The sequence below is a fragment of the Pseudonaja textilis genome, chromosome 7 (genome assembly GCF_049901715.1).
Source record: "Pseudonaja textilis isolate UNSWEBS1 chromosome 7, rPseTex1.2, whole genome shotgun sequence".
NCBI lineage: Eukaryota > Metazoa > Chordata > Lepidosauria > Squamata > Elapidae > Pseudonaja > Pseudonaja textilis.
Window position 1 is genome coordinate 48381552 of NC_141996.1, and position 144179 is coordinate 48525730.

General features: G+C 37.0%; 2 protein-coding genes and 1 long non-coding RNA gene across 3 annotated transcripts in view; 1 reads left to right on the forward strand and 2 right to left on the reverse strand.

Moving 5' to 3' along the window:
* Nucleotides 1–15551: 15551 nt before the first annotated feature.
* On the reverse strand, nt 15552–31539 carry ADAMTS1 (ADAM metallopeptidase with thrombospondin type 1 motif 1). Its single transcript, XM_026700634.2, has 9 exons — nt 29176–31539; nt 26218–26564; nt 25458–25590; nt 23794–23961; nt 20121–20407; nt 19325–19508; nt 19065–19237; nt 18448–18623; nt 15552–18178 (listed from the first exon to the last, which is right to left on the reverse strand). Exons 1-9 carry the CDS (start codon nt 29783–29785, stop codon nt 17443–17445), a joined length of 2814 nt encoding a protein of 937 aa, XP_026556419.2. The 5' UTR covers nt 29786–31539; the 3' UTR covers nt 15552–17442.
* Nucleotides 31540–41732: 10193 nt separating this feature from the next.
* On the reverse strand, nt 41733–90357 carry ADAMTS5 (ADAM metallopeptidase with thrombospondin type 1 motif 5). The gene is made up of 8 exons (XM_026700633.2): nt 88767–90357; nt 73739–73871; nt 58193–58360; nt 50533–50816; nt 49678–49861; nt 48532–48707; nt 48046–48221; nt 41733–46814 (listed from the first exon to the last, which is right to left on the reverse strand). Exons 1-8 carry the CDS (start codon nt 89826–89828, stop codon nt 46244–46246), a joined length of 2754 nt encoding a protein of 917 aa, XP_026556418.1. The 5' UTR covers nt 89829–90357; the 3' UTR covers nt 41733–46243.
* Nucleotides 90358–132351: 41994 nt separating this feature from the next.
* The window catches only part of LOC148125330 (uncharacterized), a 42345-nt gene continuing 30517 nt past the window's right edge, over nt 132352–144179 (forward strand). Inside the window, exon 1 of the long non-coding RNA XR_015744345.1 lies at nt 132352–132484. This is a non-coding gene — a long non-coding RNA (uncharacterized LOC148125330). The remainder of the gene's footprint in view (nt 132485–144179) is intronic.

Genomic DNA, 144179 nt, shown 5'->3' on the forward strand with positions numbered 1-144179 from the left:
TGAGGTCTGTCAATTGCTGAGACTAAAATGTCATCGAAGTAAGGGACAACCCCTGGGAGACCTTGGAGAATCCTTTCCATGAGGGATTGGAATATACCCGGGGCTACACTTACGCCGAATTGGAGGTGTTTGCACTTGAATGTTCCTCTATGTGTGACTATGGTTTGTAATTCAGCTGTCTGATCATCAACAGGGAACTGTTGGTATGCCTGGGACATATCTAATTTGGCAAAGATGGTGCCGGGTTCAAAGGTGTGTAACAGGTGTTGAATAACAGGGACAGGGTAGGCGCTGACCTGCAGATAACGATTGAGGGTGGTTTTATAGTCTGCCCAGATTCTTATGCTGCCATCTTTCTTGAGTGGGGTGACTATGGGGGTCTCCCATTTGGCAAAGTCAGTTGGCTCTAACACCCCTTGCTTCAGTAACTTATCTAATTCTAAATCTAACTTTGGACGGATGGCAAAAGGCACTCTGCGTGGCTTAAGGCGAAGGGGAATTGCCTGGGGGTCCACAGTGAAGGAGATGGGGGTGCCAGAATAGCAGCCCAGCTCGCTGCTAAAAACATCAGAATAGTCTGAGAATAGGGCGTCTACGTCAGAAGTTGAGACAGCATGGATCCCAGTTACACTAAGGCCGAGAGAAGGGAACCAATCTAGTCCCAACAGACTGGGGAGGGCACCATTAACAACCATCAAAGGCAAATGGCCTTTAAAAGCTTGGAACTGAACTAAAAACTTGCCTTTCCCGAGGACAGGGATGTTCTTGCCTTGGTAGTCCCGCAGTGTCAGGTGGCATTTCTGCAGCTTCTTCTTTGACAATCTGGGATGAATCTTCTTTAGGGTTTCCCAGTAGATGATCGAAAGTGCAGATCCCGTGTCTACCTCCATTCTGCAAGGCTTACCTTCTAAAGAAACAGAAATACTGATTTTATTAGGAGTCTTGGAAGTATGGTTCGCGTGGTAGCAAGTATAGCAGTCCTCCACTTGCCTTTGGAAATTAGCAGGTGGTGGAGGTCTCTGAGGAAAGGTTCGCCCTGCTTGGCAGATTCTGGCGAGGTGGCCTTTCTTCTGACAATTCAGACAGATGGCATTCCTAAACCTGCAGGATGCCCTAGAGTGAGAACCCCCGCAAGCTAGGCAAATGGGAGGTTGCTTGGGGGTGAAGTTGTTTCTCTGCCCTGCTCCTTCCTGTGAGGGCTTTTGTTGCCTAAGGCGGTTAATGTCTGTTGAGTCTATGGGGTCTTCTTCAAGGGAAACTTCCTCTGAATGAATAGTGGAGCTGCTGGGTCTTAAAGGAGTTCCTTGAATCTCAGCTGCTGATTGAGCAGAGAGTTCAGCAGCTTGGGCTTCTTCAACGGCTAAAGCTAGGGTTAAATCCTTTTTGGCTAGCAAGCGTCTTTGAAGCCTAAGGTCTCTAACCACACAGACGATCTGGTCTAATAGCATGTCCTCTAGATAGTCTCTGAACCCACACTGTAAGGCAGCTGTCCTCAGAGCTGCCATATACTCATTAATGGACTCCCCCTCAGCCTGTCTTCTAGTTCTGAAAGCATATCTCCTGGCTATCTGGGATGGTTTAGGTGAGTAGTGGTTGGAGAGGATCTCTTGGAGTTCATCCCAAGGTATGCTCCTGATAGCGCGAGGAGCAACTAGTGCTGTAGCGGTGTCAAAAACCGCAGCCCCACAGTAGCTGAGGAAGAAGGATTTTTTTTCTGTGTTCAGCAGCATCTGCTAGACCAATAGCGTTGAGGAAATAGATGAACCGGTTTTTATATGAATCCCACGTTTCCTCGGCTGGCTTGAAGGGTGGGAATGTCGGATTGGCATTCATTTCGAGGTGGCAGTGCCCTTCACCTTAGTAGTTGTGAATCAAAATTCGCGCTCTTAGAAGAGCGTTTGCGGCTGCGCCTATCAGGTGGTGTCTGTCTTCCCGGCTGAGGTGGCGTTTTGAATTTCGCGCTCTTTGTGAGCGCCGGCGGCTGCGGCTTCAGCGCCCGTGGCTTCGCTCTTTGTGGCTACAGCTCTTTTGAATCGCACGTCTGGCAGCCTCCGATCACATCCCGCCCTCGTTGCCAGTGTTGTAGAGCGGCGGAGGAACGAGGCTGAGCCAGAGTGAACGTTAAAGGCTTTATTCCAAGAATAAAGGGTTGCCGCGTCTGCCTTCTAACTTGGCAGGTTAGCTGGCGGCAATGGGGCTGACACTGCTCGACAGCCGCCTTTTATAGCCGGCTGTCAAACGGTGCCAGCCAATGGGAGCGGCTGGTGCTCCCGCTCAAACAGCGGACCTGGTTGGGGACTCCAACCAGTCCCAAAGACATAACAGTAGCAGTCAATGATTCTTGCAGCTTCTGTCTCTCAGCCATGTGTTCACTTAGCAGCCATTTTACTTCATGACCAAAACATTGAAAGAAAAATATAGTCACTAAATCAGGAGAAGGGTATAAAGAGAAAATAGGACAACATGAATATTATCAGAAAGAACCTAAGCTTGTGCAGTATTCATCTTCTGTCCTCATTTCCTTTGCACTTCCAGGTTTATGATAAGCAAACCATAGTTTTCTAACTCATCTGAATAGACACACTATAAGAATAAGACTTAAGTGCCATCTGTGCTTGCAGTAAAAAAAATAGTAGACTGGAAATTTTAATTATATAATTGATTAATTAATGTTTGTATTATATAAGTTGTCCTTAAGATTTCTGCTGAAAAAGGTTGAATATTATCATTAAACAAATTAATATTTATTGTTACTTTCTAGCTAGTTTGACACAGGATAAATTCTCAGAATTGTGGGTGCTCCATCACTGGAGTTTTTAAAGAAAAGATTGGACATTCATGTATACAGGATGGTATAAGGTCTCCTGCATTGGACTAGAACAGGGTGGTGGCCCAGCAGTGGCCCATGAGCAGTTTGCAACCGGGCCAAGGAAATGGTGGACAAGTGCATTCACACACATCCCCACCAGAGGTGGTATTCAGCCAGTTCTGACAGGTTCTGGAAAACCAGTAGTGGAAATTTTGAGTAGTTTGGAGAACCAGTAAATACCACCTCTTGTCCCCGCCCCCATCTATTCTCTGCCTCCCAAGTCCCAGCTGATCGGAATCCCAGCTGATCAGCTGGGTCTTCTTTTGTTGCCCTGCACAGGAGAACGAAGCTGAAAAGCAGGTTAATGGGGTGGGGAGGGAATGGAGATTTTGCAGTATATCCTTCTCCTGTCATGCCCACCATGCCATGCCACGCCCACCAAGCTATGCCACACCCATAAAGCCACGCCCACAGAACCAGTAATAAAAAATTTGAATACCACCACTGATCCCCAAATACCTCAGCAGCAGTGGGATTCATTTTTTTTTACTACTGGTTCTGTGGACGTGGCTTAGTGGGCATGGCAGGGGAAGGATACTGTTAACTCTCCAGTCAGAAGTGGTTTTTGCTGGTTCTCCGGACTGCTCAAAATTTCCGCTACCGGTTCTCCAGAACTGGTTAGAACCTGATGAATACAAACTCTGAGGCAAGTGCATGCATATGTGCTCCATTTGCATGAATGATGGGCATGTGTGCATGCTACTCACACAAATGGAGCTGCATGCACACACACTTGCCTTTTCGTCTTGTGGAATGAACTCCCCTCCCCCCAGTTCACAAATCCAGAAAGGTTGGGAAACTAGTTTTCTGGACTAGAAAACCCCCTTCCAGTCCCTTCCAGCCCTATGATTTTTACATTCAGTATCAGAAGTAACAGAATGGAGGCTAGCAGATCAATGTCGATTTACAGTATGAAATAAAGTGTTCACGGGGTTGGAATAAAAAAAAAAGCAAAAGGCTACCCAGGGCAAAGAAATTGAGGCCTTGCCAGAATTAGTTCAAACTGTAGAGGCAAACCTGAAACAGACAGCAGCATAGTTATTGAATCATCATTATGCCTTCTTCTCAGAAAGAACAAAGCTCTCTAGTTAAAAAATCAGCTGAAACAAAGCTGAACAGCACAAAAACAACAGAATAAGTCTGCCTGCATTGAAGTTTGTTTCAGAGAAATAGCTAACACAAATATTAAAAGATAATAATACTGTAATATAAAATATAAAAACCAACTCACTGCAAGAAACAAATTAACTAATGTACAACACAGTTTCAGTTATAACTGAATACTGGAATACAAAATCAACAAAGAAGAAAAAAGCCAACCAGTGCACTGATGAAATGGAAAATCAAGCAGGAAAATAAGTCAGATGCAAGCAAAATACAAAGATGAAAGACAAGAAGCTGAAGAACAAAAAGAATACCCGAAGGACAAGAAGGTGAAGAACAGGAATACCTGATCAAGAAACATCACCTAGAAAGAAGGAAGGTCAAGAAAGCATTGGAAATAATAAAGCAGCAAATAAGAGGAATAGCCAAGAAAAGTGACAGATTTGAAGCTCAATTTGCACACTATAGGAAAAATCTCCAATTTCAATCAAAATATAAACATTTCTATCAATTCATCACTGGAGAGACTACAGTGAACTAGTCAATACCTGACAAAGAATAAAACTTTGTAATTCTGGATACAGCTGTGGGTCAAACGAAAGAAATACAACATGAATGCAGCTTATAAAAGAGACAGATAAAATTTTTTAAAAAACTGAAATGAAATGATAAGAGCAAATGTGGAAAAAAGAGCGAAGGAACTCAAGAATTGGTCAATACCAGGTGAAGATAAAATGCATGATCTTTGGTCAAGACATGTGACTGGACTACTTCTACTCATTTCCAAGCAGTATAACAGCTTATTTCAAGGAGATTAAATAGAAGATTGTTTAACATCTGGCAAAATCTACCTGATAATGAAAGATCCAACAAAAGAGGCAGCACCAGGCAACTACAGGCCAATTAATTGTTTACCAGTAAACAATTGTTTTCAAATTGCTAACTGGTGTGGTAGTTGATGTGGTCTAACAACGTCTAGTTGAAAACAAGCTTTTTCCCTCTGTGCAAAAGGGAAACTGTCCAAACATACATTGCAATGACTTACCTGTCAATGAATACTTCAGCTTCAACCACAACAACACAAGAGCACACAATAGATACAAACTCAAGGTTAACCGCACCAAACTTGATTGTAGGAAATACGACTTCAGCAACAGAGTGGTCAATGTCTGGAATACTCTACCTGACTCTGTGGTTTCTTCCCTAAACCCCCAAAACTTTAACCTTAAACTGTCTACTATTGACCTCACCCCTTTCCTAAGAGGTCTGTAGGGGGCGTGCATAAGTGCAACAACATGCCTACCATCCCTGTCCTATTGTTTCTTTTATTTTTCTTATATGTACCCATTTCATGTATTCATAACTATGTATATACTTATACCTCTTATCTTGTAAGCGATTGACAAATCAAATAAATAATAAATAAATAAATAAAAACAGCAGAGGAACAAAATATCAGTTTCTCATTGACAAGATGATTCTGGAAACCTGCAAGAGAAGGAAGACCAACTTGCATGTAGTTTGGTTTATTACAAGAAGGCATTCAGATCACTACCTAGAAATAACAGAAATCAGTAGAAATACCAGAAGCTTTAATGAAAGATCAATGGCACAGTGGAAAATCACAGAACATGAAGACCTGCAAATAAAAGTAGAATGATTGTGGTAAAAGAAAGCAAAGATAATGCCAATAGCAATAAACATCTTGGGTGCAATCCCAAAACATCTGGATTCTTGAACACCATTGGCATTGGCAAAATCCCCATCAGTCAATTGCAAAAAACAGCTTTATTTGTATTAGCTTACATTCTTCAATACCTTTAATATTCCCATATAACCAGTACACAACAACATCCCAGGAGTTTGGGAAAGACTCAATAGTAGGACAAAAATGTCAAATCCAATCTAAACATCAGGCTGATCGTGTGACCAATCATAATCATATATTTGATTAACAGGTCACCTGATTGTGGAAATCTTCAAATATATTGGTCTATAAATTATATCATATCTCATCAATAGAAGGCAGTGTCACAGCTGAAAAGACACCATGGGTAGGAGAATATATTTAAATATATTTTTTGTCTTTGAAGATTGGTGAATATTTAATAAAAATAGCAATGGGAATTATAGAGAATAAAAACTTTCTAGAAAAGGGGCAAAAGAAATATTATTAGAAATAAAATAATTTTTCACATGGATTAAAATCATTAATTAGATATAAATACAATAATCCAGTTCAACTGCAGTTAGCTTTCTTTGCCCATGAAGAACTGTATGAAACATATAAAACTGCAGCATCCTAGACAATTGTTAGAAAACAGGGTTGCTTTTATAGTTTTTTTCATACAGCCCCAGGTTTTTGTTTTTGCTTTGAAGCTGTTGTGTTCTAAACAAAAAGGCAGATTCCAGTTGCTACAAAAAAAGAGTCTATGTACAAGACTATGATGTTATTTAGAATAAAAGAGAAGAAAAGTCAATAACTTATTTTCTGCAAAAAAACAACTTCCTTCACATTTATTTCCCAAAGATTTAATGTTGTCTGAAATAGTGTGGAAAGTTTATTATCCTCAAGAAACCACCCTCTTAAAATACAATCTTGTTTGACTGAACTGATGTCTCTTATTTAAGTTTCATCACTCTTTCCATCATAAATTCTATTATGGAAGAAAGCAGTGGGTGTACTATTTATGACATCACCAAGCTGAATCCATCACATAAAGTTTTAGGAATTTTTTTTTAAAAAATAAATAAACTAGTGGGGGAGGCAAAGGGACAAAAATCAATATAGAATCATTTTATTACTTCCAGATGAGAAAAAAATGAGACAACACAGTGATGTCCTCCAGTTTTTCCCATCTGTAATTAGGAGTGAAAATATTTTCCTCATCTCTTAATTTCAATGTAACTGGGATTGATTTCAGTTCTGACACTGGTAGGATTGTTGAAAATGCTCTATTATCCAAGCTTCAGCAGATGCCTCTCTTCGTGACTGAAATTCAAAACACCAGCCTCAGAAGTCTTATTTATTAATATGTCAGTCCCCATAAAGGCCCCAGTACATATCTTTTAAAAATTGCAGGCAAATATCCAGTTCTTTGCTTATCCAAAAAAAGAGAAAGGCAAGCTAAAGTGATATAAATAATTCAGAACAGCTAGGCGGGGTTAAACAGAAGCTTTTTGAGAAGCAGCCACAATTTGTCTTCTGCTAAATGGATCATTTGAAACCATCCATGTCAGCATGGCAGCCATTTGGAGATAGTACCCATGTCCTGATCTCAAAATCTTAATCACCAGGCAGAGACTGTACAGAGAATCACAGAGATATCCTTGGAAAAGGAATGTGGCAGTTAGTAAAAAAAAAAGGAATTAGATCTGGAAAGAAAGAAGAAATAAACTTAAATGATATCACCTTGAGTCTCTTTTGAATAAAAGGAAGGGAAGGGAAAGTGCTGTCAGGATTTCAGAATTGTGTTGCCACTTATATCAGGGGTGTCAAATTAGCATCGTCATGGCGTCATCATGTGATATATCATGACTTTTTCCCTCTTTGCTGAACCGGACATGGGCATGGCCAGTGAGTGACCCATACAGTCCACAGGCTGTGAGTTTGACAGCCCTGGCTTATATCAATATCTACAGCCATCTCAGACAAAATGCAGATATGATTCGGATGCTGTGTTTGATCATGCAAGATGTCATTCGTTGATCTGAAAAGTGGACCCTGCATCATCTTGGGAAGATGATGATGATGATGATGATGATGATGATGATGATGATGATTGCTTATATCAATAACATAGAGTTCCAATATATCTTGTGGAATCTGTTTTCTTACCTGGTCTGACTTGACAAGCTGACTTAATTTGGGTATTCATGCTCTACTGGTATAGGAGTGCCATATATCCAGAATCACCTTGTATCTTTTCCCACAGGGAAAAAATGCCTCCTATAGTAGTGTGGAACATCTGCTGGTGGACAATCAAATAAGAGATCCTCTTCCAGTAGTTTCTCAGAAATCTAGATTCAACCTGTTCTCTGATGATTAAACCTAAAGTCTTCTAAACATTTGAATCTCAATTTGAAAATTCTTCACAGGAAATGTAGTTAATTACCATACTATACCATATATGGTATAGTACTATACCAGTACCATACTATAAACAATAACTAGAAATAAAATAAAATTCTGTCAAATCATGCTAAATATGGTTTGACAGCTATACTTTTCTAAATGTGTTTTTATTTTTACTGGACATTTTTAATTAAGTAAATTGTAGGACTGAGTGGTGTTTGTTGCATATTTCATTGAGCTCTTTAACAGGAAGATGTTGTAAATAGTAATACATTTGATAAACACTTCTATAAAACATGTAACATTGAGGCTGTTCATACAGTATAAAACTTCTTCAAATATAAAATTTCTTCTAAACTGTGTTCCCAAGACCTGCTGGTGAAATCTTAAGATGCAGGAAGCCAGTTGTCACAGTTCCAAACCAAGCCTGCAAAAGAAGAGGCCACACTGTGAGCAGAACGGGTCTCTTTACTGGAGTCTCGGCTTGGCATGTGGTGAACAATACAAGTAAAAGAGTTTCTAGCCAGCATTAGTAGCTTCTGCTAGCTAGCTGACTATACGGACTCAGCACGCCCCATCCTCCTGTTCCCAGTTGCTCCCAACTGATTCAATAAATACTTTTTTAGGTCTGCTCCAGCAAGTACTCTCTGAGGCAACTGCTCCTTGGCCAGGTCCAGCAAGCATTCTTCAGGCCTGGATGGCTTCTGAACCGACTGCTGTTGGCTTGCCTTCCTGGCTCCTTTCCCAGTGTGAATCCCATTACCTGACACCTATCGGTGTCCCCATGTACTCCCTCCCCCTGTGCATGTATAGCAACTCTGAAACAGCATGTTGTGGCAACTTTGAACAGTACACTGTCTTGGACATTGACACCAGCCATGTCAGGTTTGTCTGATAGAACTTCATCAAGCTTTGGTCTTCAAAGTTGGAGAAAAATATGCTTCTCCTGATTTTGGTCAGTTTAGGTGAAATATCAAGACTATCATGATGGACTATGATTTGAAACAACTTGAGGCTAGAATAATATTAACAGGCAATGCTGTTGTTGGGTTGAAAAAGAAAGCAGGATAAGTAACTTTAGTAGATTTCCCTCCAATCACAATATCTCTGGAAATTCTAAGTCATCCAGGTCATGGTTGTCCCAAAGATGCTTTTCAGAAGGCAACTAGACTTTCTTGTTTTTTCTTTGAAGACATTTTGCTTCTCATCCAGGAAGCTTCTTCAGCTCTGATTGGATGGTGGGAAATGGAAGGATTTATATCATTTGCATTCTTTTGGAGAGTCATTGAGGCCACTTGGAGGTTTATATGGGTCCTCAGGGTAACCTGAGTCATGCAAATTGTTTTGGAGCCTTCTTGGCTGCAGAATGTTTTCTCTCCTGTGTCCCTTCAGAGTTGAAGACAGGCACAGGCTGTTGGGGATGAGTCTGAATTGTCTGCATCTCAAACTGAAATACAAATGGTTCCATAATCTGCAATTTTTCTGGAAATCCGTTCATAATCCCACACCATTTGAAGGAGGCACATCCAAAGTGAATAACTAAAAGTTTATGGAAATTCTCAGTGATAGGGGGTTGTCCCAAAGCTGCTTTTTCAGGAGGTAACTGGACTTTGTTGTTTTTTTCTTTGAATCACAACCACAATCCAGTTACAGTTAGTAGATAATAAGATAAAATTCTATCAGACAGCAATGTATCAGGTGCATGTTGTTTTTGACCTCCTGATGCTGGTCCTCTTCAATTCTGTCTTCCAGATGCTGGGAATTAATAACATTGGGTGAATACTGCAATCCTGACCTGCTTGTGAACTTTCCATGTAACATTTGGCAGAGTTCCTTGAAAAATATTAAGCTGAGTTGAATAAACTGAAGAATTAATCTCTATTCTATTTATCTTACTCTTGTTATGAATTTCCTGTTAAATTTTTGCCAATATTGGTTATCCTCGGGTAATACCTGACCATTGTTTTCCAAATCTGACAAAGTGTTGTCCCACCTGGTGATAGTCTTCATGAAAGCTGAGGCACTTTTACATAAACATTCAGCTGCAATATAAGGAATCCAATGTTATGTATAATGGAAAGTTTTCCTCCTGATTGCAGAGAAACAGATCTACAGGCAGAGGTCCATTCCATTCCATAGGTCTTTTCATTTCTGTGGAAAACAATTCTAATGTTATCCTCCTCAGTACAGTTCTCCAAGAGGTGGTCAGCATGTGTGCCAGTCTTGGAGCTAGCTTACATTTTCCTTTTTGCTGTCTCTTATCTTTTGGTACTAAGTCTATAATCCCAATTGGACTTTAAAAATGGCCTTTTCTCTGCTTTGAGTTCCTTCTTGACATAAAGGATGTGTTTATTATAATGCCAGCTGTCTTATCTGAGAATTTATCAAAGAGAACTACTGTGCCTTCTCTACTAGGTTCAATCTATATGTGTGTATACTTGTGTGTGGTATTGGTCTCATTGCAGTTAGAGAATTTTGAATAATCAGGAAGTGAAAATGTGTGTGTGTGTGTGTTTATTTGTAATTTTCCTTTAATAACCATACATATTTTGTGAACAGTGTTAACTGGGTCAATATACTTTTTACACAATGCTAACATTAATAATACAATTAAATATACATAATTGTTGTCTTCTTCCAACATCTAATCTTAATAGACATATTGTAATTGTAATAGATTCCTTTATATATCAATGTATATAATACTATTTTCCCAATTTATACTCATTTTTTCTCATTTGTTGGGGTTCTTCTACATTCACATCTTTGTCTTTCTCTCTTTATGATTCTTTACCACTTTCTCCATAAATGGGAGAGCAATGGATCTCTATCCTTGCAGGAAGGAGGAAGAGGTAGAGAAAGAGAGGATGCCATGTTGGAGTTTTCTTTAGGCTGAGTAAGTTTCCACACAAGCTTTCAGTTCCAAATATATTTCTTACCAATGCAAGATCTCTGACTAACAAAATGGATGAATTAAGGCTACAGATTGCAAAGACTAAATTCATCAAGAACTGCTGTGTTTTGCTAATCACAGAAACTTGGCTTCATTTACTCATTCCAGATGCAGCTGCTAAACTGGAAGGCTACATAACTCACCAGCAGGACAGGAGTAGAGATTCTGGCGAGAGCAAAGGGGGAGGTTTAAGCACAAAACATAATCACCGAACCAGGGTGTAACACCGGTTGAATCCCACCCCTGACCGGTTGCTTTCATGGTATGGAGACAATAACTTGGTCCTCAACACCAAGGAGCTTATAGTGGAGTATAGAAGGAACAGATCAGACATCCAGCCCTTGCTTATCAATGGAGACAGAGTGGAGCAAGTGGCCAGTTTTAAATTTCTGGATGTTACCATAAAAGAGGACCTGACCTGGGGTGCTCACATTGCAGCACTGGTCAATAGGGCCTAACAGAGATTATACTACCTGAGACTCAGAAAACAACAACTGAATGAAAAACTGGTGGTGACCTTCTACCGCTGCACCATAGAGAGTATCTTCACTTACTGCACCTCTGTATGGTTTGCCAATTGCACAGTGGCAGATAGGAAAGCACTCCAGAGGGTTAACGTCATTGCCCAGAAGATCATTGGTTGCCCTCTCCCCTCTTTGGAAGAGCTTTATAGCTCCCATTGCCTTAAGAAAGTTCAAAACATTCTTAAAGATCCATCTCATCCTGGGAACCCTTTTTTGAACTATTACCATCTGGCAGGCAGTACAGGATAATAAAAACAAGGAAAATTGGCTGAAAAACAGCTTCTATCCCAGGGCAGTAACTCTACTGAATTCTACTGTATAGTGCAATATTAATGCAGTATCATGGGTTTTAAATTCAATGTATAGAATGTGAAGGATGTGTGTTTGTGTTTATTTTCTGTCATAATGTACACTGAAGTTAGTATTGAATTTCATTGTACAAGATGCAACAACAATAAACTAAACTAAAACTAAACTAAAATATATTTAAACATCAATAACCTTTCTTCATACAATGTGTTTGTTGTCCCCTGTTGAATCACTAATATTTTAATATTTTAAATTACTCAATGTTCCACCATAATTCCAGTATCTCAATTTTCTAGAAATACCAATAAAACCAATTATTAATAAGATTTAATCAGTCCCCTGATTATTTCAAGTCCCCTGTATTTATAGTCCTTAAAAGCTATAAGTTTCAATATATTTTTTACACACTGTTAATAATAATACATTTAAATATACCTAATCAGTCTTCCACCTTCTAACATTAATATATTTGTAGTTATAACAAATTCTATTATATGTCAATATGTATACCACTATATTCCCAATTTATACTTTTTACTTTCTCTATTAGTTTTTAATAGTCACCATATTGCAAGATATTTTATACTCCTAGTATCACTTTTTAAAGTATTTAGAACCCTTCTGAGGAAGAATAGGCTAGAAGAACAAATAATAGGCTGTTGTGATGTATTCTTTTCCGATAAAAATCATTTGTATGTATTCAGAGTTCCTGTCATAATGTCACCAGAATAGACCAAAGGATAGAATTGATACTGATGTTTGCTTCAGGGTTTGATTCCATCTGTCTGTATCATCACTCTGTGGTTTGTGTTTGATGCTTAGTAGCTGTTTCATAGAATCGTTTAATTATACAGCAGGTCCTTTTCACTACAGGTCCTTGGGCAGGAGTTCGAATTAAAGCATGCAGTTAGTTACCGTAATCCTTTGTTTGGACACATCCTCTGAAAAGGAGATACCAGCCTTGAATCCAACTATATTGAACAGCTATCCTCTAGTCTCCAGACTTCAATTTTGGGCAAATGTAGTAGACAAAGTGACAGGGCAACAGATACAAAATATTATCAAACTTTCTATCACTATCTTTTTAACCATGCCTGAGTATAGAATGAAAAGTGTACTGATTGTTCCCATCAAAATTTAGAAGTAGGATTGGGATTGGGAAATCACAACTGTACTTGGTCTGTTAATTGTTTTTACTTTTTATTTTTTTGTAAAAAATTATTTGGGTTTTCACAAAACATAATACAAATAAAATATCTTTTTTTGAGAATAGCATGGTTATCACTTCTCCATACAGACACAAACTCAATTTCATATTCATCTTTGTGTTCTATTCCATATCTTTTTACTATTTTAACATTTTCTCAATAATTTTTCCCCTCCCTTAGTTTTCTCAACCTTGCTTTTAAGTATCTCATTCCTTTCTAAATTCAATTATATGTATCTTTTTCTAAGTTTCAATATCTTTGTAATTATTATATTTATACTTTTGTCTGTCCCGTTTCAATTTAATATTTTCTTTTCTCATTAAACAAAATTTTCCCCTGTAATTATTGATTGGAGTATGACACCTTTGTATCTTTTAATTTTTGTCCATTCAACTCTTATTTAAACTTCAATTTATGCCTTTACCTTTATAACATTCAATATAACACAGTTGAATTCAGTTGAATTCTCCTTGGTACATTCTTCCAGTTGAATTCTCCTTGGCACATTCTTAAAATACACACTAAGTTCTTAAAGAGAAAGTATATATGTAACAATAATAAATAATATACTTATTCTATTCCAATTCAGCTCTCTCATTAATGCTAGTTATAATCTTTAACATCTTTAACATTTCTTTTCAATGGGATATCATACTTCCTTAGGAACACTTATAATAATTCCATAATTTTTTCATATTTCTTTCATATTCCTCTTCACTTAAATTTTTATAACTCATTAATAATAATTAAAATGTTCCCATCCTTTCCTAATTTCATTCTCTCATTCTTTTTATTTCATTTATTTATTAACAAACATTCCATTCCAATGAGCATTATTAATGTTAATGATTTTTAATACCATCGCCCAGGGTATCCTTCTGGTTTGTCTGTGAGAGTTGGAATCGAAGGAATCATTTTTACATGGTTCTGCTCATTTCCGAGTGAACAGAAGTGTATATGGGACATGGCAGCATGAGATATCATGATATGGAAAAACATGAGCAAGGAGAAGAGGGTCACATTTTGTGGCATCTCATTCCTCTTAAATACTACATGAAGCAGATGTGAGAGGTCACTTGATTTGAGAAATGCCATCATCAATATCCACACAATACCAAATTGTATATATTCCCGCATAAATGAAAGATATGATGGAAATTTTGATTTGATATCTGAAAAATATAAAGGTGTAGATTTGGAGAACCATGCCAAGACTCAACCAAGATGGAATGGCTATTGATTTAGAAGTCAATAGTCTAAGATAGCATCAACAGTTTTAAATAGGCTGCTATTCCACAGAAAGAGCTGGGCATCCTCATGGACTTAAGTTTCTGCTGAAACAGCTAGTGGAAGCTGTATCCAGGAGACTCTTTGTCACACTCCTGATGTCCCAAAGGTGCTTTTTCAAGAGGGAACTGGACTTTCTTGGTTTTTTTTTAAAGAAGACATTTCGCTTTTCATCCAAGAAGCTTCTCCAGCTCTGAAGAAGTTTCTTGGATGAAAAGCAAAATGTCTTCAAAGAAAAATAAGGAAGTCCAGTTGCCTCTTGAAAAAGCATCTTTGGGACAACTATGACCTGTTGACTGAGAATCTCCATAGACACACACCTGATGGTACATCACTTATGATCTTTTCTGAAACAGAAGGCGCTCGCAATGGCCACTCATGGCCTTACCATTTCATTCTGAGATGACCAATTTACTTTGCATGATTACCCAGAACTGCAGCTGCTATAAAGTTCAAGTTCCTGCATGCCTACAAGAGCAATCTAATGTTGTCATATTATGTAAGATCTGCTGGAGCTGAATTGTTTGTTGGTGTAACCCAGGATCATCTTTTTAACCCACAAAACCTTTCATGTCTTGGATCCTGGGTATTTCCATAACCACTTATTCTAAATGGAATCTGGTTACCTGCTAACAAAAATCTGCCACTTGGTTAAAAGTGGTAATTTGCAGTTTTACAAATGGGTATTTTTGTTTTTAGAAGCTTATATTTAAAAATAGACAGGTACGGTTTATTTATTACACTAATATATGATTTAATATTGAATTACTGAATAAAATATGGTAATTAGGCTGGATTCATACATCATACAAAGCCAAAAGTTATGGTTTATAAACTTCAGTAATTTGGTTTATGATCTGCACAAAACTAAAATAAGCCATCTTATAGGTTAGCATAATGTGTGAACTCAACCATAATGTGAAAGATGATAGGATGTGGGGCAGGAGAAGAAAGAGCAATCAAAGGATTTTCCATGTCTGAAACAAATTTTTTAAAAATGAAGATATATCCTTGGAAAGTAACAAAATGTGATCCTCAATACTATGGAACATAACTTAAAATATTTAAATTTAGAATGATCACAGCAAGTGTTTTATTTTCAAGCAGGACAGGAAAATGGTGTACCTTTTGAGTTTTGTATGCTCCCTAGTAATGTTTACCCAGAGATTCTTTTATACTTTTAGGGAAATTTGGTTTCTAGAGTATGTAATTCTGTACAATCTAACATATAATCTGATTTTCAATTTATTTCTGAACAACAGTAATATACAAAGATTAAAATCCAGCTGCACAGACACTTTTAACAGCATCAATCAAATGAACTATTTCACCATAGAGTTCCAATTTTCACAATTCATAGCAAGAATTTGAGACTTCAGGATATGGGGTAAACAGGTGCACTTTCATTATAAAATGGTAAAAAGAAATGGTTTGCCAGACAATTAATTTTCAAATGGTTGCCTTGTATGATTTAATATGAAATTCAAAGGAACAAAAATGTGACTAGGAGTAGATTACTTAACTTGAATTTGAATGTATATTAAATCCAGATAAGCACAAACACTGGTCCTATTAATGGTGAATTGGTATACAACATGCATTCCAACGGGACAAGAGAATATCTAGATCTTAATTTACTCTAACCCTACTCTGCTGCTTGGCGCTAGCAAGTACAAAGTATATCTTAACATATGCTTTGTGATAAAATCAAACTAGCTATTATGAAGATGTGATAAAAACTTATATAAAACAAAAACTCTCAATTTCAAAAATTCATAGTTTATTATTTCTAATAACATATTATACTGCATAAATACTCTATTTTGTTATATGTCTTTTCTTTAAAAAAGTGATAACTTAAGAAATTGTTTTAGACAAGAAATATAAAAATAAATACATTCATGACCGTATATGCATTTGTTATCAATTATAATCCTTCTTAGAAGGGAAAAAAATAAATACTTATAAAGTATATATCATTTGTAATACACTTTACTATATACATATGAAGAGACACATTCTCTCATAGTCTATAGCCTACCAAATAATTTTAAATATGCAAATACTGGAAAACTGCTGTGGATGGACCTGCTATCCTGCAGCTTAATCTTCCCTGCTTTATAAGAGATTTCAGCAGTGTAAAGTTTTTGTATGCAATGAGACAACTTAAGGGTCTTCCAGATATCTTGTGACTGTTATGTCTTGTATTTCCCAACCAGCATAATATTTGGCTATGTTGGTTGAGCACATCTGGAATTAATTTGGATATGGAAAACTGTTATAAGAGACGTTCCATTTATAGTGAAATTTTATGTTTGCAAAAGGTCGTATGTAAGCATGTTACTTCTGACCACCATGGCAACTGTTACTGTATGTGAAATGGCAGCCTGTCAGGATTATTTCATGAAGAAGCCAGCTTTCATATAAAATTTATGCGTATGTTCCAAAGGTCTATTAGATTTTGGAACAAATATGTTAAAGGGAAGAGAATTAAATTTGGGGTAGTTCTTTCTTTCTTCCTAACTAATATGTGGCTTTGAACTGCAACGTATCTCTTAAGAAGATTAAATACATTCTAATGTTTGGAATTTTAAGCATCCAGGACTACTTGTTTTGCTCCTCCATTAGAAATTTAGTTGAAAACTCTCTTTAAATAATGTGGGTTTTGTTACGTATGAGGTAGGCAAGACCTGACCAATAATTAAAGAACTGCCTTTTTATTTCCCCACTTTGATCAGGAAAGGAATTTTTTCAGTGCAATAAAATTGCCAGAAGTTAAAAAAAAATGCTATTCCTGCCAATGTTTCCTTAAATTTGTTTTGGGCATGGCATACTTTGTTTAATTTGTAAAAAAACTAAGATTAAGAGATGTGTGTTTCCGAATTTGCTGGCAACTAAACTGGCATTTTTATCTACTGTTTATACTGACAGGATTCCTTCCTACTCCATGATTTAATACCATCTAATAATATTTGCACTGTCCCATCTCAGTGACTCTACTCTGAATTTCCACACACAAATTACTGTTGCTACCTCTCACTTTCAGCGCTTTGGTCTGAATATACATACATACGTACATACTTATATATATAGCTTTAGATTTCTATTATAGTTTAGCTGCAAAGTGTAACATTACAAAAGTCTATTAAATGTTTTGGCTTTTTTGAAAGGTCACAGTTTTCATGTGTCAAAATTGTACCATCAAAGGAAATGCACTTTAATAACCTCTTTTTGAAACCCTTCCCACATGTCTTGGAACACAGTGACCAGTTTCCTAGCTGCCATCGTGGGCATGGTGTGTCTGCACATGGTCGTACATCATTTGGCTTCAGTTCTTTTGCACAGTCTGAGGCAGGTCGTCCACTAAGGTCTCTGCATTGTACAGATCTCCTCTGCCAGCCAGTACCACATGACTTAGAACATTCTCCCCATTCTTCAATAATCCATTCAGATAAAACTGTCTCCTTGATTGCATTGAAAGATTCAGTCTTACTGATAGGCTCCTCTGAACCCAACTGTGTTGATTTCTTCATAAAATAGGTATATTTGATTTTAGATCGAAATGAATCACCAACAGTAAGGACCTGTATGGTTAATGGTTCCTTCAGTGGACTGAAGCTACGAATTCTTTCCAGAGAAGCAGATGAACCACTATACCTCAAAACATTTCCTTTATAAGTAATATCTTGCTCCATTGTTGTTAGTGTATAGTCACCATTGAGAATATAAGTATCAGCCACTTTGAGTGCAAGGAAGCTTCCATCTTGCCGTGTCCCCCTATGATTTCGTTGCTTCACTTCTATGTTTGTTGCCCCAGCAGGAATCACAGCAACATCCTGGTAACCAGGTCTATAAGAAAGAAGAGCTATTGTTGAATACCAGCACCTCTTAATTATTAAGGACTCCTATCACGGGCAAGAACTTAGGTTGAATCTTATAATAAAGTAATGTATCTTGAAAACTTTGTAACTAAAATAATATAATACCATAAAACCTGCAGTTCATTTACAATATTAATCATTGCTTCCTATAGTGATTTCATTAAACAATTCAAATGAAAAAAATAAATCTTCCATGGTAATGAGTAGGGTAACAACTCCTAAAATGTGAAAACACACCTGATGTTAGAAAACATTCCAGATACTTTCTTGCAGGTAGATCCATTGCCTCCGCAGATGCCACATTTATCAAACTTCTTACTGGATCCTATGACACGATCACATCCTGCTTTTATACATTGCCCTTGAACACAGATTGAAGTGGAATCTGGGCTACATAAAGTTCCATCTACCACCTTTAAAGCAAGGAAGACTTGATTAGAAGTTATACAAAGTTTATCATAAATTTTTAAAATACTGAACAAAAATCCAGTCAGTTAATCTATTTTAACTTTCATTTAAAATCAAAGTGTCCTTAGGGTTTATATATTATGTTAATGTGGACTATGATATAGTGCCATTATGATTTCGTTATGATTTGTGAATCACAAATTAAGGTTTTTATACTTGTTTTGTTAGTTAATTTCATAATGGAAACCAAGTCAGAAGCGTTTGAGTGCTTTTTGGAAGTAAAATGTTTAATAATTACTATACATTGCTAGAATACCAAGAATGATCACAGCTGATGGCAGCAAGTGGCCAAATGCTACTTTATTACAGAAATTCTACCAGCAGTCAAAGTTAACAAATACATCCATATAAAGAGTTTGATGTATATGATATGCACTTGCACCCACCTTTGGTTGAAGAACAAAAAAATATCCAGTGCCTTTGGCAAGGCAAACCAGCTTGCATCTGTCTTTGGGAGAGACTCCAGCAAACTTAGGTATCCATTCCACTGCAAGGCCAGTTCCAAAAGATTTGGAAATATCATTGTGAGCCTCACATTGTTCCTCCCTGAAAGTTTTGGCTGTAAATTGCAAAGACACTGTGATCAGGTTTAGGAGACTCAAGTTTTATTTTATAATTGCATTTATAAAATAACTGTAAAACTTACTATTCTCTGGACAATCTTCAATATTACAGGACCTGTACTGCACACGCTTGCCTTCACAGTACTTTCCTCCATTCTTTGGAACTGGGCTATCACATTCTCGCACAGAATATTGCACCCCTCCACCACATGTTCGTGAACACTCTCCCCATGCTTCCCATGAGCCCCAGCCTCCATGAACAGGAATCTACAATTCGAAACACAGAAACAAATGTCCATATTGAAACAACTTGTAAAAGCATTTTATAAGTGGAGGGTGGCATAAAATTTAGAAATAGTTATGATCCTATTCTTTACGTAATGTGTATTATGATTGTAGGGCTTTAGGCTTGCGAGGTAAAACAACACCCTTTCATGCTATTCAAAACCAGCAAAGAGTAATAAAGCATATGCACTTTTAGTCATAACTGATACATATTGAATCTAATGGTATTTCTTCTCAATACACATATACTAGGTATTTCTGATAAATCTGCGGTACAAAACGTGTTCTCATTTGTAGATCATTCCAGGGTAGATCACCAAAAAAGATACAATAATTGTTTATTATAACTTATTTGTTACTTTTATTATTAATTACTGAATGGCAAATTAATTTTAAACACAATTTTGATAATATTTTTCTGCAATGATCATCAAATGGTGCGTCAAATTTTATTCACTTTTAAAGCAAATAAAATTTTTATTAAATAAAAATTTAAAAGCAAAATTTAAAAAATATCTTGTTAAATTAAAAATTAAACCTGAATAACTCAGAATATTTTTCATCTTACTCAACTACAAGCAAACAACAACTTACATCATATAGCTTCTTGTCTGTTTTATTAACGCACTTGCCATTCATGCACCATTTTCCCTCTCCACACGTGGTGCCATCTGCCCAAGGAAAGTGTTTTGTTTGGCACATAAGCACTCCACCAGAAGTACCAGTACACCACAAAGTTGTACATATGCTAGCAGAATCAGGACAATGTTTGGATTCTTCCCCAAATGTAAATTGGCACTGTCTATTAGCATCATACATTGTGCCAGGAAGATCAGAAGGGAACGTCAATGGCTTGTGAGGTTTGTCCAGCAGACACTCACCTGGAAATAACAAAGAAAACCATATTGTGACTTTTGACTATCTTTTCTTTAAATATTGTAGTGTCACTGTTTGAAAAATGATAGAAATTAGAATATATCTATTCAAATGCCTGACACATTAATTTACAAGAGAAATTTTAGTCTATTAACTTTTCTGGTTTAAATTTAAAGAATGTTTATAAATATAAAGTTATATGAAGTATGTTTGGTAGGCCACATAATTCAGCACTGCATACTATTCATCCATCCATCCAATTTATATAACCTTCCATCTCACCCAAGGCAATTCTGGTCAGTTCATAACAATAGATTAAAAAGTGAGAGTAGAAAAACAACAAATATGGATATAAAAGACCATAATAATAAATATCCAAATATCCTGAAAACAAACTAGCAACCAATGCAACTTGAGGAGCTGAGGTTTAACATATATTGTCCTAGGAGTTCATATAACTGACTGTGTCATTGCATTCTATACGAGATACTTTTCAATGGAAGCACATTGCAGCAGTGAAAGATGGAAGTGTCTAGGGCAGGGGTGTCAAACTCAAGGCCCAGGGGCCAGATGCAGCCTGTGGGCTGTCTAGATCTGGTCTGCAGAGCTGCCCTGGAAATAATGAAGGACAGGCCCACAGTGCCTCTTCTAACAAAAACAGAGGAGGGTTGCGTGCAGCTTTCTCGAGCTCCGTTTTGCTGGCAGAGCGTTGCAGGAGGCCATCCCAGCCGAAAATGGAGATTGGGAGCCCGTTTTCTCTGGCAGGGTGACCCAGCCACTACAGACACCCCCAAACGAGTGACATAGAGCTAGCCATGCCCACCCTGGCCATGCCCACCCTGGCCCTCCAAGGTTAATCACAACCCTGATGTGGCCCTCAATAGAACCAAGTTTGATACCCTGGTCTAGGGCAAGACTGACTGTAAAGAGTGTCTGACTGTAAAGAGGATCTAGAAACAGGTACACTTGGGGTACGAACCCCAAGACGAACCTGTTCAAACACCCTCCTAACCATGACTGCTCCCTGCAAAGGAATTATGAAACTAGAAGGGCCCTCTTATTATGTATTGGATCTGTCTGAGGTAGTGTAACCTCAACCAGGCACCAAAGATAGCATAGTTTTCAAATCAGTAGAATAAGTAGAATTTCAGATGAAGCCTGTTCTTTCCCTTAGCCTCCACCATGGGATAAAATATTCATGGCGTTGCTTATTTTGCCAGATGTAGAAATATACAATTAGATATACTTCACCCTGTGGCAATGTATAAGCTTACCCAATGGCCTGATGAAAAGAAAGAAATGAGAAAACAATGAAACTTGTGGCATCCACATGATAGCAGCTGAAGGCAGGATATTTCCTCCTGAATCATCAACTGGAATCAGCCGTGAAGGAAAGAAATGATCCTGCATAACACCATGCTGCCCATCTCCAGCCATATAAGCCAGTGGTGGGATTTAAAAAAAAAACTACTACTGTTTTTGTGGGCATGGCTTGGTTTGGTGGCCATGGCTTGGTTTGGTGGCCATGGCTTGGTTTGGTGGCCATGGCAGGGGAAGCATACTGCAAAATCTCCATTCCCACTCCACTCCTGGAGGAAGGTTACTGCAAAATTGCCATTCCCTCCCTACTCCTGGGGGAAGGATACTGTAAAATCTCAATTTCCTTTCCACCCCACTAACCTGCTTTCCAGCTCTGTTCTCCTGTGAAGGGCAACAAAAGACCCAGCTGATCAGCTGGGACTCAGGAGGCAGAGAATAGATGAGGGCAGGACCAGTCAGAGGTGGCATTTGCCAGTTCTCTGAACTACTCCAAATTTCCGCTACCAGTTCTCCAAACTATTCCAAATTTCCGCTACTGGTTCTCCAGAACTAGTCAGAACCTGCTGAATACCATCTCTGATATAAGCCAATCCAGAATGATACAATGGTTTATAGCAGGGGTGGGATTCAAATTTTTTAATAACCGGTTCTGTGGGCGTGGCTTAGTAGATGGGCATGGCTTGGTGGTCATGTGACTAGCTGGGCATGGCCAACTCAACATTACTCACATTGAGGCACACATCTCCTTGCCTGGCCTCTCATGACTGTGTGGATGCTGCAACAGTCATAAGTGTGAAAAACAGTCATAAGTCACTTTTTTCAGTGCCATTGTAACTTTGAATGGTCACTCCACACAAACAAAGTACCAGCAAAGGAGGAAAAAAAAAACTCCAGAGAAGTTCCAGAGACAGGAAGTCTAGTCCTGCCAAGAATGTAAAAGAGTTAATGGAGGAGAAGTTTCTGTAAGCAACACCAGAATGTTTCCTTCCTGCCTTCCTTACAGGATTAGGCCACTAATTTCTTCAAACAACTGGTTCTCCAAACTGTGTAGAATGTTAACAGCCGGTTCTAGTGAATAGGTGTGAACCTGTAGAATTCCAACCTCTGTTTGATAGTATCGAAAGCTGCCAAGAGGTCAAGTAAGGTAAGGATGGATGCACTACTCTCATCTCATCCACGCTAGAAGTTGTCCATAAGTATGTCCAATGCCATTTCTGTTCCACACCTGATTCTGAATCCTAACTGAAAAGGACCAGAAAATCCACTTCCTCCAATGCTCTGAAGCTGTTCCCCAAACACCTTCTCTACCACCTTCCTCCCAAAAAGGGAGGTGAGATACTGGACAAAAATTGTCCAACATATAGTGAATTCAGTAGCAGCTTATTGAGGAGGGGGGAGCCCTCTCCTTTCATTATAACTGAAAGCTTCTCTTCAAAGTTAAGACACTTAACTGGACACTTATGTGTTTTGCCACTTTAGAAATGCTGGAAACAAATATTGGAATTGACAACCTACTAATGCTTACCAGAAAGATTTTGATAGTTAATTGCAAACATTAAATGGCTCCTTATGTTTGAACATAAGCAAGTGGTAAGCTTTATCACCCAGACATTTTATTTCCATTGTTAGACCAATGTTTCCAGGAACAGAACATTATGGCATTTGGGAAAGATTTGGAAGAGTGAATAGTCATTTGTCCAAGATCCAATATGATCTCCTACCTAGGCAAGAGGTTGGACTAGAAGATTTCTAAGGACCCTTCCAATCCTATGATTCTAAATTAGAGCCTTCTAATATTTAGTGATCCAGCCATTTATATGCAAATTATTATTATGACTGGTCTATCAGTGGGATTACTCTTTTTTATGAAGGTATCATTCATTTCTTCTGGACTAAAATAAACTTCTTGGGACAGAGCCACATGGTATCTTCTTTGTGTGGCTTCAATTTAATGTTATTCTAACTGATTTGGAAATACCTAGAATATTTTAATGCAATTAATTCTAATATTAAAATTCAGCATCTTGAATGAAATTCAGTTAGAAATATAAGCAGCATGTTTAAAACTTACCATGACCATTATCCAAAAAGGTAGTTATCATGTATGCACTGCATGGAGACCAAGGATGGTTTCGATCCAAGTTGGAAAGCATAGATGCCATCATGTGAGAATCCCTATTTATACCATTAATACTGGAACACTGCTTTGCATCATCATGTGGCATATTAAACACGTGGCCTTTAAAAAGAAAAGAAAAAAGCAATGAACTCATCACACACTAAAACTTGCAGTATGGTGGGAACTTACTAGTTGGACTTATCATGGCTATGTGACACTGATATTAGTTAATATTTTATTTTGAGTTCTATTCAAGCCATTGATTGTCATCTATTTATATGGTTTGAGGACTTGGTATCTTTGATGCCTTCTACCTCAGATAGATTACACTTATAGAAAATGAGTAAGCAAGGAATCCCTGCTGAAGTCCCTCATTCATCATGCTGAAGATCTCATTTTTGTATGGTCCCTTTCAATGGAATTGTTGTCCATAAGTGGCCCTTACTTTCATGGAGTTTTGGAAGTTTGTCAAGAGTGGCTTTATGGGAGGACTGTGAGACTAATTCTGGTTTGAGTGGGACATGACAATATTAATTTTGTTTGAAGCTATTCTTGATTAGAATAGAATAGAATAGAATAGAACAGAACAGAACAGAACAGAATAAACAGAGTTGGAAGGGACCTTGGAAGTCTTCTACTCCAACCCCTGCTTAGGCAGGAATTATTATGTAATACATTGTGTATTGTGTAATATTATGTAATTATAATGTAAACTATTAAATAATTTACTGTATTATTATGCATTTTTAAATTCTACATTGCTTGGAATCTGATGGATCATAGTACTGAAATCTTATAGTCACACTTTAATATTATATTGTATGCTTAATTTTCTTTTAAGCATTGTGTTTTTATGCTGGCTTGTAAGAACTGATATCAAAAAATAAAGCCAACGCTCACCTCTTTTACTCCATATGATAATTTAAAGCTTTTTCTTTCTTTTTTCTGAACTTAAACTGTGGTTTATAAATCATATACAAAGGTTTCAACTTAACACACAAGATTTGTTTGGGTGTATTTTAAAAGTCTCAGGCACTTCTTTCCCTCTGAAACCTACATTTACTTTTTGTCACTGAAATATATCACTTTACAATAGTAATCATATCAGTAGTCATTTTCACATATACTGAGAAACTTTAGCTCACAGTTTTGTCCCAATGTTGGTAAAACCTGGACTTCTGATGGTTTATACTATAAGTGGAATATACCTGAATGATGATGCATTAAAAAAAACCTCTGGGACATTCTGGGATAGTGTTTCTCAACCTCAAAATTTTAAAGATATGTGGACATCAACTCCCAGAATTCCCCAGCCAGCTTTGGGAGTTGAAATCTACTCATCTTAATGTCGCTGAGGTTGAGAATCACTGTCTACGAGAAAGGTTATGGTTTAATCTTTTGCCTCGATCTAGATTTCATACATTTGAAATTTTATTATATAATGACTGAAGCCAGTACTTTTGTCTGACGTGGCAGAGTCTAGGCACCATGGTGAGAACTAGACCACAGTAACTGCAAGAAACAACTGATTTAAAGCCTTAACTGCAGACCAATATGATAAGACATGTTTTTAAAACAAATACGTTTGCCACAAATTTCCCCTGAATTTCAATTACCTAATTCATGTGTGGTTGTAAAAGCAGCTTGCAAGCCATCATCTTCTATGACAGAGCAACTGCGGTTTGGATCACAAGCAGTTCCCACATCAGCCATCCCAAGAGTGTCACATGTTTTGGCCCCACAGAGATCCTATAAAAAGAAAATATGTACTTTCATTATTAAATGGGACAGGAGCTTGTCTGACAGAATGAAATTATTTTGGCAATATGCCTTTTTATAATGGAAAGAGCATAACAGTCTTCAAAAATAAAAAAAAATGTCATTCAATATGGAAGATGTATTAAGAACAGATGATGATGACTGCAGTATTATTACAACCATGCTACAACAGATGTTTAGTGTAGTATTTCTATGAATTAGTTAAGTAAACTATTTCATTATCTCACATTTTAAATGATAACAATAGTTTCTATTCAATTTTTATAGCTATTTGTCAAGGGAGAGACTTGAGACATCTTCTGAATGCTTGAAAGAAAGTGGATGTTCATGGTCATGTAACATTAAAGCTTCCTAATCAAACACTCAATAAATATTTTTGTTTATTTTTTCCATGGGGAACACTATTAAAGGTATAACAAATTAAATTCATGGCACCAGATCATTCCAAGAAACCACACTGTTGACACACTGTTTAAAATATTTCAAATTAAAAAACATAAAAGTAAAGAAGTATTTTTGAATCTACTGACTGAAGAAAGTTCAAATTACATCAACTGGAACCTATAAATATCCAGTCTTTCCTGTATTTTGCCTTACCTGTCTGGTAAAAAGAATTGCAGTATCATAGTGTTCTGCGTGCCGGTCACTGGGAGGATTATGTTGCTTCTGCCAGTTGCAAAAATTCCTTAAAGTGAGAGCAGCATTTGAAGATACATCAGGCCCCTTCTGCTCATCATAGATGACTATTATTTTCACCACCACCAAATTAATAGGGTTCCGGATACTGGGATGCTTGTACATTCTACTGGCCACAGACAGGAGTGTGAGAAGGTAATGCTTCAGTCCACTGCCATGGAACTCTGCCATAGATTGGTCTGCTACAAGCAACGTTTCCACATAGCGGGCGCTCGATACAAATCTTTTCTTCCTTATATGTCTATTTTCTATATTAAAAAAGTAAAATGTAAGAAATATATAGTACCAATATTTCCTAACAGTATTTATACAACTGCCAAATCATAATCATCAACCACTGCCAAGACAGAATGGGAAGCACAAAGATTATCTAAACAGTCCATTCTTTTTGATTCATTTTAAATAAAACTTTAAAAAAACCTAAAGAATATTAATGAATGTTAACCCTACTACAAAGGGTTAAATCCTCAGGCTGCCTATTAAGAAATATTTCCATTGAGGATTTTCCACATGAATCGTAACTGCTAATAAATTTTCATAGCCATCATCCTTAAATATTAAAATTACTGAAATGAAAGACTTTGTATGGATCTGATCCAAAATTTCCCCAGGGCATGGAAAGGGAAATACTCCCATTTTCTTTCTCCGGTTTCCAGTTCCTGTTTAGTAATCAAATAGAAAGGAGTTTCAACTTGCTGCAACTAAAAGTACTTCAGTTATGTAGGTGTCTCATTGTCCAGGTCTGGCAAAGTTTATGCCTGGCCTGAAATTGAATGGAAGCTATTCAGGGATATCATTTGATTGGGAACTAAAAAAATCATCCTAGAAGAATGAGCGTAAGAAACCAATACTATTTGGCTTTTGAGGTAACTACACAAATGTGTTCATGAATTAATCAAGAATGCAGTTCATCTTAAGAGAGACTTCTCTATTAAAAAGGAAAAATATGCTTTCCCATAATAATGTTTGTTGTCACATGCAAATATTATATATTAATATTTTATGTTTGTGGCTTTCTACATGAGAAGCCAAATACAATATTAAACAGTTGATTTCAAGAGGAACTGATAGTGGACTGTCCTTGAATCAGCACTAAACAGCATAACCTAGATGAGGTTCAGCATAAAAATCTTCAGAATTGTTTGTTCCAAGATTGGTAAATATTGCACGTCTTTAATTGCAAGTATGCTCCAAACTAGTATCCTACAAATATTTATTACAATTCCAAGGCAGAAGGGCCAATGGCTATCAATTCTGGAAGCTGGAATCCAATATATATAGAAGGCATCAGATTAAAGAAAATTTACGATACCTTTGTGTGAATAATGACTACATGAACACATCTATCTAGTTTTCTTGCCAAAAATATGGAAGTACATTGCCTTCTAGGATTTTTTATGGCAGTCTCATATACATGGGCAAGTAAACTCCTTAGGTTATTCAAGTAGGGCCTAGATTCTGGGTACTGATTCTCACCAATGGAACTGAAAGTAATTAGTGAATAACTCCAGATTTCCCAATTAAAATACCAGCCTAAATTTTAGTGAAACGCACCATGAAATTGATTAGAAATTGCATACTTAATATATCTGATATATTTTTATTTACAAATTACAATCTAATCCCAAAGAAGCTTGCTTGATAATGTAAGCCCCAAGCAATTCCACAGAATGTATTCCAAAACTGACATGCATATGTTACAGATTCAGTATAAGATTAAGGCATTAATTTAAGGGAAATCCATTGCATTAAGAATGTGCACTTTTTATCAATTTTTTTAGAAAGTGAGTAAAGCATTGTAAACTAGACATGCAAACCAAGTTTTAACTGAATTGCTACTTTGCCCTTTGCCTGACAATGTTATAACAGTAGAATCTTATGTGTTCTTTCCTTTGCTGCATGTAACTCAGTGGAATTCTAAGGAGACATTACATTATATTCAGCCAGGGTATTTCATATTACCTTTAACCAGCTATACGCTACAGTATTCACATTATCAAAGTTTGAATTGACAAACTAAACCATAAACCAGCTAATCATATTTCAGCTTACCATGAATCTACAGACCCATGTATATGAAACATATATGCAGTGCACCGTTTGAATCCAGATAACTAGGGTGAATCTGGTAAACCATGTGATGCAAATTCAGGCACCCGTTTTCCATGCAGGACATTCTTGTTTTGTGATTGCATTTTCCTTATTGCTTTAAGTATCATAAGCTCATTTATTGGGTGCATCTCACAAACTACAGGTTCAGAAGGACCACTCTGGAGTAAGTATGCACGAGCTGTCATCAACCAGTAACGTCCGAAATGCTTGTTACAAAATGTCTTTCACTAATCGTCATTTCAAATTCTATCGTATTTAGCCTAAGGCAGCTCCACACCCGAGACTTCTCCAAGTATCTTCCTGCCTTTATAGAAAAACATTAATCCCACGTATTTAACCTGATTTGCTCCCATTCATAAGGCCTTATCCTGGAACTTTTGGGAAGCTGTTAACTGCAATCAAAATATTTAACTTCCCTCCTAATAGCTGGACTCGAGAAGTCACTAATTTACCCTAGATACCCCGAATCAACAGCGCCTCCCTATCCCACGGCTTTCCAGCCAGAAAGGCCACGAAATTCAGTTCAATCTAGTACTTTTTTTTTAACGCCTCCGTTTATGACCTCAGCTTTCAGAGTGACCAATAGCAGCACGTCGAAATGTGGCTTTTGGACCATTCCGAACGCACTGAAAACCCTGTGTCTGGGGCGCATGCGTGCCGTGCAGCATCGTCACTGCTGCTCCCAGAGCTAAGCTCCTTGCTCGGACAAGGGCGGTGAAGAGAGGTGCGGTGCAGGGAGAGTAATACCTGCGCGGGTCGCGTAGTCCGGTTGCTGCTCTTCTCCTCGGTGCGGCCGCCCTTCAGAGGCCGAACTTTCGTTGGAGTCGGGCACCTCGCACTTCGTACCGCTGCCACGGGGGACCCGGCTCTGCCGAGAACGGCTAAGGAGGTGCAGCTCAGGCTGCTCCCCTCCTGGAGCCTGGGAGACGTTAGCCGGCTGAATGAGGTACTCTGAGCCGCGCAGGTAGAAGGCGCCGCGGATTCCTCCGCAGAGGCTGAGCGCTGCGGCCGAGGCCGGATCCCCATTGACCGTGCCGGAATAGAAGCAGCTGGCTAAGTTCGCGCCGAGCGCTTGGTGGGACTCCTCTTCCTCCCTCCGGCCTTGGGGGCGGCTGCCAACATATTGGAACGTCAGAGCCGGAGCTAAAAAGCTGTCGTCGGGCTTCAGTTCCAAACTGAAGCGCTCGCCAAAGGCGTCCAAGAGGTAGAACTGCTCGTCGGCCGCTCGCCTCCGCTCGCCTGTATCCACTTTCACGGGCACCACCAGCTCCTCCTCTTGGGGCGAAGAAGGGCTGCCTCGAGCACCCAGCGAGAGCAAAAGCGTGCTCAGCGCCAGGCATGCCTTAGCTCCCTTCATGCTGCACCTCCGCGCGCGAGGCGATAGAAAGGAAAATGAACAAGAAGTACGAGAGTTTTGAAAACGTTGCAAATGGCAAGCAAATGGCGCCTTAAAGCACCAGCGGGCAGAACGTCTGTCGAGCCCTTTAGAGGCGAGCTAAATGCGCTGCTTGTAACGGCCTAGGCGGACTAGAAGAGCGCTGTAGGGCTCCTTCCGCGCCCTGAATTCACTGGCAAAGTCCTGAAGGAGAACCAGAGACAAACCAGCCTCGGCTCTTCGCCTCGAGTATGAGAGCGAAGGCAACGCGCGCTTGCACTTATAAGGAGAACGTTCAGGCCCCCCTTTCCCCCCTCTGTCTTGGAGGCGGGAATCAGCTTGAGCTCATTTGTACGTAAAGTCAGAGGCAACCGTGTCCCTGCCCGTCTCTTTTTGGCGGTCAGACAGCCTTAGGCTTCCCGAAATGGGAGAACATATAAGCTGAGGAGGGGGGAAATAGGTACTTTACTCGCTCAAGCTACTATTCCCCCAAAGCTACCCGGCCTGGCAGTCCTTTTACTCTCCCTCGGTACAGCTCACGCTCCTCAAGTTTTCCGCGTAGGAGCTGCTGCGGTTTCTTTTTCCAGGAGGAGGAGATTTCCTTGAATCCTTTCCATCCAGTTCTGTGCCAGATCCTTTTTCCTTCCACCGCCCTGGCTACTCCAAGCCCTTTTGAGAGCCAAGGTTTTTAGGACAGCAGAGCACAAATGAAAAAATACGAGATATTTTACACGTTAGATAGATGGTTGTACGTTTCGGGAAAGACTTGGAAAGCTAAGGCCATAGTAGCACAATTGCTCAATATACATCAGTGATAGAACAGGTGAACGTGAGGGCACTGCATGTCCTGCATTCATAGGTATCCACCACATGAAGTGACTTTCTATTGTGTTCATCTCACCTAGTAAAACACTGGGTAATAAATGTTTCAAAGAAGAAAGCATTGGGGGACCAAGGCACAATATTTACACCCTTCTGTTTTGGACCTAAAAACAAAGCTCTTTATTATTTGGTTCCAAGAAACTTACTAGTTTAAAGGAATAGCATGTATTAAGGAGACCTTGATTAGTTGTAAGCAGAGAGTTATCTGTAGGTTATTTCCCTTTAAAGTTTTCATTGTACCTACTGTACTATTATAGCCTGCATGTATAGACTGTTACATACCCATACAATTGGAAGCCTATACTTTTTAGATAACTTAAGCAGAAACATTTATGTGGGTACAGTTTTCCAAACAAGCTCTAGCAGTACAGCTAATCCACTTAATTCTTTGTATGCATCAGGCTTGGACTTTCTGTTTTGATTGCATGATTTCTGCATTCCCCCATTCCAGTTAAGATAGGCTTCTAGAGACTTAGGATAAAGATTCTTCCCCCAGACACGTCTGGAATAAGTAAAGCTTTGGTTCCAAAGTTTTCTATTGCATCATCTCTACATGAGAGTAATATTCATAGTGGTGTTTTTTTTTTCATTTGGCCTTTGTACAAAGACCACGTTTTACTGTTGCCATCTGCCTGTAGGGATTTGCTCCCTAGATCCAAAGGCCACGACTATTCTTGCATCACAGTTGAATATATATTTGGCCATTTTTGTTGTATAATTAATATTTTTGTTATAAATCAGTCTTTTTCATGCAATAATTATTTATCTTTCATTCTTTCATTATAATCCTTTTTCCATCACTTTTACAGTATTTTCCTTCCTCCCAAATAATCTGCACTATATTAAAAACCCTTTGACTGAACATCTCAATTGTCAAGTTTTTCTTTCAGAGTTTCATTTCATTAGATGCAACTTTGTTCATCTGTTATTTTTGCTTATTACTTGTTGGACAAGGATAATATATTTAAACAAGATCCAGAGAATTATTAGATTTTTTTTTTATCCACTGAGCCATGCAGCATTAATGGGAAAAACTAGAATTATTTCATAAGATATATTTGTATCAGCACAAACATTTAGATTATAAGGACTCTGGATTTATCCCTTCCAAAAATGTTAATATAGTGTGTTAGCAAACAGATTAAAAGTTCTTTGTAATGTCTAAGAAAAGATAAATAGAATTTTATTTCAGATTTGATTGTCTCATATTTATTTTCCTGGAGCCACCTATACTGTGAGTTTTGATTAGAACAAATATTTTTGTGTTTATTAATTTGGAAAAATGGTGAAATCCACTCCTGTTATTTTTGCTTGAAAGTAAGTACCTTGAATTCTGTAGGATATAATCCAAAATGAACAAAGATTGTTTTCACTGGTTTCATAAGCATACTTAATATGAAGCAAATCTTTTCAAGCTTAGTGCCCAACTCCTAGCAAATACCCTAGAAGTTGAACCAATGTGCATAGATGTTTCTTAAAAAGGTATTTTACAACTTAAAATTACTAGCATTAATATATCGTTGGTTTCAATCTAATGATCTCCCTATTGAAAATTCAGCAAACTAGCTACTTATCAAATATTTTATGATCACGTGTACCCTATCTAACCTCAATACTGTACCAATAGTTTAAAAAATACAGACCACCTTAAACTATTTTATAATTAAAATATTTTTTTCCAGCAGATGGCACCCTAAGCATTCAAAACCATCAGTTTCCTAATGTTTTATAACTTTGAATTTAGTTTCTTCTGGAAGCATTAATGTTTTACATATCTGTAAATGGCTTAGAGAAGGCTGTAGTTTTATATAGTGCTATATAAGTCTTTAAGTGCTATTGCTATCATTTTGCAAAAAAAAATTCAATATATGTATATTATCTAAGAAACTAAAATGAATGAAAATACTGATACATTTTTGGTATTAAAATACTAAACGTTATGTAAACATGAAAATAATATCCAATTAAATCAGAATGTACGTACATATATAGATAAGGATAAATTACCTTGTACATGAGGCATATTTTATATGAGGTATAGATTTGATAACCAGCCTATGGCTGGACTATCTAATAAACAGATTGTTCTGTTAAAGGAGCTTTCTTTATAACTAAACTGGTTACAAATGAAGCCATGCTTCTTTGAAATCTGTGGATTTAAATCATGATTTAAAAACAATTGGTTATGGTAGGAATAATAGATAAGTAACAGAACAAATAATCTTGTTATGTCACTGCCCCAAAGCAAATCCTGTTGAATTCCAGTAAATTTACTTCCAGGTAAATATACCTGCAGTTGTAATTCAGTGTATCCTACTTTTTAAAATAGAAAATACTGACAAATGTTACACCATAAACCATGTTTAACAAATTGTGTTCAAATATTATGCTAAGCGAGAGTTAAGGAGTCTAGTACAATCTGTGAACCCACTTGTTTGGACTGAGAATGGTACTGATTGAGTCAGTTACATCCAAGATGGAAGAATTTGTTCACATTTCTTGTAGTTATTTAGTTGTAATATTGCAAAATAAACTTGAAATCATTGTTCAGTCAAACCGTCTCATGAAGAGTTCTGGGAAAATAAGGATATTTTTACACACCTTAAGTGACTATAAATTAACCCCATAACTCTGTTTTCCTGAGGGATAAAATACACTGGAAAGTTTATGAAATAATTTGCATGCAGCTGGACCCTGTGTTCTTCCTATGCTATTAGTGCTTGATAGTTCTAGAATTGTACTGTGTTTCCCCAAAAATAAGACCTATCCAGAAAATAAGTCCTAGCCCAATTTTTAAGCATGCTCCAAATATAAGCCCTACTCCCCCAAAATAAGCCCTAGTGAAGACCGTCATCAGACTGGGCGTGAGGAGGCATGGCCAGCACGAAATGGCGAGTGTGTGGGGACTGCTGGAGAGAACCAGCCCAGCAGTAGTAGGGCTGTCATCGGCCCCTGCACTCACCACCTCCTGTACATGAAAAAAAAAAGACATCCCTCGAAAATAAGCCCTGATGCTTATTTTGGAACACCCCAAAAATATAAGACCGGGTCTTATTTTTGGACAAACATAGCATACACAATTCTAATTCTGTTGATAAAATTCAAACCACCATGAAGAAATACGTAGACAACGAAAAAAAATATTGTAGCATTCTCACTTTTCAAGCTGAATACCTATTTCAAAACACGCTGAACAAGTTAAGCTCAGCAATTGAAAAAAAATACTTAAAAAATAAAATAATAAGAGGTGAAGTTTGTGATCTAAACCACCAGATGGCTCACTAACTTCAGGAAAATAATCACTGTAATGAACTAATGTTTTAAGATATTTGTATGAATTGTACTACCACAGTAATGTAGAATTTTGCCAATTTCAAATTGATATGTTGCATTTACAAATCTGGATTGCCTTGAGAAGATACTGTTTATTGAATGGTAATAGTTGTTTATTGCTGCATAAATGAAGTATTAATATGTTCCATGAAATCAGAAAGTAAAAGTAAATTACCAATATCTAAATAATGCTTGAAATTGATAGATGATATTTCATAATCCAGTCCAAAGACTCATACAATGCAGAATAACTAATGTTACGGTTTTTACTATTTTGTTTAGGTTAGATTAGATAATGAAACATCTATAGATCATTGCTAAGGCACTGAGTGCCATCTGGAGTTTGCACTGCTGTTTAATCAGACACGTGATCCTCTAGTGCCTTGTCTGGTCAAATGCATGCTCATACATGATTGCAGTCCGATAAAGATGATTATTCAGCTTTGCCTCAAACATTTTGTTTCTTGTGACAAATAAGTGGAACATCTCTCCATTTCATATAAAAATTCATATGAAAACTGATCAAAGTGATAAAATCCTACTGTGGCATTCATGGCTGTGCATTGATGATGTGAAGCGCCTTGTAGCTTACCTTTATCTTTATTTATTTATTAAAGTTATAGGCTACCCACAGTTGCCTTGAACTACAAGATGGGTGGCATATAAATTTAATAAATAAATAAATGTAAGATAAGCTACAAGGCACTTCACAGCTCAATCTTCCAAACATTAGGACAGCTTGACAGTGCTATACATACTGCTAATGATAAGGCAGACTAATGATTCACCCCATCACATGAAGAGTATGTTGTTATAGAGAAATAAACTAAACTGTTTTCTTGACTCAAGTTTGCCAACATATAATTTCAACATGAATAAGATCAAGAGTGTGCTAATTTAGTATCAGATAATGTTAAGATAATCAAATTTGGAGTCTGTCTGTTACATATATACAATAAGAACACACATATTTATAACAATTTACAATTACTTAATTACATAGATTTTGGTTGTTTAATTTGTTACACTGTTTCTTATTAAATTAGTAAGCTGTTGGTCAGCTATCTGTTTCAGAGAAGTCACTGGTAGACCTCATGTCTGAAAGCTATCGCAGTTAGGTACAGCACAGGATTGTGTTTAACCTAAACTAAAACTTTCTGGAAGTCAGTGGGAAGAGGAAGTATTAAATTCTGGGTTTTTCCTGGCATTTTCTCTACTAGAAAAAAATAAGTTGTCATCTTTGGAATGCAGTCTAACTGGTTTCTCTTGTCTTCCTTTCCTAGTACCATTTAATTGCAAATAATCTGACCATTGCAAATGAAACATTCCCTTTCTTTCTCCTGATTGTACAAGCTGATTCTTGACTCTTGGCCTTTGAGTCTCTCCTTATTTAGTAAAAAGATAATTCCTTGAAACTTCAGGGGCATTTTTATTTTGAATTACGAGTGGGAGAATTTTCATCCTTCCAGCTTCTCCACAACCTGAAACTTTCCTTGAGCTATATCTGAAACTTTTTGCTCCCCACTTCTAATCCAATGGTTCTCAATTCTTTCTTCACCATGGGCCCCTTTTAAATACATTTTGTGACCACAGACCATGGCAATGGACCCCCAAAACTTAATTCAAGATTTAAGTCATCTTTTTTCAAGCCTTTGCAGACACCTTGTGATGACATTGTGCCCCCCCGGGGTCCGCAGAGCACAGGTTGAGAACCACTGATCTAATCTTTATTTAGCTCATCAGGAGCCTCAGCCTTTGCTTTATCAAACTTCATCATATCATACTTAACTCAGTTGTGATGTTTGAAGCAGTATCCCTCTACGAAAACATTTACAAGAATAGGAATCTAACCTGACCAAGAATTAGTCAGGCGCATTTTATAATGGAAACAGGAAGGTGTATATTTACAGGACATTTTAGGGATAAGCTCAACCTAGTGCCTAGCTAATTATATCCCAGCAGAACAGAGGCAAAAAAGGAAGTGTTCTTGGAAGAAAAACAGAAGGAATAATCCTTTAGATGAATAATCTCTAAATGAGTATAGGCACAATGATAGACAAGGGATATATATAGTTAATACCTTCACCATACTGTCCTTAGAGCAATACATCATAAGTCCTGAAGAGTGAATGCAATTGAATAGATCTCCAAAATTTCAAAGGTCACCTATCATTTTGAAATTGCAGTCTGATTACTTATATAAAAGAATATAAAAGTAGATCTTGGTTAGGGACTGCCTCGTTTAGTGAACATTCAAAATTATGATGGGGATGAAAAAGTAACTGACTAATCCCTGCATTTATGACTTTCAAAGGTCTGTAAAACAAAAGAAAACTGAAGTGAGATTGTAAGCACAGTGAAAGCTTCACTTAACGATTGCTTCTCTTAAAGAACAAGATGCTGGTCCAAATTATAGTCAGGTAAAGGAGGAATACTTGTACTAGATCTTGATGATGCTTCTGAAGTTTCTTACTTAGTGTAAGCTTCCAATTAATTATTCAGTTTGTTTTTTTATTCAGTAGCATAGTTGTTACAGCATTGTGAAATATAGCAAGTTTAGTAAATCATTGAAGAAATCATTTTCTGTGGCCAATTCCCATCAGAAGTTCTTTCTGCTGAATAGTATATTGAACACTGAATAGTATATTGAATAAATAGCAAATTAAAATACCAAAATAAGTTTTAGAATTTTTTTATTCTTTCACGCTTTTAGTATATGTAATAAATCATTGAATCAGTATCCCACTTGAAGTATTAAGTCTAAATAAAATTTCAAATGAGAGGACTTTAGTATTACTTAAATGTTAATCCTCAAACAAATGGTATAGCTAAGAATATAATACAAAGCAGTGGGTGGGGGAACACCAAGTTGGAATTATTTTTGTTTTACAGGATCTGAACCCCTGTTGATGAGTTTGAGTCAATATAAAATAGAAGGACAGCTGCATTGGACCACCAAAATTGTTCAAAGCAGTTGTTCTAAGTGTACATTAACACTCTTAAAATAATGTTGCATGGTCCTGTCCTTAAGTTATAGAATTTTATTTTGATGCCCATTTTACATCTGGGAGACTATTTGGTCTAAGGTGTAATTGATTTAAAGGAAATTAAATTTGAGTGTATTGAACTTCAAAAAGCTGACGTTAATAAGTTCAGAACGATGAGGATTTTCTTTCAGTTATTTGCATTTTTTCTTATAATTCCAATATATTAAATAAATCAGGGAAAATATCACTAGTTTGATATTATAACAAGAAAAGAGGATATAGAAAGAAGGCCAGAAACTTCAGAAAGCTATATGCAGATGCGATAGAACTAAGACCATCAATGTTCAAAATGAGCCAGTTAGTGAGGGATACTAAAAATAAACCCTTTTTCAAAATCAAAAATAAAATATGTAATATGCCTAGCAGCTGCAGGTAATAAAGATTTGGATTTGTCAAGAACAAGTATTGCCAAACTAAACCTATTTTTTAAATTTAGTCAAATATTTGGAATACCCAATGATATTCCAATTACCAAATTATATGTGTGTTGAATTCATGGTAATTGAATGGATAGGCAGAATGCTTATCAATATTTTCATATTACCCTCTGCAAAATACTGAAAGCCACAAGTTCCTACCTGGGTCATGTACTCTTTAGAATTGTTATTAATAACTTAAATGGAGAGTTGGAGAATATGAAAATCACAGATGACACACAATTAGGACACCTACCAGAATATAAATGAAAATCAAAGCAATTTTAAAAGATAAATACACTTGAAAAATATGAAATTTAAAAGAACAGTGAAAAGTTCTGTTAGGAAAGAAAAAAAACAATTCTTTTGAGGGATACTTAGCAATATATGTAGGCAAAAAACTTCGTTGATTGCAACTCTATATGTATCAATAGCACCACATGGCTGTAAAAGAGGTAAAAGTAATTTTAGGCTGTATCAATAGTAACAGTTTCCAAACCATACGAAGTAAATATTTCCCTTTATTTTGTTTTGGTAAGACTCAAACCCAGTTTGAATACTGTGTCAAATTCTCACTACTACATTTAAAGAAGAATTAAGAGAAAGTGGAATTGGTTCATGGAAAAGGTAATGGGAAGACTATAATGTGAATCTCTTGAAGAGAAATTGAAGGATATGGACATGTTTACTTTGAGAAGTGAAGATGGGGAACATAATAGTTGAAACTATCCACATAGGAAAAAAGATGTTCTTTTTGTTACAGAGCACAGAACACAAAATAATGGATTTCATTTAAAAGAAACAGACCCCAGCTCAGTATTAGAAAAAAAATCCTAATAATAAGAACATTTTGATAGTAAAATCAGATACTAGAAATTGTGAGTTGCCCTTTATTTGGTGTGTTCAAGTGGAAACAGCATACTTATTTGTCAGAGATGCTTTGATTTAGATAAAGAACATAGTGTTTCCTGTGTGTTACCTGAAACTGAGCTGAGAAGAATGTGACATTGGCTTACAAAATAGCAGTGACCTAAATTAGAAGTGAACTCCATAATGATTGATTATGCTTGAGATAAAACATTCTTCAAGAATTAAGTTCAGTTTGTTGTCCTTAGTCTAGAAAGAATTTTAGAATGCAGACTTGTAATACATTTTTCCTAATGCACACAATAAAAAAAATTTTAGGTGAATTTTATATTTAAAGATAGATGTCCAGAAACAAAATATATTTGAATTGTTAAAAAAGTTGGGTATTGAGTATTGATAACTTTCTGTATTAAGAATATGTACCTATAATTAAATACTAGAGGCTTCTGGAACACACCAATATTATTATACTACATTTGTTCTCCTGCTTCCTTTCCTTTTTCCATTTCTATCACATTTACCCAGGAAGAATATGACTATGAATTTAAGATTAGATGTATCTAAAAAAAAAAAAAATAGAAGAAAGAATGTATCTTCCTCTTTTATCTTATTCATGATGAGTGGAGGTCAGCTGAAGTGGGCTGGGATTTGACTGAGGAAACAAAAATAGCCCAAAACAGCTCCAGAGTTATGGCACATGGCAAAACACCCCTTTGCCAAAAGTTCCTGTGTTGGGCTGGGCAAATTAACACATAAAAGCTGAAAGCAGACCCAGAGACATGGTGTGTGAAAAGAACTGTTTATTTTTTTGAATGTGAAGTCTCATCCTACTTAAGAGCTCTTTGCAAAGGGGCTACTTTGGGTTGCTGTTTCTCCTCCTTCTTGTGTAACACAAAGCCCTGTCCCACTCCACTCAGGAGCTTTTAACAAAGGAGTTTTTTGGCATGGGGTGGAGTGGGGGGGGGCTACTTTTCTCAAAGTATTTGCTAATTATACAAGATATGTACTGGGGGGGAAATCTATCTAAGTACACATTCTTATATTTGGTGTAGCAAGAAGGAGAAATAGGAGTTATCTTTCATGATGAGCCACACCTGCTGGCGAAGCCTTTCTCTAATATCTCTACTTTCACTTCCTCTACTTGAATTCAGGTATATCAGGTTATAGCTGTGCCCCAAAATGAAAGAGTTTCATTCAGGCATGTTACATCTTGTTACTGAATACAAAAACGCCCTCCCTTATTTGGATGAAGCACCCACACCTTTTTTCTTCATGTACATTCTGGGTTACATTTTTGATCCTGAATATAAAGAGTGACACTGCCCTAATGACAATACACATATACCTAGTGCAATTTTTTTTTTTTAGAAACCTTTTTAAAAAAAGAAAACTACTTTGCCTTCTTGATCTTGAGACTTCTTTCTGGATCCTACTGTGACCCAGCTCTCATAATATCTAGCCAAACTTTGCTTTTTGATATGCAGGGAATCCATTTTATGCAGTTATTAATATATTGTATTACAATGTATACGTATAGACATTTATCTGGAAAATCATTTGTATCAAGAATTCTCTGATTACAAAGCAATTCTGAGTTGAAAGCTGAAACCTTTTATTTTTAACATTCCTTGCAGGGAAAAGAGAAGTTTATCTCAATGAACCACCTGAGAACTTCTTCACATATATAGTTGTTTAGAATGCATAAGTGACATAAATAGGCTTTGTCAAATTTTAAATCTCCCCCCCCCCCAAGTGTATAGGATAAATCTTTGTAAACTATGTGTTTCCACACTGAAGCTTAAGGAAGTAAAAGCCACTGAAAAATGTGATAATTTGGTATCTATGTGTATGCATTCAGTATGTTTATCAGAGGTGATATTCAGCCTGTTTGGACCGGTTGAAATAAACAGGTAACATAAATTTTAACTAGTTCAGAAAACCAGAGGACACCACCTCTGGCTGGACCAATCCTGCTCACCTGCCCACCTGCTCGCCCCTTCCCACCCTCTTGCCACTTGTCCCACCCTGCCCGCTCATCCCACCCTGCCCAGTCACTGATCTCAACTGCCATTGCTAACCTGTATTTGCCTGCCATGGCTGCCTGCCTTCAACTGCAGTTGCTACCTGCCTTCTGCCATGGCCCTCATCTCCCTGGGTGAGTGAGCCTGCAAGCAAGCCCCGGTCGGCTACTGGCCAAACTTTGGAAGAACTTTGCCCAAGGCTTCTTGTGTTTTCAGGGGCTGCACCTCTCCCAACAATGCGTTTGGTGGTGATCTAATGAAACATCTTCCAGCTCTTCAAGATCAACTTTAAGAACGCCCCATGGAAGAAGCCAAGAAGCTGAGAGCAAAAGTAGCAGTGGCGGGGGCAACAGGGGTGTGTGATGTGTCCCTTCTCAGTCACCTCCTGGGTGGCAGCCAGGGCTTCACCGCCTCTTTTCCTCAGAGGCTGCCTCCCTTCACACTTCTTGCGTAGAGACACGCCCGTCACTACTTTTGCTCTTGGCTTCTTCCATGAGGGCGCTCTTAAAGTCAATCTTGAAGAGCTGGAAGATGTTTCATTAAATCACTGCCAAACACATTATTGGGAGAGGTGTAGCCCCTGAATACACAAGAAGTCTGTCTTGGGCAAAGTTCTCTGATTTTTAAAATGCATCTGTGTGGTGTCTGCCTCCCTTCACACTCCTCTGTGCATGCCAGAAGTGCCAAACCACAGCAGGAAAGCATGCACGGGAGTGAGAGAGTGCAAAGTTGGTCTCTATGGGGTGAGCACCTTGGCTTCTCCTCTTGCTCCTCACAGTCACCATAAGCCGGTGCAGTTCTTTACTTGGGCAGCCCTGACAGCTGCAGCAGCGCCCACAGCAACAAGCAGCACCGCAACAATGAGGTATAGTAACATTTGGCAGCGCAGAAATTGTTTTGTAAAAAAAATAGTGCATCTCTGAGGGGTTTCTGGCAAAAAAAAACCCACCCCAAAACAAAACCCAGGCTTGCAGCAACAGTTTGGAGCTTGTTAAGAAGGACCACTCCTCCGCCCCAGCCATGTGTTTTCCAGCCCAGGCTATTCGGCAGGCAGGCTCGGCAGGCAGTTGCGATCTTTACATGGGTTTTTGTCAGCCCAGAGAACAGAGGTGGGGGAGAAGGTATGTAGAAATCGCCTTGTCTGCAGGATCGGTCATGTGAGTGAGTGGGTGTGGCCAACTTGATGTCCTCACAGCAAGGTGCTGCCCCACCTTGCCATGATGTTGAGTTGGCCATGCCTGCCCAGTCACATGACCACCTAGCCATGACCACCAAGCCACACCCACCAAGCCATGCCCACAGAACTGGTGGTAAAAAGTGTTGAATCTGATCACTGATGTTTATATATGCGATACAGCCACACTTCCATACACCCAAATATCTTTATTCATACTACTTAACACACACAGACTTGCATGCACCACATTCAGTTACATGTTTGTTTTAATTTTAAAATAAACAATATAAAAGCAACTCATTGTGTGTGTGTTAAATTCATATAGCACTTTCCATTCAAATATAAGACAAATAAAAAAACAGAAGAGGAAAAAATAGACAAAATAATGATTGAAAAACAATTTAAATATAGAAGAATTTTTACAATTGGCATTTCATGTTAAATAATATAAATAAATTCATTACATCTACTCACATACCAATTTGTAAAAAAGCACAATAAATTATATTTTTTCAGTGCTATGTTGTTGTTTTTCTTTTTGTATATTTTCATTTGTACATCTGTTTTATCAGTTGCCAGCATACTTTCATTGATTTCCTTTCTATCACAACAACTGCTTAAAGGGAAAATTGCTACATATTCAACTAATTTGATTAGGTTTTATTGACAGCCTACGTGCCATTATTTCCCATGTGTTCCATGAACCCATGGTTTGGGTTTTAGCACTTACATTTAGATACTGTAAATACATACATTAATTTATGGCTTAGGTGATTGTTCAGGAACACAGAAAAAGGTCTTACCAATTATCAAAATCTGGTAATAAACTTGAGACTTTAGCATTCAATTTAATCCAATTTAGCTGATAAGATTTTTAGTAAAATGGAGAACAATCGAGTAGTAACTAGATCTGAATCCTTGGAAGTAGCCTGCTTCCAAATTAGTCTAAAACTATAATATACTATAATTTGCACCAGCTTCACATTTACAAACAGACAAAGTAGTGTAGAGGATGTGAAGATGTAACAAAAACAGAAGTATAGGAAAGTGCAGGCCCATGGGAAAAAGCTGAAATGTACACATCAGTTTAATTTTTCAACTTTCTGCTTGCTGAAATTTACAACAACTCTCACATACAATTCTAATCATGATATAGTAAAGAACTGAAACCCAATTTTTCTCATGCTTTTATTTAAAACTATCTTACTTACACGTGCTATGTAACTGAGACTGCTATCTGAGTGTATCCTACCAACTTCAAAGATTTTTCCATTGATTACTCTTTCAACAATGCGATGATTGTTGTTAGGTTAAAACCTCAAGCACAGGAGAAACACTTCACTGTTACAACTCCATGTAGGTATCTATCTAAATATGCATATATGTATATACAATGTATGTGTTCATGTGCATGTGTGTATAGAATGCCAATATCTAGTGACAAGGAATTTCAGGAAATGCTGAAATAAGAATAGAATCTGAGCATAGTATGAAATGAAATTTATTCTTAATTATTAAAATAATAAAATTTGAAAGTTGGAGCTGAATTGAGACTTTTGGTTTTGTTTTTACTTTGTAAAGTAAAAACACTTTACTTTGCCTTTTCTCTATTATAGAATAATAATAGAAGTTGGCTGAATTCTGAGGAAGTTAAAGAAAAGACTGCATATTTTCTCAACACAAAAGTGTATTTTCACTTGCAAACCTGCAGTATTTGTCTTATGGTATGGTTTAATATTTCTCTTAAGCCAAAGCAGATACAACTATTGTTTCATAGCACAATCCAGAGAAGATTACTCTATGAAGTTTTGTGCCTTTGTGATTTAGAAACTTATGCAATGATATATGCAATTACTCATCTAAATGTTTATAACATAATGTTAATGTACATTGCATTTTTTTTTGATGGGAATATTCAGAAATACCTGCCTTGATATGTGCATTCCTAGTGGCATTCTTTTAACAATCGTATGGAATTGTATTTCTTTACAATTAAAAATATTTTCTAGAAACCAGACATGTTTAGGTTGTTCCTATGGTGCACTGAGAAATTGCAATCTTATATGACTTGATGGCCTGAAGATATGAAACTGCAACTGTTTTACATCATGGATAATTGCCTCTAATTCAGTCAGTTTATTTATTTGTAAACTGTGATAACTCTATTACTCATCTAAAATGTCTGTGCTGAATCAGGAAATCTCAAAGCTGTAGGCTTCACTCATGTAGGCTTCACTCATGTAAACAGGGCTTTTATAACAAGATAGGTTAAACAGTCAGATTTCTTCCCCCTATACGTCATTGCCTCAGAAAACAAATTCTTAAAATGATGCATTCCATCCACAGCAATATTAAAAGCTGGTGATAGAAGCAAGTATTTAAGTGCAAAGATTATAGATTGTAATGTTCATAAAATTCAATATTTAATATATATTTGTGGCTCCAATGAGATTTGTAATGAAATTCCATTGGAAATTAAAGCAGCTTGATTTGTCTCTACTCAAAATATATTGGAAGGCACTGGTAACAAAGGTATCATCTCTGTTTTCTATATTTTAATATTTCAGCCAAATGCTATATATTAAATGTCAATTAATTTCTCTTGATTAAGGTGAGGTATTTATATTACTTTTTAAAACTGGAAATTCATTTCCCTATAGTTGGTAAAAATAGAGTTTTCTTTCTGAAAATAATCTTATGAGAGTAAGCTACAGCTCCCAAAACTAAATATGGCTTTATTTTCTTTTGATCTTTCCAGTGCAATCCTATAGATGTTCAATCTGAAAATTCTCATTTTGTTTATTACTCCCTAATAAGTACATTTAGGATTTCAGCTTTACAATTAAACTTTGTCTATAAGTAATTCAATTACTTTTAAATTCAATAAAGTTTACTCCCCAAAGTAGCAGAAACTAAAGCCTTAATCTAAAAATATATGTAATGACTTAAAAAATAAATACATCTATGATTTGAAAACAACAAAAATATTTCATGAATTCTCCCCATTTAGGCATTCATAGGCATTTTTTGAAGTGCTCCCACTCATTTCACTGAAGGACCTGATATACATGTGCCAACAGTTATGTATCCTCCTTGAAATTATGGGACAGTTTGTGCACATAAGATATGTACCCAATCTGAGCATGTGCAATCTCTGGATTAGGATGCTTGGTAACATTCAGCCAAATATCAAAAGAATTAGACAAAAAAAGCTTTATGAAAAAAAAACCAATGTTTTTGTTTTTGTTTTAACCACTGTGAAATTCTTCCTTACAGGGCAAATTCATGGCACGCTATTAGATTTCTAGTAGGAACCACTTCAAAACTAAAAGGGAAAACAGAGGTGAACAGATTTCATAAATCTGAGCTGGAAGACATGACCCAATGTCTCACCAAAATTTCATCTTTCCGTATATTGGGGATGAGTAACCCACATGTAATTTCATACTGTTTTCAAAATCTCTGTGTCAACAGTTAGTATAGATCTCTAAGAAGAGTCATCTGCCTCTCCCATAGCAACTGCGCGATGAAAAAGGAGAGGGTATGGAAGAGAGAAAGAAGTGGCAGAAATGCAAAGAGGTAGTAGAAATAGAGATGAAAAGGGAGACAGCAGAAAGCTAATGCCTCAAGAACTTTAGACTCTATCTTCATCCATGTCTGGATTTAGTTGTATCTTAGACATGTAACAGTTGAAGGGGGGGGAGTTCCCCATTATGTTATGTGTGCTGTTCCCATGTAATGAATTCCTTCTAACTCTATTTGTGGCACTTCTTTCATTAGTTTGATAATTACTGATGTACAATATTCTAAATTGGCAGTCCCCAACCTTTCTGGCTTTGTGGACAGGCAGTGGGGAGGGGATGTTTCCACATGAGCAGCAGGCATGCTCCTGTGGCCTGATTCTGGATGGGCCACAGCCTGGCGGGTTGGGGACCCTTGTTCTAAATGGATAAAATAAAATACATTTCTTTTTCAAATTTTAAAGCATCATACTGGCAGCTTCCCTCCCCCTTTCCCTACTGCTGCAGACTGTGCCTATAAAAATTCCTCATCAGAAAGGCATTAATATAGAATAAATTCTATTGTCAGGAAATTCTTAGAATAGAAATGTATTTCCTGTTGTCAGAAAGATATTACTTTTTTTTTCTTTAAAGCAGCAACCTCTTAATTTTCCAGTAAAACTTTTTTTTAAGAAAGGCATATGAGTCAACAGTGGCTGCAGATCTACTAATACTTTGGTCAATCACTTGTGTTAAACATAAAGGCTGCTGTTTGTTGTAAGAAAATCAAGTGATATAAAGTGACATACCAAAGCAAAGATATTTACAAATAGTATAAAAGAAACTATTGTAGAATCATGGATAATTTTGACAAGTTGTCTAAAGATATCCTATGTTAGAGGTAGGTGAGAAAAGGGAGATGGTTCTGTAACTGGATATCCCATTATAACTTCTCTGGTTTATCCTCTTATTTGCAGATTCAAAGGGCTCGTAATAGCTAACACATAGTGCTTTTGACATATTAAGATCACCTCATAGGACCAGATCATATCTCTTTTTGGTCCAAATCTTGCATGTCCTGCAAGAATAAGAGAGAATATTGATGCATTGTCTTCCTTTTGTTTCTGAGTAGATCTTATGTCAATATGCCAAATAAGATTCAAGAAGACTCCTTCTGAAGAAGTCTGCAACCACAGGTTAACATTTTTTAAATAAACATTGTTTGAATGCCGATGGTCTTTGAGACAGAAGACAGCCTTTAGCTAATTTTCCATTCCCATCTTTACACTGGACAGTTCTTGTATGCCACCCTGTATCACATGTTCGAGAACAAGAAAGCCATGGTCCAGTTATCCATTGGGGTTGAGTAAGTGACGGGCTAATTTTGTTACTATTGTTGTTGTTAGTGACAGAATTTGTCATTTGTGTTTGCTTCTTTGGCACATAGAAACTATAGCGGACATCTACTGGTGTAGTTGGATCTGTTGCAAGAATCTGTACTATCAAGATTTCCTTGGTGCCTGTATGTCCCATGGCATGCAAGAAATCGTCTTTGTGACTCCAGCCACTGTAGTTCATAACTGTTCCATTGAGGTCAATGATGGTCTCTGAAGTTGAGATCATGTATTTTCCATTGACAAGATATTCACTATTTTTCTTTTTCAAAGCCAAGTAAGCAGTGAATCTACTTTGGTCTTTCAATTTGAACTGTCGTATTTTGATGTGTGTTGCTCCTTCTGGTATTTTAACAATATCCGTATAACCCTTACTGAAATAAAGGAAAAATAAGTTAGATAAGCAAAACAAAGATATGCTATTTGTTCCCCAAAATGCAAAATTCCTTCCCTCTCAGACTCTTTGCAAAGGTTTAAAGATAGCCTTCACTATCAAAAAGCTACTTTAACAGGTATAGCATTCTTGGGCTTTCAAAAAATCTTTCACAAAACTCTCCACTTAAAGCATCTACCAAGGTCCCTTGAACTAGTAATTGGCTACAGAACAGAATGAAGAAATAAACAGATGGTGTTCATATTGGAGAAACATACAAAATGGAACAACATCAGGTTTAGGGTCTGAGATCACTGTTTTTCAATTTTGTTTATAAATGATTGAATGACATGTAATAGAAAGATAGCCAAGTTTGTTAGCTGAATAATAAATTCAAAAAAGATACTATATTGCAAAGTTTTTAAAAGGATAATTACGTGGAAGAACATAGTTCACTATCAATAAATGGAAATGGAATAAAAATACTTTGCATCAACGGATACTTTTGCGTGAATTTCATGCTAAGAATCACTAGGAAATTATTTAAAAAATAGAGCTGTCAATGTAGTCATTGCCTTATGTAAAAGTAAATGAGTCCTCTAATAGGAAAAACTATTATATACGGGCTTTTTATTTTAAACAATTGATAAAAGTATGACTTAGCATAGAAATCATCACTCAAACTCACTAAAACCAAATATAGAATGCTTCTGGATTTTTAAAGTAATGTACTTTTTAATTAACAGTCCATGCAATCTATCAGATGACACAGCTACCAATTTATCTTTTTTAGCATAGGGACAAATGTGACTAAAGTCTTGATTTCTGCCTCTTGAATCAGACAGAATATCTTAAACAGCTGCTGCAGACATGGATAAGAGTTTTAACTTTCCCTTCTTGATGTGAGCTTCTAAGGTTTACCTAGTTGACCACTGCACATTACAGAATGATTCTTTGTCCTGATACAGCTAGAATTTTATTAAATTATTAAGTTCTCAACAAGTAAATACGGAGGCAACAGAACTGCCTCTTGGTGAGTTCCACTGATATCTGAGTTTATTCTACATACACTTTGATGGACAAGTATGGGACCATTGTGATACAGGATACAATATGCTTGACCTTACATTTATATAAAATATTTTTTTCTGAATTCTGCATAAATGCTATTTCTTATGACAATAAAGAATTTGGGTGAAAATGACTTACTATATTGTTTATTTCTTACTTACCTCTTTTTATTAAAGTGCCCTATAATTTTTGTGCAACTGGAATTGTCTCCACCACAAATCCCACACTTATCATACAGGAGCTTTGAACCAATAATGCCATCACATCCAGTTCGTACACATTTTCCACGGACACATACTGAATTGCTATATGGCCTACATTCTGTGCCATCAGTCACCTGTTCAATAACATAACTATGTTTAAATTGAAATTTCTTTTCATTTTTAGTTATACACAGGCACACAAACATAAACATTATGGATAAATATAGAACATTGTTAATACACCTAATAATAGTTTACATCTAATAATAATATAGTAATAAAATATGCAATGTTATAACTGTTTAAAGAAAGCTAGCAGGGCTACTATATGTTGAGCTCCGAAAGAACAGTCATATGCTTACACTGATTTTACTAATGAACATTCTATAACATAAAAGTTCAGAAATGTAAGTATTCGATAAGCAAGCAGAATAACTATTTTACCTTTTGAGAGAAAACTACATAGTAGCCAGTTCCTTTAGCTCGGCAGGTAAGCTTGCAAACATCTCCTGGGAGTACTCCTGCATATTTTGGAACCCATTCTACAAATGTTTTGACACCTTTTGCATCTGATTGGTAACCATTTCTTGCTTCACATTGTTCTTGGCGGAAAGCTTTAGCTGAAGAAGAAAAATCCATTCATTATTACTCATATCTATGGGGATAGTGTCTCAAAAGTTAATGTAAACATCAGGGGTGTATTATTTCTAACACTTCAGTCCTGGAAGACTCAGGTTCTATTTGAGGACAAAGCAGGTTCTATTTCAGGACAAAAAGACTTAATCAAAAGCCATTTGTCTATCATGCCCATCACTAATGAAGTTCCACAGGATCCTATTATGATGATTTGTGTGCTATTCACTGTGGTAATACAAGCTACCTGCAGCATATAAGCTACAGATGGGTGGCTATAATAAATGTAATAAACAAACAAACACACAAATCAACCTCAGAGTCCTTCTATGGAGGCCATACAGATGGCAAAGCTGTTGTGGCTAATTATTTCCCCTCTACTACCAATTTCAATTTCCTTTCACAGGCTACAGAAAATATAACTGTGATATGGGATGGTACAAGATAGTCACTTTTTCAGCCTGTAGCTAACAGATCTGTAATTGTGATGAGATTACCAATGTATTAGCAAAGACAATCCTTCTGTTTCTTTTTAACTATTACAACTATACTCCCTACAATCTGACCAATACTGGATGATATCTGGAGAGACTGGATTTATATACACAGAAGTGGAATATAACATTATCTCTTCCCAGGATATTTACCAAGTGCAGTTTGCTGCAAATAATTTAGAATAACATTAATCTGAGCCCAGCATTTTCTCAAAATTTCCATCTAAACTTAGTTCACAGCCCTTCCGCCCCAAGAAGTCAATATAGCATCTTAATTTCATTTCTTTTTCTTTTTAGCCATAGAGCAAGAGCAGAAGAGGAACTATTATTATTATTATTGTTATTGTTAAACATTTGGAATTTAGATATGCAAAAATGGACTAGTAGATTCAAATCTTCTGCTATAGTCTAACATAGCCTTTGTATTGCTTGTATTGCTATTCTTGCTTTATAGAAAAATTACCATTGGCAGGACAGGGCATGATGTTACAAGACCTATAGACAGCCCGTTTTCCTGTGCAATATCGACCGTTGTTTCTAGGTGCTGGGTTATTGCAGTGCCGATAGGTGAACTGGACACCTCCACCACATGAACGAGAGCAATGTCCCCACGGTCCCCAGGATCCCCAGTTGCCATGGTTTGAAGCCTAAAACATAAATTTCACCATATTATAAAATGCTAATTGATGGTAGCTGGAAAAAAAATCAAATATCAGTCATCTTTCCTATTTTATCTTTCTATCCACAGTTGTTTTTTATTACTATTATTTTGTATTTTAACTTTCCTTGAATAAACTAAATATTTTTTTTAAAAAAAAGAACAATGTAGTCTTTAAAATAAAGATACGTGACATTGGTCAGTCACTGATCTTAACAATGTTCCAGGTTGTTGCATTAGATAATACTCTCCAGATGTGCAGAAATTGGGTGTAACTATAATAAATTAAGCATGAACAATGTTCAGTCAATCATTTAATGAAAATGTTAGCCTAAATGAAATTCTCCAACTTTTCAGTAATTTTGTTACATTAAAGATGGAAGTCCTAATCAGATATTTAGAATGCTACACCATATGGCATCAGAAGGCATGCTGTACGGTTGATAAGATAAAGTTTTCAATAAAATGAGCAAAAGAGAGCTTTGGTGTCAATTGCACCCCAATAAGAGAATGTGGGAATCCTTGATTAACACTTCACTCTCCCAAGGGATCATTCCATTTGAAGCATCAATTAAATGTGAATAATGTGATCAAATTAAATGTGCCTAATGTGATTAAAACTTAACTTCACCTAGTTTAATAATTAAAATAGCAACATACCGAATAATATTTTTTCTTTGTCTTATCAACACATTTCCCTTGAAGGCAGATCCTTCCTTTTCCACATGGTGTCCCCTCCACAGCAGGAAGCTTCTTGGTCAAGCACACCATTTGACCTTGGCGAATGACTGCACACCACAGACGAGAGCACACATCCATTCCAGGACACACTGTGTATTCAGGTCCAAATGCCAGCTTGCACTGGCGAATGGCATCATATGTTTGTCCTGGAAGTTCCTCAGGACCTAAGATATGTTTTCGTGGTTGATCCAGTAAACAGTTACCTGAAACAACAACCTCATTTATAATTTGTTTCCTTTCTAAGATACTTGCCATACTTTTAAGCTTTCCAACATGATAAAATTTTCAAAATTTTCTTTCAATTCAATTTACTACTTATATTTGTGCAAATCTGATAATTTATCACTACATCCTATTTCTGTCTATATATTGTAAAACCTCTTCCTTTCTAATATAACTAATCTCATAGATTGCCAGTTATGATTCATTTATTTTAGCATAGTTCCACAAAAAAACTGTGCTATACATTACACGTAGATGCACACCTTTGCTTTGAATTGCATTTCAATTTATAATTGATCGTATGAATTACAAAATAGGACACAGAACTTTACTTTTCATGTGTGTTTGCTTCCGTTTGCCCAAAGTGACTTTGTGAGTGGGATCTTCCATATTAATCAGTTGAATTTATAAGCCTTAAAAAAAAAATGATGACCAAAACTGCCATTTGAGAATTGCTGAGGCAATACCACTTCTGTAAAGGTAAAACTTTTAAAGGAAAGCCAGAACAAGCATGACTTAAAACTGTAGCCAACAAAATAATTTAAGACTAGAAGAAGCAGGTGAGAATCTTCTATTCAAAAACCAAACAAAATTTGTACAGGAAATAGAATATTGATGGCAGGAATTCATTAAGCATGCTTAAGTGCAAGATGAATCACAAAACTCAACAGCAAGTATCCACATCTTTAACAAATGGGAAAATTATTATCTATGATGACAGACTTTGACTTATCAGATACTTTCCTGAAAGTAACTTGTAGTCTTGGGATTACTGCTCTAGCTAATAAGGAGTATGGAATACAGCAGCATATGATTCTCCTTTTTGGAGTTGAAATGCACTTTCTCTTTTCAACTTTTCCTATTCTTTTTGTGACGCTTGAGGCATGGCTACACAACAGTGGGCTGGTTTTGTTTTATCATTGGAGAGGGAAATACTTTAGTTTTTGTAACTAGATAGTGTTCTTTTGTTCTTCATGGTTTCCCAAGCAGAAATTTTCTGCTTTTCTAATTCACAATACTACTAGGACCAAACATTGCACAGGATTTACAGCCTGAAAATCATGAATAGAGAGAATTATTCCTGCTCCTCACCTATAATTTGCATTTATATCAGTACAGAGGTATTTGACTAATCTGAAAGATTTTTCTGCTTTTTTTATAGCCCTTGTAAGAGAAATAGGCTGAAAAATTCTTACTGAATGGGGCTGCTTGGGATTTAATGAATCTTTATTTCTTTTCAGTTACAGCAAGTTATCACAATCTGTCTTCCTTCCATTTGATAATGGATGAAAGCATTTAAATAATAAGATTCAAGTCTCATGCTTTAAAAGCATAATGAAGATAGGACTCATCTTTAAAAGGGGGGACTTTTAAAGAATAAGGACTCATCTTTAAAAGTTTCTTTTGCAATAAATCAATAACTACATTTCCTTGAAGAACTAACCCATCATGTTTCAATGAGAGCTATAGCAGGTATACAATCCATTTAGAAAAGACAGCCAAATCCATCATCTTTGGTATGCATAAAGAATAATTTATGGCAGAAAGAAGATCACTAGAGCAAACTGAAAAGCAAGCCTAATAAAGATTTAATTAAACAATTAATTCAATTGTGGGGTCCTTTTTTGCTGCCTGTCCTAAGATTTTAGTGAATATCAAGGTGAATAAATACAGTAAGATTTTAAACCACCGGGCTTCCTTTTTAGAAATATGTTTTTACCTGAAAAGGAACTTATTTTGGCTTAGAAGGTCTATAAGTCTACAAAAGGCTATACCGCCCTGAATATTCAAAGTTACTTTGAAGGAAATGGTAAAGAGAGCAACTGTTTCTAAACTCAAGTTTTTATCGCACCAAATCCCTGTTAGAATTTGTGTGTTTTAAAAAAAGACCTGAGATAAATATTCAAAATTTGATTCAATTCTTGAAGAAAAAAAATTCTGCTTTCTTAGCAACTTCTACTTTCCTAGCAAGTGATGATAGAATCTCTGAATAGACAAAATAAAGGAGGCATCATGATCTAAAGCTTAACAATGACCACCTTTCAAAGTAGCATTAATACATTAATGAGAGCAGGGGTATGCATTGCCCCCCAAACTCTTGTTCCTTTTTTGGAGAAACACATTTAGAAACTACAAATAAGCATCTTTATTGTTTTTAAGACTCAATTAATGGTTTAGAAACAGTATTTTTGGTACCTTAGCGTGTGACGCTCAATATTGACTTACCACATAGTTTATTCTAACAATAAACAGAAAAATAAGTCTGCTGCTTTGGAAGTTGGCATTTGTTCTGCATGTAGACAGAGAAATGCTACAGTAGCCAACAACAAGACAAGTGTCACTGCCCAGAAAACAGCTGGTGGCCACAAGGAATCCTGCAGGCTGTGGTTAAGAAATACTCCAGCAACTGTAAATAGAATGTTGAGTACATGGAGCTACTGCAAGGACAGGTAGTGAAAGATTCCTTTAACTATCTAAGGAAGCATTTATGTTCAGTTACAATGTGCACCAAAGCAGGTGCCTTTATTATAGACACCCCATAGAAAGACGTCCATTTCTTGTACAATCTACCAACTGTGGAGAGAGAAGAAATTCTTTCTCTGGGTGGGCAAAAATAGCCATTTCTGCTTTCTTTCTAGCTAGATTTTTTGGCTAGCCACATTAACCCGCAAAGAAGAAAAGTATTATTCTTTCTTCCAACCCTTCCCTTTATAACCACACGGGGGAGACACACCTCCATAAACTTGAATTATTGCCAATTCATGAAAATAATCTGCATTTTCTTCTGTTATTTTAATTTATTTCATTATTTGTAACATTTGTGATCTACATTTTCATTAGATCTCATAAAGAAAATGAACCACAGCTTTGTGGTCTAAACTCTTCCTGAATAAGAACCAATTAGAGATAGAGTTTTTCGGTTATTGTTATTTTTGTTACCAATTTTGTTACATTGCCATTGTCCCCCACCCCAAAGATCCAAAGTGAAAGCTAATAGAATTGAAATAAAAACAACCACTGGGGAAAAAAGGATTAAGTACTCAATATTATTATGGTAATTTTTAAAAAGCAGCTAATGGTGTAAAGAGTGGTGAACACAAAATGTTATTTGCAAGTTAGGATAAGATAAGGAATAGCTTATTGGAAAATATAGTTGTAGGTTTTTATTGCTTAAGGATACCTGTGATATTGTTATTCAAAATATTATTGAATATTTTGTATTTTGGTATTCCAGTATTTTGGAATTGGTAGCAATAAACAAATTCAATAATAACAACATCAGCCTTTCTCTGTTTAGATTCTGTTAATGTAATTTTAAGATTAAGATAGCATTCATTGTTGGGCCTTGTGCCTGGATTATTTTAAAGGGCTAACATCAATCTTGTAATCAGGTTTGCAGTCAGTCTTCTCCCCTCCTTTCTTTTTACTCTCTGAAAAACTAGGCAGAATCCATCTCTTCTTCCTGTTTCCATGGTCATTCTAGCATACCACCATTACAGTTCCACAAACACCCTCTGAAACAGAATAGGCTATCAGGCAAAAGGAGTATTCCAGTGTAAAAGTTCCTCTTTCTACGTGGAAAGTGGATATAGAATAGGAGTCTCCAATTTGACAACTTTAAGACTTGTGCACTTCAACTCACATAATTCTAATCTAGTGGGACTAGAAATCAGTTCTAGCCTGGTTCTTAACCACTATACCATAGCATTATTTATTATTATGGTTGGCCTCTCAGTGAGCCAGGTGTTTAGATATTGTCAACTCCAGATAACAGTGCCATTTCTCCCCCCCCCCCCGACCCAAGGTTTGATCCTCAATGTGCATCAGGCCTTGATAGCTTGGGTCAACTCCATAGTTACCATAGTGGTCATGATCATCCAAGTCACTTCAGACTCTAAATTCTTCCAAAACCATGAAAAATGTAATGCCACTCCAAACACAGTTCAGGCTGGGAAGTTTCTACACAACAAGGAGGATAGTGCACTCATAGGAAATACATCTGAAAGCTGCCAGAGTTTCTCAGATGACAGTATGTACTCTCCCATTGTACCATCCTCCATAATTACCACAGGTAAGATTTATAAAGTAATTTCACAGTCCAAACTTTCCACACTCCTAATATTCATCCACCAACACTCTTAAATATACTAGGCCACCAAAATTCTAATCTCATCGTGAACTTCAATCTTGCCTTGGCACCATTGTGAAGAAGCATAATTTATCTTACCAGTTGGCAACAGGTCCTACCTTTCAGACCATTTCAGGACCAAAAATGAATAATCTACTTTTGCTGCTGCAAAGTCAGGGTTTTTCTACATTAAGATACTCACCTATTATTTTTCAATGGCTGGGTTTTGATTTCATCCTATTAATTTTTGTTATCAGAAAAAACAAGATTAGCTGAGTCTTGTCTTTCGTTAATGTATAGAACTCAATCTAATTTTCCAGGGAAAAAATCCTCCTATCAATATATCAGTATAGATAATGCTTCTGAGTACATATAGCACATCTGTGTTGAAGTTTGTGAGAGGAAAAAAGATTGTTTACAGAGGAAATGGGAGGTATTTAGAACTATAAACATTTTGATGGGAAGTTTGCAGGAGATAGGCTCTAAATATCTCTGAAGAAAAGCACTTTGTACATGAAAATTAATTTAGGCTGTGAGTTCTATTCTTTGGAAAGATAGGCTGAAACATAACTGGACTCTGTGTTATCAATGTTTAATCAATTTTGTAAAGGGCACACTTTTTAAATTACATCTTTATTACTTTTTAAGTAACTCATAGCAGCTGATATACATAATACTCTTTCTTTCTTTTATTTTGCCTACAACAACCCTGTGAGATTTGTTTGGCTAAGAGAAAGTGATTGGTCCAAAGTCATTAGATGGGTTTCATACCTAAGGCAGGACTAGAACTCACAAACTTTTCTCTACTAATTCTCATATCCTGTGATATAATCCAATGCATATTGACTGGATGAAAGTCACCTGAAGAAAAGCTGTCTGTCCACTCATCCACCCTCTCTGTTTCTCTGTCTCTGTCTCTCTCTAGCCTGCCCATCTTGTGGTTCAGGCAACTCTGAGCAGTTTTTAATCACTAGAAGGCTAATTAAATACTTCTACATCCTCTAAGGGAATTCAGAGATGAAACTAAATTGAAAAAAGGGGGGTTGGATGAGAATATATACAAGGATTCTATACCAAATCTATCCTTGCCCACATGTGTAATTACTAAAAATAGCACTTCTATTGTTCATTCATATGTACACTGACATGAGTTAATGCTTATCAACTGTTCAATTAGAAACAAAAAAAAAAAAATAGAAGAAAATGGGATAAAACATCTGATTGCATCAGTACTGCAAATATTCCCATATAGTGCTTTTCTAGAGTTTTGCATGTAAACTCTGTTTTTCATCTACAAGTATTTTAGTTGCCATAACAACTGGATCCATTCCTCAGTTAGGTCATTTTTGTCTAAACCTTCTGGAATTTAAAATAGTTAAGAGCTGCAATTGCTTTATGAGTACACTGAAGCATTTTGTTAAAAAGTCGATGAATAATACTAGATGATAGTAAGAAGCTGCAAGTTCCTTGAAGCTGTATGAAGCCTTTATTTAATAGTCTAGAAAACCTAGGTACTAATGTCTGCTTACTTATCTATGTAGTGTATCATTTTTGCTTCAGTTATTCTCCTATTTCATATTTTTAATCTATTGTTATCAGTACTTAGAATTAGTTGTTGTTATCATTACTTTGTATTTGTTTAATAGTGTACCTCTTTGCATATATTATCCAAGGCTCTTAGATTGGAGTTTCATAAATCCAAACAATTTCTAGGGGCAGCAAAGGTAATTTTCCGTATCTCTTTGTGGTCCTTCATTGTTATCAGAATTTTGCACCCGAAATCAGGTAACTCTGTATTATTTATATTTGGGTGTATGTGTCTTGAGTCAGTGGACACCTGGCAATTGCCTGGACAAGTCCCTGCAGTTTTCCTGGCAAGATTTTTTTTCAGAAGTGGTTTGCCATTGCCTGCTTTTTAGGACTGAGAAAGACTGACTGGACCAAGCTCACATAATTGGGACTAGAACTCACAGTTCTAGCCTGATTATTAACCACTTACACAAAACTGGCATTATTTATTATTAGGGTTGGTGGCGATTTTATTCATCAAGTTCCCAAAGATCTAAGGCAGATGTTGTTATTTGATGGTGTTAAAGTAGGGTGTAAGTTGATTCAAGTACAGCTGCATTTTGCAATTGATCGATGGGGATTTTGTGATTCTCTAGTTGCTTTGTGATTGGACCCAAAGTGCCTAATACTGTTGATATTTTGTGTTCTTTTGCCACAGTCATTCTACTTCTCTTTGCAAGTTTGTGTATTTTGTGATTTTCTCCACTTTTTTTTCTTCTATTCTGTTGTCTCCAGGAACTGCAATATCTACTAAGAGCCACAGTGACGCATTGGTTAGAGTCGAGTACTGCAGGCTACTTCTGCTTACTGCCGGCTGCCTGCAATTTGGCAGTTCAAATCTCACCAGGCTCAAGGTTGACTCAGCTTTCCAAGGTGGGTAAAATGAGGACCCAAATTGTTTGGGGCAATATACTGACACTCAGTGGTTGGAGTCAATTTTTTTTTTACTATCGGTTCTGTGGATGTGGCTTGGTGGGCATGGCAGGGAAAGGATACTGTAAAATCTCCATTCCCACCCCATTAACCTGCTTTCCCGCTCTGTTCTCCTGTGCAGGGCAACAAAAGAAAACCTAGCTGATCAGCTGGGACTCGGGAGGCAGAGAAAAGATGGGGGTGGGGACAGTCAAAGGTGGAATTTGTTGGTTCTCCCAACTATTCAAAATTTCCACTACTGGTTCTCCAGAACTGGTCAGAACCTGCTGAATACCACCTCTGCTGACACTGTAAACTACTTAGAGAGGGCTGTAAAGCACTGTAAAGTGGTATATAAGTCTAAGTGCTATTGCTATTGCTATTATCCAGTCTTTTTAGTCTTATGCTAAGTCTGGAGTATTATGTGGCAAGTACTTGTCTGTTTGAATTCTTGAATTCTCCCAGAGAACTTTATTTTCTTCATTTTCTGTTACTTTATTATTATCTGCTGCTATTACTGCTAATTGAAAGAGCAATAACAGTATTAAATGTGCCACAGTACTCTGCCTACCTATTGGAGGCATATACTAATCATTTCTGGAGTTGCATAGATGCTACACTGAAGGAGTGTGAAAGTATTTATTTATTATTAGATTGTCTCTTAAAGCTAAACTAGAAACTTAATTTTTAAAACTTGGGAGGCTCTCAAAATTCAGCATGATATCCAATGTCAATGTCAATACATACCATGCCCATCATCCAGAAATTCTGTTATCGTAACTGAGGTACATTTGGACCACGGTTTGGAAGCATCAATGCTTGTTAAGATGGAAGACATAAGTCTCTTATCTTCCATGGAACCAAAGTTCTCTTCACAGAATTTGGAGTCATCATGGGAAAGTCCAAGGAGGTGCCCTTTGGAAACAAAAACAACAACTATAATGCTTTACTGCTGAATATAAATTCCCCCCAAAAGTATTTTTCTTCTGAAATTGACAAATGAAAATATTTATCCATTTACTTAATGATTCTTGTATTGCAGGTTTGTACTGTATGAAAAAAAATGGTGATCGTTTTGTGACCCCATTTATTTTTATTGTAATTGTTGGAAACTACATTTTATAGCTTTCCAAATGGGATTATATCCTATTATTTTAAGGCAGGCACATACTTTGTATTATGAAAGTATACAAAGAAGCTCCAAATCACAACCAGCAGACTCTAACCCACAATGAGGAATAACTTTGAAGTTCCATGGGAAATGATCAGTTCTACTAATTAAATTGATCAAATTTATATTTTCTTCCTGGCTCTACCCAACTCATTTTAGGTAGAACTCAGAGAAGAAATACAGTATGGCTCTCAGCCTAAAAACACTAATTAGGCACTGCTGCTTTAGAAAGTTTTAGAAACATAACTTGAGTAATGGATTCTTTGTTTTTTTTACCATAATTTATTTTAAGAAATTATATTGTCCCCAAAAAGTTTATTATTGAATTTTCAAACTTTTGGCCTACATCATATAAACTTCAAAAGCAATTCTATCAGATTTAGGGACACTGGGAAAAAAGCAAGGTAAGCATAAAATAGTAAATCTCCAAATATGTGTCATCATCACCCTGCTACTTTATTCCCAGTTCCTAATCTTTTATATTTTTTTATATTTTATCTCTGATTCCAAGGAAGCATTGTGGTTTTGAGACACACTTTGGCAAAAAAGCTTTCCTGTCAAATTACTCCATTTCATCTTCATTCCTGAAATTTCCCTAAAATATATGTATTTGTGGGCTAGATTGCAGCTTTCCCTACTATGCCATTGAATTATAGGCTCTGATGATTACAGATTATTCTCAGACTCTGTGAATGAGTTTACTCTGACAAATCTGATGATACCTTACAAAAATGATTTCAGCATAGGATCTCTACATGCAGAAAAATATCCTTTTTTCTCTTGATTTAACACTACAATGCAGACAAAAATGTGGGTATTATTTTTTAAAAGAATACATGGTTACATGGAAAAGAGCAAGTCACATAGCTGGAGCTTCTGTATATGCTGTTCCTTTAATGATAATTGCCAGGCTAGGTAACAACACAGAGAAGTATCTGAAATGCATACTGAGCAGATAAAAAATAGTATAAAATGTACTCTCAGATGAAAACTGAAGAAATACACCCATGATTTGCAAGCTGGGTAATTGGCATATTATGTTCTGCAATCCCAACACTTTTCACTGTCCTGAGAATTGTTTTTCTCCAGTAAAATGCAAGCTTGAGAGACTCCAGTGTCATAAGGATGTGGTCACTATAGCTGACCACACCATAATTAACTATCTCCAGCATTAGTTCTTGAGCCACTTGGAACTAAACAACCTAGAAAAGCAGAACGATATAATTGTAGAATTCTGCTCAGATGATGGATTAGATCTTTGTCATCACTTCTACAGAGTGAGTCACAACGATACACTGGTACAAGAATTACAAATAATTACATGGATGGAATTATATTTTTGCCAGGAAAGGGAGCAGAGGAATGTGAATAATGGAATAATAGAGTTTAGCTTTCTATTCATGTTGTTGTCACTCTCCCTACCAAAATAGTGACAATTCAACAAAATAAATACAGTAAAGGTACTTTTGGCATATTAGTCCTGGAGTATGAATGAATTTAAACTAATTTGGTCATTGACTGATTATATGCCATCAAGCTGGTGTCTCACTGTAGGGACCAGTTAGATAGATTCAATCATAACTAACATTATGTAAACATTTAAACTGTTGCATGCATCCATGCATAGCATGCATGTGTACCCATGCAAAGGAAAATCATTTTCCTCATGTTCAGGATTTAAAACTGGAACTTTCAGCATGCTAAATCCATATATTATTATTAAGTTTTGACACCAGAAGTATTTGGTGGACTTGTTTCTCATTTGCAAGAGAGGTCTCTATAACAAAGATATGACATCCATCCTTTCATAAAATCTTTTTTGCCAGATGAGGGAGGTTCCATGTATTCTGTCTGAAACAGTTCAGGCTTTGGGTAGTGTGCGCATATATAACTTCCAATCAATATAGCTTTTAATAAGCACATCCCTGATTATTTTAAAAGGCATTATGAATAAAACCATGCTGCACTCGATAAAAAAATGATAGATCGCATTCCTCCAGGGCTAAAAACGTACTAATAGTTTATTGTTCCCCTTCTCACAATCAGTTTTTTTTAGTTTGGTGGGGGTTTTTTCTTTTTAGAAAAGAAAGCAACCCACACATTTCAGTTCAACATAAGTTAAAATGTGGTAATGAATGTGGCCATACTGCATATTAAACAAAATACATCTTTGCATTGTGAAATGAAATACAGACTCCCATGAGGGATGTAAGAATATCCAGAATAACTCGGAAGAACTCCAGCCAGGGCAATGGTTAGACAAGATGTATCTCAATCCACACAAGAAATGGAACTGGAGAAAGCATCTCCCAGAAGGGATCCTAATTTTCTGGAAAATAAAGGCATGGTAGGGGATTTTAGCATTCTATTACTGTCACCTTCCAATAAAGATGATGTTAGTACTCATGGTTTTGGGTTTCTATCTGGACTATCTTGAAGGGCTAACATCAACTCTTGAAGGAAATGCTGTACATAAATCTGAGAAATAAATTACAATAAAAATTTGCAATAATCAAATATCCTATGAAGTTACAGAATTTTTCCCATAGGCTTCAATAGCACTTTTTAAAAAGGAGCATATATACAATGTTGCGAAGAGAAAAATAAAATGGTTTGGACCCGAGATAAAGAGAATGTTTTACTGCTGTATCTGAAAAGCACAACAGAGAAGTTATAATAATATTCTGCTAGTTATCAATTACCTAGTTTCCAAAATAAGTAAATGGAATCACTATGAATACAGCCATGAATAAAATAAAGATAAACACATTTGGACTTGTCCTTACAAATGGCATGCAAAAACCATCTTCTTCACAAAATATATAATGGGATCATCCATTTTCCAGATGTCCTGTGATTATAATTCTAAGAATTTCAATCAGTATGTTGGGTGGGAATTCTGGAAATTGTGCTTTCAGTGCATCTGGAAATGCCCAGCTGAGTAAACTCAGTTACAGTCCAAGCACATATCATCCTGGTAGTATAATAATATTGAGGATAATTAAAGCTGACATTGGTATTTTGATTTTGGGGGGATAACTTTCAGGTTTCCAGAAGTCTGGCATGATTTGTCACCGCTATTATTGGATTCCCTCTTTAGCTACTTGTTTAAATGTCTGGGACTCAAAGAGCACTTCCAGTTGGATCTAACTACTGTATTTTACCCAACACATCCTCTTTTTTAGGGTGGATGGGAAATAAGAAGAGTCTACCCAGCCCCCATTTATGTTAAGGGCACTGCAACTTCTAGCCATCAGTCACAGGGAGTCTTCTGGGATCTACCAAATAAGGATGGAGACTCAAAAAAGCCACTTTTCTGAGAAACCTTCAAATTTATAAACTGGAAATCTTGGTAAGGTATGTTTTTATGTAAAGACTCAGCACCAAAAAGTCTTAGCTAGATCATAAATAGTTCTTTTCCTAAGTTATTTATCATAATTCCTGTCAAATTAGGATGCTCTTTTCCCACAGATGATCTATTTTGTCACATGAGACCATGCCATATTTCAGAAACAAATGTCAAAATGTGAACGCTGGTATTTTACTGCTATCCAGCATTACCTTGTTTTGTTACTTGTTATTGATATAAAAAATTATCTAGAAAAACTCTAAACAGATGTTTAAATCTCCCACATTCCTATGGCACTGGTTGATGGAACTGATGCTAAACTTGTGGAAAACACTTCAGAGAGACCTATTCATTGTGTGATATGGTTTTTTTTTTAAAGCGAAGTCATTGGACTCTGCATATTAGCGAATACACTTTGACTTTGCTATGTAGCTCTTGAAAACATAGACTCTCTTAATATAAATGTTCATGAAACTACATTCACAGAGATCAGCACAATTGCATAAAACCTCTGACCACAGCCAAACTCAAGTGGAGTTACTGTTGGATTTGAGGCATTCCTTTGGTCTTTGACAAAATTGTTTCCTTGATTTTCACACGGCCTATTTCACAACCTTTGTTTAAGAGTCTGTTTTTCAAAAACACTTAAAGTCCTCAACAGCTGTAGAGCACGGAAGAGAAACTTCCCTAGGAAAAGAAAGGCTACCTTTCATGTTAAAAGGTGAGCATTTAAGAGTAGCCTTACCCAATGTGATACTTCCTTGTTGCTTGCAATTATAATTACCAAAATTTCCAGAAGTTATAGCACTGTTTTAGATCTATGAAAACTTACCGGCAAAGGCAATTTTAAACCATCAAAAACTTAACACATGGGACACAAATTGACCTTGCAAGCCAAAGATTTGTGGTCAGAATGTGCACTGGTATTATCCATCAATTTTTTACATATGTGCCCATAGTTTAAATTTAAGGTTGCAGTTCCTGTCCTGTTTTTCACCCCTCGCTTGAGCTAAATGCTGAGCTTTCATCTTTTTTTTTTTTCCAGAGCAAGCATGTTTATGAGGGCTTAATACAAATTCCTTACTCACATCAGAGGTTAAGTTGGGGACTTCATGAAGAAGTAACAATGCAAATGCATTAAATATTTTCTTCCCACAAATGTCAGCAGAACAGCTGTGGTTTAATTATAGTTTCAAGTTTTGTGTGCTTATATATGTGTATGATTTTTTAAAAAACCACAGAGCCCCATTCAGACACCTGGATATTTGCCCAAACTTTATCTCTCATAGGGAAAGCTAAGATGAAAGCTAGACATCCTTCACAATAGTTTCTTCTTCCCATGAGACTTCAAAAGATTTGCTCCTGTCTAGCCTAGGGCTTGTTCTTATCTATGATAGCTTGACAAGCTTTCAACTCACAAGACACCCTGTTCAGCTACAACTGTGGGTTTTAGAAGAAGCAAAAAGAAAAAGAAAATCATATACATAATGTTGATTTCCACATCTTAAATATCAATTGCATATAGAAAATTGGGTAGACTTAATGTAGTACAAGCTGGTATTAAGCTTATTATTGAATGTATGTATGTATGTATGTATGTATGTATGTATGTATATCTGAATCATAACACATGCAGGGCAAGTTTAAACAAACCTGTTACAGAGAGCTTTATTTTCTATGAATAAAAATAATCTGTAGCAATGGAATAATAAGGAAGTAGGACCTCAAGGAACTGTTGTAATACTGCAAAACTCTTCTGTTTGGAACAGTCCACTATTTCCTTTACTACTACTTCATTTTCTCTTTTCTATCTAGCTATCAGTTTGCAGTTTATAGCCCTTAAACGTGTTCAATATCTATTAATTCCGTCCCTCTTTTTTTAATCCTTTAAACTTTTGGATTCCCTAATCCCAATATCTCCCTTTAGAAGTCTTTTTTCCCATTAAAAAGGCAAAGCCATAGAAAATTGAGATTCTGATTATATACACTACATTTTACATTTGTATTCATATATAATACATTTTTAGTATACAGTTTAAATTGCGTTTACTTTTACTCTTAATTTTTACAATCTGAGATGCTTCTTTGATATATTTTACATTTGTATTTGCTTCATCCTCCATCACCCAAGCTGTATTACCTGTCCTATAATTCCTATGTTTAAAACTTAGTTGAGCAAATGTATCTGCCCATATTCACAATAAGTAATTATATAAAACAGTGGTCCACAAACTTTTTGGCATCGGGGACCTGTTTCATGGAAGACAATTTTTCCAATTTTTCCAGTGGGTGGATGATAGTTTCAGTTTTACTTGCTCACATACTTCTCCCTCCAGGTGTGCAGCCCAATTCCTAAAGGCCACAGACTGGTACCAGTTTGTGGTCTGTTGATTGGAGACCCCTGATATAAAGCATTCTGTTCTACTATTCCTAACTTTCTACTTTGAATCCACAATGACACTGGATATGGTATTTACACTTCCCATGCCATCTTCTTTCTCCACAAGTGTAACAAATAGGAAGATTTTTAGAAATTGCCTAGATGGTACTACCTAACAAATTTGCAGACTGTGAGAATTTACAGTTAAAGCTTATATTCTAGGACACGAGTGTCAAACTCGCCATATCACGTTGCCATCACATGATGCTTCATGACATTTTTCCCATTCACGGAGCTGGGGGGGACATGGCCTGTGCATGATGCACCCAGCCTGCAGGCCGCCAGTTTGACAGCCTGATTCTAGAATACCATGTTCTTGGGCAACTAAAATAAAATGAAGAGCACTGTGATTTGATGAGATTTTAGACTCTGTTTTAATAGGGTTTTCCTTGAATCAGAATGGCTATATTAATAATTTTGAATTTGGTATATATTTCAGCAAAGCTCTCTCATTATGCTATTTCCATATATGGGAAGTGTTAATGCAGAGAACAGAAAGAAGAGAGCCATTTGATACGCTAAATAACATGCTAGCCAATGTAAATTATATATTTGTCTTAAGTATGGAAGCTTCTCTGAGTGTTTCTGTTGCTTCTGTTATACAATAACTTCAATTGTCATTCACAATATTCTTTTATTTGTATTCTATTTCACTCAAGAATCATAATGATTAATATTTACCAGCCATGATCCCCTAAAGGGCTTAGGGCAGAGGTGGTATTCAGCAGGTTCTGACCAGTTCTGGAGAACCGGTAGCGGAAATTTTGAGTAGTTCAGAGAACCGGCAAATACCACCTCTGACTGGAGATTTTACAGTATCCTTACCCTGCCATGCCCACCAAGCCATGCCCACAGAACCAGTAGTAAAAAAATTTGAATCCCACCACTGGCTTAGGGTTTTCATCTCACTTATCTTCTATTTCTGTAAAAGGTTTTTAAAGAGGCTACTGTGAAACTCTGAGGAAGCTAAAAGCTTTGATATATTTTCTAACCATCAGAGGCAGTAAAAAGCTCACTAATTTGAGTTCTTTTCAGCCCACAGTCTGAGCAACGAGGGCCCTGTCCAGTGTCAGAATGGTCCAGGTCACATGGGTCATTTGTAAGTATCAGCTATTCTTTCTCCTCTTTTTTTTTTTTATACAATAAAAAGATTCCTGGCTGGAATGGCATGCAAGGAGTGAAAAGGTAAACAACTATTGTACAGCACTTTTTTTTAAAAGAGCCATTCATTTCAAGCAACATTCTAAAAATAAAATACTACAAATAATATGATGAGCAAGAAAAATAGAAAAATCTGGAAAAAAAAGAAAAAATGTCATTAGTTGTTTCTTCTTGTTCTCTGTGGTGGACTAGCCCACTCTGAAGCTAAAACAAAAAAGTATTTGGCTTGAGGCTTATGAAGTTCTCCTTGAAGTAAATCACTACATGAATAAAGATTCCAGAAACTTTACTCTAAAGTCCAAAAACTTGGGAATCTTTGGGTTTTTTTTGCTACAGATATCTATGATTATTCTAAACATATCAGCATGGGTAGCAGCCAAAAAAGCCAGTGCAATCCTAGATTGATATAGGGTTAGAATCAAGATCACGTGAAGTTCTAGTACCACTTTACAAAACTTTAGTAAGATCTCACTTAGAATACTGCATCCAGTTCTCGTCACCACAATATAAAAAAGATGTGGAGACTCTGGAAAGAGTGCAGAAAAGAACAACAAAAAATGATTAGGGAGTGAGATGCTGAAACATACAAAGAATGGTTACCAGAATTGGGTATGTTTAGTCCAATGAAAAGAAGGACTAGGGGAGACTTAATAGCGATGTTCCAATATTTGAGGGGCTCCTACAAAGATGAGGAGATCAAACTATTTTCCAAAGCACCAAAAGACAACTTGCTTTCAGAAATTGTGAGTGCTCCATCAATGGAGGTTTTCAAAAAGAGACTGACAATCATTTATCTGAAATGGTATAGGGTTTCCTGCTTGAGCAGGAGGTTGGATTAGAAGACCTCCAAAATCCCTTCCAATTCTATTATTCTATATTCTCCCACAGTACAGCATTTCGGACAAACATGCACACACACACACATACAAACACACACAATCACAGCTGGTTTTTAAAGGGCAGAATTTTGACTATAATCAAAAGATGCATAGGCAATCCTTGTAACCATTTGTCAGCAATGAGTTTTAAGATAAACTAATTGTTACAAGTAAGTGTGAAGCAGAATATAGGTACCATTCTTATCTTATTCTGATAACATTCAAGGACAGTTTCAGGGTGTGTGCTGTTGTAAGCATGCTACCAACATTTTCTGTGTTTTGAAGAACTTATAGGAGCCGTAATACTGAATGAAAACAAGCATAGTCAAAACATGTCTGCCTTGCCACATACGATGCCCTTTACTTTTTAGATTTGTGAATCACAAAGTCTATACAAAGATAACATTCATAACCTCTGCTACTTGCTTTCAGATACTTGGCTCCAGCCTTAGCATATTTCATTCATCTTTAGTCTGTCCTCATCTTACATTTTCTTCTGATATAAGGTTTTGAGATTATCTTTTCTTAAACTATAGTGCAACTCTCAAAAGGTACAGGGACTGAAAATTTTTATTAATAATTCCCATCTCACTAATGTTCCTCTAGCTTAGGTTGTGGTTGTACTTAAAACCTTATTGGGCTTCAAGTGTTGGGTAGTCTTAAATCTTAAGAAAGTGGGCAAAATCATTTGTGGCTATCTGGTCTTATGAAACTAACCATTTATCTATCTATCTATCTATCTATCTATCTATCTATCTATCTATCTATCTATCTATCTATCTATCTATCTATCTATTTTCCCACCTTCATTATTTAAAGCAGATGCAGAATATGCAATTGCCTGCCTTGTAGGGGCTAATTTTGAAGGCAAGGTGGTCTAAATGGGGATCAACCCCCAACTCACATACACAACACTAGCAGTAGAACAAAACAGAAATGAAAAGGAATACTGCATGCATCATGTAATTTTACAATGTACAATGGGTCTTCTCAAGCCTTATAGACAAGGACAAAGTAAACATGGTGTAAGATCGATTCCTTTACCCTTCTCCCACGGAACAAGTCCACTCGTTATAGCTCCACATGTACTTGGACCTCCTGCTAAAGCAGTATGTAATAACTATATACTGTGAGATCACCCAGGTCTGATACTTTATCAACTGCATACTTATTTGGATTGTGAAGTCCCAGCTATAATGACTCATAGTTTTGCCACCTCAAAGTTAGGTTACTACAACATATTACAAGGGCCTACCTTTGAAATGACAATTCTGAAACTTGAATTGGTCCAAAGTGCAGTTAATTATCAGCTAAATAGTAGAGATTTTGTTACGTAATGCCTAGTCTACTGGCTGCCAATTAACTTCTAGGACCAATCCATTGTGCTGATTATCTTACATGGCTTGGCTCCTGAGGTTTTTATTTATTTAGTGTATGGCAAATACATGGATTTATAGTAGTTCAATCAGATAGTGGGCCGGTGTAAGCTCTTGATAGACATTCAGACACAATGTGATGGATATTTTGTCAAGGAGCACCACAGTCACACTGAGGGGTAAAGACAAGACTCCACTTAAACATTGAGTCCTGGCAGACACCATGTTGGGTATGGATCCTGTTCAGAGTTGTCCCCCATAATGATCTGAAAGGATCTATCACTAAGCATGTTGTTTATTAGGTGATAGAGGATTTTACAGGGGATGATATGACTCAGTTTGAAAAGCAGACGCTTCTTCCACATGGTATCATATGCTGCAGTAGTAAGGTCGATGAACACAGCTGTGGCTTTTAAGCCTCGATATGTATTCAGGGAGCTAGGAGTTCTACAAACATGTCTGGCTGCCAACTTCATTGATTGCCAATTCTTCAATGTAGTCTGGCTGCCAATTGTTGCTAGTCGTTTGGTTCACACTACTGTGCTATCCAGGGTGCACCATGAGGAGGCAAACTAGCATCATACCCTGGCTTCTGAGGTGTTATTAATGATCACTGGTTTAACTGAAGTTGGACAGTATGTTCTCTCTGCATTTGTCACTATGTACTGGGATATCTTGCATACCAAAAAAAAATATGCCCTAAAATTTACTCAGATTTTGCATATTGCTTGGGACCAGTCTGTTCCATTAGGGGTTTAAAACTTAATGGAGTACGGGTTAAGTTAGGGATAAAGTTGTTATTTGCTCGTTTTTTATTGTTTGTATCTTTTCTATTTTGTAAACTGCCATGGTTTCTATGGAAATGAGCTGTACAGCATATAAAAGAATGTAGTAAATAAATTTATCATTTGCTTCTTTCAGAAAGAAAAACTTGAGGTTGTTTGATCTACCAGTTTATACCATAATAAGTTACGTTTCCTTTATATTGAGAATGAATTCCACATATATTCAAATATATTGTATTTTTCATTTCAAACATAATTAAAATTCTGTTCTATAATGAAAGCTGCTCATCTTTCTTGAGTGAAAATTGCTAAAATGATGTTTCTTGCAAAATATTGTCTGAAATACATAACTGAATTTGCATGGTTTTGCATTATGTATATCATTAATTATACAGTAATAATTGTCTGACTGAGCAATTGATAGTAGGTCAGAGAATACATGCATTGTTGACATCATCAAATTCTGTGTGCTGCATGAAATGACATTTTGATTTGTTTTATAGCTTCTCAAATGAAGAAATACTTTCACTTAGAAATACCCAAACAAATATCTAGTTGACCCAATATTTTAAGGATTATGTTGCATACTGTTAACAAACAGTGAAGCTGACCAGATGGTTGACTAATTTACATTTGACTGTTTGATGTTTTCATACCAAAGCATCATAACAACAACAACAACAAAATGAAAATGCCAGAGTGATCAAACAAAAAACAATTAAAAAAAACATTTCTGTGACTCAGATTATGAAAGAGCTTACACACTAATAATCATTTGAAAATTTGGTTACATGTTTTCAGCTTCATGTATCAAAACTACAAATTCTATGAGCAACATATAAAATGCTCCTAAAAAACAACAACATACAAAACCTGATAGGATTTTTCAAAGAGACCAAATCTATTGGGTTCAATCTTCTATGATTAAATGCAATAGCAACCTTCACAGGAGAATAGACCCTGCATGATCAAGGTTTATATTCATGGAGAGAAGTATAATCATGTACATTTTTCCTATAAATCTTCTCTACCACCTCAGAAAAATTAGAGGTGATAAGAAGGGAGCCACAGCAGATGTTTCTTATAAACCTCTGTACATTTTTACATTTATGAAGAAGACTAACTAGAGAAAAGAGACGGAAGGACTTTTTTTCCATGTCCTTATTAACGTGCTTTTCTCACATCCATAAATTGGGAGAAAAATATATCAGTCTAAAATGTGGTGCCCTCACAAATTATCCTTACCACACCTCAGCAATGCTGCCCTTATAGAGTTTCAATACAGTAATTTCAGATAGCAAATGGAGAACTCCTGCTATACTTTCCTGTCTCACCCAGTAGGAAAACCAACAAGAAATTGCTGTCCTGAATCTGTCATAGGGAAAGACTCATATTTCAAGCCTTGCTTTTTAAATAAAATAATAGTAATAATAATATTTAAATATCATCATTATCATGAAGTACAAATGACTAGCCTCAAATTATCCTACTTTGTGCATGTTATTTGAAGACCGTTCTATTGCTGGGGAAGGTGGAAGGAAAGAGAAGAGGAAGCAGCTAGGTGAATGGACTCTGCAATAGAGATGATGGATACCCCACTGAAAGACCAAATTAGGGACAGATTATATCACTATACAGTTGCTATGAGTCAACACTGAGTTAATTTTTTATTATGTACTGTGTGGTTGTTCTGATGGGACTGCTGATATCCTGGAAATCCTACTGAACTATAAAATAATTATTGTAACTAAATCAGTACATTTCTTTTAGAGAAATACAGATATAGAAGAAGGATACACTCATGTTATCAACCCCCCTCAGTACTGTCTGGGAAGAAGAGCAATTTGAAATACAAAGCATCAAGCTTGAGACAGAATCTCTGAGTATTTCTGCTTTCTCTCTGTCTGGTTTTCCATGGGAATAAATTTTGATCGGAGATACAGCGTTTTTCCCCTCCATGCACCATTCTTATTCTCTCTCTCTCCCCCACTCCTTCCCTCCCTCCCTCTCTCTCATCATCTCTCTAGAACATGCAACATTATATGCTGCATTACACAACACAAACACCAAATAGCAGATAATAGATGTATTGTTCTGTGAGTTTGATATTCCAGTAAAAAAATGGAATATAATCTCTCCCAAGTGAAGCACCTTTTGTCTGACAATCAGTTGGAGTAGGAACATTCCCACAGCAGATCTGCATGGCCAACTAAAGCTAAGCAGATCATTGTCCTTGACTGTGTCATCTCAAGTTCACCCTTGAAGTGTCTTTAATTGCCAGTTTGAGAACTTTTGTCTTGGGAGAAGATAGAAAATACCACTTCCAAACTAGAACAGAAGATAGTTGAAGTTTGCCTCAATAACAGGCTGGTTATGAATGCAAGTGGCAAGTGGCATCACAAAGCCATAATCTTAAAATGATTAATTAAATACCTTTCAGTCACAAGAGACAGTACACGACAATAAGCCCTAAATCCAATCAATATTCCATTTAATTGTGTTCCACTCATATATGGTATATATTCATTATTACATTTTTGCTGAAAGGATAACTTACTGGGAAAGTTCTATGATACAACCATAAAAATCCATAAATAGATCACAATCCTTATTCACTAATTAAAATACTTAATAATTTATTTTAAAAAATTACAGTTTCTAGATGCTTTTCCTGCAACTGTCTTTAGCCATGCTTCAAACGTGTCCTCAGATTATGAAGAGAGCATTATAAATTGTGCTACTGTTAAAACATTTTCAATCATTTCCATTAGTGAGCATGTGTTGAGATAATATTTTTCATTATACCTATTAAGCCCACTCTAGGATTTCCACATTGGTCTTGTTGGTTTTTCATTTTTATGATTGTACTGGTGATGGTGATTTGGGGAAATTATGTTATTCAAATTAATAACAAAATATTTTTATAAACAAGTGAAAGTTTCCCGTCTGCTTTTCTTGGGGTGGGTCTGAATCAAGAGAAAGGTCTTTCAGGACACAAACTGTTAAGCAGCCCAGAGCCATGCAGATGTTTTTATGTATACTTACCCTTATCATTCATCATGAGATTGATCTAAAATACATTGAGAACATCAGGTTACTTGTTCCTGGGAATTAGGTGCTGTTAATACTGAATAGTTGTTGCTTTATTCTAGTCTATGGAATAGCTATTTGAAAAACAGTAACTTGAATTGTTCTCATAAAAAGAGATCTGCAAATGTGTCACATAACACAATTTATGCCACAAGTCATTTTTGAGGTTGAGCGTGAACATCTTTCTTGATAAACAACTACTAAAATTTCATTGAACAAATTAGTCCAAGAACATGGCATGTCGTGGGACCATAAATAATTCTGTGTGTAGAATAACATTGTAAAATAACTATATCTGTTGAAGTTCTAAACAGTTTTTTTGTGATCTTTTGTTCACCTAGACTGTAATGTCTGGAAGATTTCATTCTACACAGCAAGCGTTGTGTTTATTTATTTCATCTGTTGATCTTTTCATGAACTTATATTGTTTATAGGCCTTCCTGAATAACATTAGTATTTGGCTACTGAAGGAAGCCAGGAATCATCCACTAAGTGTGGTACCATTGCCATCTTTCTTCACATGTTTAGATATGTGGTAGTGGTGAAAAACAATGAAATCTAAAAGTATAATTGCCTAAAATGCCTTGAAATGGCCACAGGATGTCAGATGGGAATATTACAGTCTCTACAACCCTATATTTTATCTTGTTAGGGCATTTTGTGGAATTCTTAAGGAGACTAATCCCTTTATTTTCTCTACAGTACATCAAACCTCTGCTTCCAACTGGGAGAGGCATACTGTGACAAAATGCATTTTTATATGCAATATTGCATGACCAAAAAAAAAATATCCGACATGAATTTAAACAAGGCTAGACCTTATGCTGTCTCTGTAGGCACAAGCAATAAATTTCCTGTACAAATGCAAATGAACAAAACATTTATTCTCTGAGAAGATACTACTATTTATGATGATACGTAGAATGATTTTGAATTCTTAGGACTTTTTAAAAAAATGAACATATCATGTCAAACACTACTTAGGAGCCACTTCCAAACTAAGCCAAGGATGTGTGCAAAACAACCCATTGCTGCATTGGATCCTGTTTTGTTTCATTTTTTCTTTAAAAGTGATAGGAATGACACTACAAATATCGTAAGTAGATTCTTGGAAGTATAATTATCTCGAGAGTATGGTAAAGTTTTAAGACAAATGGTTGTCAAATCTCTTTCTTCTATACCAGGGGTGTCAAACTTGCAGCCTGCAGCCCAGATGCATCATGTGCTAGCCCTGGCCCCGCCTAGTTTAGCAAAGGGGAAAAAAGTCCCGATACGTCATGTGATGCTACTGGGATGACACAAGATTGACACCCCTGTTCTATACCATTTACTGAAATGGTATAGGTGTTGCTGCTTCAGCAGAGCGTTGGATTAAAACATCTCCAATGTGCCTTCCATTTCTATTATTCAGTTATTCTGTTAAATGCTGTAGCTCTAGAAAGTTAACATCAGCCAGGTATTTTTAAGGTCAACTAATATTTTCAATATTCCTATTTATTGCCCCTTCTAAGTCTATTTTATAATTGTTTATACTTTCAGATGAATTACTGATTGCTTCAGTTATATTATATCCTTTACCTAGCTTACCCTAAACATAATATTACAGTAATAATGAATCCCTATAAAAAAAGTTTCCTTTCATCAAAATTTCTGATTATTTTTTTGTGACTACAAAAGAATAAGGTAGTACTTCATAAGCAGACCAATTGTTTATCTTATATTTGCAGGAATTTAGTACTAATAAGAAGTTCTTTATAGATGGGACATACACTTAAAAAAATCTTTCTGTATAGATAGAACCTTCCCAATTGTCACTGCAGCTAGTTCCTAGAAGAGATATTGTCAGAAAGGTATGCTTTTGTGTACCTTTATTTGCCTTCAGTTCCCTACTCACTGACCCCAAAGTGCATGTATATGCACACAGCCTTAATCCCCAACTGAATCAGGGGAAAATCTGGAATTACTTGTAGGGTATTTTGGTTTCTAATGCAGCTGTTACAAGTGTTGTATTTGGCAAGGGAACAAAAAAAAGGCGCCGCATACCAATTTCGTGAGCCACTGTAAAAGCCGCATGGAGGCCGTCATCTTCAATCACTGCACAGCTGCGCTCAGGAGAGCATATGGTTCCAACGTCAGCCATTCCCAGAGTATCACATGAATGATGCCCACATAAATCCTACAAGGAAGGGAAGGGAAAGAAAGCATTTGAAGCATAGTTTGCACCCACAGGGTCTGACAGCTTTAAGCTGCAGTCTGATTACCAACTGTAAAGCCAAATAAGGATTATAGCCAAGATAAGGACAAAGACATCAATAGCTATGTTTTGGAGCAACCTATCCAAAGATGCAGTCCTGCAAATGTGTTACAACTGCAATTCCTAGCTAGCAAGTCTAACAACAAATCAAGAGAAATGCTACTTTGATGGTCTAGACAGGACCACAAAGTCCTAACTGTGGATTGCTAAAATCAAATTAAAACTGCCCATTTATTGCAAATAGTTATGCCACCCCTTGAATTAGTTGCCTTCATTTATAAAGATATTATTTTAAGAAATCAATGTCCCTAATAAACTATAGCATTTGCAATGGGCTATTGTTTGAAATTCAAGAGAAAACTAAATTTTGTGTATGCAATGCTAGACCATGAATAGTTTTACAATGTATTTTGATGCAATGATGATTGCTGGTGAAGATCAGTATTGATAACTTCATACACTGTAAACCTTCCTGAACCTTTTCCATAGATAACCTTCAACTTTGAGCCCTATGTTTACAGACTGTATCCAAGGTATGGAAGAGAAAACTTTCTGTTGGATATTCCCCCTCTTTCTTTCTAACTTCTTCTAACTGGCTAACCTCAGGTCTGTAAGAAAAATGACATCATTCTGTCTAAAGATTATTATAGCTGGAAGGCCGAAGTTCAGTATGATTTAGAACATGAATGCAATACAGTCCCTGAACTCACTGTAGTGTCAACTTATATGATAAGGAATTGATGAGGCAACTAAATCATTAAGAAAGAACGTGGAGGGTATGTGCCTCTGAGTCAGTCTTCAAACCTGCATGAATATGCTTTTTTCCTCGGGCTGAAAGAGTTATCATTAACCCAATCACTTAACTGGCTTTGTGTCTAAAGCAAAAGGTTTACAGTCTCTTGGTTTCTAGCTTGGTAACTTAACTACTCCACCAATTTCCATATAATCAATTTCCAATTTTAAAATAGGAGGAAAAGGAGAATAGAATTTTCTTTGGTGGACAAGCCATAAATGATGCATATATTCATAACTTAAGCAGTGATCTTATCACATGCTAGTACTTTTAACTGAATGTTCCATCGTCTTTTTTCCCCGTGCATAAGGAAATTTAGCAATTATTTTATTTTTTTATTTATTTGTCAAGCAATTATTAGATAACAGGTATAAGTATAACCATGGTTATGAATACATGAAATGGATACAAATAAGAAAGAAAAAAAAAGGACAGAGACAGTAGGCACATTGGTTGCTTATGCACGCCCCCTACAGACCTCTTAAAAATGGGATGAGGTTAATAGCAGACAGTCTAAGGTTAAAATTTTTGGGGTTTGGGGAAGAAATCACAGAGTCAGGTAGAATATTCCAGACATTGACCACTCTTTTGTTGGAGTCGTATTTCCTGCAATCAAGTTTACCTTGAGTTTGTATCTATTGTGTGCTCTTGTATTGTTGTGGTTGAAGCTGAAGTATTCATTGACAGGTAGGACATTGCAATAGATAATTTTATGTACTATACTTAGATCGGACTGAAGGTGGCGTAGTTCTAGGTTTTCTAGGTTTGGAATTTCAGGTCTGGTGGCATAAGGTATATTCTGCAACGAGTAGAGGAGTGGAAACTCTTCTTGTGAAATATTTCTGGACTTTCTCAACTGTATTAATATCAGATACGTAATGCGGGTTCCAGACTGATGAGCTGTATTCAAGTATTGGTCTAGCAAATGTTTTGTATGTTCTAGTTACTAGTGTGATATTACCTGAGAAAAAGCTACGCAGGATTAGGTTGACAACTCTTAATGCCTTTTTGGCTATTGTAGTTACAGTGGGCTCTAGCACTTAGATCATTAGAGATGAATACTCCAAGATCCTTTTTTTTTTAGTATTTATTTGATTTGTCAATCACTTACCAGATACAGGTATAAGAATAAATATAGTTTTGAATACATGAGATAGATACTTATAAGAAAAAAAAAATAGGACAGGGATGGTAGGCTCTATTGGTGCACTTATGCACACCTACAGGCCCTACAGGCCTCTTAGGAAGGGGGTGGGGTCAATAGTAGACAGTCTAAGGTTAAAGTTTTTGGGATTTGGGGAAGAAACCACAGAGTCAGGTAGAGTATTCCAAACATTGACCACTCTGTTGCTGAAGTAATATTTTCTGCAGTCAAGTTTGGTGCAGTTAACTTTGAGTTTGTATCTATTGTGTGCTCTTGTATTGTTATGATTGAAGCTGAAGTATTCATTTGCAGGTAGGACATTACAATGTATGATTTTATATACATTTAGATCGGACTGGAGGCGGTATAGTTCTAGGTTTTCTAGGTCTAAAGTCTGGTGGCATAAGGTATTCTGCAATGAGTAGAGCAGTGGAGAAATCTTCTTGTGAAATATTTCTGGACTTTTTCAATTGTGTTAATATCAGATACATGATATGGGTTCCAGACTGATGAGTTGTATTCAAGTATAGGTCTAGCAAATGTTTTGTATGCTCTAGTTAGTAGTGTGATATTACCAGAGAAGAAGCTACGTAGGATTAGATTAACAACTCTTAATGCGTTTTTGGCTATGTAGTTACAATGGGCACCAGCACTTACATCATTTGAGATGAGTACTCCAAGGTCCTTGACAAAGTTTGGATCCTCAACAAGGTCTTGACTATTTAGCTTGTATTTTATTTTCTGATTTTTTTTTCTGCCAATATGTAAGACAAAGCGTTTATTTGTTGAGATTTGAAGTTGCCATTTGTTTGACCATTCTGATACATAGCCGAGGTCTTTTTGAAGGGTAGTAGAATTATCTGTGGTGTTGAATAGCTTTACATCATCAGCGAAGAGAACGCAGTTTCTCTGAATAAGATCACAGAGGTCATTTATGTAGAGTATGAAGAGAGTTGGTCCTAAAACACTGCCTTGGGTGACACCACTGTTGACAGGTACATAATTTGATAGGGCACTCTCTATTTTGACCATTTGTTGCCTGTTTGACAGGAATGCTTCTATCCAGTTATGAAGGTGTCCAGAGATACCATGAAATTTTAGTTTTAGGAGTAGTTTGTCATGTACCATTGAATCAAAGGCTTTACAGAAATCTATGTAAATTGCATCAATTGCTTTGCCCTGATCAAGTTGTATAGTCCATATGTTTTTGCAGTATAAGAGTTGCAGATTACAGGATAGTTTTTTTCTGAAACCAAATTGTTTGTTAGAGAGTAGGTTGTTTGTCTCTAAGTGGAGGATAATGGATTGGTTAATGGATAATAAGTAATAAGTAATGGATAATGGTTTATAAGTAAGAATACAATAAATTGACACTAAATGAAAATTCTGAACAGGTAATGTTATTATAAAGACATTTAGGAGCCATTATGCAATGGCTTATTATTACTAAATAATTAGCCCTTACTAAAAAAATTTGTTGATATTTCCTAATCTACAGTCATATACTGTAGCATTTGCTGTCTAGCACTCTTAGAGATATGAAAAGTCTGTTTAGGGAATTTATTAGAATTTATTTAATCAAATATATTATAAAGCAGTTAAATTTTGTGGACATCTGTGATTAAATAAATTTTGTGGACATCTGTGTATCTGTGTTAGCAAAATTGTTCATTTTATTTTTGCTGCTTCAAAGTGAGCATCTTTTAATGAAACGTACTTGTTGGCTTTTGGGTATCTTTCCTTGACTGGCGGGGGTGTGTGTGTAATGATCCCTGTTGATCTGATATTCTGAGCCAAGGAAAACATTCTGGAAAGATGGCAGATGGATAAAGCTTGGGTACTAAGAACAGAGATGAATCCTTTCTGGCACAATTGGTATTATGCAATTATTTAGCCAACATGAGAATTTATCCGACTGCACACTTTCCCAAATGTGAATGCAAAAATGTACATATGTACCATAACATAACAATGTGCAAAGGGAAACATTAAAAGAAAAGCATTTTGAATAGTTGTGAAATTAATTTCATTTTAAAGATAAACGATAATAAAATTATGTGTTGCTTATAATTAACTTTTCCACTCTGTTTAATAGTCTTATGAAGCAATAAGTGCTATCTTGCTCTGACTTCTTATTCAAAATAAGGATCTGTTGAAAAATACAATTTAGGGACAACCTGATTTTTGTACTAATATAGCACTGTATATCATTAGATATCCTTATTAACTTAATGAATCTTTGAAAAGAGAAGTAGAGCATATGTAGGATTAATGATGCTTGCCTTTAGATGATATACAAGAAATTATAATCTAAGAATAATTTTCATGCAGATTAAAGAGTCAAGAAGATATCTTCAAAATATCTAAAAGAATGTCTATTTTTAAAAAAAGTAGTAGCATACTTCAAACTTTTTGAATGAGGCACATTGTATTTAAGAAATGCTGTAATTCTCCCCATTAAATATGAACTGGCAACCAGTTCTTATTCTGATATGGAAGTAAATAATTTTGTTTTTTGTGTGTGATTACATGACAGGATGACAGGTAAGGGGGAAGAGTGCACAGACTTATCATGAACTCAATTAATTACTTTCATACTGAAACATGGTATTCCAAAAGATCAAGATGCTGTCCCTTGGATACATATGGATCAACTTAATTGTTCTTCCTTGTTCTTTATCATTAAGTACTGAACATGAAATAATCTGGGTAAGATTCATTCTACAGTCCTGTAAAAGGTATAATGGAGGAACAAACGCATCAAAGGCTGCTCACCATTCCTCATATGTTGAATTCTGCGGGGCTCCCATCATTCTGCGGTACTAATAATTATACTAAGTATGTATTCCATAGATGGTCTATGCCGGTGGGCTTACAAGTTGTTTTTTCTTCTTCTTCTTCTTCTTCTTCTTCTTCTTCTTCTTCTTCTTCTTCTTCTTCTTCTTCTTCTTCTTCTTCTTCTTCTTCTTCTTCTTCTTCTTCTTCTTCTTCTTCTTCTTCTTCTTCTTCTTCTTCTTCTTCATCATCATCATCTTTTTAGCCATTTTCTATCTTCTGCAGGATGAAAGCCTTTTCTGTGTGTCTGGCCCATAATACTTGCTGATGTCATCGATCTATCTTGTTTTAGGTCTCTTTCATGGACACTTTTTCTCAAGTGGGATCCATTCTATGACTGCCTTGGTCCACCTGCCATTAGCTCTTCTTGCTATATGACCAACCCATTTCCATTTCAATTCTTTTACTTTCTTGATGATATTGTATACCATACCTTCGTTTGTTCTCTAATCCATGTGCAGGTCTTTCTTTCATGCCTTGTAATGCCGAGCATGTATCTTTCCATGGCTCTTTGAGCCACTTGAATGCTTTTGTGTCGATTGTGACGTTAGTGTCCATGTTTAACCAGTGTAAGTTAGAGCAGGTAGCACACACTGATCGAAAACTTTCTCTTTGGGCATAGGGGGAGGTTGTTCTTGAAAATTACTCTTAGCTTGCTGAATGCCTACCAACCATATTTAACATGCCATTCAGTTTTCTTTATTGTATTACCTTCCATTGAGATCCATTGGCCAAGGTTTATGTAGTGGTCTACTATGTCTATTTTTTCTTCAGACATTTTTTTCTTTCTTTGGATATTTTTTTAAACATAACCTGGCTTTTTTTCGGCTTATTTTAAGCCAAATGGTTCTCCTGCTTACATGTTTAAGTACTATATATGTCTACAGTATATGTGCGTATGTATGTGTGTGTATACTGTACAATCTAGAACTTTAAGATCACAGATCTTTGTGTGCAGAGCTTATTCTTTGTGTTTCTAAAGAATATGTTATATGACTGTGCAAAGTATTTCTTGCCACCAAAGTGAATGGGTGAATGCATCATTATTCATAGGAGAGGCTTGAGCATAAATCTGCAGTATGTTCAAGAATGGCTTATGATAGTAAATGTGGCAAAACTCAGATTAAAAGCAGCACCTGTAAAAACAGTTCAGATGCTCTCTAGGAGTCATTCCAATCATGCCAATTCCATTCTTTATAGAATATGTGGTTAAGTAAGTGCCTTTTCAATAATGTTGTTTTTACAAGAAACCAGCCAGGAAGTCCATCAGCAGGTTGCCGTATTTCTTCAAATCCTAGATTATCCTGTTTCATTTAAAGATTCCTTTTACTAATTTACCACTTCCATGAAAATAACATACACCAACAGATGATACTATTAATATCCTGTACAGTAGTGATATTTAGCTACCTATGTGTAACCTCTTATTGAATTTTTATTTTGCAAAATGTGTACAGATATTGAGAGTCTGTTTTTTAATGACTGTTATACTATCATTGTCCATATCTTTCCACAACTGTATTTCATTCAAGAAAGTTGTTAGATTTGAAATACTATATTGCTGAGTTTAGGAAGAAATCAATGTCTGGACCTCATTAGGAAAACTGCATAATCCATTTTAATTAAAATTACATTTAATTACATTTAATTGTTGTTGTTTAAAAAAACTCATGTTTTCCGTTTGTTATGTTCAAATCTTTAAAAATTTACATGACTGCTTGTTCAATGCAACTCTCTTTGACCTTTACACGGTTGCCTATGGGAGTATTCAATGTGAATGTTTCATTGAGAGAACTGTTCTAATAGGCTTTAACTAAATAGATAAATTTAATTAATTATTTTACTCCCCCCCCCCCCCATTTTACAAGTCTGCTGATCAACTGGATAGAACAGGTGACCTGAACAGACCAGATAGACACATAGAAATACATTTTGCACCCATTATAATACTATAATCTGCTAGGAAAATCAGGCATCCAGTATTTCCACAAATATTGCGATGCTACATATTATTAAGTATTGCAATATGGAATTATTGGGATGTAATGATTGCACTTATGTCATGCTACCTAAATCAGACATACAAACTGCCTGGTTCATATGCTTATTTCCATTTTTTTCCCCTTACGAACAGTAGTCTTGAACAGAATCAAATAAACAATTAAATCCTTACTATGGTGATTGGCACCTGCTAATAATACAGATTAAGGACATAAGCAAAGAATTTATTATAACTCATTGTAGCATTTTTACATTGCTGCTGGTTCTTCTCTCAAATGCCTCAAAAGCAATTTGAAGAAAAATCACAATCATTTTCACTTCTGTCAAAATTAATGAGCAAACATTGCTGACCTTCTACAAGCAAGCAAGCAAATGGACAAACAAGCTCCTATATCCACTACATCAAAAGATAAAGGGTTTGCTTTTACTGATTCCAGCATGTCCTTACTTCACTTTGTTTACATTTGGCTGGTCATATGCACGCACACCCACACGCGCACACACACACACACACACACACATATACACACAGAGGTTTCTGTGAGAAAGAGTTAAAAAAAATATACCAAGATGTCCCTTGAAGTCTGAAAACCTCAGACTTAGAAATCAGGAAACATGGTGCGGCAGAGGTTTCATATTGCCCTGCAATAAATTGGCTCAACTCTCAAATAGCCAACCTTGAAATACCAGAGATTTAAAGCCCTTCAGATGGCAGCAAATATAATATGTAGAAATGTTTTACTCTTAGTTCTCAAAGAAGTATAATTAGGAGTATTTCTTTCATTTATTTATTTACAACCGGCATATCCCAAAGTGTTGGTTGTAAAAGTGCTGTCTGATTGTTGGAAAACAAGCAGCCAGTATAGAGATGACCCAGTAAGGGCCTGGGTTCTTGTGGGATTTAAACCTTTGCTTCCTACAATAGATTTTTCATATAAATAACAGATGGAGGAATAAAATGTGGAAAGATGCAGCGCTGGACTTCAGTGAGGGAAGATTGGGTGAATAATAGATGAAACATTTAGTTTCAGACTGAAAGTCAAAATGTTATCTTGTTTTCAGTAAATAGCTTCTTCTTAATAGCTACTGAAAGCAGAAAAAGATGATGTTTTAATTATCACATTGTAATAATTTAATCAACAAAGGTTGACACATTTTTTTTCATTTTTAATGCACCATCCTGATAGTACTACTGAAAGAATACTGTAAATAGATCAGATAACTAATCAATCTGTAGCTCTAGATAAGGTTATACAGACTTTAAACCATACTGATGAAAAAATATTTTTTGAAATAATAGATAAAACTTAAATGTTTAGTGAACTGGTTGATTATGAGAAGTTTATAAGAATGAGAGAAGCTCTTCACCTCTACCTAGGCAATGATATTAAGAATTGTACTACTTTTGATATTGAAAATATTAAAACTTATTAATAGTTGGAATTCTCCAATATTTGTATAATCTTTTTTTAACATTATACAATTTGGCAGTCTTCATGTTGTGATAACAAATTCCAGTTTTCAGCTATGTACCATATGATAAATGTAAATTATAAGAAACTAAGAATAGGATACACATTTATCATAAAAGCACCCAACTTCTTGTTTGGTCAACAACTTTGTTACCTAATTTACTTTGTGAACACAAATTGTGATGAAAGTTTAAAAAGTTGAGGGGAGAGTTGGAAAAACAAATGGTTAAACTAAATGGAAAGTATTATTTCTTATCAACCACCCAACAAATAGAAGTTATAGGTGGTGCTTTACACATTCTTTTTTTAAAGGTGCGTAATGATAAATTTTTGTGGGGATGTAATTTGTATTGTGATCCCGTAATCCAGTGATCCAAGACAAATGTATGCTAGGTAAGAAAAATCTCCTCCTTTTGCTAGTCCTACCAAAAGATCTCTGACCTGCCTTTCTGCAACTTTCTTTCTAGAGATTGGAGGAAAGTACAAAGAAATAATAAATTCACTGATGTTAATGAATGCTATTAAATAAGTTGATGTCTCTGTTTTAAATTTATTATGTAAAATAAACGTGGAGGCTTTCTTCTCACCAGGGCCCATACTTTATTTGTTGACGATATATCAGTGGGGAGACAGGTAATATGGCTATTAATATCAAGTTAATACAAGAATGAATACACCTAGTATGTTCAGTCCTTTGGGGACAATTATGAAAGATTGAAGCCTCAAGATTTTTCATAAAACAAGGAAAATCAGACTGAGAGCTAATGGTGTAGTGGTTAAAGCACCAGACTGGAAAATAGGACACTGAATTATAGGCCCACCTTAGACATGAAAGACATCTGGGCAACTTTGAGACAGTCACTTTCTCCAGCCATAGAAAGGAGACAATGGCAAACCAAATCTGAAAATATTGCCAAGAAAATTGCAGGGAGTAGTACAAGCAGTCACCAGGAATCAATATTGACTCAAAGATGAGAAGGAAGGAGAGAAAGAAAATACTTACACTTTGAACTTAAAAAAAAACCATTATAAAAAACTCAAGACACTGGGAGTAAAAGAGTAAATAACTTCTCAGGAGAAGATAGCGCTCAATAAATGTATGATTAATATTTTTTTTTAAAAAAGACTGTAAAAGTACAATCACAATTAATTCTGACAATTATTTGATGATGGCAATGAAGAAAATTGGAGGTCATGATTAATAGGAGTTAGTGAAGGATGCTAAAAAGAACATTTTAGATTTATTCAAAGTAATGGGGAAATGAAATAATATCCCAGCCCCTTGGTGAAGGTGACGAAAGGATAAAATACAATAAAACAGAAAATCTGTTTTAATTATTGTCTAAGGTAAGGATATCTAACATAAGAATTTGAAAAAAGAAGACTGAAAGCTACTTTACTTTGAATGTGAAAAAAAATATAGTCAGCAAAAACCTTCTAATTTGGAAAGAGTTCAGAATCTGAACTTCAGATCTAAACTAAGTCTTAGTAGGAAAGGTTTTTGTTTAGCCATGAGTGAGTAAGGAAGGACATTGTTGCATCTTTTAAAAGAGTTGCCTTTTGTCACTGCAGACTGCAGGACATGGAGTAATGTTCTTAAATGCCAGGAAGCCATATATAATTGAATATTAGGAAAACTCCCTAAGAACGAAAGCAGATGGACAGTGCAACCAATTACTTCCTGTGATTTAAATTGCTCCCTGTGTGGGAGATGATGAATTTTTCTTTATGGGATGTCTTAAAACAGAGGTTGCCTTTAATCTGAACTCCTGAATAGGATTTGATATGGTTTGTTTGTTTTTTTCAAAATGTATGACTTTATACAATATTTTAAGTTATAAAAGCAAATAATCAGGTTAATATTTTTGTTTCACATTCTTAGATAATGAAATATGTATTTAAGGATTTGTTTTATGTAACATTTACATCAATTTGTCACATCCATTTATTTTTTTAACATTACATTATGTCCTAAATTAGCATATAACATTAGCATATAAAATGTCTTGAAAGGGAAGTACTCCTTCAATTTAAAGTGTTCAGCATTCTTCATAGTAACCTTACAAAAGAAACACTTTCCTACAGACAGCTTTCTGGCGGCATTTGTAAACCTGGATTAAGATTACTATAAAAAGAAACATGTTTATCCTATATAATCAGTGGTATATAAGTACAAGGTACTTTAACTATAAGAACAGTACCTAACTAGTATTCTGTAATAAATAGGACACTTGATACACTGCCATATAAACAATAAAATATTTACAATGATAAAATCTTTACAATGATAAAGCAAAACCTGGAATTTGTTAAACATCCTAGGAACCAGATAAGTGTTCCAACATTGTCTGTAGATGGAATACTGCAAGATTGTCTTTGCAGTATTCCTTTTAGAACAGAAGTCAACAATTTCATCTAAGTCTCAGGTTGGTACTGGTTCCTGATGAAGAATGGGCCTTAGTCCTACCAAAGAAGATCCACGATCTTCATGCATTGTGACCATTGTTTAAAATCAGAATGTGTCAAAAGGTAAATTTTGAAGCATGATGAATTCAAGATCAAAGAAATCATGTGCTTATTTTTTTTAAAAAAAGCAGTTTGTTATTTAGCAACTACCATCTGATTTCTGACACAGCATTACTGTCTGATAGCAAGAACAACTTAAATTGATTCTTGTAGCAATCTCCAAATTTTATATGTACCTTTTGCTGTCTCAAAGACACATGCCTCAACTTAATATGTTACTTTGAATATATGCAAATATTAACTTTGCCAATGAACAGGACAGAAAGTAACTGAAAAACAAACTGTTTAGAATAAACACTGTACAGAAACTCAACAGGCTCACATTTAGGCTTAAGCGTCTAGTTGCTAAGGAACCTACTTCACGCATTCAAAAGAGAGTTGCAAAAGTTGAATACCCATCCTAATGTTGCTTCTTGTCTCATTGAAAAAAAAAAACAGCTATGTTTTTTTAAATAAAAAAGCAGCCTTCAAAAGAAAAAGGGAAATCTGCACCTTTTGAACTGTTCCTTTTGACATTTTTACCTTCAAACTCTTAGTTATGTTTACATTCTGCACCATGCACAGTGATTCATTCTCCTTCAAATACATTAGATCAGGGCTGTTCAAACTCCCGGCCCACGGGCCTGATGCATTATGCCCTTGCCATGCCCACGCCCGGTTTAGCGAAGGGGGGAAAGTCCCAATACATCATGTGACAATGCAACGACAACACAGGTTTGACAGCCCTGCATTAGATGAGAACCAAAACATATTTCTTTATTTCTGGGCATATTTATTTATTTTTCCCTAGATAAAACAAACATAATTTTTCCAATGGAAACAAAGAATTCACTGGCAAAACTGCAGTGAATTTCAAATACACAATTTGCACCTTAAACAAATTGAGGTCTCTTGGTTTAAATGAACAGATGCTTTCTTTCATTGTGCTATACCATCATGGAATGTTGGTATAGCATGATGTGTAATTTATCCAGTATGGTTTATAAATCATAACTGAGTCCTCAGTTTTGTGTAAATCAGGCTACTGGGGTTTAAGTAATGAAGGTTAAATCAAATATGACATATGAATCTAACCTATGTTATATCATCCATATGTTTTCAAATCTGAAACAAGACATAACAATGAAGACAATGTACATGATGTGAATACTGTTATAATTACATGGTATAGTAATCGAACTATATGAAGCAGGCAAACATCTATCTTGGCAAACATCTATCTTAAAAGTCGGTTAAGCTAAGTTAAGTATGATGATGGGTACACATAAAATGACTCATGTTATTCGATGAACTTTGCAAAACATAATGGTAACCTATTTATTTTCATATCAGTTTAATAAATGTATTAGTCTTCATTCTTATACCCCCAGTTTATACAATATGATGAATGGGAGGAAAGGTGTAGTCTTTACTAGTCCAGTTTGCCATATTCATATTCATTCAACACAAAGTACACATCAACTTGTATTTTTGTTTTTTTAAGAGATCATCCTTAAAACAAGAAAGCTGCTTTTTGTTGTAGCTGGATGGGTAGTCATCACCTTCTTGGTTCATGAAAAATGGCTGAATACACATATTTTATTCAACAATGATTTGCTTAGCCAAGATTTGTAGAGAAATTGGCTGAGGCTGAATAATACAACAAAACAAGAGAAAAACACCAAGCAGCCATATTATGGATTGACACAAGATGTAAAATAGGTCATTGAGAGAAATAAAGTAAATAACAATTTGTTACCTAATTTTAGAGATTAATTTTGTCAATGGAATTTAACTCTGCATGAAATTATGTTTTTAAAACTGGAGTTAAAACCTGCAAAACATGAGGGCAATTTCCTGAGCTGAAACTTTCTGTTCAAAAGGTATTTTTATATTTACTTTAAGAACATATAGCACAAGTACAGCACGACTAGAACATCATAATATTTCAAGTATTTAGAGTAACAGAAAAAAATACACAGCTTGGGTATTTTTTTTCTTTCGCTATTCCCTCAACCAGAGTAACTCATTCCACAAACTATCCCAAGCCCTTCTTTTTCTGGCATTCTCCAGTGCTGTAGCAGAGGAAGGGAACTAATGGAAAGTTATGTGTTTTTCTGAAAGAAGGAGAAGTGGAAGAACACTCCAAACAAGACATTTGAAGCAAAAACTCAGTTTTTCTTATAAGATGTTCTGTTACACAAACAGTGTCACATGCTCCACACCAGAGCCATGCCCCCAAACTGGTTTAGCCAATCTTTCCAAAACAACATTCAGAACTCATTCCAAAAGTAGCAGGAATAAGACTTGGCAGGCTGGGCGACCGGTTTCTATCTTGTGGATAGTGAGGTACTGCAACCCCACCCTTCACCTAACCTGGTGCACTACCCTGTGGCTGTGTTTACATGTGGTTTGAATTTATGTTCTTCTCTCCTGAGCCACACATGTTGTGCCTCACCAATTTTATTACTACTTTCCCTCCATGCTGAAAATGTCATATTAACTCACCAGCAGCTATGCAAGAAAGCGGTAAGCTTTGTAAAACTGTATCATACAATTGGTCCCTACTTAATCTCAACAGAAACAACTCTGGATCTTATTCAAAGAAGCTTCTTTTGCTTGCTTATGTCTCATTTGTATAATAACTTTAAAGCACTTAAAGGAGAAAAAGAGTAATCTGATAGATTACTGATTTTTCTATTCATACCTTATTTCAATGAGCACATTTTAAAAAATATTTCAGCAACCTTCAGCAATAGCTCATGGCAATGTACCTGATTAAGTTAGATCCCAAAGAGAAATTTAATGTCTCACACTTAGATGCCAACTTTAAAATGGAAAACATTCTAGGGCTTACAGAATTGTTCCAAAAGCTGACTTAGCAAAATCAGTTAGAGTAAAATTTCGGACAGTATAAGTTGTGTAGAATATCTTATCAGGTTCCAGGTGGAATAAAAACATAAATGTCATGAGACCCCTGAAAGATATGCATATATATATATCAGGATTTTATGACATTATCCTGAAGTATTAGGCATGCCTGTTCTATATTAGAATTACAGATCAATTTCCAACTTAAGTGGATTCTGAGAAAACCTAATGGGAGACCAATTTATCTAATGTTTATAAAAAGCCCAGGTAAGAATAGCTGTTCAGACCCTTGCAGTTGAAGACTGAAATCCAGAAGCCATTGTTTCATTTTTCTAATCCCTACATGGCATCTATAGCATCACTGTTTTTGTATGTGCGTGAAATGTCAAACCATACATACAAAAGGGATGCAACTTTCAGCATCACAATTGTGATGCTTGTTGTCATTTGCTCATCCTTGCTGTCCCCATTGATGCTTCTGCAATCAGATATCAAGAAAAGCCACAAATGAGGTACTTGTGTGATAACACCTCTCTTCTCTTTGAAATTCCTAATATATTGGTGCAATAATGGTTGGATCTTCCAGTGGTAATTATATGATATATAAATTTCATTTAGATTTTCATTAATGTCTACGGAGGTTCTCACTCAACCAGATCATGGTTGTCCCAAAGGTTTTTTTTTTCTCAAGAGGCAAGTGGACCTTCTAGCTTTTCTTTGAAGACATTTTGCCTCTCATCCAAGAAGCTTCTTCAGCTCTGACTGGATGGTGGGGAATGGAAGGATTTATATTCTTTGCAGACAGCTGGACATGGCTAAAGAATGCAAATGTCCAGCTGTCTGCTAGGAGTATAAATCCTTCCATTCCCCACCATCCAGTAAGAGCTGAAGAAGCTTCTTGGATGAGAAGTGAAACATCTTCCAAAAACAACAACAACAAAACCCCAGAAAGTCCAGTTCCTCTTGAGAAAAAAAAACACCTTTGGGTTTTCATTAGTATTTCAGTAGAGCAGCATATGCAAAGTGCTAATGTGAACAGAAGTTAAACCAGAACCTCAACTACAACTCAGTTCAACTTCATGAAGTTCAGGAGAAAGCCACATAATCATCTGACACCTGCCATGAAACAGAAATGGTATTGAAAGTGGAAGTCAGTGTTCTTGGACTCCCTCAGCCATGCCCCATCCCTAACCTACCTCACGGGTGAAAAGAACAGCTGCATCGTAGTGCTCATCATGATCATCATCCAATTGATTGTGCTGGTGCTGCCACTTGCAGAAGTTTTTGAGTGTGGTGGCTGCATTCTTGGTGATCTCCAGACCTTTCTCCTTGTCTCCCAACACCACGACCTTCACAACCACCAGGCGGATGTGATTCTCAATGCTGGCATGTCCATAGAGCCGAGAAGCAATGGTGGCCAAGGTGAGCAAGTAGTGATGGAGGCCTTTGCCATATTTTTGGGTCATGGAGTCATCAGCCACCAAGAGAAGTTCTACCTGCCTGGCTCTAGAGATAGAGCGTTTCCTTCTTTTCCTAGAGTCCATGGGAGGGGCAAGAGTGAGAGGGGAATGTGCCATTCTGGTGGTCAGATCTATCCCCAGTCTCCCCTCCTGCCCTTGGGCCAGTTTCTTTTCATCCAAAAGTGGAGTCCTGGGGGAACCATGAGTCTCACAGCTGGGGCGGGAAGGTAGTGTTTCAAAGCTGAAATGATCCCTGAAGAAGAGATGGCGTCTTTGAGCGGACCCATCCCCATAGATCCAGTCCCGAGCAGCCTTCTCCTCTTCTGGTACAGCTTTGCCCCGGAACAAAGGTTTCACCGTGTAGCGGGCGTGCTTGACCGCAAAATAGCCATCTAAGCCACCACAGAGATCGAAGACTGCCAGAGACTGGGCACTCCCATCCACCGTGCCCCGATAGTAGCAGTGACCCTTGCCTTGGAGAAGCTGCTCGGTGGTTCCAAGCCACGCGTCCTTCTCCAGATCTAAAAGGAAGCGCTTCCCATCCAGGTAGAGGATGTAACCCACCTTGCCTCCTCCGGAGTAGGTCCGATCTATGCGGTCTACTACCCCACTAGGTCGCTGCTCCCGGAGCAAAGGTCGGAGAAGCCGAGGCGTGCCCGGCGCCGCAGCCGCTTTGGCTTGCTGCAAAGCTTTATCATAGGCAGGTGCTGAAGTTGCTGGGGAAACTCTGGCGGCGGCAGCAGCTTGTAAGCTTGCAGCCAGCGGCAGCAGCAGCGAGCAAACAATCTTCAGTTGCATGGTACTGAGCTCCAGGACCGGCGATCCGATGGCCGGGCAAAGGGACGGAGGAGCGGAGCGAAGACCGAGCGTTTGCACAAGAGGCGACGGCGGCAATCGCTTCGGTTCTTCTCACTGGCTTTGGGAAGAGAGACACCGCGCTTCCTGCCGCCACCAGGCATGGGAGAAGTTGAGACTTCACACTTCACTTGACGGCTGGCGAATCATCCGGCTGAGATGAGTTGCAACCGCACTCCGACCGGAGGAACCCTTCCTTCCTTCCTTCCTCCCTCTTGTTTTACCCTTGCTATTCTCTCTTCTTCTTCTTCTTCTTCTGTCGTTTGGCGGAAGGAAGGAGAGCGAGCGAAGGAGCGGGAGGGCAGAAGACAAGCCCCCGCTTGCCGGGTAAGGGAGCGGGGCGCGGGGTAAGAGGGAGAGAAAGAGAGAGACGTCCCAGGTTAAAGTGGCGAGCCTCCTCTTTTGAGTTGACGGGCGATGGCGGTTAGCCCCAGTCTGCCGAAGCGAACCAGAAGAACCCGGCGAGCGCTGTGAAGATGAGAGGAGGTGGAACAATGCATTTATAGCGGAATGCCATCCTGCAATGGCAATTTCAATAATTCGTCATTGCAGGCTGCCTCTTAAAGGGAGAGCTTCGAAACATCCACTCCCACACTTCCTTCGGAAGGGGGTGGGGAGAAGAGCAGGGCAGGGGGTCACGGAGGTAAGAAAGAAAGAAGGCCAGGAGGAGGAGGAGGAGGAGGGGGCGACTTGGGAGGCGACGTTTGAGGAAGAAAGGGAAGAATTGCCAAGTTTCCCCTCTGAAACGCGTCAAGCTGCAGCCTTTTCGGGAAAAGGCTGCTATTTCTTAAGCAGTCAGGTTGATGAGGTACTTTCCTTCAGCCCCCACTTTCCGTCCGGCCGGTTTCAACATTGCTCTCGTTATGAGCCATGCCAGTGAGGTGGTGCGACAACTTTGTGGGTAGAGGAGAAAGAGTGACTCTTGCTCAGAAATTGCTCAGCAGAAGTTCACTAAGCAAAAACAGAAAAAGAAAATAAGAGGGTTTTTTTTTTTTCAAACAGGGACTGACTCTTAATGTTGTAAGCTGCCCAGAATCTCCTCATGGCCCGATGGGTGGCAAACGAATTTAATCAAGAAAACCCATCATGACACCATCATTTTGTCTTTAGGAGCCTTAAATGTCTATGGAAAAGCAGCATCATTCCACCAGAATTTGGTACAACAGAAAGAACATTAATTCATCCAAACTTTTGCCTTTGTCTCCTTAGCTCTAAGGAGAACTGGGGAAGGAAACTATCAGTTTGGAAGGTCTGTAATTTCCTCAATTTCTCAGAACAGCAAATAATTAGGAAGAATTAATTCTTATTACAATATATCTGGATTATATTTTATTATGTCCTTGTAGTAAAGGGCAAAATTTTGATCTATAGCTGTCACAGTCATCTCAAGCACCATCTAGATTTGGACTAAAGAAAATGAAGCAATATTATGGACTCATGAAGAAGTCATAAGCAAGCACAATTTGTTATTATTTAATATTATCATTGATCATGAGGCAATTCAACTGAGACATCACTTAACTACTAATTTCCTATTTCTTAGAACTATTACTAATATAAACCAGTACCAGTTTTTAAAAATGAGTTAATTACCTTATAATAAGATGGTTAGTTACATTACCAATAAGACTGGATTCTTACAATCTTATTATGCATACACATCTATTAATCTGCAAGGCCCAGTGTTGTTGTTCAGTCACTAAGTTATATCTGACTCTTCACAACCCAATGGACTATAGCACACCAGGCTTCCCTGTCTTCCATTGTCTCCCAGAGTCTGGCCAAACCCATGCCCACTTCATCAATGACACTATCTAATCATCTCATCCTCTGCCATCCCCTTCTTCTTTTGCCTTCACTCTTTCTAAACATCAGTCTTTTCCAATGAGTCCTTTCTTTTCATTTGGTGACCAAAGTATTTGAGCTTCAGCTTCAGTCTCCTCCTTCCAAAGTATAGTCAGGGTTGATTTCCTTTAGGATTGACTAATTTGATCTCCTTGCACTCCAAGGGACTCTCAAGAGTCTTCTCCAACACTCCAAAGCCCAGTACACTCCATATAACTTCTCCTGTGTGAAGTTGTGTATTGGACTATACCTACTTCTACCTATCAGCACAAACCATGATGTACTGTAATGCAAATGGAAAGTAGAAATGCTAAATGGTAAATAGTCAATGGGCAAGATGCAAACTCTATGTGATAGTTCCTCCATACAGATTATTAAAACACTCATACCTAGGTCTGAAGATGGAATCTTCCTATATTGATTCCATAACTGAAGAGATACAGAGTATTTGTTCATGTGCAAATGCAGATTGGTTTGGTACTGAGTAAATACTGATGAAGGTTTTGGGATGGGAGAGAACAATCACAATTCAAGTTTGGTTCAGGCAAGGAAGCTCACTGAATAGCCCTGGACCATTATCTCAGCTCAAACTATCTCTGGTGTTGTTACGATGGGGTAAAACTGGAAAAGGTGGATCCAAGGTAATGTACACAAACATTTTAATTTTACCTTTCATTACTTCCCTGACTTTGTAATTCTAAAAAGAAGCAATGGTTTCCTAGAATTTTCAGTGAATTTTGTCTGAAAGATTCCTAGATGCCTCTGGTATGCTGATAAGGTAATTAAAGGTAATAAACCTTTATTGTGTTAGGCACTAAAATTGCCTAAGTTGTATAATAGACTTCATACAGGATACACGTTAAAATTAAATCAGACAAGATGGGGCACTGGTATATAGAAAACTGAACTTCAGAATTGAAACTCATCCTAATTTGGACAGATCCTGCACTTTTTCTGGAAGAATTGTTTGCTCACTGGAAATATTCATCCCTCAATTTTCAGATAGTAGCTGTGACATAGCATACTTTTACATACTCCTAAGTGTGCTAATGTTACTTTTTTTGTTTTTGTTTTACATACCCAGCTGAATTAACCCAAACTCAAGAAACACACAAGAACACTGGATACTTTGTCCTGTCTTAGTGAGAGCTCTCTTTTTTCTCTTTAATGGCCAGAGTTTGTGCACTTTTTTTTACCTTGTATTTTGTTCCTGCTCTGTTGCTATACATTTTCCTCTCTTTTACATCTTCTCCTCCTCCTGAAAGAAAACCACCATTTTTTGTTCATCTGCTGTATTGTTTGCCGGAATTCCAAAATGCACATCTCCAATCACCTCCCCCACAATCTGTTTCAGGGTCCTAGCTTGATTGGCAGCTCTGCTGTGCTGGTGGTGGACAGGAGGCAGCCTAGGTGCCTGCAATTGAATAAGCATCCTGCTCTTCCAGAGGCTGCTTTTTTAGGCTGGTTGGACTTGATGACACTTATCTGTACATTGAATGCGTTGCAGCTTGATTATTACAACACGTACTACATAGAGCTTGCTTTAAAAGACCAGAGCAAAACCACAGAAGGTAGGTAATAGTTGATGTTGATAATACAGCAATTATTGATGTTGATAACACAAAAGTGAGTTTTGAAATACAGATGTTTGCTAGATTTATATTTCAGATATCAAAACTCCAAACAGCTTGGAGCCTGGTTGAGAGAAGGCCTCTCTCATTATGAATCATACATAGCTTTTAAGGTATTCAAGACAGCCTGTGTAGAATAGAATAACAGAGTTGGAAGGGACCTTGGAGATTATCTAGTCCAACCCCCTGTTTAAGCAGGAAACCCTACACCACTTCAAACAAATGGGTTTTCCAATCCCTTCTTAAAAACTTCCAGTACTGGAGCATTCACAACTTCTGGAGGCAAGTTATTCACACAGAATGGTGTGTGTGTCTGTGTGTGCATGTGAGTGCCTAACACACCAAAGGAGAGGTCCATCTCCTCAAGCCCAGGTGCGATTAGCAGCTTCCCAGCACTGATCCAGATAAAAGTCCCCAAACTTGGAATACTCTGTGTGTGTGTGCATGCGTACATGCGTGCATGTATATGCATGCCAACAGTGTAGAATAGAACAGAACAGAATAACAGAGTTGGAAGGGATTTTGGATGTCTTCTAATCCAACCCCATCTGACATCTTCAGTGTCAGAGGCCACAATGACCCCAATAAAAAATAACATCAGAATGACATCACATGTCCAATATATCATCATATAAACATGGCACTTACATGCTTTCTGTCTGATGTAAGTACATAAGACATGCCATTTGCATGTTGATGTGTTTGCCTGCAGCTACCATTGCTGGCTCTCCTACCGCAGAGATCCTTCTCTTTTTTGGCCAGAGTGAAAAATGTTTTCTGCATTGTTTCTGGGCTAAGAAATCCCATTTGGGCACTGCTGACTCAGCACAGAGACAATGTTATGTAGACATGTTACAACTATAGTTGTTATATCACTTTAATATTAATTTTGTATTCATTAGATCCTACAACTCCCTCCAGTGTGGGACCAGGTGGAATAGTTACTTGGGGAAAGAGATAGAAGTGCAGGATTGCTGGCAATCCCTTCAAGGGAGTTGCTGCAATAGTAACTTGTGTTTCAATTTTGAAACCACTTAACTTTTTTACTTTGATTTTTTTTTTAAAAAAAGAATCATTGGGGTTGAAATACAAAAGTAAATAAAACAAATGTTGAAATTTATATGCTAGCTTTCAACCCCTTTAGTTAGATTAGTTGCAATAAATCTAATTTATAGTATTTTTAACTACAATTAAAAAAATACAAACTAATGCAAAAATAAAAAATAAAAAATATGTAGAAAAGAAAAACAAAAAAATACAAAAAATAAGAAGAAAAGAAGAAGTAAAGAAATTATTTCCCCTCCATCCCTTCATCACAAGAATAAACAATTTTAGTAACTTATCATTTTCTCTTAAAATATAACAAATTATCTCTTCTCCCCATATTCCATTTCTTATCTATAAATTTTATCTGGTCAGCAAAATTTCATTAAGAGTTAATAGAGATAACAGTATATCTATTTTAAGATTAACTTTGATCAAATATGTCAACTTTATCTCATCTTACAAAATTCTTTCAAGAATTTTAGATTTGTAAATCTAATATAGAAAAGTTAACTAGATCATTCTTTTGGTTTTTTACTTTTATATTCTTTTTGAATTATTAAGACCTCAGCAGGTTCATTTGTATATCCAGTGTAGAATCTTTTTCTATATCATTCTTGTATCAATTCTAAAATCACATTTCAAATCCATCAGGGCTGTTAATCTATTTGTAATTTTTCAAAATCAAAGCTCTACTTACCATTTTGCTGTTTACTCTTAAATAATTTAACTTGTATTTACAGCATCTTTACTAAGGAATGAAGAAAAATCACTCAATGCCGTAAAACATATGAATCCAAAGGTTCCCAATAGCTGAAAAGCAATGAAGAAGCAATTTACAAAGTGATACAAAATGGAAGTATGTGAACCCAATGTCCTTTTAAAAAGTTCTGACCACATTTTGTACAAAAAAGGTGGCTTTTCTGCACTTCCAGAATATTAAATCTACTGACGACTGCTTTCTTACAGTCTCCTCATAGGAACGACTGAATGGAACACTTATGGGTGATCTCAAGTCCTCTTTTTGTCTGGAAAGGAATTATGAAGCCACTCTAGTCACTAGCTTTTCATTTTGTGGTGGTTGTTTCAGTTTGACACTTTCCCTCCAGAAGTCAACGTTTTGAGAATTGCCCCATGAACTGATTGAATTAATAAATTTGAAATTAATTGAAACTGAATTTGAAACAGCAATTAATTGAATCTATCTTTACTTACACTCCTATTTCACGCTTTAAAAAACTTAAGGAACTGATGAAGGAGCTCTGTTGTTTACAATAACATTAGAACAGTTCTATGTGTGCTTTGCTATACTTCTTACAAACACTTTATTTTACAGTGAGAAATACAACCTCAAGAGCAATTATTTCAAGAATAATTCACTCCCACTGGTTAGTTCACACATCATGCTAAGCCATAGACTGTTTATTTTTGGTTGAGTGAAAAACATGAACAATGTATTAAAAATCTGACTTAACTATTTATATGAACACACCCTTGAATTAACTTTTTAGAAAAACAGAATATGGATGCTATGGTATCTCTGTTATCCCAGCTAAAATTGGTAAATTTTTCCTTTACTGTAGAACAAGTTTTACTTCTTTTCTGTGAGAACATCGTGAGTTTTAAAGTATGATTTTGCTTTTCTTTATGATCAAGATATCTTTCTGAAAGAGTGGAGCGTGGGAAGTAAAGGAAATGCCTTTGGCTTCAGTCTTGTGTTTTTGAGCTCCTTCTCCCTCCCTCCCTCTGTGTGTGTGTGTGTGTGTGTGTGTGTGTGTGTGTGTGAGAGAGAGAGAGAGAGAGAGAGAGAGAGAGGGAGGGAGGCAGGGAAAGAGAGAAATGACTAGATGTCAACAGGAATCTGATACAAATTTGTATCAATTTCATGGATTCCCTACAAGTAAGCAAAATAGCCAAACAAAGTTAATTTATATTAATGTTGGGTTAAGAATAGTTTAATAGGTATATTGTTAGGAGAATTCTCTTAGCATTCTGTGATGTACTGTGTATGAAAAAAATGCTATTTAAATATTCAATTGTGTTTCTGGTTTATATCCATAATTTTATGTTATGAATAATTGCAATACTTGAAGATCAGTTGATAATTCCTACACTAGAGATAGTAAAAGCAAAAGTTTCAGGGTAGCTTTTATTAGCAGTAAGTCTAGGTAACATACAGAGATTTGATGCCTTATATAAACTTTGCTACAAATGCTGAATTCACAGAAATCACCGTGCAAAATAAATGGTAATTTTTGACCACTGAACCTAATATGCAATGTGTTTAAAACACATGCTGGGTGGAGACCTCTGTCTAAAGGAAGTATCAGATGCTTATGGTCTCTTACCCCTTCTCTTGTATAAACCACACCAAGAATATCAAGGGAAGAATAAAATGTTAAATGCTCTGTTTTAAAAAGAAAGAAAGCGAAGGCAGATTCATGTTAAAAATCTACACTGTTTTAAAACAAGATATATATACTGTAGGACATGTATTCCAATTGTTGCTTTACAAAATATCAATTTGAAACCTTTCAAGTATAATGCCTTATGATAAGAACACATGTTTATCTTTTTCTCCCTTGTCATTAATAGCTGGAATGTTACCTGGAATGGTAACAGCACAGCTGTAGGCAGGAAAGGGAAAATAGAATTGGAGCCAAGAGTATTTCAATTTGAATTTGAGCTACTATTCCTTTGAAGCAGTTTCAAGAATCTGAATAGCTAATATTTTTAGTGTCATACTTAAGATTGCCATAAAGAAAATTAGTATTAAGTCTTAAAGGGTGGATTAAATTCACATATCATACTAAACCAAGGGTTATTGTGTTTTGTTTTGTTTGTTTAGTGTAATGTATGAGCATCACTACCCATTATGGAATTAGCTAAACCAATTTAGACAGCATATTTTTTTTGACTAAAGTACACATATAGATTTGTACTTGCACATGGGCAAAGCCCTGTGCATGTAGATATATACAAACATATATATGGAAGCTGTCTAAGACACTCTGGTGGGAGACTTTGGAACCGAAATCTTACAAAAGAAAAAAAAATACATTTTTTTCCTTCCTTTAAAAAACTAGTGAGAACTTTCGCATTCAGAAAACAAATAAACAAAAACAAAAAACACAAAAGGGAAGGTATAGACTTTGCAGCGTCAGTAAGCAATGAATGAGCCGAAGTTTCCCTTTACTGAAGCTGTGGTTGCTCAATTTCTCTCAGTTGTCCTCACAGCTGATGGTGTCTCACTCAGAATTCACCACCAGATATCCTCTGCCATGTCCTCAAAAGTCTGTAATTAGAATTGCCATACTTCTCTCCCTCTTTCTCTTTCTTCATCAAAGACTGGGGTAAATATTAACTGAGTTTTGGCAAAGATAAAGTATAAGATAAGGCTTGTGAAAAATAAAATAAAAATCTACACTTCTGCATCCATTTATTATCACAGCCATAATTCTATCTTCTGAAAATATAATCTAAGGTAAGCACCTAATTATTCATTATTGTAGCTGTTTGATGCCTACTGAATACATTTTATATATTCTTAATATTTGCCTGTTATTGCCATAACAATATCAAAAGCGGGAGTATTCAATTCTTCTCTTTGACAGTCATTTTAGTATATAAGAAGGATATGACAGTCACAAAATATGGATACTTCATACTTTTTTATTGCACATCTTATAAGAGTTGCCAGACTGATAAACTGATATAACTTGAATATCTTCTCAAGAAACAGGTATTCTACTTGGCAGAGCATTCCATGCCTCCATTTTAATGTACAAATCCGAGAAAACTTTGCATATTTGTGCATCTTTTCCAGCTTATTTCTTTCACTGATCTGCACACTAATCCAAAAACCTGCTCAAAAAAAGAGAAAGAGAAATTATAGATGAATTGCAGAAAAAATTACATGTTTTGCCCTTGATAAATTGTCATTGAACAGCATCAAAGACCAAATGCAGCAGTCATTCTCAAAGACATCTTGTGTAAGACATTTTCAGATTGATTAAGGAATTATAAGTTGTTTTGTAGAATTCATGAAGAACTTAGTAAACCTGTTTGGTTAGAGTAAATAAATAATTCTTCAAATATTTCCTACCGCTAGTGATACATTTCACTGGCTGAGTTAGTGAGATATATCTGAAAACAATATGACACAAACTCACAAATGGTACCATAGTCTTTCAATTTAATTAAATCATTCATTCATTATAGAGTTTGTAACTAGTCTAGACAATAACTCATTCATGTATATATAAGTAATGAACAAATTGCTCTGGGGGTATTGCACAAAGGCCACCTTATTATAAATGACTAAGGATGCCATTTTGGAAGAAAGGAGTAACACTGTGGACTAATGGGGTTATAACTTTGGATATAGCCTTAGAACAAATGTCATAACTGGCAAAGATTTCAATAAAAAAAAATCAGAGCCCACAATATAAATATTGTACAACTAAGTAAATGAAAGTTATTGTGAGAAGCTCTACAATGTTTGATTTGTGATGCAAAATAGTGGGTTTTTTTCCTGGATGTAACAATGGCAGTCAGAAAATCATCCCTTGCTAATTATATCATATTTTTCCATGCTCAGGAGATAGCGACCCACCTGTAGTTTATCACAAGTACATGGGAAAAAGAACAAGTGAACCATGTCACCGCCATATTTTGTGGTGCTCGTCAATCTGTCCTATTGTATCTTGCTTCTTTAGAAATTTAAAGGCCATTACCATTCTGTCCAGCATTTGTGAAGTTTTGGTAGTAGACATTTAAAGTCGCTTCAGTGAGCATTGAAGAGCACATACACTTTTTAGAATAGCACCTGAAAAAAAATTAACAGTACCGAACTGAGATAAAGTAAAATTGTTTTCATGCATTTCTTTAAAGCTGTATATCACAATTAGCTGAACAGAGATGGTAAAGAAACATTCCCCTTTGTTTTGCAAATAGAGATGGAACTGACAGAATGAAGAATCAGAGTATACGATGGCTACGGTGTATTCTGATTCTTTGTTCTTCTCTTGATATCTGCTTCAAGATACTGTATATGTTGTTAGCTAAATGTGGCATGTACATTGAGAATATAGGCCTTTATCATGTAGAAGCACTTTTCTCACCAAATCTGACTTATAATGTAGGGCAGCCAAGATTCTGGAACAAAATGGAAAAAAAATCAGGAGACATTGAAAAAGCCAGATATAATTGGTAGATTAAGAGAAAATACTACAACCATCTCCCATATATTTTCCTGATGAATACCAGTGAAGTCTGTTATTATTTCTGAAATATGTTACTCCTATCATAGAAAAAATAGTATTGTGTGAAAGCATTTGGGGGAACTATGGGGTTTTTGGCTGAAATGTCAAATGGCTGAAATGTCTTTTATTTCCCAACTTGGGTGTTCGCACTTTGCTGGATTGCAGAGCAATCAAGAGAAAACTATAGACCACAGGATTTATACAGTAGTTAGTGTTATAAACATTTATTAGAACTGTGTTTTCCATAAGAAAATCATCCTTTGGCAGTCTCTCATGTGGAGTTCTCTAGGATCCACCCCACCAATGGAGGATTCCAAAATGGTGGTTTTGAAAATAAATTTCCAGATTTAGCCACATCTGAAGAATCCACAAAATACTTCTTTGAAGGCTAGGATTAACACCTTTCCCACACTGAACAATAAAAGCAGTATTTATATGTCACTTCTTTTCCATTTCTTTTGCGCTCATGTGCGCGCGCACACTTACACACACATATAACACATGTACATACCCACACCCACCCACCCACCTACACACACACTTACACACACACACAAACACACACAAATAAAATAATAAAATCTCAGATTTTTTCATACATTTAATCAGGGGTCTTCAAACTTGACAGCTTTAAGACTTGTGGACTTCAATTCCCAGAAGTCCTCCTCCAGTCATGTTAGATCAGGAATTCTGGGAGTTGAAGTCCACAAGTCTTAAACTTGCCAAGTTGAAGACCCTTGCATTAAATAAACAAACTTTGGTGGAAACAATACGTTGCTAATATCAATTTTAGTTTCCTTTGGAGATTATGTTCTGTTTCACAATGCATCTCTAATACCTACATTTGGGATCCATTAATATCATATTACTTAATATGCCAAAAAAGACTATTTATTAAGGCATTGATGCTTTAAAAATATCTCAGAAAGTGGTCCAGTGGAGTTGTTCAACTGCAAATCATAGCCACACAGATAACCTAGCTTTAATATTTGACTACATGAGTTCCAAAGAATGCTATACATTCAAAGCTGCAATACTATTTGTATGGAAGGTCATAAAGTGATTTGCAATTTTGGATATTCTTATGGATTTAGTGCTCACTGTAATTTTTCTGGAAAGAAAGCAGTATTAAAAATTATTTTACAACTATTGCACTTTCTTGTATAATGTCAAGCTTGATGAACTTTCCAACATCAAACAGTTTTCATAAAATGTCAATAATATGTTGAGTTTATGGAATGTTATTACTGCTTTTTGGGGTCTCATGCTCCATCACATATATTTTAGTGCTTCAGATACTGTGGTCAGCCACCACCCTGTTTACATGCATTTTCCTTTCCTTCTACTCCTGATTTCCATTTAGCTGTTTGCATATCACAATAATCTTTTTTTTTCTCCTTCTGGAACTATTTTTTTTTAGGAGGGTTCATTTCTTCAAACATTCTTTTGTTAGATCATGAAGGCACAAACAGTCTTTGGAATAAATAAGCATATTTAAGATTAGCTAAATATTTATATATTTAGTGAACACTTTTGGAATTCTATGGTCCACAATTTATGAGTATTCCAACTAGTGTGAACAGATGTTTCATTTTGGAAAGAGGCATTTCAGGGGCTGGAGACATGTGCCCAAACCAGGAAAATCTCTTGGCTTATAGGAGCCCATCTCAGCCATAGCACTGCAAAAAGTAACATGGAAAACAATTTCTATGTTTGCCAGTTCTCTGCCTGAATGATGACCTCAGTAGGTTTACCTTATCTGGCTGATAAAAATCCAGATGGCCACAACATGTCAACAAAAAAAAAATAAAGTTTAGAAATGTTACTATTCATCAAATGTTCATCCAGATGTTTGAAGTCCAGTTATGATAGCTCTAACTTGAATACAGTGCTTGAAGTGAATTGAGTATCATCATCATCAGTACCTCAGGAAGCAATATTTAGAGAATGATATTAGCTTATCACACTGTCTTGATGTTGCCTGGGTTTTCTTTCATTCATAAATATAGGTATTAACTCCTCATTGAATAGGAGATGAGGATGGAAGAAAAATATTTCATCCGCCACATTCAGATTGATGGATAGCGGAATCTATTGATTGTTAGTTATTTCTTAACTTAGTTTGACCTAGGTAAAAATCTTTTTTTTAAATACAATGAAAGAGCACAATGGAGAGGGATCAGAGAGTGTTTGGACTATTGAAAGTTGTTACCGAAAAAGCCTTTCCAAACAGTCTTTGCTCTTCCTCCTTTCCCAATTCCTACAGCAGCATTTTTTGTAGTTGGGAAATTCAACTATGGGTTTATATTTATAAATGTTTAAATATACAAAATATAGTGTGCCTCATTTTTTTATTCTTGGAAATCTTGTTGACTTATCTACAGCCATTTCTATTTTTTGTTCAGTCACTGTTGGGCTTTACTTTTGATTTAGGACTAAAACAACTGGATATGTACAACTTATATGGTTGATCTTATTGTGCTTAACGGAAGACTCTTTCCCTAATTCAATATATATTTTACAATTTTTATTTCATTCAGTTTTAGTGAAATCAAGAAATTACATTTGGCACATCTTGCACAGTCCAGTATATAGAAAAATGTCTTCTCCATATATGTCCCCCAAATAGTTTTCAGTGGTATCCTGCTCTAATAAAGCAGTCAAACAATCGAAGAGGGAAACAGAAGACTGAAATATACATAACATGTCTAGTTCCTAAGCTGAGTTACCTTAACTTTTCAAAATGTATTTTCTCAGACAGTTAAATCAGGTTTATGATTGAGGTAATCATAACAAATCTAGGTTCACTGGGAAAGCCCATGTGAAACCTAAAACAATATATTTTATACAGATAAAATCTCCTAGATAGATTGTTTCACAGAGAGCAACAACAATAAAAAGACCTCCCTTCAAAGTCAATATCTATGTAGAATGAAGAAACATATATTTTTTTATAATTACCGCATCATTTAAATGATGCTCTATAATACATATAATATAGATGAGCCCATGTAAGTTGGAGTATGCATCTTTTAAAATTGTGGTATGCTTGTTTTAGGATTTTTTTATTCCCATTTTCATCTGTTTCCCAACAAAAATGCCATAAACTGAAATTTGCATTTCCGCAATTATGGTTGGGAATGAATCTGAATTGCTACAAAAAATAACTTGGGCCATCATTCAGGTAAGGATCAATGCAAGTTAGATTCTGTAGATATAAATATAGGTATAGGTATAAATGATACAGATATAGATATAAAATAAAATCTATAAGGAAATTGACTGGAGACCTAATGCAAATTACTGACAAAGTAGAAGTTTTGGAAACTTCCAAAGTCATAAATGGAAATCATAAATAGAGAAATGAAGAAAGACTTGGACAGTGTGGCATTACTGGAATTGAGAGAAAAAGAATTTTGTTTCATACTTAGAGTTGTTGCAGAAGAACATGAAAAATATTAGACAAGTCTCTAATTTCTTGGATTGGGTTGAAGATGACATTGAGACCAAGTTAGATAAATGTTATAGAGTTACGGTTCGACATTTTGCAAAACTAAGAAATATTTCAAGGGATGTTCTCATGAACTTTGTCAGAAAAAAAAACCAAAATCAGGTTTTGTAGAAACATTTTAATACTGGATTGAGGAATACAGATGTGAGTTAATTTCATTTAAAATGCTTGCTAAAAGAAAAGCTCATTTTTTCTGACAAACAAAGAAAATTCTATTTAAATGGGATAAATTAGAAGAGAGTGACTTTTATTTTTAAACTGCAGAAATTCAGTTTAAAACTCTGAGCAGTTTAAAACTCTGAACTCTGAGCAGAAAGTAATAATATTTTGGAAAAAAGAAGAATTGGAGCAAAATGGATTGGAGAAATAAAATTGTCACTAGACTGGAACAATGTAAGATAGAATTTGAATTTGCACCAGTGATGAATAAGTAATTGTTAAATTGTATAATTTTTTCTTGAAATTTGAAATACAAAGATAGAAATTTTATTTTAAAAATTGGTGGATATGCAATTAGAAAAAAATCATGGAATATTATTTCAATATATGATTATTGACGTGAGATTACTATATGCACAAAGATGGAAAGATCTATGCACTGTACACTATGAAGGGATAATTGGCAAAATTGACAGCTTTTGCTGACATGGATAAACTGACTAGAGGAAAGATAATATCTCCATTTATTACTGAATGGAAACCCCTTATGTACTTTTGGCATAAAACAGAAAAAATAACATATTATTTATGGTTTTGATTATTACACAGGATAGAATATGGAAAGAAGAGAGTCATGAGGCAACTTTAGAGAGGCTAAAATATAAATTGTACTTATAATTGTTGTGAAGAATATCAGAAGTCAGTTCTTTATGTCTTTATATCTTGCTCTTTTTCTTTTTTGTTGCACTTCTAGGTTTTTCTGTTACCTCTTTCTTTGTTTTTCACTTTCTTTGTTCTAATTTAGTATGTTGTTCTTATTATTGTTCTTAAAACTTTTAATGAATGAATTCATTAAAGTGTGATTGAACAAACAAGGAATTTATCTTGGTGCATAAGTGCTCAGTGTGCATAAAAAGAAAAGGGTGGTGAGCACAAAACATCGTGGGCTGTTCCCTGATACCACTAGATGACATCGCTAGGGCTCGCTGCCTTAGAAGAGGGAGGAAAATTCTCAGGGATGATTCACATCCCACTCAGCACTTCTTCACTCTCCTACCATGAGGTAGGAGATATAGAAGCATAGCCAGCCACACCAACAGGCTGAAAAACAGTTTCTACCTGTGGACTGTCAGACTTCTGAATGGAAAATAACTTCATGTCAACATAGTATGATAGACTTGAGGGGCTGACACATTGTGCAACAAGGTAATATAGTGTATAGGTAAGATTGGGATTGGTTTAGGGACTTCTGTCCTCACTTTGAGTTGTGTTGGGAGGTGCACGAATGAAGGCTTAGCCAATTTCATTGTGTGCATGTTGTGCAGTGACAAAAAAGGTAATAATATGAAAAGATACATTCATCAAGAATCATAAGGTACAACACAATATAGTCATAGGGTACAAATAGGCAATCAAATTATAGTAGGAAACAGTAACAGTTAATATAAATCGTAACAATACAAGCAACAAGTTACAGTCATACAGTCACAAGTGGGAGGGGAGGGGTGATAGGAGTGATGAGAAAGTTAATAGTGATAGTAAAGCAGACTTAGTAAATAGTTGGACAGTGTTGTGGGAATTACATGTTTAGCAGAGTGATGGCATTCAGGGGAAAACTTGTGTTTAGTTGTTCTGGTGTGCAGAGCTCTACAGCGTTATTTTAAGGGTAGGAGTTAAAACAGTTTATGTCCAGGATGTGAGGGATCTGTAAATATTTTCACAGCCCTCTTTTTGACTTGTGCATTATACAGGTCCTCAATGGAAGGCAGGTTGGTAGTAATTGTTTTTTTCTGCAGTCTTAATTGGTCTCTGAAGTCTGTGTCTTGTTGGGTTGCAGAACCAAACCAGACAGCTATAGAGCTGCAGATGACAGACTCACTAATTCCTCTGTAGATCTGTATCAGCAGCTCCCTGGGCAGTTTGAGCTTTCTGAATTGGTGCAGAAAGAACATTCTTTGTTGTGCTTTTTTGATGATGTTTTTGAGGTTAGGTGTCCATTTTAGGTCTTGAGATATGATAGAACCTAGAAACTTGAAGGTCTCTACTGTTGATACTGCATTGTCTAGTATTGTAAGAGGCGGTAGTATGGGACTTTCTCCTAAAGTCTACCATCATTTCGATGGTTTTGAGTGTGTTCAGTTCCAGATTGTTCCTGTCACACCATGAGGCTAGTTGTTCAACATCCCATCTATATTTTAATTAATTTAAATACAAAATACATTAAAAATTGTATTCCCAAATTACTGTATCATTCATAGATAGATAGATAGATAGATAGATAGATAAACAAAGTTGGAGCCACAAGTTGTTCACTCCTGAAAGAATATCAGGAGATTCAGCCAACTGTTATTACCTTTTACTTGAAAATTATTGGAAGGAAAGTCTTCCAGTAAAATTTACATTACTTTCTACCTAGCTTGCATCATTTTCTTGTACTCCTGCATGAAACCATGAAATAGTAACTCTTGGCAGCTATTTTTTAAATGCTGTTTCACATTTAACAGTTTTTAAATGGAACTTTTGGAATGTAGCTCAGTAGGCTTTTAATCCATAGTTTTTCCTTCTGATCATTTATTTCTCTTGTCCTGATACTTTTCTTTTCTCTTAGTGATCTAAAGATGAAATCAATTGGATCGCCCCTAAAATGTGTAACTGGGAGATAATATATTAGGTACTAGTTCAATTTCAACACTACTTGTAATACTTGATGTTAACGCATGTTTACTATTTTATTAAAATTGTTTTCTAATTATTTTTAAATAAAAATTTGGGAGATACGGGTGCAAAAGTTTTGCAAGAGTAGTAGTTAAGGAAGCAGGTTTTGCAACAGTTTTACTTTGCATCATTTTCTTTGCCTAAAGAAAAAGCAGACTTAAGTAAAACTTTTTTATTCATTAATGCTGGTTGAAAAAAAAAAGGACCAACATGTCTCAGTCAGCTTTTAACATTAACCTTAAAAGGAGAGGATAAGAGTAAACAATCTAAATTCCAGTTCATGTGGAAGTCTTTATTGATATGTAATGTCTCCTTACTACAGACAGTCCTGCTGCATCCATGGAGCTGGCCTCTTCTGTGATACAAGAAACATAAGTTAGAGTGGGACAATTTTGCTCATATAGTATTACATGTCTGATCTATTCAATAGGGCTGTAGAAGTTACCAATACCTGATAAGTGTAATGGGGGAAAAGAAAGAAAAAGGAAGGAAGGAAGGAAGGAAGGACAGAGAGAGAGAGAAAGGAAGGAAGGAAGGAAGGAAGGAAGGAAGGAAGAAAGAAAGAAAGAAAGAAAGAAAGAAAGAAAGAAAGAAAGAAAGAAAGAAAGAAAGAAAGAAAGAGAACATGGAAAAAACATCAGAAGCTGGGCTGGCAAATTGAAGAACTGTAGAGATGCCAAGTATGTGCTTTTCTTCTGGCAGCAGGGAAAGAGAGAATGCATAACTTCTCAGATGTAAGTCCAGCTTAGTTCAGTGGTGCACTGGTACGTCAAGCTAAGTGGTATAGAATTGCAGCTCTCATTGTTGATACAATAATCAGATATTTTAATCACTGTAAGCTTTACTGAATTCTCTGAAACTTACTCCTGACTGTGCAGAATGTAAGTTCAATGCAAAAAATAACCAAGTCAGTTAACTGGTAGATATGAAGCTCACAGATAGTTTTTGCTCACCAGGAGGTCCAAGTTTATATTTTATATAAAAAATTCTATACTAAAATCTAATTGGAAGAAGGACTGGGTTAAATGAAATAAACCATTGAAATCAACAACATTGCTAGCTCTGGAATGCAATAAATCAAATAACGTTGGCAGTTTTGAGAGTATTATGGAGGGGCAGAAAATTGTTAGTTATCTCTTGCTTCCATATTTACATAGCCTGGAGAGAAGTGGTTCAAATTTTGGTCAAATTCTACCATGATTGACTTGACACGTTAAAGAGGACCATTTATGCATCTAAACTAGGTCTTCTTATCTCATGTTCTGTTCTAATTGCACTAATTATTTCAAATGTGATTCTTATGTGGTGAAAAAGATTACAAAACAATCATACCTTTTTGTATTAAAAAAAGACAAATTGGAAAAGCAAATCCAGATGTATTTGCTTTATAAACAGTTATATTTTTCATAAGGTCACAGATCTTTTTATAAAAGTTATAAAATAGTAACAAAAAAAATTAGAAACCACCCAAGTTTAATCACTGGATCTAGTTCAAGGGCTATTAGCATGTTTCACACAAAAAGCCCTCAAAGAAAACATCACATGGATGGGTATACATGTACACACACAAACATGCATTTTTTTGCTTTGCCTGAAAATACGTTCTGTTTTCAAAATCAGTATTGTAAGATAATTAGAGATGAAAACTGAAGTGTGATTGGTACTTCTCTTTTTCCACGTGGGTATCAGTATGAGAGGAGTTGGTCCTGCCAAAACTAAAGAGTTCACCCAAAATTATTTTGAATAATATTTCCCCAAAGAAATGAGCTTCAGAATAATAGCTGAAAGGTTGTGTCAGTTTCTCTTCATTAGCTTTTCCAGATGCTCAGGCCATTTCAATATGTGTAGCTTCATATTTCAAAAATGACAGAAGCAAGTTGGTTTTGCATCTACCACTTTGTCACCTCATCCATACATTCCTGCCCAATAGCAGAGCAAATGAAGCTATTTGTCTGTTTCATGGTAGCTAAATGTGTATATCTGCAGATCGCAAAGATTTACTAGATATATACTTGGCTTGAGACCAATGAATACATTCTGAGAAATGTACAGTGGTACAGTTTTGGTAGAATTGCACCACTGCAGAACATAAATATAGGGTAGCCAGAAGAAAAACCTTTTTTGGGAAAGCAATCATATGGAGAAAATTGTGTAATGGAAGACATATCTTATACAATTGGATAATATGATTTGCTGTCTGCCTTGGAGTTGGGTGGGATAAAAACACAATAAAATAATATAAACCTATAATAAATTATGAGGATGCTTCAGAGAGTTTGGCCAAATTTTAAAATACAAGATAAGCAGCTATTTGGTCTTTTCTCAAAGATTTTTGTTGGCCTAAATAACCAGTGATGCAAAAATGTAATGAAAACTATGAATTTGAATAATTGGGTCTTCCGCATTAAATCTGAAAGCCAGCTCAGAGTAGTGGTTAAGGGATCAAGCTAGGAGCTTTGGGTTCTGATCCTGCCTTGGGTATGAAGCCAGCTGGGTGACTTTGGGCCAATCACACTCTCCTTGTCCTAGAAAAGAGGCAACTGAAAACCACTTTTGAAACATCTTGCCAAGAAAATGGTAGAGCTTGCTAGAAAGTTGCCAGAAACTAGGATGGTTGGCATAAATATCAAATAGCACATTAACACTTGAAAATAATTATTAGCACACTCCTAATTTTGTGGTTGCCCCCAAATTAGTCCCATTCTGCCCACTAGGATTTATTCCAGAAACATGTTCAAATATATCAGCAATGTATGTCTTCTTAGTAGCAGCCTCTTCTAATTGCAATACCTTTCTCCTGAAACCTAGCAGACCTAACTCCTAGTCTTCTGAAAAGTTTCAGTCCCTGTATGAAAGAAATAATTGAGAATCTCCATAGACATTAAAGTTAAATCATTTCATAGTTGGGGATATCCTCAACATTTTTGGAGATGAAAGGGCAATGGGATTAGTGTGTATGAAGAAGCATAACAAGTCAGACTTATCACATTTATGTATTTTATTTTATTTATTCATTTGATTTTCTCAAACACTTTCAATATAATAGAAATAAGAATAAACATAAGTATAAGTACATGAAATAGGTACAAATAATGGGGACAATAGGATAGGTACGGTAGGCATGATTGTGAGCTTATGCCCCTTACAGACCTCTTAGGAATGGGGTGAGGTCAATAGAGGTTAATTTGAGGGTAAAGGAGTGGGGGTTTGAGCATGTGACAACAGAGTCAGGTAGTGAGTTCAAGACATTGACCACTCTGTTGCTGAAATCATACTTCCTGCAATCAAGTTTGGAGTGGTTTACATTAAGTTTATATTTGTTGTGTGCTCTTTTGTTGGTGTAGTTAAAGTTGAAATATTCATTAACTGGTAAGACATTGTAACAGATAATTTGATGCACCATGCTTAAGTCCAATCTTAGCCAGCATAGTTCAAGGTTGTCTAAGCCTAGAATCTCAAGTCTGGTGGTGTAGGGTATTCTGTTGCTAACAGAGGAGCGTAGTACTTTTCGTGTAAAATACTTCTGGACTCGCTCAATTGTATGACTATCTGATATACAGTGCAGATTCCAGACAGTGGAGCTGTATTCAAGTATTGGTCTAGCAAAGGTTATGTATGCCCTAGTTTGCAAATCTGTATTACCAGAGCAGAAGCTTTGTAAGATTAGATTTACAACTCTTAAAGCCTTTTTGGCAATGCTATTGCAATGAGCTTAGGTCATTCAATATGAGTACTCCAAGGTCTTTGACAGAGTGAGGGTCGTCAATGAGGTCATATCCTCATTGTATTTGGTGTATTGGGTTTTTTTACCAATGTGTAGGTAAAATGTACATCTATGGACAGGGCTGATATTAACATTTTATTCTCGGTCTTGTATAAGGTATTTGAGCATTTTTTTAAAAAGTTTTAAAATATTTATAGAATGTATTCAATGGTTATTCTTAGGATATTCCTGACTCAAAATGGCAGGGATCTGTAACATGTCTTTTCAAATCCTGTTCAAAAGGGTTTTGAATGATTTGGAAATTTTTCAGGTGGTGCAAATTATTTTTTGAGGGTGGGTGGAGCTATTAACTACTGTATAAACTGGAAAATGGGATGCAGGAAAAGTGTCATTCTTTTGCAATTTAACTACCAGCAATTTATTGCAGTGTTGAAATGTACACAAAAAAATAACATGGAAAAAATAAATCATTATTATGAATTACAAAAGTTCAAAATCCAGTTTTAGTATTTGTCTACAGGAGAATGTGCATGGTTATGCAAGACATAAGTAAAATTGTCTATGAAATCAATAATAAAATAATATTTTGTCAAAAAACTGTTTACTTTTTTAAAGGGATGCCTGACCACTCTTCTAATAGTAAATTGTGACAATTTTTTAGAAGTCAGACAAGAAGATTTTAGTTACTAATTTCCTTGGTATTTTCCCACAGATATATCATGCACACAGAGCAATATACAATATCTATTGGACTGCTAAGTTCCTGAGTTAATTGCACCTCAGTGAATATTCTTCAAGTTCCTTTTTAAAAAAAAATCATTGTTTTTAAAAATTTAGTACCTGATTGTTTTCCTTTGCCAATATGCTTTGGAGATCATGTTCTTCACTGTCATATATATTATTTGCTGTGGAAACTAAATAAAATAAATACATAATATTTTTCCATATGAAGGTAATAAAAACCTTCCTAGAACTGAAATGGCATAAATAATTAGCTACTCTCCCCTCTCACATAGCTTCAATGGAAATCAAGTGTGTACTGCTGTTGTTGTTTCTTTTTTTTTAACAATAGCAATGTTAGGAATTACAGTCCCATAACAACATATTATGTCTAAATCTGTCTAGAATGTTGCTCTGATATTGTATTTTTTGCTAAATTTCTGTTCTCAGGTAAAGGCAACCTCAGGATCCAACTCTTTTATCAAAATGATGATGCTAGCATAGTGCCAGTGGGATACAAGCACTACTCTTTTTATGTTTGTGTCACATGCATATTCATGACCTCCAGTGCAGACAATTTTGTAATTTAATTATTAGTTTCAATTTGAGTTTCAAAATTGTTTTATTGTTTTTTGTTTAAATGTGGAATAGATTTAAGGACAGATAGATAATCCTCAGTTTGCAATGGCAATTGGAACTAGAATTGCTGTTGCTGAACGCTATGTTGTAAAACACAATGTCATGTGACTGTGCCACTTAGTGATAGCAGTTCCAGCAGTCCTGGTTGCCATTATTAAGCGAGCACCATGGAGGACTCACATGACTGCAACTTACAAATTTCTGCTGACTTTTCCAGTTTCTTAGTTTGTAAGAAGCCAGCAGGGAACTTCAGAAATTGCAATCCATGACTGTTGGGACACTGTGATGGCCAAAACTCTAAGGACTGGTCATTACTACTACTTGTTCAGTGCCATTGTACATTTGAATGGTTGCTGAATGAGTGGTCATTAAATGGCTTGACCTGTAGGAGAATGCAAGCTTTAAGCAATAAGTGGTTTAACAAGAAACATATCTTCTATTCAATTGTTCAAAAACAAAACATTTCAGAATTATCAGATATATCTTCTATGTAAAATAATTTATTTAGCTATTTTTTCATTTCAGAGAAGCATTTAATTAATTATATATTATTGTTGTTAGTTGCAAAGTAGTGGCTGACCCATCGTGACCCCACAGACAATGTTCCTCCAGGCCTTCCTATCCTCTACCATCTTCTGGAGTCCATTTAAGCTCATGCCTACTACTTCAGTGACTTCATCCAGCCACCTCATTCTCTGTCGTCCCCTTCTTCTTTTGCCCTCAATCTTTCCCAGCAATAGGTTCTTCTTCAGTGAATGCTTCCTTCTCATTAGGTGGCCAAAGTATTTGAATTTCATCTTCAGCATCAGGCCTTCTAAAGAGCTATCAGGGTTGATCTCCTCTAGGACTGACTGGTTTGATTGCCTTGCAGTCCAAGGGGCTCGTGGGAGTCTTCTCCAGCACCATATTTCAAAGACCTCAATTCTTTGGCGTTCAATCTTTCTTATGGTCCAACTTTCACAGCCATACATTACAACTGGGAAAATCATAGCCTTGACTATACGCACTTTTGTTGGCAGAGTGATATTTCTGCTTTTTAGTATGCTGTCTAGATTTGCCATACCTTTCCTCCCCAGGAGTAAGCTTTTTTTAATTTCTTGGCTGCAGTCCCCATCTTCAATGATCTTGGAGCCCAGGAAAATAAAATCTGTCACTACCTCCATTTCTTCCCCATCTGTTTGCCAGGAATTGAGAGGGCCGATTGCCATGATCTTAATTTTCTTAATGTTGAGTTTCAAGCCAACTTTTGCACTCTCCTTCTTCACCCGCATCAAGAGGCTCTTTTGTTCCTCTTCACTTTCTGCCATTAGAGTGGTATCATCTGCATATCTGAGGTTGTTGATGTTTCTCCCGGCAATCTTAATTCCAACTTTTGATTCATCTAGCCCCACCTTTCTCATGATGTTCTATGTGTATAAGTTAAATAGGCAGGATGAAAGTATACAGCCTTACCAGACTCCTTTCCCAATTTTGAATCAGTCAGTGGTTCTGTGCCCAGTTCTCACTGTTGCTTCTTGATCTGTATATAGCAGAGGTGGTATTCAGCCGGTTCTGATCAGTTCTGGAGAACCAGTAGCAGAAATTTTGAGTCATTTGAAATACCACCTCTGACTGGCCCCACCCCAATCTCTTCTCTGCCTCCCGAGTCCCAGCTGATCGGCTGGGTCTTCTTTTGTTGCCCTGCACAGGAGAACGGAGCTGGAAAGCAGGTTATTGGGGTGGGGAGGGAGGATTTTGCAGTCGTCTTCCCCCTGGAGTGGGGAGGGAATGGAGCTTTTTCAGTATTCTTCCTCTGCCATGCCCACCAAGCGACACCCACCAAGCCAAGCCACACCCACCAAGCCACGCCCACAGAACAGGTAGTAAAAATATTTGAATCCACCACTGGCATATAGGTTCTGAAGAGACAAATAATATGGTCTGATACTCCCATCTCTTTAAGATATATATGCTCTGGATAAAGTGCAATCTTCTGGCAGAACAGAAAAATCTGCTTTGTTCTCATCTGCTCTTCTAGCACTGCTAGAAGCATAAGACATTTGATACAGTGTGAAAGGAATCCTTTCCTTTCCAGAGAAACAAAGCCTATACTTTCAGATGCTTGAAATCTGTTTCTAAAAAGAGACAGTAATATAGTGATCTTTGATGTCTGCATTTGGATACATCTGTTAATCCTTTTACATACAGTATCTGTATCACCTTGCATTTGTATTTCCAAGTATAAAATTCCATTTTGCAAACTACTATGTATTCTCTTTGAAGTAAAGTTGATGGAAATTATGCAACTTCTCTACTCCATAATTAGAATCATGCCTCATAATTAAGTTTAAAAATTCTTCCAAATTCTTCTCAGGTTCTGTGGACCAGTTTTGGAACGAAACAAACTCATTTAACCCACACCAAAAAAACTACCTTGTCTGTATTAGCTCATAATTCACATGAAATAAACTTGTAATCTCAATATAACTCATTCAGCTCAACGTCTGTTTATTGTACAATTCAACTTTAGTATCTTTGTTATGGTTTAATCATAGATTCAATAAAAGCAAGATGCATAATGAAACCTTACTATATATGTTATATATATACCCCTGGAGTTCAGGTTGAAAATTAGTATCTTTGGTATAAATTTGATTTAATTTGGATATAAGACAACCATTTATATTTCAAATATTGTACATTGGAAAGTTTGTGATGGTAACTAAGAGACGTCAAGGACATTTATTTATTACCATCTTTTGCTCCACAAAGAAAGAAAAGAAAGTACATAAAATTTGCCATAGAAACAAGCAAAACTCTTCACTCTATCATCTTACATCTCATCGACTACTGTCTTGAAATTTTGCAGTGTTCACTTTGGCCAGGCTGTATGCTACTATGATGGGCCACTACAAAGGCACTCTTACATTTTGTAAGATTCCCTTTAACAATTATTTGGGCTTGCTGTAAAGTGTAAATCAATCTTAGCCATTTTATAAAATTTGTTTGAAATTTCCTATCTTCTAACACATTTAAAGCCAAATTCAAATTGTCAAAGACCTACTCTGCATCTAAGAAAATCAGTGCAGCTTGTTTTTCATTAGGTTGCTACAAATATTCCAAAATATCCAACATATTTCTAACATTATCTTTTAGCTATCTTTTTATGTAAAAATCCATATTGATTATCATGAATAAATTCTTAAAGATTATTACCAATCTAGAATTGTTACAATACACAGTTGGAACAATGGGAAATATGTGAAAATTTTATATTATGCTATAAGTATAAAAATATTTTTTCTTACTTTATATTAGTTTGTATTAGTACTTAATTTCATTTAAAAAATCTTTAACATATATACACACACAAACATGTATATCTATATACATGATTTCCTTGTATGGTTGACTCAGTAAAGTCCTTGAGTCATATGTTGCTTAATTTTCTCTCAATGGAATATGCTAATTCAGTTTTATCTATGTTATCTAGAAGAAATTTACTGGCTTGATTTTTATTTGTTTATTCTCCTGTCTAATAATTGGTCAGATACATCATTCCAAATTGCTGAATTCTGTAGTTTTCTGGGCAACAATATGGAAGTGCTTTGCCATTCTTGTCATCTGTGATTTTGTTCTGACTTCTATATGAGATTCAAGATTCTTAATATTCTTTAGTGATATTCTATCAAGTACTGACTAGATCAAACCTGCTTAGTTCTTGAAATAAAGCAAGAGTGACAGATATTGCTACAACTGAGGTGTTTCTGCCTATATTTACTATATTTCATGATACAATAGATAACTTTTAAATTTTATTTAATAAATCATATTAATCAGCTCTATGCACTTTTGGTAATGTTCATGGTAGAAAACTAGAAATTTCTGATAATTAAGTATTTCTTATTCAAATTATAAAAACCAATGCAAGGAATGTGGCATATTTCATGCTTTAAATACAGAGTATTATCTTTTTTTAACTTGTGACTCTGCCTATTAATTTCACAGTTCTAACATAAGTTATAGGTATTGTTTTAATTTCTCTCAATTCCTTCTCTAATACATTGCTTGAAATGTTATGTTAACCCTTTTCTTATTTCCAAGCAAAGTATCTTTCTATTATCCACTACTATCATCTGATCTGCTGGACAAGGGAAGAATTTAAAGTTTTTAGTTTTCTGTACCTAATGGGCAATAATGATTGTTCTGATTATACTCACTAATTACCTAAAGATACGTAAGCCTGTTTTATCCAAGATTTATCACTCTCGCAAAGGCTCTCTCACCATGGAAAATTAAATGTCCATAACCTCTGGGCCTGAAGCCATTGTAATCCACAGTCAAGTAAATGATTACATACAATATGTAATTCTGAAGAAATGTGTGCATTGTTGAAGAATTCTCTGGTAATCTCTATCTGGTCATTATTTTGTTCTATATTCCTGTCTTTTTAAATAAAAAATATTTTTAAACATGTCAGTAAAGAGAATACATGTTTCTAAGCCAGGTCTGCATCTGTTGCCTATAATTTACTGAAAGCGTAAAGATACAATATTGTACAGTTTTCAGTTTTGCCAGCAATCACTGGGAGTGCCCAGAAAAATCTTTCCTTAAGAAGTCATATGCCTGATTATTTTATAATGCTGATACATTGGACTCAGTGGGCCAGAAGTCAAAATGAACTATTCAGTAACTTATCATATTTCAGTACTGTAAACTATGATGTTCAAATTAACATTGCTGGTCTTCTTGGAACATCACTTTTCCAATTTGATATTCAAGGTCAGGAATGAGTAAGCATGCATTTTTATTGATGTGGGAACTGTGCCCGTTTTTAAAAATTATATTTGGCCCTGGTCAGCCTTTTACTCCATTCTTTTGAAAAGCATTTGAAAACATCATTTCATTCCATATCCAATGGCTGTATCCTTGCCTGGCACTAGTTTAATGGAGCATACAGTGACACTATATAAAGTCCATTACTTTCTTATGTTGCCTAGGAGGAAAGATTATTATGGGGAAAAGCAGTCATTATTAATTAACAATTAAATTTTATAGATCTATTCAGGCAGAAGCCTCACATATTTAATGATATTTATTCCATGGCACTTTTAAACTACAATCCTTGTCCTACTTACCTGGAAGTTACATTTGAGTAAATACGTGCAGGAATGTATTATTCATTCTCTTCATCTAAATAGCTTCACACATTTTGCATTAATCTATTAGTAGTTTTTTGTTGTAAGTAAAATGTTCAGTTAGAATATTTTAAGTTTGGAAACTCTTGCACTTTGATTGTTGTCTAGCTTAATGCCTTTTAGATAGGAAAAAGGAAAGTCAAAATTACCCTTTGGAACCCTGAATGATTTAAAGACTTCTCAGCATAATTCAAACTATAAAGGGATAGTCAGAGGGTCTAGGAGATCTCAGGATTTACTCTGGCTACCAGAATCTTTCCTTTTGTGAGACAGATGGTGCTAACAAAGGAGTGTTACTGGATGGTAACTTGATCTATGAAAAGAGAGAGGTTTTATTTTGCAGTTAAAAAGGAAACAGTCACCACAAGATCTGAATGGCAAAACAGACAGGGACCAAACATACTAAATAAAAAATAATGATAGTCTCAGTCAATATAACATAGACAGAAGGCACCATCTGTGCAAATATTCAACTTAAATGCAGTGGCCCTGGGGGGGAAAAAATATCCTATCACTAGGATAGTACAGATTTTCTTTAATTGTAGCTTTTAATCTTATAATCTATGTGTTGTTTAAATAAAGTGGCAGTTATAGTTTTCCACTAATTTTGTTTGAAAATATAGTTGAGGCAAAACTTTTTTTTTCATATAGGTCCTTTTAAAAAGTTTACACAATATGAATAGAAACTAGGATGTAGGTAGGATGTAGGTTTTTATGGGCATCACTTAGACTGTGAATATCTCATACAACATAGGTCACTTCCCACTTTCCATCTGACAATAATTTTTTTTAAAATTTTAAAGCTTTCTAGTGTTAATGCTATATGTATATTCTAATACTATTCTTAGTAAGAAAATATGATGAATGGCTACAAGCATTAGGTTTATGTCTATAAATTGATGCATGATGGATAGGCTTTGGATCCTGTCAGCAAAAGAATGCTGGTTGGAGGTATCCAGAAGCCATGCCTGTTCTGTCATAGCACCCACCTATGGAACATCTTCCCTCCAGAGGTTAGAATGGCCCCAATCCTGCTTGCTTTTTGTAAGGCCCCAAAGACCTATTCTGGGGCTCTGAGTGCATGGAGAAACCCACTTCTTGATTGTGTAAATGATTGTGTTTGGATTTGTTGTTTCTTGGCTACTTTGTATTTTGAGTTTTGCAATGTTTGTAATTGTCTTTATTTAAATTCTGTGTTCCACCTGTTGATATAGGTAAAAAAATGGATAAAATAAATAAAGAAATCCATAAATCCATTCTTTCTTCTATTAAAATGGTACTTCAAAATAGATGTCATTGTATTCCTGATATGTTTAATAATTAGAGTAAATGTCAACAGAACCCTGATATGAATATTGGTTTTGTACTACCATAATATGAAGAAAGACCTATTTCCATTCTTGGTTATAATGCAGTACTGCAGGTTACTTCTACTGACTGGCGGCTGCCAGCAGTTCAGCAATTCAGTTCTCACTAGCTCAAGGTTGACTCAGCCTTTCATCCTTCCGAGGTTGGTAAAATGAGGATCTAGATTGTTGGGGGTGATATGCTGATTCTGTAAACCACTTAGAGTGCTGTAAAGCACCGTGAAGTGGTGTATAAGCTAAGTGCTGTTGCTATTGCTTTGTTTACCAATGTAATAACTGTTGTATATAGACATTTGCATACTCGTAATACTACGTTCCGATTGGACAATCACTACCGCCTAGTGATTGGTGGTTAACAACGGATTATGATTGGCGGCCTAAATGGTGGGAGGTTTGAAATGATGCCATTGGTTGCGAGCCGCAAGCAACTGCTATAAAAGAGGCTGCCGCGGCTCGAGTTTAGTTGAAGTTACTGACAGTTGAATAAAGAGCTGAACTCAACTCTGGTCTCGAGTCTACTTTGTTCTGGCGATAGAACACTGGCAACGAGGATGGGATCAAGGGGACAAAGACCATAAGCACGTGGCAATGAACGCCAAGAAATCGTTGATTTCTTCTTTTTTATATAATCTTTGAAAATAGTTTAATATAATATCTTTTTTCTTCTCAATCTCATGTTGTGGTATGCCTTTCTCGTCTATTAGTTGGTGTATCAGTCTCTTTTCTTTTTCTTTTTTAAGTTTATAAGATAGCCATCTTCCTGGTTTATTGGCATGTTCAAAATAATTTTGTTTGGATCTTCTCAAGCTAACTTCTATTTTATCTTGTTCAATTAAATTCAGCTTATGTTTGGCTAATATTAACTGGTTTTGTAATCCTTGGATCTTAGGGGTTTTTTTAATTGTATTTCTAAGTCTTTGATTTGTTGTTGTAATACGTTTTGTCGGGCATATGTTCTCTTGTTTCTCATAGCATTATAGGAAATTGTTGTACCTCTTATAATTGCTTTCATAGTATCCCAAATATTCTGTTTTGAAGTTGTTTCATTATTATTATCTTTTAGGAAATAGTTTAGCTCCTCTTTCAGCTTATTAATATACTCTTCTTCATTTACTATTTGGGTGTTTAGTGTCCATCTTTTTTTTATTCCTCTCCTATCTCTCCAAATTAGCTGTATTGGGTTGTGGTCAGCCCATTCATTTGGTAGGATTTTAATTTCTTTTATTTCATTAGCCAAATCCAAATCCATCCAAGCCATATCTATTCTAGTCCAAGTCTTATGTGGATTAGAATAGTATGTAAATTGTTTCTCTTCAAGATTCCGTTCCCTCCATAAATCTTTTAAATTTAACTCTTTCATCATTTCCTTACATGCCGCAGAAAGTTCCCTTTTCCCCTTCTTGTTTTTTCCCATATTACTATGGTCTTTTTGGTAGTCTGCAATGGAGTTAAAATCGCCAATCAAGCAAATGTTCCTTTTTTCAAAGCCTACTATTTTTTGGTGGAGGTGTTTAAAAAATTTCCCCTGGTCTTCATTTGGGGCATAGATTGCTACAAGTAAAAATGTGATGTGGTTTATCCAAACTTGTATAACCAGAGTTCTTCCTTCGGGATCCGACCAGGTTAATTCTGCCTTTACATCTTGTTTTACGTAAATTGCAATTCCTTTTTTCTTGTGTTTATCGGCCGGTGCTGTAAAAAGTTTCCCTAATTTTGGACAAATTAGATGTCTTTCATCATTTTTCGAAATATGTGTTTCTTGAAGACATATTATATCTGCGTTATGTCGAATAAGTTTTGAAAATATCCTTTTTCTTTTTGATATTGAATTTAATCCGTTTATATTGATGGAGAGCAACTTCTTCCCCTCCACCATTTATCTACGTCTGCTTAGATTTTTGCCTAGTAATGATTCGGTTCTCTTGTTGTTGTTGTGGGATTTGCTCTTCTCTCCCAGGTTGTGGTTTATCACTTCCTGAAATTGGAGAAAGTCGTTCCTTTTGGGTTCTGTGATGATATCGGTCCTCCTGTGGTCTCCTTTTAAGTTCTTCTTTAGTGGATTGACCATTCGTATCCGTGAGCTGTTGATAAAAATCTTGGGCCTGTTCTATCGATTCTATTTTGATTTTCCTCTTTTTCCATGTAATTAACATCCCTTCCGGGATTAACCATTTAAATTGGATTCCTTTTTTATTTAAATCATTCTGGCGATGTTCTGGTGATAGAACACTGGCAACGAGGATGGGATCAAGGGGACAAAGACCATAAGCACGTGGCAATGAACGCCAAGAAATCAACGAGATGGCCGGCAACAACTCGCCACCCGCACCGTTTAACCCAGCCGAAGAAGACTGGGAATCATATATTGACAGGTTCCTGATGTTCCTGAAAGCAACGAACTACAAGGAATCACTGACCACAGGAAGAGAGCAATATTCCTGATGCATTGTGGACCGACCATTTTTAAGATGGCGAAAGCATTGGCGAGACCGCACGATGTCAAACAGATGGCATGGCTGGACCTGAACCGGATGCTGAGAGCCCATTATGCGCCTGTCGTGTCCAACCTCATTCAAAGACATGAATTTTATAAACGGGATCAACAAGAAGGCGAGAGTATTGGGGATTTCATAGCAGCACTAAGGGACATTGGAGGAGCATGCGAATTCCTCAACATGGACGAAGCCATGAGAGATCGCGTGGTCCTCAGATTGAGAGACACTACCCTGCAGAGCAAACTACTAAATTGACCCAACATAACTGTAAATGAAGCCATCGCTGAGGCAACCGCAGCTGAAGCAGCAAAAAAATCTGCGGCTAAAATGAAACAAATGAATACAGCCAACAGCCCAAGCCAGAGCAGAGAAAAGAAAATGGAAGGTACCCAAAAACATACTACTGCAACCACCCACCATGAAGACATCGAGACATCAACCGACTCTGAGGACGAAGATGAAGAGGTACATAGGCTCCAGTCAGAACGGAACCGGTGAGAAAAAAGAGGAAGGAAACCTGATTTTCAGTGTGTCAGATGTGGAGGAAATCACCCGCGTTCTGAGTGCTGTTTCTTGGATGCCATCTGCAGACACTGCGAAAAACGGGGGCACATTACAAGGGTCTGCCGAAACAAAAAGAGCTATAGTCCAAAAAGGCGAGGCAGTACCTCCCCCCCAGAACTAAGGAGAACCAAACTGGAAGTCAATGGAGCCAGGAAAATAGAAATCAACGGCTAAACGAGAAGGAAGAAACACACCAGACAATTATCATTGGGAATGCCAGAGCAACTGATGCTAAGAAGGTTCGAATAAACATCAAAATAGAGGGAGAGCCATGTGAAATGGAAGTGGACTCTAGCTCGTATCTGTCAATGGTATCATGGAACACAATAAAAAGCTTGATACCAGACATACAACGAAAAGAACTTGAAGAGCAAAGCCTGACGTTAAAAGACTACCAAGGAAACAAGATTCCAGTAGTTGGATTAGGACATTTCAAGGTAAAATTCAAGAAACACACAAAAGTTCTCCCATTGACCATCATCGACCGAGACCGCCCCAGCCTGCTTGGTTTAGAATGGTTCGCACCTTTGCGGATCGAAGTGACAGGAATCAACAGCATCACCGAGACAGACTGAGAAGAAAGCCTGATGAAGGAGTTCCAGGACGTATTTGACGGGACACTAAGCAAGTACTGTGGGATTCCTATCTCATTTAGCCTAAACCCGAACATAGCCTCCATCCAGCTAAAGGCCAGATGCGTCCCCTTTGCGTTAAAGCCAAAAATCGATGAGCAGCTGAACAAACCCATTGCACAAGGGGTGTTAGAGCCAATCGACCATGCAAGATGGGAAACCCCAATTGTGACTCCCGTGAAACCAGATGGGTCCGTGTGCATCTGTGGTGACTATAAGGCCACCCTAAACCACGCATTACAACAGAGCGCATACCCCGTTCCAGTAGTCCAGCACCTTTTGCACTTGTTGGGGGGAGGAAAATTTTTTGCAAAGCTCGATCTCGCGCAGGCATATCAACAATTGCCGGTTGATTCTGAGACGGCAGAGGCACAAACTATTGTAACACATAGGGGGGCGTTTAAATGCAACAGATTGCAATTTGGTGTCAGCGTGGCCCCTGGCGTTTTCCAAAGCCTGATGGAATGCCTCCTCCAAGGACTAAAAGGGGTGGTTCCCTATTTTGATGATGTATTGATATCCACCGGAAATAAAAAACAACTAAAGGATCAACTAAGGGCAGTCTTGCAAAAGTTTAAAGAAGCAGGACTCAAGGTCAAAAAAGAAAAATGCCAACTTGCCACAAATCAGGTCGAGTTCCTAGGATATCTTATTGATGAAGCAGGAATCCACCCCACCGAAAAAAAAATACGAGCGATAAAAGAAGCACCCAGACCCAAAAACAAAACAGACTTGCAGGCATTCTTGGGACTAATTATGTTTTATAATGTGTTTTTGCCGCAGAGGCAACAATAGCGGAACCACTGCATAGACTATTTGATAAAAAAGCCATCTGGGCATGGGGCTGACAAGAAGAAACTGCATTCCAAAGAATTAAGGACTTAATAACATTCAAATCTGTATTAATCCAATACAGCGACACGCTACCACTGACCGTCACCTGTGACGCTTCACCATTCAGCATAGGTGCAATACTTAGCCACACACTACCTGATGGCAGAGAGGCACCGATCGCCTTTTATTCTAAAATGCTGTCAAAAGCTGAAAGAAACTACAGCCAATTGGACAGAGAAGCCTTAGCCGCTATCTCAGGGGTAAAACGTTTTCATGAATACCTTTATGGTAGGACATTTTCCTTAATTACCGACCACAAGCCACTGCTAGGAATCCTGGCAGGAGACAGGGCCACCCCAAACATCCTGTCTCCAAGGATGACAAGATGGTCAGAATTTCTTGCAGCCTACAATTACAAGCTCATCTATCAACCAGGAAAAGCCATACCCCACGCCGACGCATTGAGCCACTCACCCCTATCAGACCATGACGACGATCCAGCTCCACCACACGCACCCTGCAAATTGAAACAATATCGAATTTGCCCATCACCGCATCGGACATCGCAAGAGAAACAACAAAAGACGCACTACTGGCCCGACCCCTGAACTGGGTGGGGAGGGGCTGGCCGGAAAATGACAAAAATGAGACTTTTAAACCGTTCAGAACCCAGCAAACTGAGCTGTCAATTGAAAAAGGATGTATATTATGGCGGGATAGGGTTGTTGTTCCAAGAAAATTACAAGAAGATGTGCTGAACATGTTACATGAGGGACACCCGGGCATGGTAAAAATGAAGTCCCTGGCCAGAAGCTACGTCTGGTAGCCAAGAATAGAGAAAAACATTGAAACCTGGGTAAAAACATGTAATAAATGCCAGTCGTCCAGATCTAACCCCCCTTTAGCACCGATCCTTGACTGGGAAACACCCAGAGGCCCCTGGTCAAGGATCCACATAGACTTCACTGAACCCACAAAGGGATATACATTTTTAATCATCGTCGATGCCTACTCGAACTGGTTGGAGGTCAGCATCATGAGTTCAACAACGACTGAAGCTGTCACTAAACAACTAAAGAAACTCTTCACCACTCATGGATTACCAGACGTGTTAGTCTCGGACAATGGCTCACAGTTCACAGCTTTAACTTTTGAACAATTCCTTGCAGAACAAGGCATACGACATGCCCTGACAGTGCCAGCTCATTTGGTGGCGAACTGACAGGCGGAATGCATGGTTCGATACATGAAAGAAGCATTAGAAAAACTTGAAGGAGGTGACATGCCAGACAAAATAAATACAATGCTCACAATTCAACATATAACGCCGTGCACGTCAACAAACAAGAGCCCAGCTGAACTTTTAATGGGCAGAAAATTGTGAACATATTTGGACAGACTACACCCCACCTACAACCCCGAGAAGCCACCAGACTCCTCCAGTAAGTACCGCACGTTTATATCGGGCGAACTGGTATACGCGAAAAATCTTACTGGAGACCCATTGTGGTTACTGGCCATGATAACACAAATAATAGGCCCCCGGTCGTACCGATTAGAAATGATGGACAGCAGAACCTGGAAAAGGCACATAGACCAACTATGATCCAGATACCTCGAACGCAACACCGACACACCCCGAAATATAGAGCAAACTCATACAAAACAGCCAATAAGTAATAATAAAACCAGAGGGGGGGGACCTTTAAATAATAAAGAAAAGGAAGAGCCTCTTTTAACACAATTAAAAACAGGCCACCAACCAGCAACAGAAAGCCCAAGAACAAATAAAAACTACCTACCAATAGGCAAGTTCAAAAGAAGGGAGCTGGAGGAGAACCAGGGAAGAAGCAGCCGAGCTGACTCTACCTGCCCGAGTATGCCAGAAGGGAGCGACAATGCCTGCTCAACCAACCTAACAAAGCATGGTGGGAGCGGCATGACTGGCTCACCCTTCCAGGAGGTTCCAGAGAGGACAGAAGAAACATCAATCCCATCCGAACCGAGGGAAGACACCACAGAGACTGAACTGCCCAGGTCAAGTAGGACCCACAAAAGCCCCGCCTATTTGCGTGACTACATCACGTAAGGTTGGACCATACCAAGAGGGGAGGGGTGTTGTATATATACATTACAACCGACTCTGCCGCGGCTGCGGCTCGAGTTTAGTTGAAGTTACTGACAGTTGAATAAAGAGCTGAACTCAACTCTGGTCTCGAGTCTACTTTGTTCTGGCGATAGAACAGTAACAAACTGAACAAAAATATAATTAGCAGAAAGCATGTTTTAAATATAAACCAATTTTAAAAACTCAAATAAAATAATTTACACACACACACACCTATATGTATATGTATATGTATATATGCAAGCTGGTGTTGTCAGATTTATACAGCACAAACTTCATTCATAAGGAAGAAAATGAGAAAACTAGAGGAAAATGTGTAGTCAGAAAAAAGAGGGAAAGAAAGAAAAGGAAAGCACAAATTTGGCATTTTAATCTTTTTCTTTTTTGCCTTAATAAAAAGAAAACTATTAACTTTAGGAAAAGCTTTTGGAAATTTCAAACATTACCTTCTCTAACCTATTATGCTAAGAAAAAAGAGAGCCTGTCCATATTTGAAAACTGAAAAAAAAAACAATTCCCAAATCAACTGTCAAACTTTAATTAAATGTTCTTCCTTCTTTTAGGAGAATGCTTCAAAAGAGACTGCTACATCTGTCTGTTTCACTCATTTCCATTAGCACAATAGAATGGAGTAACATGATCTGAACAGCTAAACATCAGCCAATTAGCTTGCTTTTCCCCTAAAGCCAAATATTATCAGCTTGACTCTAGTCATAGAAAAGTATGGGGAGATACTTAGCAAAATGGAGGTTTGAAAAAGATAGAAGGACTGAAATGTGTTGGTCAAATTCTAAAAATTATTTTTAAAAGATGCTTTTCAAGAAAAAAGCAAAGGGGATATGTATGCTTGAATTCATTTGTGACATATTGCTTTTGCTACCAAGACATTTTACAATAAAATGCTAAAAACAGAAGAGCAAGAAAAACAAAAAACTAAAATCATGATGAAATAAGCATAAAAATAGTTGCTTTCTGTTTTAAAAGGCTGAATTCAAGGAAATGTATCAGTTCCTTTCCAAAACATAATAAATAATTCTAATTCTAGTAGCTTTAAAAATACGTCAGTGGCTAAATTCAGGAGAATAAACTTGTGTGCTCTATTTGTAGGTCTTTGTGAATACAAATACATCTGAAGTATCCTCACTCCTGCATATCTTAATGTCCGGGCAGTTTTATAATAGCAAGTCCTTAAACTATTTAATAACTTAATGTAATAACAATTCAATGAATTGAACTCAAAGTCATTAGCAATCAATATCATGGAATATGATATGAGAATTATAGTTTGCATGCTAGCACTCTTGATGCCACATAAATTGACTTAATAATGAGGTTTCAACCCATACAGTTATGCCTACACTCTAACCTCATCTGGTATTGGCATACAATAACTCATCCAATGCCTGAAAAAGTAGTTGGGAGCAATGTATTGACTATTTTCAATGGATGGTTTACATTAATATTATCCTTCTATTATTTTGCTGCCACAAAATATTTTTGTGCCAATATTTTCTCCAGATTAAATAGATGGCATTTACCTAGCGCTGCACTCATACTACTAATGTATACAATTTGAAGTTGAAGTTGTACTGATCAAAAGAAAACGTTTTTCCTGGATAGGTCTTTTGTGTAAAATAAAGAACTGACTCTTAAGATCAGGTTGTCAGCAAATTCTCTACTATATTCATCTTTTTCTTCTTTATTTCACTTTGTACACCCTGTTTTGGCACTGTTGTTGAACAAAACATCCTTGTTATTTTCAGAAAATTGCCCCCACAGCCATTCTCACAACTTATGTTAAAGCATGTCAAAACCCATTAAGAATTACACTGTAGGCTTATTGTTTTCTGAAAATACTCAATTAAACATGGGTGCCTGACCTGTCATTAATACTAGGTGGTCTTGGTTGTTTTCCTTCTCTTGCTGGTGACTTAATTTCTTTCAGAAACCTCTAAAACAACCTTTCGCCATCTGTATAGCACTTTCATAATACATAGATAGAAGTTTCTAAGTTATAACTAATATTTTTAGGTTTCAAAGAGCTGTTTCTTCATTGCTTGAGTTGATGATGTTGCACAGCAACCATAGAACTAAATACTCTGGTTGACGGGATGTTGGCATCTTAATAATAATTTTATAATAAACATACTTTGGTACCAATAAAAGAGAATATATGTAGCTCAGGATTGAAATGAGGGGTCTTGGGTGCTCTCTGAGCATGGTTGTTTTCTTGAAATTGTTTCATTACCCAAGCTAGTAACATAATTAATGCTAGCTCTAGCACAGATTATCTTACCTAGTTTGGGTAAATGTCTGCAAGAAAACAACCAAACTCAGGGAGTACCAAATCCCCCTTAATCATAGATTGTGATTCTACTGACCTGATCAATTTGTTCAGTTTAATCTGTAGATTATGATGAGGAATACCTTTTTAAAATGTTGAAAGCTAATGCCAGTCAGAAAAGATACTACTTAAAATTATTAGCATTGTAACTTGGTTTGATGCAGCTTTTTAACAGCATTGATGTTAATAGCACTCAAATTGTTTTATTGGCATATGATATAATATATCATTAAGCAGTATTGTAGGAATTTCTGCTAGATTGAAACAAGACCAATGAATGACATATTTAACAAATCATACATATCTATATCCCCAACTATTATAAATCTTCAAGCTATGATTCTTGTTATTTAAGCTGATTCTTAGTTTCATATAACTTTGTTTTCATGAACCTTGTAGTGAGGGAGCCTTTTACATCTTGGTAATGCTATAACTTTTAAAAGATGATATTCTCAGTGACAATCAGATGGAGCAGATAACAGTTGAGGGATCATACTCAGTGCAACCACTGGAGAAGGAAATGCGAGCTCGTTCAAATCTTCTGCCAAGAAAAATTAGACTGACATTCATATTCAATGTCAACAAGTACTAGAACATGAACCCTCCAAATTGGAAGGTATGAATAGCACTGGTGCTTATGTGGCTGGAATAAAGCCACAAGAATGACCAACTGCTGACATGCCGAGAAACAAAAAGAAAATGTGATGCTGCAAAGACTTGTGTACTACTTCTACATGGTGGAAAGTAACTATAAAGCAAGGCAAACTTGATACTGCCAGAACAGAAATATCAGGGCTGAATATTGATATTCTGGGAATTGGCAAGCTGAAATAGGCTGGAAAAGTGTTTTGTTTTTTTTTACAAATTAACAGAGTTGGAAGGGACCTTGTAGGTGATCTAGTCCAAACCCCCACTGCCACCCAAGCAGGAGTTTCTACACCATTTCTGACAGTAGTCCAGTCTCTTCTTGAAAACCTCCAGTGATGGTTCCCACAACATCTGAAGGCAAGCTGTTCCATTTGTTGATTGCTCAGAAAATTTCTCCTTATTTCCAGGTTGAATCTCTCCTTATTCATGGAGATTCTCAGTCATCCAGATCATGGTTAATAAGTAGGTTGTGGGAAGAGCCAAGGCAATGCAGAGCAACATTCAGCAAATAACTTTATTTAAAAATAAAGGATTGCTGTGTCTGCTGTGAGCTAACAGGGCGGCCGGCTGACAACAGCTGATGCCATTTGACAGCTCCCTTTTATTATCAGCTGTCAAACGGCATCAGCCAATAGGAGCGGTCCGCATTCCTGCTGGAAACGTGGACCTGAGTGAGAACTGCTCAGCAAAGTCTCAGAACGCAATACTCCTTTCTCCCAGAATGGAGCATGCGTAATCCTTTAAATATTCTTGGCGCTCGCACAGACAGCCAGATTTTCTTAGTTCTGCTTGGGAAGCTGAAGGATGAGGATTGTCTGCTGAGTGTGTAGCCTCCGGTGATGGCGGTGCAGGGAACTTGGCATCCAACGATTCAGAGGGCCATCTCTGGGAGTATTCCAATGCCCCCTCAGTTGATCAACATGGTGGCACCAAATGGGGCTGTCCCGTAACTGGACCCTATATGATTTAGGGCCAGTTACTGCCATGATGTGACTGGCTAGCATAGGGGATGGCCTGTATAGTTCCTTGAAAAAACCAGGTCATGCTCTATAAAACTTCTGGCCTGGCTGTTTGAGCCCAAAGGCATGGCAGAGGCATAATTTTAATGGAGTCTATTCAGGGTGGTCCTCAAACGGTAGCCCATCAGAAGTTCAGCTGGGGAGCCATTGGTAGCAGCACTGGGAATACTGTGCTGAATTAAAAGGTATTTTGCCAGTCTAGAGTGCCAATCAGTGGGGCCAAGTCTTTCCAGGGACTCTTTTGTAGATCTGACAGTTCTCTCAGCTTGACCATTACTAGCTGGGTGAATAGGAGCTGTCAGAGCGTGCCTTATTCTTTGGTTAGCAAGGAATACCTCATATTCATTGGATGTGAATTGGGGGCCATTGTCTGACACTATGGGTGGCAAAGATTCGCAGCAGGGCCTTTACTACTGCTTCAGAAGTGGTGGTTTGCATTAAGGCTAGATCCACCCACTTTGAAAAGGAATCCAGTACTACCAAGAACGTTCACCCCTGAAAGGGGCCAGCCAAATCAATATGGAGTGAGCTTTCCCATTTTCCTGTGGTGGCTGCAGGAGGGACTGGCCTGGTGACCTGGCATGGTTGGCAAGTGTTCACTCAGCTAGTGATCTGGGCATCCATGCCAGGTCACCACACGTAACTGCATGCTAACACTTTCATCTTGACAATCCCAGGATGTCCCTCATGAAGGACTTTTAAAACAAGGGTCTGCAGCTGAGAAGGAATGACCCCTCTGGTTCCCCATAGCAGGCAGCCTTGTAGGGATGATAATTCTTGCTGACGAATTTTAAAGGGCAAGAATTCAGGTGAAAAAGGGCCTTTAGGCCACACCCTTCCCACCCAGTCAAGGACTTGGAATATTACCTTGTCCTTGGCAGAGTGGGCAGCGGTGTCAAAGGATGTGATGGGAAGCTTGAAGTCTTTGATTAGGAACACAGAATTGGTTGGTGCAGGATCTTCCTCTGGCACAGGCAGGGGGCAATGGCTGAGAGCATCAGCATGGCTGAGGTGCTTGTCTGCTCGATGTGATAGCATGTAGGAATATGCTGCTAGAAACAATGTCCACTTGGTCATCCTTGGGGACAAAATCTGAGGTGTTTGCCTGTTGCCTAATAGAAGTTCCAAGAGGGGCTTATGGTCAGTGATAAGTTCAAAGGGGTGACCATAGAGAAACTTGTGAAACTTCTTCATTGAAGTGACTGCGGCTAAAGCCTCCTTGTCAATTTGGCTATAGTTGCGTTTGGCTTGGGAAAATGTCCTTGAGAAAAAGGCAATTGGTGCCTCATAGTCATTGGACAGCCTATGGCTTAATACAGTGCCAATGCCAAAAGGTGAAGCATTTGACACCAGGACTAGAGGGAGGTCCCTGTTAAATTGGACCAAGACAGAATCTGATGTTGGTAATGATTTGACAGCCTTGAAAGCGAAGGCTTCTTTAGGGTCCCAATGCCAAGTAGCATGTTTGTCTAACAGTCTATGAAGTGGCTCTGCCATGAAAGCCTTATGAGGCAAAAAGGAGGCGTAAAAATTAAGCAGTCCCAGAAAAGTCTTCAGTCTTTTTGATGGGGTGGGGGCATCATGGATTGCACGTACCTTGGATTCTATTGGGTGGATGCCAAAGGCATCAATTTTGTAGCCCAGAAATTCTACTTGTGGTATGGCAATGGTGCACTTCTCCTTCTTCAATTTGAGGCCTGCTTTTCTGAAACAGTCGAGAACCCTCTGAACTCTTTGCATTAGTTGACATTTGTCAGAGGGAGAAATTAATATGTCATCGAAATAGGGTATTATGCCAGGTAACTCTTGTAATAACCTCTCCATTAATGACTGAAAAATTCCTGGGGCCACACTGACCCCAAATTGGAGACGCTTGCATCTGAAGGAGCCTCTGTGAGTTATGATAGTCTGTAATTCAGCAGCTGTGTTGTCAACAGGGAGCTGCTGATATGCTTAGGACATATCTAATGCAAAAATGGTCCCTGGTTTGAATGAATGTAGAAGATGCTGGATCAATGGGACTGGGTATGTGCTGATATGCAAATATTTGTTGATTGAACACTTATAATCCATGCAAATTCTTAAGCTGCCATCTTGAGAGGCATGACTATAGGTGTTTCCCATTTTGAAAAGTCCACAGGTTCTAAAATTCTCTGGGTAATTAACTTATCCATTTCCTTGTCCAGCTTTGGGTGGATGGCAAAAGGCATTCTGAGAGGCTTCACGCAGATTGGGACTGCTAGGGGGTCTAAATTGAATGAGACTGGGGTTCCCACATAACACCCAAGGCCCTCGCTGAATACATCAGTGTAGTCATTAAATAAGGCATCCACCTCCTGGTTGTTAATAGAGTGAATGCCTCCTATATGAAGGCCAAGGGCAGGGAACCAGTCCAACCCCAGAAGACTTGGGCGGGCCCCATACATTACAACTAAAGGCAAACGAGCCTTAAAATTTTGAAAATGAATGGAAAACTTGCCTTTCCCGATGACTGGAATGGGTCTGCCTGGTAATCACACAGAGTTAGATGGCAGTCTTGGAGCCTCTTCTTTGCCATGTGAGGGAGTATTCACTCCAAGGTGCTCCAAGTGATGATGGAGACTGCTGAGACGGTGTCTAGCTCCATTTTGCAAGGTTTACCTTCTAAGGAAATAATGACACTTATTTTGTTAGAATTTTTGTTAAATTACTTAGTTTGGGAGCATGTGAAGCCGTCTTCTACTTGTTTCCAGAAATGTTGTGTTGGCTGAGGAAATGGCTGTTGAGGCTGGTTGAAAGTCTTCCCAGCCTGTCAAATTCTGGCCAAGTGACCTTTCTTTTGGCATTTTAAGCAAATGGCATTCCTGAACTTGCAGGATGCCCTGAGGTGATTTCCCCCACAACTCAGACAGATGGGCTGAGACTGTGGGGGCTGGTTGGTAGCAGACCAGTTTTTTTTCTGAGTGATTTTTGGCTGTCTGAGGTGATTTACATCATCAACTTCACCAGAGCTTTCCTCGGGGAAGGCTTCGTGGTAGTGAACAGCTAAACTACTTTGGCTGATAGGGTTTCCTTGAATCTCTGCCACTGAGAGCGTTGACAGCTCAATGGCTTGAGATTCTTCTATAGCTATCTTAAGGATCAGATCACCTTTAGCAAGAAGGCATCTCTGCAGCCTTAGGTCCCTAACCCCACAGACTAATTGGTCTAAAAGCATATCATCAAGGTGATCCCTAAACCCGCAGTGTAAGACAGCTGTCCATAAGGCTGCCATATACATGCTAATAGTTTCTCCTTCAGCCTGGGTCCATCTTCTAAAAGCGTGATGCCTGGCAATTCGAGCGGGTTTAGGGGAACAATGGTTACAGAGGATTTCCTGCAATTCCTCCCAGGGCACAGTCTTTACTGGTTGCGGTGCCAGTAATGCAGAAGCAGTGTCAAACACTATGGCTCCACAAAAACTTAAAAAGTAAGCCTTTTTTCTGTGGGTGGAAATTCCAGCGAGGTCAGTGGTGTTTAGAAAGCAGTCAAAATGACATATAGGCTTCTCATGTCTCCGATGTCAGTCTGAAAGGTGGGAATGCAGGGGTTGAAGTCATCTTGTCTTCTGGTCTCTCTGGCACTGCTGAGAGGAATTTTATTCGCACTCGTGAATAATGACAATCAGCTCAAGTAGTGACTTTCAGCTCAGGTAGTGACTTGCAACTCAGTGATCGTGCTTGGTTGCCTCTTTAGCTGTATCCCACCTTCGTCACCAGTAATAAGTAGGCGGTGGGAAGAATGGAGGCAATGCAGAGCAACATTCAGCAAGTAACTTTATTTAAAAATAAAGGATTGCCGCGGCTGCCATGAGCTATCAGGGCGGCTGGCTGACAGACAACAGCTGATGCCATTTGACAGCTTCCTTTTATAGTCAGCTGTCAAATGGCATCAGCCAATAGGAGCAGTCCATGTTCCTGCTCGAAACGCGGACCTCAGTGAGAACTGCTCAGCAAAATCTCAGAAGGCAATAATGGTTGTCCCAATGGTGCTTTTTTCAAGAGGGAACTGGACTTTGGAAACTGGTTTTTCTTTGAAGACATTTCGCTTCTTATCCAAGAAACTTCTTCAGTTCTGAGTGGATGGTGAGGAACTGAATGATTTATAGGCCTTACAGACAGGTAGATATTTGTATTCTTTTAGCAGATTTAAGATCACCCATTGGTTATCTGTGTCATCAGGGTCACCTGAGTTGTACAAATTAGTGTGGAACCTTCTTGGAACTGTTGAAAGGACTGTGTTGTACATTGGAGATAGATGATGTCATATCCTCCCCCTCTGTTGAGAGAAGGCTGTTCAATTTTGACATAGATGGCCTTGTTAAGTTAACCCCTCTTTCAAACCAGCGATCCTCTCTGTCCAAAATATGGACTTTGTTGTCTTCAAGAGAGTGGCCATTTGTTGTCTTCAACAAAGTGCTAATGGTGAATCAGTTCATACATTCCTTGTCAAATTATCACTTAAACTCTAAACAAGAAGAACAAAAAATAAGATCAAGATTTGACCTGCACATGATTATGTGGTGATGGTAAAGAACTGATTTAGTGGATTTGATTTACAAAAGAATCCCAGTGTCAGCTATGGAATTCATCGCTGCATAGTTGGAGAAAGTGGGAGGGGAGTGATGTTAATTGAGTAGGTCTTAGTAGACAAAATATAATTATTTTTGTTCTATATTTGCATACTTGTAATACTGCATTTGGATTGGTCCATCTGATGGCGGGAAATTCAAGGAGCCATCATTGGCCACAAGCCGCGAGCAGCTGCTATAAAAGAGGCTGCCACGGCTCCGGTTTTGTTGAAGTTACTGAGAGCAAATAAAGAGCTGAAAGTCACACTGGTCTCGAGTCTATCTTTTCCGGCAACACAACACTGGTGACAAAGGTGGGATACTGAGACAAGGAGACCAGTTGAGCATGTGGCAATGAGAACCAGAGAAAAGAAGAAATGGCCGGCAGCAACTCACCACCTGCACCATTCAACCTAGCGACAGAGGACTGGGAATCATACATCGACAGATTTCTCATGTTCCTCGAGAGCAATGAGTTACAGGGAATCTCCAACAACAGGAAGAGGGCCATGTTCCTGACCCACTGTGGGCCCACAGTCTTTAAGATGGCCAAGGCATTGGCAAAACCTCAGGACGTTAAACAGATGGTGTGGCCCAACTTGGACAGGCTACTGAGAGCCCATTACGTGCCAACCGTCTCCAGCCTTATCTGGAGACACGAATTCTACAAACGAGACCAAAGAGAAGGTGAGAGCATCAGAGATTTCGTGGCAGCTCTAAGGGACGTTGGAGGAGTGTGTGAGTTTCTCAACATGGAAGAAGCCATGAGGGACCGCATGGTCCTCGGACTGAGAGATCTCACCTTACAGAGCCGACTGCTGACCCGACCCAACATCACCATCACCGAGGCCATCGGTGAAGCCACCGCAGCTGAAGCACCGAAAAAATCAGCTGCCACCATGTGGCTAATGAACACGGCAACCCAGGAAACTCTGAGAGAACCCAACCAAGCCCAAGACAAGAAACCAGAGGGCACTCAGAAGTCCACCACCACAACCACACACTATGAGGACCTCAAATCCTTGTCCGAAACCAACGATGAGGAGGAAGAGATACACAAACTCCAGTCGGAACGAAATAGACGAGAGAGGAGAAAAAAGGAAGTCGGGATTCCAGTGTGCCAGGTGTAGAGGAGACCACCCCCTTTCTGAGTGCTGTTTCCTTGATGCCGTTTGCAGGCACTGCGAGAAACAGGGACACATAGCGAGGGTCTGCCGGAACCGAAAGAGCTACAGCCCGAAATGGAGAGGCAGCACTCCCCCCAGGATGAGAGAAAGACAGACAGGGAGCCGTTGGAGCTGAGAAAACAGAAGTAAGCGGGTCAACGAAAACTACCGAAAGGAAGAAACACACCAAATAATAACCATTGGCCATTCCAGCGCAACCGACGCAAGAAAGGTACGCATGAAAGTCGCCATCAAAGGCCAACAATGCGAGATGGAGGTGGATTCCAGGTCATACCTGTCTATGGTATCATGGAACACAATAAAGAGCCTGATATCAGGTATGCAGAAAAAAGAACTAGAAAAACAAAGGCTAACGCTGAAAGACTACCAAGGGAACCAGATTCCCATAGTCGGACTTGGACCCTTGCAAATAAAATTCAAACAACACACAACAATCCTGCCATTGACAATAGTTGACTGGGATCGCCCCAGCCTACTGGGACTTGAATGGTTCGTGCCCCTGGGAATCGGAGTGACCAGGATCAACAGTGTCACTGAGACAGACTGGGAGGAGAGCCTGATGAGGGACTTCCAGGACGTTTTCGAAGGAAAACTAGGCAAATACCGAGGGTCCCCTATATCATTTAATTTGAACCCGAACATAGCCCCCATCAGGTTAAAGGCAAGGTGAGTCCCTTTCACATTAAAACCAAAGATCGATGAGCAATTGGATAAACTCATCGCACAGGGGGTATTGGAACCTACAGAGCACGCATGATAGGAAAACCCAATTGTGACTCCCATTAAGCCAGATGGGTCCATGCGCATCTGCAGAGACTATAAGGCCACCCTCAACCATGCTCTACAACAAAGCACATACCCCGTTCCAGTGGTACAACACCTCCTACATTCGTTGGGGGGAGGAAAAGTTTTCGTGAAGCTCGACCTTGCCCAAGCATACCAGCAATTGCCAGTCGACCCAGAAACAGCAGAGGCACGGACAATTGTGACTCACAGGGGGGCATTCAAATGCAAAAGACTGCAATTTGGAGTCAGTGTGGCCCCAGGCGTTTTCCAAAGCTTGATGGAGCGCCTTTTGCAAGGACTTAAGGGGGTGGTCCCATATTTTGATGATGTATTGGTATCCGCCAGGGACAAAAAACAACTGGAAGGCCAGCTGAGGGAAGTCTTGCAAAGATTTAAAGAGGTGGGACTCAAAGTTAAAAGAGAGAAATGCCAGCTAGCCACCAATCAGGTTGAGTTCCTGGGATACCTCATAGACCAAGAAGAGATCCACCCCACTGAGAAAAAAATAAGGGCAATCAAAGAAGTGCCCAGACCCAAAAATAAAGGGGACTTACAGGCATTTTGGGGACTTATTAACCTTTACAATGTCTTTTTGCCGCAGAAGGCAACGACGGCGGAACCATTGCACAGATTACTGGATAAGAAAGCTACCTGGACCTGGGGCCAATGAGAGGAAGCCGCATTCCAGGGAGTCAAAGATTTACTGACATCCAAATCTGTACTAATTCAATACAGTGAAACCCTGCCACTAACGGTCACCTGCGACGCATCACCGTTCGGCGTTGGGGCCATTCTCAGCCACACTTTACCCAATGGGAGAGAAGCACCGATCACGTTCTACTCCAAAACACTATCCAAGGCAGAGAGGAATTACAGCCAACTGGACAGGGAAGCGCTAGCCGCAATCACTGGAGTCAAACGATTCCATGAATATCTCTACAGCAGGACCTTCTCACTGATCACAGACCATAAGCCACTCCTAGGAATACTCGCGGGGAACAAGGCCACCCCCAACATTCTGTCACCACGAATGACAAGGTGGTCCGAGTTCCTTGCCGCATACAGTTACAATTTAATCCATCGGCCAGGGAAGAACATATCACACGCTGATGCCATGAGCCGTTCCCCCCTACCTGAATTGGAAGATGACCCAGCACCAACCACATCCATTCTACAAATTGAGACATTACCGAACCTACCCATAACCACATCAGACATCGCGAGAGAAACCGCAAGAGACAAACAGCTGGCGCAGATTTTAAACTGGGTAGGTAAAGGGTGGCCAGAAACCGATAATGACGAGACTTTTAAGCCATTCCGTAACTGACAAACTGAACTCTCAATTTTGAAGGGATGTGTACTATGGGGGGATCGGGTTATCATACCGGAAATACTAAAGGAAAAAGTGCTATATATATTGCATGAAGGACACCCGGGTATCATAAGAATGAAATCTCTGGCCAGGAGTTACGTATGGTGGCCAGGGATGGATAAGGATATTGAGACATGGGTGGAAACATGCACACAATGCCAACAGTCCAGACCTAACCCACCTTCCGCACCTGTCCTTGACTGGGAAACACCAAGGGGCCCCTGGTCGAGGATACACATAGATTTCACAGGACCCACAAAAGGACACACATTTTTGATAATAGTAGACGCTTACTCCAATTGGCTGGAGGTAAGCGTCATGAAGTCCACAACAACAGAAGCCGTAATCAAACAGCTGAGGAAGCTGTTCGCAACACGTGGGCTATTGGATCTATTGGTCTCAGACAACAGGCCGCAGTTCACAGCATTGACTTTTGAAAGGTTCTTTGCCGAGCAGGGCATAAGGCATACCCTAACAGCGCCGGGTCAGCCGGCTATGAACGGATGGGCGGAACGCATCATTCGGTTTACTAAGGAGACACTAGACAAACTAGACACAGGGGACATCCAAGACAAAAATCTATAAAATGCTAACCATACAGCACATAACACCGAACACCACAACAAACAAAAGCCCAGCAGAACTATTGATGGGCAGAAAATTGAGGTCACACCTAGATAGATTACACCCTACATACAACCCTGAAAAGTGAACAGACTCCTCCAGTAAGTACTGCACATTTAGAACAGGGGACTTGGTCTACGCAAAAAACCTCACGGGGGACCCACTTTGGATACCAGCCAAAATAACCCAGATAACAGGACCACAGTCATACAGACTTGAGACAGAGGATGGAAGAAACTGGAGGAGACACATTGACCAACTGAGGTCAAGAACACTAGAAAGAATTACTGACAACCCTATGAGCGAAGGAGAAGAACACGCACACACACAAGAACCACATCAAACATTAAAAAATAATAATAACCAAGCCAGAGAGGGGGGAGACCCCTCAAACGCAAATGAAAGGGGAGGGGGAGACCCTCCACTAACATGACAAACAACAAAATGAACCCTAACAAGAACCCACCAAACAACGCCACCAGAAACCCCAGTAAGAAACCACAACTACTTACCTGAAGATGACTTCGGAAGAAGGGAGCAGGCAGAGGAGAGTCGACACGAAGCCACTCCTGGAGGGAACAGCCAAGCCGACTCAACCAGCCCAGGTAGACCAGGTGGGAGAGGCATGGCCGACTCAACCAGCCCGGGTAGACCAGGCGGGAGCAGCATGGCTGACTCACCCTTCCAGGAGGTTCCACGGAGAAAGACGGGAGAATCCTGTCTGAACCGGCCGAAAACAACACCGCAGCTGAACTGCGCAGGTCAAGTAGGCACCATAAAAGCCCAGCCTAGGCTCAAAAATACACAGGGATGATGACTATAACTATTAACGGAAGAGAAGTCTCCTACTTCAAAATAATAATAATAATAATAAAAATTGGATCTCAATAAATTACCAACAATAGGTTAAATGTTTTTTTTTTCCTATGGTAATGAATCACAAATACTTTACCCAATCATAAGAAGGACATTTAAATTGACTTAAAGTGTTTTACCTACATTGAGTAAAAGGACTTTCTGATAAATAATTTGGGGTAATGAATGAAAAAGTTTGTGAAGCAGTGACCTATATGTTTGGGAAAAAAATCAAATCCAATTTTAAAAGGCAGATAGATGACAAAATGGCTGGATTCTATCACAGTTAAGCATGAGCTTGCAAGAACTCAAAGAAGTTACTAACAAGTAATTGTGGTGAACTGAAGTCTGTCAGTTAATGAAGAGTCAGAACCAACTGAATGAATGATCAACAGTGAGCATTAGTATTAATTTTCTATCCCCAAAGTATGCAGTTTAATAACCCAGGCCATTATCCATTTCTGGGCCTTTGTCTGAAATTGATTGCTTTTAATAGTTAAATGAAGTTATGAAGTTATGAATAGTTATGAAGCATTATGAAAATGATTCTGGAATTCTACAGAGAGGAAACTGATGTCTGTGTGAAGGAAATCATGCTTGAAGTAAACTTTTTGAAGTAATTTTTGAAATTAATACAAAAAAGAATTTGTGTCCACCATTTTAATCTGAAAATTTATATTTTAGCATAAGAAAATATGGATCCAGACCAATGCCAAAGCACTATCATAAGCTTCTAACCCAAAACAAGCTGAAAAAAGATTTGTTAAATCATGCCCTTTTTTTTTGCCACTATGATTTCTATCTCAGTTTGATGGTTTTGTTTCCTTTTAGTTAGATTACATCAATATGAACTGATGACTTTCCATTAGGTAATGTCAGACAGTGGGCATTCAAATATTGCAATTTCTCATATCCTGAAGGAAAAAAGCAGCAATCACAGGGCCTGCCAATGATATTTATTACAAGCAATGAACGCCAATTAGTTTTATAAAAGCTTTCTAACATTCTTTACAAATAAAAACACAACCATAATCAAAAATATTACAGAAAGCCAGTAAGTCAGTAACAAATATTGCTGGAATGGATTTGCCTTATGCGTTGAAAGTTATATTTCAGCCTGTGAATGATTTTACTTCATAGATATCAGAAGAAAATAAAAACAAATGTAGCACTGATAGACTAATGTTCTTTTTTTAGCACCAAAAGGGCAGAGTTCAAAGCAATTTTTATATTAAAAATATATTAAAAACTAAATTTGAATCCAGCACATGCATTTCTGTAAGAGCATGAGATTTTTTTTTCAGTATATTAAATATACCTGATTTATATCCTCAGCTCAGTGGGATAAATTATACTGAGGAAGTTGCCAAGCCACTAAGTCTATTCAATATAAATGTGTACATATGTTGGCGGAGAGAGTTAGGGTGAAGCCAGGGTATAGCTCATTATTAACATTTTCCTTCATCCTTTACAACCAAAGCTTTGCATGGACAGCACCTGAAAAATATTGAAGGAAAATGTGATAACAACTTGACATGGGCATGGCTTAAGAGAGGAACCAATAAGAAAGAAATGGAAGGTTTAATACTTGCTGCTCAAGAACAAGCACTACAAACTAATTCCATGAAAAGAAAGATACAAAAATCCACTGACAATCCAAACTGCCAACTTTGCAACGACAAAGTTGAAACTGTTTCACACTTAATATGTGAGTGCAGCCAAATCATGCAAATTGACTACAAAGCTAGACATGATTGAATTGCAAAATTAATTCACTGGTCATTATGTAAAAAATATGGCCTACATGTATCCAAAAGGTCATGGGAACATAAAGTGGAAAACATTGTCGAGAATGAGATAGTAAAGATCTTGTGGGACTTTTGAATTCATATGGATCGCCGTTTTGAACACAACATGCCAGATATTATGACTGTTGAGGACCAAAGCATGCAATTTATTGATATTGCTGTACCAGGAGACATCAGAGTCAAAGAAAAAGAACTGGAAAAAAATCATGAAATATTGCAACCTGGCCATCAAAACTACACGGTTATGGATGAAACATGTAACAGTGATACCCATTGTCATTGGGGCACTTGGTACCATGTCCAGGAATTTTACAAAACACATCAAGAAATTGCAGCTTCCTGAAATAAATTGCAGCTTCCTGGAACTGAAAAAAACTGTGCTACTTGGAACATCGTATATTTTAAGAAGATACCTGGTTGATACCTAGGATGCTGGCAGCAATCCATATCAACCATTAGCACCAGTCACTGGTATTTGTGATACATTTTTAAATGTTCAGTTGACTGAGATGATAACAACAACAACAACAACAACAACAACAATAATAATAATACTAGAAATCAAAATCAAACTATCAATTGCCTCTCTTATCAATACCATGCATGGTAGAGTCAGTGAGAGGTTTAAAGAGATCTCAATTAAAGCAGCCTGGTTGAAAGAACATGTCACTGTAACATACCATTTATTAGAGCTGGACAAGGTGATTTTAAATTGTTAAAAACTTGTTCTAGTATAATCACTGGAGTGTCAGATACAATACTAGATATAATTTGATAGATTTTAAAAAAGCTTTCTCCACCTCTCCAATCAGTGATCTGATTACAAGACTGAGGATTTGCTTTCTAATTTCTTAGTTTAAGCTTCCTATCACATTTCCTTGAAAAAACAACAACCCTGAGACGTTTTTTAAAAATCAGGGGTAATGAAAGATTCTGGAGTTTTAGGTTATTTCCAAGAGTTTGGGTTAAGGGAAACTTGGGAGTAGTCTAAAAAATGCTTCTGCTTCCATGCTAATGGAGAACACTTTCCTCAAACTATGTAATTAGATGGCCTTCTATGGTCAATTGTTGTTATGAAGCCTTCAAGCATAGTCCTATTTTGCAGTCCTATTTGTAAACTCATTGTCCAAGTGAAAAATAATATAACCCTTATTATACACAGAAACACAATTTCATGACAATGCTCTTATGTTCAATTTGGCTTCAAATTCCAATCATACGTATCTTTTGTGATTATGTTTTGAAATTATGTGACATGGATCTATAGCAGTATAAAGCTTTGGCATGGCATCTTTTTGGAATAATCATTCAGAAACTGTAGGGCAGAAGAACTGGTTAGATTTATATTTTGTTTTTTGAAGTAATAAGCATGTATCATGAATCTGAGTGTATCTGGGTAATATCCACCCTCAGCAAACAGGTGCTTATTGATGTTGCGCAAAACCAACTGGGTGGCCTTGTTGAAACCATGTAATTTCTACTGTGGTATAGGGAAAAGCCTTCCAAACTATTTCCCAGGTAATATGCATATTGCTGATTCTGAGAAATAGCAGAAAGGATTTCCGTCCCCTTGCCACAACTCTAAAAAAGAAGTTCCTTTGGAAAAATTGTGAAAACATGACGCAATCTTCATGAACTGCAAAAAAGAAAAAAAAAGTCTGACTCTCTTCCTGTTGAGTTTGGAGGAACAGTGTGAATCTATGGGGAGAAGAAAAGCACTTGTTTATTGAGACTATCGATGCAGCTGGTCTGGCAACCAAAAGAGAAAATTTTGATTCATTCTCAGAATTTTCAGAAAAATTCCCTGCAGGATACTTAAGCACTGGCAAAGATCTATTCAGGACTAGAAAGGATAAAAAATTGGCTTGTTGCAGCTGGTTAGAAATTTGTACAAATGGGCATTGGTACTATCATGCTCCTGAGAACCATGTTAGAATCATGTACTATCATGGTCCAAGAGCCATTATATAACTCTTGAAGTTATGACACTGCTATTCTTTTGCAGTTATTTTGCGTACTTTTTGAGGAAAATAAGCAATTAGTTTTCCTCCTATCCTATCCTGTCCTGTTCTGCCCTACCATATCCTACCCTACCCTACCCTACCCTACCATACCTATCCTATTTCATACAGGTTTTCTATAAATAATGCAGGTTATTATTTATTTACTACAAATTTTCTGTACTGGCATGCTTCAATTTTTTGGATAATTAATATGTAAACAACACAAAAAATCAAATCATGACATGTGATCAATAAAATTATCAAAACCAAATAGGAAAAAACAGTAGCAACCAATCTGACCTTAATAATGGACTCCAAAGGCTATACAGAACAGTATTATTTTGACAGTTTTTCTAGATGCTAAGAAATTTGAGACTATTCTAGAAGTTAAGCAATATTTCAGAAAGGCTTCCTTTGGAACTGTCTTTAGCTACTTCTCACAGAAGGAAAACCCAAAGCACTCTTGCTTTGTTGAATAAACCCAGAGAGAAGAGATTCCACATGAAGGAATAGAAAAATGTGGATGCCACTCATGTAGGGCTTTATAAGTAAAAAGTGACACTTTTAATTCTACATACAAGTTTCATAAGCAAGCATAATTAATGTTATTTAATGCCGTGATCATTCATAATCAAGCAATGCTCATAAAACCAGTGTCACATGATTGTAGCTGATCTCATTATTAATAGACTCAAAGGGAATGGGCACAGACTTCATTAAAACAAGTGTATTTCTGAAACATTTGATATATTTACAGTTATTGGAATATGAAGCTCATAAGTTGATATGTTAGTTGTTAGTGGTTAGAAATAGAATTTCAGACTGTTGCTTTCCTTTGGTTGACTGATGAGTGTGGTAATACAGACCCATAATTCAGAACTTTGTAGTAGTGGGAATATGGAATCTTAGGAGGCTATATACATTTATGGAGGGCATATTTCCACAGCATATTTGCACGGAAAGAGAATGCATGATTGAAGGCATTGTGCTGATCATTGTAAGAGAAGGGGTCCTGCAGTTCACACATCCGGTCCTTGCCTCCAGCTGTTGTTATTTAACGCCATGATCATTCACAATTAGACTATATCTATTAACATCTTCATGGTAGCCATCTAGCCTGCATCTATCATTTAGAGCTGTCTAAAATCTTCCCACCACATTTCCAAATATTACTGTAGTTACTCTTAAAATGGGAACAGGGATTTATTATGAGATCTTATGGTGAACGATATGAGAGTCACCTAGGCTTTTGTTGTTCCATGCCTGTAATGTGAGATCCAGTAGAACTTAGCAGTTAAGGCCTCCATGATGAGCCAGGATTTATATCCTGTCATTTCTGGCTTGATGCACAGTCATCAAGCTAGAATTACAGCCACATACTAGAATTACAGTTTAGCTTGCAATGGTAATATGATCTGGCATTGGAGGATTTTAATAATTCTTTGCCACAATCTGAACACAAACACAGCTATTGTCATCTAAGATCAATATATTCAATAAATAGAATTGTACTGGATGTTCATCAGCCATCAATTACCCCACAAAGGGAAAACTGTGAAATATAAATGCAAATAGGGAAAACTTCTTAGAGTTTGGGTAAATTGTACTCTAAGAACTTGATTAACTGTTATATATTATTTATATGCATGCGTTGATTTGAATTTGAACTGTTACAGAAAATGGAAATAATTGATATCTATATATAAGTATGATATTACTATATGATAAAATGTTTGTAGTAATCAAAATCAGTTTTCATCAGGCAAAACACTTGCTATACTTGCTATATTAAAAATAACCCTTATGGTTATTGAAAATCAATTATTTTAAATTAATTGAATCACATTGTATCTAATAATAATACCAACATGTCTACAAATAAAGCAGAACATAAGGAGTGGTATGATCATTTGGCAAAGCTCCAATAAAGATCCTGTTTGGGAATATCCCAAGTATACACAGCACCGTATTATTCATTGCTCATATAAGTTAATTATGATTTCCTTTGTACAGTCATAAAAACTGCAGCATGAGAAAAAATCACAAATATTTTTCTATTTTTACTGTTGTTAGTTGCGAAGTTGTGTCTGACCCATTGGGACCCCATGGACAACATTCCTCCAGGCCTTCCTGTCCTCTACCATCTTCTGGAGTCCATTTAAGCTCACGCCTACTGCTTCAGTGGCTCCATCCAGCCACCTCATTCTTTGTTGACCCCTTCAATCTTTCCTACTTTTCTACTTTTATTACTAATTGTTTAATAGGATGTTTTTTTTTAGTGGCCATATCTCATGAAGTATTTATGTGTCAGCAATCCTTTGGTACAAAAAGTTTGCTTTTTTAATGATATACCTGATATAAATAAAGCAGCTTTTTTATATAGTGAACTCATATTTTTGTAGCCACTTTAAGATTAACAAATTATGCTCCATATATATATATATATATATATATATATATATATATATATGAAAGTGCTAAATCCAACAATAGAATTGACCCCCAGAGTAAATAAATAATCATAATTAAACCAAGCAACAGAATAGAATGTGTTTGACATGAATGGCATTTTAAGCAGTAATCTCACCTTCTTTCTAAAGAAGGAAAGATA

What these genes read in the sequence shown, in the direction of transcription:
- ADAMTS1 (XM_026700634.2), bottom strand. Translation starts at nt 29,785, where the DNA reads ATGAAGGGAGCTAAGGCATGCCTGGCGCTGAGCACGCTTTTGCTCTCG. An exon ending in CTTTTTGGATAATGGTCATG is followed by an intron (nt 20,408 to 23,793) that starts GTAAGTTTTAAA and finishes TGTTATTTCCAG; the next exon opens with GTGAGTGTCTGCTGGACAAA. An exon ending in TTTTTGTTCTTCAACCAAAG is followed by an intron (nt 18,624 to 19,064) that starts GTGGGTGCAAGT and finishes CTTGCTTTAAAG; the next exon opens with GTGGTAGATGGAACTTTATG.
- ADAMTS5 (XM_026700633.2), bottom strand. Translation starts at nt 89,828, where the DNA reads ATGCAACTGAAGATTGTTTGCTCGCTGCTGCTGCCGCTGGCTGCAAGC. An exon ending in CTGTTCTTTTCACCCGTGAG is followed by an intron (nt 73,872 to 88,766) that starts GTAGGTTAGGGA and finishes CCTTCCTTGTAG; the next exon opens with GATTTATGTGGGCATCATTC. An exon ending in CAAAGAAAAAATATTATTCG is followed by an intron (nt 49,862 to 50,532) that starts GTATGTTGCTAT and finishes TTTATGTTTTAG; the next exon opens with GCTTCAAACCATGGCAACTG.